This window comes from Natrix helvetica, assembly GCF_964273705.1.
Source record: "Natrix helvetica genome assembly, chromosome: 8".
In the NCBI taxonomy this organism is placed as follows: domain Eukaryota; kingdom Metazoa; phylum Chordata; class Lepidosauria; order Squamata; family Natricidae; genus Natrix; species Natrix helvetica.
Window position 1 is genome coordinate 18,026,055 of NC_138559.1, and position 144,179 is coordinate 18,170,233.

Genomic DNA, 144,179 nt, shown 5'->3' on the forward strand with positions numbered 1-144,179 from the left:
TTTCCATGTTTTTTTTTATATCCCTTCATTTATGTTTTGCCCTTCCTTTTAGATTTTTTTAAAAAAGATTTTTATTTTTAGCCTTTTCAGTTTTTTAATGCAATTTTATTTTTGTACTTTTTTATTGCTTTTAAATTTCTTGCGCTCCACCCTTCCCATGCTGTTGTTTGATTGTAATAAAGGTTGATTTGATGTCGTTTGGCATCACTTAAATTGAATTCAAAAGGAATTGTGGTGTTATGAATAATCTCCAAGTATGTTTTAAATCTTTCTTCCCCATTCTCTAGCTTTCATGTTGCAATTTGTTCCTAATTTTTCAAGGACTTGCATCCCACTCAAAGTACCTGGGCCTCAGGTTACAGACCTCTGTTCTCTTGATGGCAAGAGATTTTTTGCTTTTTTGGCTGCCAGGATAGCTGAAAAGCACAGCAGTGTCTTATAAGGAGCTTCAGTAGATAAAGAATGCGGAGCAATACCTAGACAAAAGTGTCCATGGCCTGAATTTTCTGGAATTGTAGTCCCAACACATCTGGCAGACAGCTGGCTAGGAAAAGCCACCATACATGGTCAGTTGATGTCTAAACCAATTGGCACATTAATAAAGAGTGTGGGGTCAACACATCAATCCTTAAGTAACTTTGTAGGTTTTTTTTTTTTTTGGTTTTAGAACAAAAAGAAGAGTAATAACATTGCTGGAAATGTTTCTCCTCTGTTCCTTGGATTGATGTTTATATTCCATCCGAGTACAGAGTGGGCTCTGTTAAAAATAACTGTTTAAAAATAATAAGATATAGTCATACTCTAAGCTCATTAATCAGCAGGTCAAGAGAAGCACAAGAAGAGTAGGCTCTCGTTGTTTGCTCCAAGATCATTTTCCTAATTATTACCGCCTTCTCTCTTATAACCTAGCTGGACAGGCATTGTGGGTAAAGTGCCTTGGAGCAGAAGATTCTGGTCTTAAGACAGTTGCAACTCCTTGCCATCAAAGAGAAGGACCAATAGTACCATCATTGATCTCAAAAATGCCAGAGAAAGGCTGGGATTATTTTTTTTCAGAAATATGATCATGTAATTCTTTTAATCTTATATATGGGGAACTCCATCAAATGTATTTTTGTGAGCTGTTAAGATAAAGCCTGTTGTGCCTTAAAATGGCTTCTACTGTGCTGCTGTAAAATGGCTTCTAGTGTACAGCACAGTGGAGTTGCCAGGTTAACTGCTTCACAGTACTCCACAAGGGGACTCCCTTTGGTAAGAGGGAAAATCCAACATTAGAAATTACCTTTGGTCTGGACATTTTTCCCCTATAAATAAATACCAGGACAATGCCAGGTTATCAGCTAGTATTAAATCATTACAACTCTAACCCTAATAATAATAAACTCACCCATCTTAAACTGATTGATTATGTTGCCATCAAGTCAATGCCAACTCTTTCAGATTTTCTCTGATGATTTGTATCTAACCTGGTCCTTCAGGCCTGCAAGCAGTTGACAGCCCTTTCAGGCAGATCAAATTAGAAACCAAATTTATGAATGCTTATACTATTTTTATTATAGGATTAGAGTAACCGAATCTTGCAAATCTGAAAGCCCTGGCTTGATATACAAGAATTAGGAAGGGTCTAGTCTGAGTCTCAAATTACATTAATGGTTTGGACTCAAAATTCTGTTATCTGACTATTATCTTGAGTCTTGGCTCTTCCTCCTGTTGCTCAAGGTTATTCTCACAGTCCATTACATCGGTTCACCTATCTCTGGGGCAACTGAGTCCATCTTCTTCTAGTCGTGGTCTTTTCTTTCCTTTTACCTTCCTAGCATCAGAGTCTTTGCATAATGTGCCTGAAGTGGGATAATTTGAAGCTGGTCATTTGTTCTCTTGGATTGTTTTCATGGCTTCTCAAGAGTTTTCTCCCACACCAAAGTTCAAAAAGATCAATACTCTTCCTATTCTGCTTCTTTAAAGTTTTAACAGATTAACAGAGTTGGAAGGGACCTTATAGGTCATCTAGTCCAACCCCCCCTCATGCAATAAACCCTACACCATTTCTGACAAATAGCAGTCCAATCTCTTATTGAAAGTCTCAAGTGATGAAGCTCCCACAACTTCTGAGGGCAAGCTGTTCCAGGGGTTGATTGTTCTCACTGTCAGAAAGTTCCTCCTTATTTCTAGGTTGAATCTCTCCTGGTTCAGTTTCCATCCATCATTCCTTGTCTGTCCTTCAGATGCTTTGGAGAATAGCTTGACCCCCTCCTCTCTGTGGCAGCCCCTCAACTATTGGAACACTGCTATCATGTCTCCCCTGGTCCTTCTCTTCACTAGACTAGCCATGCCCAGTTCCTGCAACCATTCATCGTACGTTTTAGCCTTCAGTCTCCTAATCATCTTTGTTGCTGTTCTCTGTACTTTTTCTAGAGTCTCCACGTCTTTTTTTTATAATTCCATCTGTCTTAAATAGATTATGTTTATTACTTGCATATGGACAAAATCCTCATGCTACTCAATAAACAGAGTCAGTGTGGATTTGAAATCTTCATGAACTGTGGGCATCGTAGCAGAAGGTCAACTTTGCTTTAAAATCGAGCTGTTTGGGTCTTTCCCCCTCCATGTGGCCATGCAACCAAAGGTTAACCATGGCAAATCAATACCAATACTCCTCCCCACCTGCTTCCTGACCTAAAAGGCCTCTAACCTCCAACTCGAACAAGTCATGATTTTCTTCTCACTTGGGATCTCCGAGAAGGAACAGCGGCAGCCAAAGAATCAGTCAGGGCTGGGCGTGTAGTATGCAATGAGGAGAAAGCTGATAATCCAGTGCGTGTTTTTCTGTTCTCTCTGTGTGTGGTCTGTACCCTACGTAGTAATAGTATCTGTCCCTTGGGGACTGACGTGCCTTCATACTGGAACGAAAGAACTTCTGGAGGCATTGAAATTTGTTTGCCACTCGCAGTAAACAGTAATAGACACAATTCATGGGGGAGGCCTTACTTTTCATATTTTTCTGCCCTCCTAATTACCCCCCTCAATTTAGATTCTGGGTTGCTTTTTTGGAGGAAGGTTTCCCCCCCCCCCGCCCCATGACTTCATTCCATCCCATTTTGTTTTCACCAGGAAAGAGAGGAGAACCACTTTGCTGAGGGATCTATTTTGAAAGCCTAGGAGGAAGAGTATCTGAGAAGCAGCTGTTGTGTTGGTGAAGCTGTGAGCCCTTGGAGACGGCAGGCATGGGTGACTGGAAATCCCCAGAGAGTGGCAAACAAACAAACCTTTACACCTGTAAAATCCAGATGTGGAATCCTGCATGGTCAAAATAAAGGATGACTTCAGTGGTGGGATTCCAATAATTGAACAACCGATTCTCTGCCCTAATGACCAGCTGGGTAAGCATGGCTCGGTGGTCATGTGACCATGTGGGCATGGCCAACTCAATGTCACTCAGGTCGATGGGCGCTTCGCCTTGGCTGTTACAATGAAATAAGGGTTAACCAGAGAGGCAGTTTCTGTAAGCAGGGCAATAAGGATTAGGCTAGAAACAACACCAGAATGTTCTCTGCAATACGGGGCTTAGCTGAAGTTTACCAGGTTTCCACTATTTCCAGAAAATAATGTTTTCAGTGCAATGAGAACTAGTATCGTCTCAGCAATTATTGACCAGTGAGCCTAAAATGATAGAAAGACACCCTGTTTCCCCGAAAATAAGCCCTCCCCTAAAATATTGCAACAAAGCAGCAGCCATGAGGTGACCACTTGGTCACACTTGCCACCTCCTACACCTCAAAAATAATAAGACCACCCTGAAAATAAGGCCAAGTGCTTATTTTGGGGGTCAGAAGAAAATAAGACCCTGTCTTATTTTCAGGGAAACACAGTATTAAAACAGATCACAAAGGAAATCTTTTTACAAAATTTGCAAGCGGGAGTATTTCAAACTATAATATCCATCAAAGAATATAGATTATTTAGCAATTGTGAGAATCATAAGAATTCTCCCATAGATCTGTTGTCTTCATTGAACGAGACTTTGTTTATTTTGCTTGGCTATATTTTTGTATTTAATGTGCGTTCAATATGTGCATATTGGAAATTTAAAAGGAGTCATTCAACCCAGGAAGAGTAAAACTGTCTTTGCACTTGAGTATGCCTTCAAAGATAAGCAAAAAAACACTTACTCTTCTGCCATTGCAAACACATTGTCCAAAGAAATAAAATTGCACAAGAGGTTTGCAAACTAGAAGTACATGGCTTAGACTTTTGTATGGAAAATTTAATGCTTTCAGTCCTTATCTTCCACTGGTACGAAACCACGGCTTCAAGATGCTCAAACCAAAGGAACTTGACTTGTATTTCCACCATTTCTCTAAAGAAGCTCCTGCATAATAGATCAAGGAAAACGAGATTAAGTAAGAATAAATGAATAATTGAACATTAATCGGGGATGATTCGGGGGTAATCCGAGCCTAATGAGGGCTGCATTTTTTATCTTGGAGAGACTGAAAGAAGAGACACAAGGGACCTGTCCCTTAGTCACAGAGGTTAGTAAGCCCGCAGAAGAAACAGGAAGTCGACTTCTTTCACGGCTTGCCTGGAAGCTGAGGAGATGTGAAGCTCTGGAAAGAGCTCATAGGGTCTCTCTTCTGGGTCTTGTCCTGTGCAGTGACATGGAGCAATGGATTATGGATTGGTAAAGAATCTACAACTTAACAGCTTGCTGAAAATCCTATATATCCTCCCAGCTGTGGTTTATGGTGAGTAACCTATTAGCAATCTTACCAGGCCAGCTGCAATGCAAAAATATGTATGTCCGCCTATGAAATAAGCAAAATATATTCCTTTTTTGCTTGTGAGTCCCATTGGTGGCATATTTAAAGGCTCAGCCTTACATGAAGATAATGGGCTTAGATGGAAGATTGTGTAAAGGTTAAGATTCCCCTTGCACATATGTGCTAGTTGTTCCCGAGTCTAGGGGGAAGTGCTCATCTCTGTTTTAAAGCCAAAGAGCCAACACTGTCCAAAGACGTCTCTATGGTCATGTGGCCGCCATGACTAAATGTCGAAGGCGCACAGAATGCTGTTACCTTCCCACCAAAGTTGGTTCCTATTTTTCTCACTTGCATTTTTACGTGCTTTAGAACTGCTAGTTGGCAGAAGCTGGGACAAGTAACGGGAGCTCACTCCGTTACGCAGCACTAGGAATTCGAACTGCCAAACTGCTGACCTTTCTTATTGACAAGTTCAGCGTCTTAGCTACTGAGCCACTGCGTCCCTTATTGATTGTGTACCTTGGGCTGAATCTCAATTTTGCACATACGGTGATGGCTGCCTCCTGCTTGTATTTTCTTGAATTCTTCTCTTGTTGGTGAGTACTTCAACCTGGTTGTGATCTCTGCGGAGGACATGATGCTATCGCAAAAGTTGAGATTCGGCCCAGGGCACAACAGTTGTAGCGCAGAAGTCTAATCTGGTGTGCATGTGTATGTGTGCCTTGTAGAAAGACTTGTAGAAAACCTTTTTATTTATATTTGTAGTTATTGTGTAACTATTATAGTTATTTATTTATCAAATTTGTAGAGCCGCCCATTTCACCAAATAAATGGCCCTGGGTGCTTTCCATGCCTCTTCCCCTAATTTATAAAGTTGTAAATGTAAATTCCATTAAACATTGTTTAAAATGCAAATGACCTAGCTTGCATTCATCAATACTTAAATATCTATGCTTTGGCTTTTGTTCGTTTTTAATATGAATTATTCCTAACAGAGCCATTCTTTTTGGAGACAGTTTACTGTCTGCAATTTAATTTTGTTTTTGAGATGCTGCTAATTTCTTCAGACTTTTTTTCTTTCTTTCTTTCTTTGCGAAGGAGCAAACGATACTGGAGAACTTTAATGCTGGCGTTCGCATCTCTGAAAAACCCCGTGTAAACAGAATGCCCAAATTTGCTTTCAAATGAATTTGCAGCAGTTGCAAAGGGGCAGGATTTGGGCATGCCACTTTTTCCTTTGCCTAAAACATCCACATGTTAGCTGCTGTGAGTGATCCATCCTAACAGGTGTTGCTTTAAGATCAACAGTTGGAAAGTTTCCAGAATGATTAGAATCTCAATATCAGAAAATTTAACCTTCTAATAGCAGCTTCTCCAGGTTTCCACCCACTCTGCCACATATATACACATAGCCATATTTATTCATTTCTTCTTCATTGCTCAGTATGTTCAAACCATTCTTCAGAATTCGGATGGATGGATGAAAACCAATCATGTCCAAATAAAAGATAGCAGTCAAGTTAAACCTAATATCAACATATGAAAGTTTTCTTAAGGGGCATAAGATGATCAGATCAATCAGATGGGGATGCTAAACTAAGTAAGGCTGGCTGAGAATTGACCACATGTGGAGCAACTTTGCTGGACCAGATCAAAGATTTATATCTTTTGGTCCACAGCCACAAAGCAAATATTTTTGGGGAAACCTCTGTTTCCCAGCATACTTGAAGGGGTTTTCCCTTTTAAAAGTGGCTTAGAAATGAATAATAAAAGTAAACTTGTTGCTCTGTTTGCCTTCTCAAGAAATTGGTCTTTAGTATATATGAAGCTCCTATCTTCCTAAACTGAATGAGAGGAGAGCCAACTGACTTTTATTCAATAAAAGAAAATCTGCTTATGAGTCATTGGAGAGGCCTGAAAGCTCGGCATTGATTGATCAGTTGAGTGATTCAATCATTCATTCATTCATTCATTCATTCATTCTTCCCCCAGGTCAGCTTCTCCCCTTGGAAGATGCAGAATATGAGGAGCAAGTGGTCAAAGGGGTTCATAACCGCTCGGTGAGGCTGGCGTGTGGTGACATAGCGCAGCCCCTGGTTGTCTTCTGGAGTTTCACCAAACCCGGCTCTCTCATTCCCAGAGCTGTGGCCATCAGCAATGGCCTTGAGTCCAAGGTGGAGAAGGCCTCTGCCGTCCTGGGGGAGATCAGTTTGAGGAACAGCACCTTAGAGATCAAGAAACTGCGACAAGCAGCCGAGGGACATTTCATGTGCCAAGCCATGTACGAAGTGGATGGAGAGATCAAAGTGGCTTATTCCTACATTGAGCTTCTCGTCTTGGGTAAGTCGCAGCTTCTGAGTCCTACTTTAATGCTTTCTGAGGAAACGGGGTGTTTCCCCAGAGATGAGATCAGAGTTGATTTCTTCGACTGGTCCCTCTTCATGTTTGCATTATGGGGGGAAAAAACCCCACCCAAGTCTGTGATTTCTACCTCTTGTCTGAACGGGCCAGTGATGCTCTATAATATCAGTAACGGCTAAACACTGTCATCATGTGCCGAAGGCAAAGTAATGCGATACAAATTGTGTGTGCCTCCCCTGCACGTTCCCCCTGTGTACAACCGCCCCTGTGCACCGCCTCGCGCATACATGCACAATCCCTCTGTGTGCACCCTACTCCCAGCGCATGTACTCTTCTCCCTCCCACACATTTTTGGCTTCCAGGTTGCTGCAGGAGGCTTTCCAGGCCCAAAATGCGGTTTGTGTGTGGGAGCAGTGCATAAGGCCCCAAAATGCAATGTGGGCATCTCCTGCGCATGCACCTCACCCCCAGTCCCCCACGCATGCATGGCAGTGACTTGAAGACCAGCTGGCGGGCATGCATGCGTGGTGAGCTGGGCTGGGGCATCGGCTGGCCCACAGAGAGGGCTCTGCATGCCACAGGTTCAGCATGACGGGTCTATATATAAGTGTAACTTAGTGGTTCTCAACCTTTGGGTCGCGACCCCTTTGGGGGTCGAACGACCCTTTTGCAGGGGTCCTCTAAGACCATCGGAAAACACATATTTTTGAAAAAAATACAGAAAACATAAAATAATTTTATGGTTGGGGGTCACCACAACATGAGGAACTGTATTGAAGGGTCGCGGCATTAGGAAGGTTGAGACCCACTGGTGTAACCAAAGGTCCTCGCGGACTTCAATCCATTCTATTTGTAATATAAGCCAGAATTAAATAACCTTTTTGCTACCAAATCTTTTAAATCCTTTCTCCCACTTGTTGTAGGGTGGGAGATGAAGTAAAATAGGTTCTTAAGCAAACTAGAATTTCAATGCACTCATAATATTATTTTAAAAAAATTAGTCACCCAGCAGAAAAGTATTCAATCTTTAAGTTATTTAAATTATGCTGAATTTAGTTTCAGAATTTTTGTCCAGCTCTTCCTCCTCCCCCCTTCCCCACTTAAGGAAATTGGTTGGTTTAGCCCTGGAAGTAAACCAGAAGCATGCATTATTTTCTTCCATTGTAAAAGGTGACCATTCTTTAAGACAGGGGTCTCCAACTTTGACAATTTTAAGACTTGTGGACTTCAACTCCCAGATTTCCTCAGCCAGCAAAGCTTTAAGTCATTGTTTCTCAGCCTTTCTGAGCAACTTTAAGGGGTGTGGACTTCAATGCCCAGAAATCCCCAGCCAACATACACGCTAGGGAATTCTGGGAGTTGTAGTCCATCCTGATTAAAGGTGCCAAGGCTGAGGAACACTGCTCTAAGTAATAGCCAGGGCAAAGATAAAAACTGAACTTATGTTTATATATGATGAATTTGAACTTTTAGGCCAATAGTTGAATTGCCTGTGATTCTTCCCTCCCCCCCTCCAGTTCTAGTCAACATTTTTATTGAATTAGAAAGTATTATAAAATACAAAGTAAATAGAAAAGTAGAGCGGGGGAGGAAAGGACAAGTGAGAAAAGATAGGGAAAAGAAAGAAAAAGAAGCATTGACTTCCGACTCTCTGAGTTTCAGTAAAATAAGGCATTAACATCAAATCGCAACTTTTTGCTTTTCCATAATAATACAAACAAGCCATTTCTATGAAGATCTATCAGTCCAATCGGTAAAACTCAAAGTCAGAGTTTCGTTCTTTTCCACATCAAGCACGAAGTTCAGAAGCTTTGTCTCCACGTGGAAACAAAAGTACTTATGTTCTTTTCTTCAATCCAAGTGGTCAATTTTGCCATTTCAGCCAACTCCATCAACTTCTGCAACCATTCATCCATTGTAGTGATTGAAGTGTCCTTCTGTTTTTTGTGCATACCATTGGCTGCTGTCAACATATACAATAATAAAGTTCCAAATTTCCCCCCAATTCTTTTTCCATTAAACCTAAGAGAAAAAAGTTCTGGCTTCATTTTTATCTCCATTTTCAAAATGAATTGCCTGTGTTTCTGTTTTAGCTTGCATCTTGAATCTTTGGGTAGTTCTATGGGTGATTTAAATCAATTCCCTAATCTGAAAAAAACCACTGTGGACTAGAAATGGATTTTTGTAGGTATGTAACTCATTCAGGTCATTCGTGTTTCTTGACGGAAGGATGTCTCACTCTTCTTAATTTCTTAACTTTTCATTTGGTCTCCCCAGTCCCAGTTCCCAAGCCCTTTCTGCAGATTAACAATTCAACACCCGTGGAAGGCATGCCGGTTTTGATGATCTGCACCGTGAAAGAAGGGACACCTCCTATCACTTATTCTTGGCAGCGCTACACTAATCGAGATGGCCTGGTCATTCTTGCTGAAGTAGGGATGCATCTCTTAAACCTGGCCTCAGCAAACCGGACATACATGGGTTGGTACACCTGCTCAGCCCACAATGAGGTCAACAGCCAAACCAGTGATGGGATGTACCTTGACATTATCTGTAAGCAACTGGTCAATAAGGCCAATTTTTCTATTTTGGGGGAAACTGTGTGCTGCCGATCAGAATCGTAATCTTGCAGAGAGTAGAGCATTAAATAAAATAGATAATTCCTAGTGAAGCAGATTAGGTCAGACTGTGGAAGAGATGCACGAAAGCCTTTTTGTAACCAACAGATACACTTTCTACAGTATGTAAAGGAGGATGTGCTGTGTTTGTTTTGAAAATTAAAAAAAAAACTTTTATAAAAAAAGAAAGAAGCACCTTCTTCAGATTGCATTCTATTAACTAGTTTAAACTTCCATAGATGGTCCAGATGAACCAGTGATCACCATAGAGCCATTTGCAATTAACCAACATGGCTTCTCAGCCAATGAACAAGAAGAAGTGATTATGACCTGCCTAGCTCCTTCCAATCCTCCCAGTCACTATGTTTGGTTCTACAACAGCTCTCAAGTCTATTCTGGACAGAAGTATGTGATTGCCAGAATCTCCCGGACTCAAACAGGCATCTATACTTGCCTAGCTCAAAATATGCACCTGAATACTCGGACGCAAGCCACTATTATCTTGACTGTCTATTGTAAGTTACCTTTACAGGTATATTCGCAGGCATGAGGTTTTAGCATGTTCTGCTGCTTCCTATCTCTCTATATTTTTTTATTCGCTATTTCAAACCTTACCATCCTGGCACAGTTGAAAAGATGCCAAAAGGAAAAATGTCAACATAATCAGGGTGCCAAATATCCCTTCCAAAAGAAGGTGGTGATTGCCTCTTCTATCATGGTTTCCAATGCTGGTGTTTCGGTAGTAACATTTTAGCTTCCCTTCTGAGAGAATGATAGACCGTTCTTGTTCTGCACCCTGATTATTTCACTTTTCATGTGGCCCACTCTCTCATATCTTGTTTCAACAGAGTCTGTTCTTTCTGGTGACATTCTTCAAGTTCTCTTCCCCCCCCCCCCCCAAAGAGAAATAAAAACGAAAGATTCCATGGATTTCTGTATGGAATAATCACAGAGAAGGAGGTCAACTTGCTAAAAGTATTAATAAAGTAGGAAAGTAATCATTGACCCATGTTGCTTTGGTGTCTTGCAGCAGAACGCAGCCAGATGTTTTTCAAGTAGATCAAAGCAGGCTCTTTGTGGTGATATTTCTTGTCTGTGGACCATTGAAATGTATGTTTGATAACAACATTGACCAAATTAACCTAGGACATTTCGAAACAAGCAACACCTCAAAGACCAACCTGCAAGAATCTTAGATTCCCTGAAATAATGTAGGGCCAACCAACCTAGTCTGTACCATCCTCTTCACATGATGCAGTTTTAGTTGGGTGGCACCATTTGAGCTGTGGGGTGTGGGAGAAACTCATCTTCCTTAATGTTTCTCTGCAAAATAAATAAATGTAGAAATAAAATCATCTCCAAATGCTGTATATGAGAAACAATCTTATCTGAGATCAGGGCAAGCATTTAAATAGAGCGTTATTTCATTGAAGATATTGATCCAAAACCCAGCTCTTACAACTTTATAAGGCATTTGTGCGATGCTATTGCAATGATAACTTCATTCTTAAGCAAGAAACAAATTAAGGTGAATGAAGGGATTTGCAGAGATGCAAAACCAAAGAAATTCAAAGCTTCAGAAAACAATACGAGGTTGTCAACATAGGAAGCCATAAATTATGGGTTTGCCCATATGACTCTTAGCTCCATGGTTTAGTAGTGCAACTACCAGTGGAAAAATGTCAGGAGTGGAGGCAATAGTCCCTTCCCCCCCACCAGCTTCTTTTCCCACCAAGGAACATCTTTAAGCAGGCAATTGTCAACTTTTTTCCCCACAGCAAACGTTCTCTGCTTCTTCTAGCCATTTTTGAGACCAGTTCTGTCATCAAAGCTTTCCCCAGTAGGCTAATGCAAAGAAATAGGCAAATATCTGCTATATCTCCTGCTCCTGGCCAAGGAGTCATGAGATTCTGAGCGGGCAATGCATAAACTCTTGGTCAACTTTGGGTAGAAGTTGGCTTGCAAGAGCAATGTTTTTGGGTGGGCCCGGAGAACATGGGCACAACCATCTTGTGGGTCAAACAAGCTTTTGTGTCTAATCCCAAAGCAGCAGGGATGGGACCCTGCTCTTTATCACCATCACCCTTTGGATAATGTTCTCCTCCATGGATGTTTCTGGCCCCTGTAAGTCCTCGTTGCTGTTGATATGATGTTTACCCTATGCACAGATCTGCCCAAGGGACAGCTCAACTGCATGTCGATGCCCGCCTCCAGTTTCCAAGAGCTTGCGCTGCATTGCTTATGGCCAGGGGGATTCCCCTCAGTGCACTTGCATTGGGTAAAATCGAGGGCAGAAGAAACCCACACGGGAAGCTTCTCCAGAGCTGTTCAAATCCATCAGGGTGCAGATGTTCCCAATGGGACGTCCTATATCTGCCTGGCTTCCCATCCAGCACTGATAAAGGATGCGGTTTGCAGGACCACTGTCTGTGAGTACCAGCCTATTTTGCTATTCTAGAGACAGATGTTGAGGCTCCCAAAAGTTGAGGCTAAAGTACTCATTATGCTACAGAAACAATTCATGATTAATTAAACTTCTCTTTCTTTTCTTTTATTGAAATGCAACTATGGGGACATAGAAGCCTCTGCAATTAGGATGGTTATAACCCCCTTATACAAATTCAATACTTCAATATTCAGGTCCAGATTTTTCTTTCTTTCTTTCTTTCTTTCTTTCTTTCTTTCTTTCTTTCTTTCTTTCTTTCTTTCTTTCTTTCTTTCTCTCTCTCTCTTTCTTCTTTCTTTCTTTCTTTCTTTCTTTCTCTTTCTCTTTCTCTTTCTCTCTCTCTCTCTCTCTCTCTCTTTCTTTCTTCTTTCTTTCTCTCTCTCTTTCTCTCTTTCTTCTTTCTTTCTTTCTTCCTTCCTTCCTTCCCTCCTTCCCTCCTTCCCTCCTTCCTTCCTTCTTATATTTCACATTTCTGAATGTCCCTCTCCTTCAAAGAGGAGCTCTTTAAAGTTAAATCCCTAAAGAAAGTCATAATTCCTGTAAATCAAGTCAGTTCATTATTATTATTATTATGATAATAATTCTAGTTTACTAGCATTATTTATAACAATAAGCCCCAATTATCTGGCTCACTATCATAAATTGTATTGATTTGTTGGATTTATGATAATTTATGGGGCTCATTAATTAGCTCTTGTTTATGAAAAGTTATCCAACGAATATTCATGATTATTAGGAATCCTAGGACGTAGGCAAAGGCAAAGCCGCCTCTGAAAGCTGACCAATGTATTTCAGGGGCTCCAAGAGGCAGCCTGGCCTGCAGTGTGGTAGCAACCAAACTGAATGAATTCCTCATGTTGACCTGCGACTGGCCAGGTGGAGAACCTCCGGTGACCCTCTGGTGGAGAGACTGGAGGCACCATGTGCTGGGAAGCATGAAGCCATCACACCATGTTTTTGTCATGAAGCCCAATGCCACCCTTGGAGGCAAGACGTTCACCTGCATGGCAGCTCACCCTCTGTGGGCAAGAACCTCTGAGTGCCACATCCAGCTGGGTAAGCAGATAAATGTGACTCAAGAAAAAATAACAGGGTCAATGGAGGATTGACTGGTTCATCAGAGTGTGAAAGACATTGTTCCATCAAGTTTACCTGTCCCAAGCAGATCCCTTCCTCCCTGTCTCTTTTGTTGTTGTTGTTGTTAGTTGCAAAGTCGTGTCCAACCCATCGTGACCCCATGGATAACGTTCCTCTAGGCCTTCCTGGCCTCTACCATCCTCTGGAGTCCATTTAAGCTCACAGCTACTACTTCAGGGACTCCATCCAGCTACCTCATTCTCTGTCGTCCCCTTCTTCTTTTGCCCTCAGTCTTTCCCAGCATGAGGCTCGTCTCCAGGGAGTCCTTCCTTCTCATTAGGTGGCCAAAGGATTTGTCTTTATTCAGTTACAAACAAATTATGTAATGGAGTTGTCCTCTGGTGCTATAGTTGGCCTTCCCAGTCAAGAAGGAAGGGCCACCTTAAATCTTGGGTTCTTCCTTCTTGACTTTTGGGGCTGATCAGCCATTTTGAGAACATGCAGAACTGCTTTTGCAACATGTCTGCCACTGGGCAATGCTGCTCATTTACTAGCATGTTAATGTATGAGGTTGTTCCCAACCTCTTTCTTTAGACCAGCCCACCTGAATGCTGTTTATATCTCAGTGCATTATTTTTTTTTGTTTCCTGTTGGAAAGGTAGATGTGCTTCAGGCAAGGCTTCCATCTGGATGTTGAAGGCCCAGAGCCTTCATGGGGTGAAGGGAAAGGTCCCAACCTAGTTACTGCTCTCCTTCAAGCTGGTGGTTTTGAGAATTTCTTTTATTCTGTTTTGTTTTACACACAGAACCCCCCAAGATTATGGTGCAACAGTCCCAGGTGTCGTTGTTTGAAGGCAGCGAGGTCCAGTTGGCCTGCTTCCTCCAAGGTGCCTATTTGGGCTCTGAAGTCTTCTGGTACAATAATAAGAACCAGTCCATTACAGCAAGCACTAGGAAATACCACCTGCAGCAGGAGAATACTTGGTTTAATTTGACTCTCCAGGACACAGAAGGGATACGGGACAGTGGCGTCTACCGTTGTGTTGCCATCAATGCTGTGGGCAATGCCTCTGCCACCATCAGCCTCCAGGTAAAAAGTAAGTTGAATAACAGAATGATAGAGTTGGAAGATAACAGAATGATAGAGTTTTCCCGACAGTTAGAACAATTAAGCAGTGGAACAGAAGTTGCCTCCAGAAGTTGTGAATGCCCCAACACTGGAAGTCTTTAAGAAGATGTTGGATAGCCATTTGTCTGAAATGGTATAGGGTTTCCTGCCTAGGCAGGGGGTTGGACTAGAAGACCTCCAAGGTCCCTTCCAACTCTACTATTGTATTGTATTGTATTGAAGGGACCTTGGAAGGCTTCTAGTCCAACCCTTTGCTCATTTCATACTATACCATTCCAGACAAATGGTTGCCTAATCTCTTCTTAAGAACCTTCAGTGTTGGAGCATTCACAACTTCTGGAGGCCAGTTGTTCCACTGATTAATTGTTCTCTTAGGACGTTTCTCCTTAGTTCTAGGTTGCTTCTCTCCTTGATTAATTTCCATCCGTTGCTTCTTGATGTGTACCACAAAACTCCTTTCGATCTCTCAAACACAAATCCATGAAGTAGGAATCCACGCTTCTTCTACAATTGCTCCAAGTTTTCTTCCCCTGTGAAAAGAAGGATCCTGATTTTACGACTTCTTCTTATGATTTTGATTTTTTTTCTCCGCAGTGATTTCTGCCAATGATTGTACTTTATTGCCATGTGGTAGAGAGGGGGATACCGGCATTTGTTTTTCTCTGTTATGCCCTTGATTCCCAAACTAAACATGCCCAGTGAACAGGGAGGGTCTTCTGAGAATGCAAATGTGTAAACAAGCAGCAATGATATGCCTTTTCTTTTCTTTGCAGAATATCCCAACCCACCCAATGTGACAATCAGCAGACTGATGTACACTCGCCCACGTACAGAGGTGGAACTGGAATGGGAAACTCGAGGCTCAGGAAACCTGACTGGCTTTGTAGTCCAAAGGAGAGAAGCAAAAAAGACCGGCCCAAAACAGATGGCCAGCAACTGGGAAACAGTGGCCAACAACATTGACCCTGATGTCCGTGGCCGAAAGCTGGGTGGCCTGGATCCTGCAGTGGCCTATGCTTTCCGGATCCTTGCAGTCAACCATCGCACCACCGGGCATCCTTCTGAAGTGAAGACCCCAGGTGCATTCGAGTGGCTAACTATACTGATCACATCCATACCCGTATGGAATAACCAGCTGTTTTGGAAGGTTTTCTTCTGAAGGAAGAGGTGACAGTTGAGCATTTAGATGAGAGGATCAGGCCTGCTCCATTCTGCATGCAGGAGAGAGTGGACTTCATAGGGGATGCCAGAAAGAACAGCAAGTTGTATATACGTGCAGTCTATAGGCCCACCTCTTTTTCTATGAGACCTTGTGTGGTAGTATGATGTAATTATGGTTAATTATAATGAGTTGGATAAGTAGGGATACATGATAAATTATGATAAGCTGCATGACTAGGGCTAACGATAATAAATTCTAGTCTCACCTTAGGGATAAAAGTCAGCTAGGTGACTTTGGGCCAATCACCAGGAGATGGTGAGTTCTAGTCCCATCTTAGCCATGAAAGCCAGCTGGGTAATTTTGGGCCAATCACTCTCTCTCTCAACCCAACTCACAAGGTTGTCATTGTGGGGAAAACAGCAGGAGGAAGGAGTGTTGTACTGTTTGTCTCCTTGAATTATTTATAAAAATGACAAAGGGGGGAGGAAATAAAGAAAATAATGAGTGGGTCCTTCTCCCTTCTCCTTGTCAAAGCCTGGCCTGCCTCAGTTCTTGGAAACCCCCTTCCCGAATAGATAGTTCTGAGCTAACTAGGAAAATATGGCTGACTTGATCCAAGGCAACATTCCCTATTCAGTCCAGAGTGCTCTTCAATTTGAAACAACTCTCATAATTACTACTACAAGATGGTGAAGGTGATAATGGTAGTGCCAGAATGACCAGAAAGAACCATGTCTGCCATTGCTTCTTCCAGAACATCTGTCCTGGGTCTCTCTCTGCCTTCTAGTGTGCTTCTCTACTTCTGCATTTGGTGTGCCTCAGCTACTCCTCTGTTCATCTTGCATGAGATCTGCAGACCTGAGTCGTGTGGGTGGTTACACACCAGTCTCAAGGTTGGGATCAGGATGGGAGGTGTGAAGAGATGAACTTTTGACAGGATTTTCATCTCTGTGTGTCATCACTTCTTAACAGCATGGTGAAGTTCACCTTTCCTTCTCGGCATTATTCTTCTTTTGGGGGGGAAATGTACTTTACTTTCCTGGAGTGTGCTACTGGGCTCTTTACAAAACAATCTCCAGGATTGCTCTCCTAGTTGTGGTGAAAAATCTCTGCCCATGTTGACCGATTTGTGCTCTTGCTATAAGATTGGCCAAATATAAAGAAAGGAAAGTTCCTTATGCAGCAGAAAAGACCTGGCCTCTTGATCAGATGAGTATGAAAGATGGAGTCTTTTTTATCTTATTGTGAATTAATAAGCACATGGGAACCCTGATTGATGAAGAGTTACCATTTCCTAGAAAAGGGGTACCAAACACAAGACCTGGGGACTGGATCCGGCCCATGGGGTACTTAGAGCTGGCCTGCGGGGCCACCCTGAAAAGAGCAAAGGATCAGCTTTTGCTTTTGCCAGCAAAAAAAGGTACCCAAGCTCCATTTTCAGCTGCCTCGGTCTCCTGCAAGTGAAAACGGAGCTCGGGATGGCCCTCCCAAGCTCCGTTTTCACTAGCATAAGGCTGCAGGAGGCCGGGGCAGCTGAAAACGGAGCTCCGGAGCCTGTATTCATTGGCAAAGCACTCAGGCCACCACAGGTGCCCCCAACAGGAGTGACATAGATCTGGCCACCCCGACTCCAGCTCCCCAAGGTCAAACACAACCCTGATGCGGCCCTCAATGAAATTGAGTTTGACACTCCTGTCCTAGAGGGGAAAATGTACAAAATTCAATTTGTAATTGCGTAGAAACTCCGGTCGTCCTGAACGCTGTATGTAGATAATTAGCAGGTGGCACTTAGGTCATTATGACCTGGTTGGAAGCAGAACAGGAATGTCAGCAATATTCCCTATTCGTGATGTGGCATTTCCTTCCGTGGCCAAGGTCTGTCCTGCAGAAGCAGGATTTGGTCCGGCAGCACAAGAGCAGAATTGCCTGCTTTGCTGACCTCAAAGTCATCTCGGGGATCTTGAGCGAACGCTGCCCTATTGGAACAAAGATGGCCACCTTGTCCTTCCTCCTCATAAGGGCAGCAGCTGTTGCAACAAGCAAGGCTGAGCGAGGTTTGGGAAGAGCCTTCGGAAGGTGCAAAGCAAACCAAAATGCTCAAGAAAAACAAGCAAAGTCTTCTCTTGGAAAAACGGAGACGATTGGAAACAGATGCGGGGTGGAAGATCGCTCGGAGACCCGAAAGGCCAGAGGAGAGTTTGTGTAAAGCCTCATTGAGGGTTTCCTTTGGCAGAGAAAGAATCGTCCCCAAATGCAGAGTTGCCGAGGGCCAAGAACGACTTGTTAACACGAGAGATCCGTAATTGGATCTCCTGATATTTTAAGGAAATAACCATCTTTAAAATTAGCTGCAGGCAGACGAGGAGAACAATTTAATCAGGACAGAGACCCTTCCTTAACCCCATTCCCTTTGACATTGCCCCAAACTGCTTCCTTCCTTAAAAAGCTTTAATCTCCTTGCCCAGGAATGGAGAGTTGGGGTGGGGAGAAACGTTCTACTGATCAGGTCAGGAGTGGGCTGCGATCCTCTAGCGAAGATTCTGCATGGTTCAGCAAACACCCAAATGCCACTCCTGGCTGGCCCTGCCCACCCCTCCCCTCTCAGGAGTCTCCATGTGGCCCATTTTGGATGCCAGGTACGTGCAGGGCCCACACAGAGGCTTAGGGAGGGTGAAAAACGGGCACGTTTCCAGCCTCTGGGGAGCTTCCAGAGCTCGGGGGAGGCCGTTTTCGCCCTCCCGGAGGCTGAACAAAAGCCTCTGGAGCCCAGGAAGGGCAAAAACGGCCCCCACGTCATGGTGCAGGAGGCCAACTAGGCCATGCCCACCCATCAACTGGGCAGATAACCCCTTGCTAAAAGTTTTGAAGCCCACCTCTGGATCAAGTGCCTTGATAAGGGTTTGCCAACAGGGCTTCTCGGTTCAGACAATCACAACCTTCACACCTCGTAAAGGTGGTTTCTAAAGCAGATCAACAGTAGGTCTATTTCATGCACAGGGTCAAGCTAATCTCAAGGAAACAGCAAACCCAAAGTAATTATCCGATTGTATCCTATACAATCGTTTACTACATATATTCTCAGGAAAGGTGATATTTCTTTATGCTTGAAGGTGAAGGAAGTTTCATAAAATCATGCTAAAATTTGGCAAACGCACCAGGAAGCTATTGCAGGAAGTCTAATCCCACGGACAGTTTATTGGTGCCTGCAAAGAACCCTTTATGAACTGTATAATTTTAATTTTTTAAAAAGAAATTAAGGGCAAGCTGTGGCCCTGGCATGCTGAAAAGTGGATATTCATTTCCATGGCGGCTTCTGAGGCCGGCATGATTCCTATCCGTTGCTTAGAACGTAAAAATGGTAGCTGTTGGTAACCCCTGGAGCTTTGTTCCGAAGTGAATATATCTGAAAATCGAAGATGCTGAAGTATTAGAAGACATGGTTGACTCCGTAGTGGGTCATCCTTTGCCTTCTGATAAATAAATATCCTTCAACTAATCCACCTTGGCAGACATTGTATAAACAACTTCATGGAGCTCAAACGATTGCTTCCAGAACCTTCCTCTTAAAAGAAGGAAGCAGATGTGCCTCAGCGCCTATAAACTTCTAGCCAGATGGTGGATTTGATGAGCTGAACATCAACCCATCTGGAAATCACTGGGCAAGAGAAGGAGGGGCTAGAATAACAGAGAGCACATCTGGCACATCATTCTCCAAAGCCTTGAAGATCTGGCCCTGGTGGAACTCCACTGCCTTCATCTACTGCTTCTTCTCTCTTGCAGCTGATCCTCCTTTCAATGCATACCCTGTGGTGATCGCGGCTGCTCTGGCAGGAATGGTTGTGGCAACAGTCATCTCTCTCCTGGTTTTTCAACACATTGTTCGGAACCGGGAGAATAATCCAAGTGAGTGATAGTTGCTGTGGGGGCCAATCAGCAGCTCCCCTTATGGGATCTATGGAAATCCTTCCTTAAGTCTTTTTTCAAGGACAAAAAGTCAGACTCTTGTTGAGTCCCCCACTCATCTTCCTTGGAAGTCATTTCAGTGGTTGTCTCCTTACTTTAGTTCTGCCAGCGGGCGAAAGATTCTGAGATGGCCATGGTTATCTTTCTCTTCACGTTAGTAAGTTTTGCGCACTAAAGACCATATGATCAAGCAGTGATAGATAGAAATAGCACTTAAATTTATATACCGCTTCACAGTGCTTTTACATCTCTCTTTAAGCGGTTTACAGAGTCAGCGCATCGCCCCCAACAATCTGGCCCCTCATTTTACTGACCTAGGAAGGATAGAAGGCTGAGTCAACCTTGAGCCGGTCAGGATCGAACTCCTGTCAGTCGGCAGAGTTAGCCTGCAATACTGCAGTCTAACCACTGGGCCACCACGGTTCTTGCATGAATATTGAAGAGATCACTAAAGTAATGGAAAGTGTATAGTTCAACAGGCTGTTGCACCACACCAGAGAGCCCACCATTAAGCAGAAATTAAACTTACACCTAACAGCCTTGCAGGATGGAAATCCAATGTTCTGAGATGATGGTTGTGGGACATAATTGCAAATTCTCCCTACCAAATGGTAGGGCATGGCATTGCCATGGAGAGAGTCTTCCTAAAGTCCTTGTTAATGTACCCTTCAATCGTTTAGAGTTTAGCTGTTCTTGCAGAATAGTTTCTAAAATGGAGTTTCTTTCTCTTATCACTTAGGGTTACATGACCTGCTCTTCAGAATGTAAGTGACAGCTCTTTTTTTTCCCTTTTCATCTTTTATTTTTGTTTGGGAAAAACGGATTAATATTTCTAGCCATCTATAACAAGTAGAATCTTCTGAGCTGCCTCAAAGTGTGTAGTTTATATTTTCCAGAACTTTAGAATAATAGAATAGAATAACAGTTGGAAGGAACCTTGGAGGTCTTCTAGTCCAACCCCCTGCCTAGGCAGGAAACCCTACACCACTTCAGGCCAATGGTTATCCAACATCTTCTTAAAGACTTCCAGTGTTGGAGCATTCACAACCTCTGGAGGCAACTTCTGTTCCACTGATTAACTGTTCTAACTTGTCAGGAAATTTCTCCTCGGTTCTAAGTTGCTTCTCTCCTTGATTAGTTTCCACCCATTGCTTCTTATCTTACCCTCAGGTGCTTTTATCATCACAGTGGCTATTAAGCTGGCATCGATATTAAAAGAGAGGTTTAGATAATTCAGACATGCTTTACCCTTTATTTATTTAATCCATTGATATTGCTGCCCAATTCACAAATTGTAACTCTGGGTGGCTCATGTAGGATTAAAAACCAACACATCCAGACAGAATGAAAAACACAAGAAAGCATGAGACAGTCAAGACCAGCCCACAATCACTAAATCTCATTCATTGCAGGTAGATTTATTGACTAGCTCACGCTGGGGAGGGGGGGAGGGGGGAGCTTGGTCTTCAAATCTTTATGAGAAAAGCTTTCTTTCACGTAGTTCTGGCAGCAGCTGGACTGGTCACCTTTTTCCAGCTTTCAAGGTGGTGGCTATAGCAACAGGTGAGAGGGACTAGCAAATGGCCATTGGTGTAGTGCAGGGGTGTCCAAACTTGGCAACTTTAAGACTTGTGGACTTCAACTCCCAGAATTCCCAGCCAGCAGCTGGCTGGAGAATTCTGGGAGTTGAAGTCCACAAGTCTTAAAGTTGCCAAGTTTGGACACCCCTGGTGTAGTGGAATGCACCAATACCAGCGGTGGGTTTCCCATTTTCTTACCACTAGTTTGCTGGTGTCTGCCCCTTCTAGCCTCAAAAACGTGCCTAAATTGAACAGCATAGAACCAGGGAGGATAGGCCATTTCCGCTCCCAGTTTGGGTGAGCCAGTCTGAACCAGCTGAATGCCACTTCCAGCCAATACCTGGGGAGATGGGGAAAGGGATGCTGCTTAAGGAATGATCAGGTAAAGGAATCCACAATTGAGTAACAGAAAGAAACTTAGAAGGGATCCACCCTAACTTATCAGGCAGGAAAAAGCGAGGGTGGAAGTTTGTACTTTCAGAATTGCAAGATCCTGTTAATGTCGCCTTAAAATAAAGTAGAATTAGCTCATCTGGTTCTGTTTCCAGTCTGGTCTGCCTCAGTGGTGGGTTCCGGGTGTACCGGTGGTAGTTGGGAGCAGCGGTAGCTGGCGGGTGGACCAAGCATTCCTTACCGCTTTTTGAGGCAAACGGCCCAATTACGCACTCATGCACAGTGTGCACCGCCTGTGCGACATCCGCCGAGCAGCTGAGTGTCGCTGGGCGGTGTAATGCGGAATGTGTGTGCAGCATGTATGCCCACCGAGGAAGCCCGGCCCCGATCCGGAACCCACTACTGGTCTGCCTCATAAGGCTGGTAATGGGTCAACGCATCTCTTCTCTTTAGGGCTGGAGCTGAGACTCGAGAACCAATCGGGACTCCAGAAGATGCTGAGATGCCAACAGGAGTGAGCGATGCAGCCAATGAGCAAGTTGAAGAAGCGAGTGAGCAGGTTGGAGAGACTTCCACAACAGCTGGGGAAACGCCAGCAGGTAAACTGGTGATAAATCTCTGGAGGTTACCTTATCTGAATGGATCAATCCAAGAGCCAAGACCTTGAAATACAGGTGGTCCTCAACTTACAGCAGTTCATTTAGTGGCCGTTCAAAGTTACAATGGCACTGAAAAAAAAGTGATTGAAGATTATTTTTCACACTTATGACCATTGCAGCTTCCCCCTGATCATGTGGGATGTACATGTGGATGTTTGACAACTGGTTCATATTTATGACGGTTGTAGTATCCTGGGGATCATGTGATCCCCTTTTGCGACCTTCTGAGAAGCAAAGTCAATGGGGAAGTCAGAGTCACTTAACAACCATCTTACTGACTTAACATTTGCAGTGATTCACTTAACAAACGTGGCGAGAAAAGTCGTAAAATGGGGCAAAACTCACTTCCCAAATTTTTCACTTAGCAACATGCATTTTGGGCTCAATTGTGGTCGTAAGTCGAGGACTACCTCTCTTTTTTTGCCACACTGAAAAAGAACCCGTGAAGGTGGAAAGTTTTGCCAAAGGGTCTTCCTGTTTGCTGTGTCTTTGGGTATTAGAGAAGGAAAACAAAATTCTGCAAGTAAACGTGGCCAACTCCTGCTTTCCTAGGAGGCTACATATGTCCTTCAAGATATATTTCATCTTCAGGAATCGAAGTTACCGGTAGGTGGACTGTAGAGACATCATTGGCCCCAAAACTTTTATGTCTACAGACTCAGTTTCCATACTCAGCTATTTATTTCCCAGGAAAAGTAGCAAATCCGTGTGTGTGTGTGTGTGTGTGTGTGTGTGTGTTGTATTTGTGCTGATAAATAAATATTTGGGCATACCAGGGGTTGTAACACAACGCAATACATGCATACATGCATACATGCATATGTACATACATACATACATACATAAATACACACACACACACACTTATATATATTAAAAAGGAGGGGGGAGAGGTTGTTTAGAACTCAATTATTGAAAAAAAATGTTCAAATTTGAGCTGCTGGAAACCAAACCATTGTTTTTAAACTGAAAAATAGACAGCTTATCTTATTTTGGGAGGAGAGCAATACTCAGCTCCTCAAAGGCATCGAAATGGCTTCCCTGTTCCTGTGACCAAGGAGAGATTTTTATACATGGCAGAGATTTATGAGTGTCTTGATTGCTTTCAGATGTCTAGTTTGTCCATTGGTGAAGGTATTGGGCTTCCCTTTTGTCTGGCCATTCATCCCTCTCTTATGGCCTTTTGTTCTAGATCAGAGGTCACCAACTGGGGGTCCGTGAGAAAATTTATGGTGGCCCGCAGAAAAAATTATTTGCATTTTTTATATTGCACTAAATCAGGGGGTCTTCAAATTAGAGTTCCTGGGCCGGACACGGGCAATGAATGTCTGTGTTGCTGCAGAGAGTCTCCCCCTTCAGGGTCTTTTTGTGTGGGTCAGAGGGGGGCAGAAATTCCGACCTGAGGTCTGCTTCAGCCTCCTGGTGTGGGGCTTTGGGTGAAGGCTGGAGGGAAGCAGCGCTGGTGGCAAAGAGATGGAGGGCCTTATTCCAGTGGGAATGCATCATGGCCTGGAACTGGCTGACCAACTCAGTCCACTGAGCCTCCGGGCACCAGTGCCTGGCCTTGCACTCCCGCAGGTCTTCCCTCTGCTTGGAAAGCCTATGCTTGCAGTCCTGAGTGAGGTGCTTCTGCTGAGCCTCCTTCTCGGTCAGATCCAATTTGAACTGAGCCAGCTGTTTTGCAAACTCTTTCTTGTGGTGGCTGTTTAGCTACAACAACTGCTTCCTGTTGGGGCCCTAAGGAGTCTGGGCAGGGAGGGGAGGAGTGGCTGGGAGGGGAGGGGTGAGTAGAGGCTGGCGAGGTGCCCCTCCACGTGAGTGACATCAAGTTGGCCAGGCCCACCCAGTCACATGGCCACCTAGCCACGCTATCTAGCCAGTCGTATTAGTGGTCCGTGGGATTTAAAATGATGGATTTAGTGGTCCCTGAGGTCTGAAAGGTTGGGGACCCATTCTAGAAGACAATGTGCTGTTGAAACACATCGATTAGCAAACAGACCTCCTTATTCTCTGCTGTTATTGGTGGGCCCTGATAATCTGCTGATGTTGAGCGTGAATCTGGAAGCCATCGAAACAAAGAATGGAAACAGCTGGGCTTCAGGATTTCTACTTAGTTATTGCTTCTCTTCAAGCAGCTCATAGGCACTTGTCATTGCTTTGTTTTCTGCAGAGGCAATTCAGACGGAAGCTGTGGTGACCTCAGAGGATCCAACAGGGGCCCAGGAAGAAGTGCCAGCCCTCAGTCCTCCTTCTGAGGATCCAGTCAACGTTACAATCACTGTAACAGCCACCCCATGACTACCGCTAAACCTGACTCTTTAGTACTCAACGTAGGGTAGGCTGATGAAAGATGTCCTTGATCAGCAAAAGAAAGAAAGAAGCGCAGGGAACAACTGTGGTGCAGAGGAGAACCTATGGGTGTCGTTCCAGTTTTTGTGTGATGCAAGGCCTTTCCAAAAAGGACCTCGGAAAAGGAGAAGAACATATCAGAAGAGATTTCATTGTCATCCACAGAACCAAAGTGCATCTTCGGGTAAGAGCTATTTTGCAAAAAATAGGGGTGTTTTTCTGTCAACTGGCAAACTGGCAGGGAAGTGACAATATGGGATCAGGCATAATAAGCTAGACAACTTTGAAGCAATATATTTTCCTGGGATTGCGGATGCTGCAGAGGCCACAGCTGAGTCACTGAAATGGAACTCATGGATCAACAAATGCGGAACTTTTGGTTGAGAACCTTGTACATTTTTGGTGACTCTGTTAAGCTGTTTCATGTGTTGGCATCAGAGACATCTTGTTTTCTTAGGGATGGAAAGCTCAAGGGTTTGAATGGCATGGATGTAAGATGAGTCCATGCTGTTTTGAAGCTTTGCCTCCTTTTAACTTCACCATCCTAAGATACAACAGATGGATTGAATTAAATGGGTATTTAAATACGCCAGAACGAAAGTGCACCTCCCCACCGTCCATCATTTCACAGGGCTTGGTATATACATTGCATTATCTAATTGTGTCTAATTAGTTTGGGTCTAATTGAAGGAGAAACCAACAAGTCCAATTGGTCACTGCTGAATTACAGCTACCATAAATATGATAACATAAATTATGTGTGCAAATAGAAAATTGAGATTCCATACTCTCCGGTTTTGGAAAAGGGTATTATGTTTCAGATAATAAGGAGGTTGGACACTACATACATATTTAAATCCATGTCTGTGTCCTTTTTTTTTTTTTGAGCCTTAAGCCAAGCTTACAAAGGCAAATTATGCACTTTCAAAAATGTTGTTTGTGTCTAACATTATCACAAAAACATTCCCACAACATTCACATTCCTAACGTCCTATTGCAATATGGAATTTGTGCCTTTTAGGGGCTGAGCTAAAGTTCCAGCATCCTTCATTCCTAAGTCTACTTTCTAAGGTTGCAGGTAAATAGTTGCTCAGCAATATACTTCCCTCAATCAACAACCAATAATGTAGGACTAGCTATTTTCCCAACGTATTCTCTCCTGAATGAGGAAAAGGAGGCTGCATTTTTCCAGATCAATCTTTTTCCAGTTTAAGTCAGAGCTGGAGAACATAGGTTCACTGCTTGTTTTTCCCCCCACATTCCAGCCCATTCTTCTTGTAAAATGATAACTTAGGAACATGATGGGAATTGCCAGGTCATAAGCACCTGGGACCCTGTCTTATCTGCCAGGGAGTCTTTGCATTATGAGGTTTTAGTGTGTTGGTTTTTGTCGAAGGCAGCCAAGCCCTGGACAGCTGGAGTAATGAATCACCTAAGCAAACAATGCCTGTGGTGTGGTTTAGTCATCTGTTGACCTGATGGATGGGTGGGGCAGGGATGTATTCGTTTACCACATCCCTGCTTGCTACCACAATTTAATGCACAGTGCTAGTTCCTTTGTATGAAGCAACTTTCCCAATAAATGTTCAGAGTGAACATTTAGAGCAGGGTGTCCCAACCTTGGCAACTTTAAGACTTGTGGACTTCAACTCCCAGAATTCCCCAGTTGGTTGACTGAGGAATTCTGGGAGTTGAAGCCCACAAGTCTTAAAGTTGCCAAGGTTGGACACCCCTGACTTAGATGTTTGGTTGCTCTAGTTAGTAGCTCCAATAGACTCAGTCACAATTGTAAAGCAGTGATTCTCAACCTTTTCTTCATCACGGACTTTCAAATACTTTTGGGGGCCACTGACCTTGGCCACGGACCACCAAGACTTAAGATTTAAATTATGACATTTCTTCAAAAGCCTTCACGGATTTCCTGTGATGACCTCACAACCCCCCAGGTTGAGAACCCAGTTGTAAAGCATGTACAGTATACTGGCGCGCGCACACACACACACACACACACAAATCTGTAGTCCCTGGAGTTAGACAATAGCCGTTTGTCCCAAAATGCACTTTAATTTCCTTCCATTTAAGAATATGGAAGGGGGATGTTTCCATTGGATATAATTCAGTTCACCACTGGGAAATACTTCAGTATTTAACCCAATCCTGCTTGTAAAAGTTAAAGAATCATCTGAAAGCTGTAAATAATCAAAAGAAGTCAATAAAGAAATGAGTTAAGCTGGATGAGGGTGGAGAAAAGAGCTAACTGAGGCAGGGGAGAGGGGAGAAAGCCAAGGTAAAGTTTCAAGGGGAGGGCATTTAAAGGATTTTATTGTGCCTTCTCCCAAATCAATGAGACTTAAGATAAAATGGATACCGTAATTATGTTTTCCTCATTAAAGATGATAAAGATGATCACCTAAGCACCTAAATTCTGGGCAATTCATTTGGACAAATGGATCCTGAATTCCACACATGAATTTCCCCCTTTTAGATAGGTTGCATAGATGCTATTTTATCTCAGGGGATTTATTAGGCCAGGGGTCTGCAAACTTGGCAACTTGTGGACTCGAATTCCCAGAATTCCTCAGACAGCCATGCAGAGTGGGGGATTCTGGGTGTTGAAATCCATAAGTCTTAAAGTTGCCATGTTTGGAGACTTCTGTATTAATGACAATAGCTAAGAAAGGTCAAAAGAAAACGGGGGATGCAAGATTTGAAACATTAATAAGATTTTTTTTTTTAAAAAATGAAACTTGTGTGAGCTTTCTGTTCGTTGCGTAAGGATACCGTTGTTTTAAATAAGACTGCAACAAGAAACAACAGCAGTAATAATTCTCATATCAGACCATTAGACAGGACCAGTGTTATTCTCTTTAATATTATAAACACAAAGGAAATTCTGCCCAAACCTACAATATTTAAACATTTGTACAGTTTTTTTTTTAAAAAAAGGAATATTACAACTTTTAAAAGAAAATATAACATTTTTATATGACAAAAAATACATGCATCTTTAAATTTAAATTAAATTGCAAAATCAAAGTAACTGAAATAACACTTTTTGCTTAAACAGAGATACTTTATTTTGTGAAGTGACTTTTCAATGACCGGAGGAGAAAGCTCTGGGAATAACATCTTTTAGAGTTTGCTTAGCTAGATCGCATACCTTCAGGAAAACAGTTCAAATTAAAACCATATTGCACCAAAACCACCTTTTACTTAAGTCGGTTACAGAGATTTTAACGGGACATATTCCCGATAGCTATTGTGTATAGGCATTAACAACAGGCAGTGAGTAGAGTTGAACCTACTACTTTAAACCAGAAGCTTTACCTATCCATTGTATCGGGATAACACGGATGTTATCCGTGCTTAGAAATCGCTCTGTCAATTCATCTTATTCTTAGTCAAACTCAAAGGTGAACAAAATGTGAGTTGAATAAATTCTGGGCAAAAGCTGTGCAATAAAGATTTCCTATAGAGTTGCATATTTTCATCTTTTTGTGTGAGGATAAATGAGAAATGCTCTGTGAGATACAGTGTTTAAATTCTGCTGCAATGTATTTCCAATAGTAAATTCCGCAAATGAGCTAACATCATGCCGCAATTCAAAGGATATCTAATATAGATGAAGATGCTAGAGAATTTAACAACTGAACAAGATTTGTACTGGGGTCCCAGTGTCCAAACCTAAAGGCTGGAAGAAGGATGAAAAGCCACTCAAAATAGCTTAAACAAGATGTCCCAATTCTCACAGAAGGGTTTGATGATTTTGAAAAATCATTATAACTTAAAATGGGAAGGTAAAACTGCCAAATGAGATTGTCCGACCAGTTCTTGGGCAAAACAGACCAATCCAAATCTAAATAGGGGAATGAGCACTTAGATTTCAGGAAATGATCGCCTGTATATGCTTTCTATGCATCTATGATTGGAAGGAACACACGATTCCCCTAAAATATAAAGACAATATATAACTTTCATAAATAAAATTCAATAAGAGGAAAAAACACTTAAAACAGTGTCACAATATAAGAAAAAAAATTCTTGATAAGATTCTGTTAAGGAAGAGGCTGACATTTCTTCACCTTCAAATAATAATAATAATAATAATATCATCTCTTATGTTACTTATCTGGGCTTTTCTGGATCAAATGGGCTGTGTAAAGATGGAACTGACAGAAGCAATTTGCTGCCAAAAAGTGTTTTGGCCAAAAAGACTTCTCCTTTTCTCTCAACCTGCAGAGATGCTAGTCCCACCCTCATGGTTGTGACCCCATTTCATAGAACATTGAAAAGTAATTTCTAAAACCTTTCCAAATTAATTGTATAAACAATCCTTCTCTGTAAGTTTCAATGTAAAGCAAACAGCATTTTACATCAAAACCCCCTATCTTGCATAGCAACCCATACCCACACGGCAAGTTCTCATAAGGGAGTCACATTTATAAAATTATATAATACACATCATATAAAATAATCACACGCTATATATACACACGGCCCTTGATATCTGCTGCAATAGCTATAAAAAATATAGAGCCCATTTTTAATCATACACACACACAAGCACACACACACACATTATTCAGTGTGGCCAATGGTACCGCTGGGCACCACTTTTTGTCTTCTAGAACAGATTTTTACTTTTATTATGGCATTATTACTCTTGGAAACAGCCCTGCTCCTCTGGGTTTATTTTTCAATCCTTGCTCCAATTATAAAAATCAATCCTTATTGCTTGGGCCAATTGCACTTTTAGAACTCGGGGTCTCTGATTATTATTGACAGGGGAAGAGGAATTACGCAGCTATTCTCCTGATAACACACATCATTTTTTGTACAAATCAAGGACAAATTGAACTTTATCATTTAATAGCACTGGATGCCTTTGGGTAAAGCACCAATTCTGTATTACCAAAGGAAACAGGATTAGTATTTGTGATCTTGCATCCCAGCTTTCCACGTTGTGTAAAAGTTGGGATGTAATTCTGGTGACGAGTAACATGTAGAAGTTAATGTGCTCTTAGCATTTATTTAGAAAATGCCATGAAATGTAATTACCGACTACTACAGATGGAAGCTCCAAACCCTCCCCGAGTTGCAATGAGTTAGGCTAATTAAGCAACCTTAAAGCAAGAGAAACGCTTTGTTTTCTTTAAAGAAAGAAAGAGGGGATAGTTTCAATTGAGCACATTTCTGCCAATTTCCTTATATCATATTGTATGCCAAGGTCTCCTTTACCTCTTCTTCCCCTAGCTTATGTTTTGCACAATGTACTACTATGTCGTGGGGAAAAAGAAACACAATACGTAACAAGTGAGCAGTATTGTATGTGAGACACACCAAGAGAACACCCAAAGATAAACTTTAAAACATTTAGAATAAAAACAAAGGACAATGCTATAGAATAGTCACATTCAAGTGTTCCCTTATTGATGATTAGGTGGCTAGAAATGCTACTACCATTTTTGTTGTTGTTGTGACAATATCACAAGGCCTGCCTTGTTCCTCTTGCTATCATCAAACCAGCCTAAGAAGAACTGTATACTTTTAAATACATTCACTTACATATGCCTAACTGCCAATCAGCAAGACTTCGCTGGAATGACTGAGAATAATTCAACATCAAATGAATCAAAAAGTCCAAATTAATATGCCTTCAGAAAGTTATCATGATTCCATTAATAGCTTGTAATTTTTGAGACAGGCTGGAATTCTTCTATCTGATTCATACCACTTAGCTATATAATCATAAGTTGCAGTCCAACCTGGGCCTGAGGTTCTCTCAGGTGTATATTTGCTAAAACCTTTACATCAAACTGCAAAGGTAATTTTCCAATGATCGCCGTCCAAGGAAGACATCATCTATAACAGTGTTTCTCAACCTTGGCATGTTGAATGTGTGTAGACTTCAACTCCCAGAATTCCCCAGCCAAGGTCTTCATGGTTGAGAAACACTGATCTATAGTATCATCGGTCGTCACAATGATTTCATCCGGGGAGGCTGGTTTCTTGGGGGATAAATAATAAAACAACAGCAAAAGGGCGTTTTAAAACATACATTCATAGGACACTGCATCTCAAAATGAAAAATAAATAGTGATTCTAATAATTAATATTTTTGTTGTCCGTCCCTTCCAGCAATTCTGCTGTGCAGTTAGTTACTGGCTTTACTGGAGTATCAAGGAAGGCCATTTCTTTAAGTCTCTTGTATTTGGAGCTGTTGATGTCCCCCCAAACTGTCCAAGGTAACACCCCCATTTGAAGTCACTGCGGCCTTTTCGTGACAGTGTTTTGAAATCGGCCGATGAAAAAGGGGGCTCCAGTTCAAGGTGGCATCAGATGTCTCCAGATGTGCCCCGTGTTCTGCAAAGGGAAACAATGATCAGCATCTGTTTGTCAGCTACCTGAGCAGCCTCAACTATTCAAAAGATTGAGGCAAGTCCCAACTGGCTGCCATTTACTGAATGTCACTATTTCGCCTCACACTAAGGCCATTTTGTGCAGCATCTGGATAAGGATCCAACCCAATTAATTATAGCCGTTGAAATGCAGAAGAACAGCTAAAGATATCCTTTAAAAGTTGTTTTTTAAAAAAATATCAGGTCCATGGTTAGAATCAATCAATCAATCAATCAATCCTCACAGCCTAATCAAAGGAGAAAAGCAGAGGAAATTCCTTTTGTAAAAGCTCCTAATTTTGCAAAGCACCCCGAAAAGTAGCTGAGCATTAGGTATGCTGAGACAGAACCACAAAATGTATTTACTTGCCCTTACATTAATTCCGATTTCGCTGTGGATTAATTAATATATTTTAGTTACGAAAAATACCAATTACTGTACCAGTTTGGGCAGAGGTTAAGGCATCAGATTAAAAAATTGGGAGACCATGAGTTCTAGTCTTACCACAGGCCCAAAGCCAGCTGAGTGACTGTGGGCCAGTCACTTTCTGTCAGCCCGAGGAAGGAGGCAACAGCAAACCATTTCTGAAAAACTTGCCAGGAAAAATGCTGGGAACTTGGCCAGGCAGTGTCCATGAATCAGACAAAATTGAATGGGAGAGAGAGAAAAAATGTACCAATGATCTAAGAGATAAGAACTGAAGAAGCTTCTTGGATGAGAAGTGAAACATCTTCAAGGAAAAACAAAGAAAGCCCAGCTGCCTTTTGAAAAAAAAGCACCTTTGGGACTAACATGACCTGGATGACAGAATCTCCGTTAGACATTAAGAAAGAAGCATGTTTTTTTCCATTTTTCTGACATACCTGATGTACAATTCATATTGAGTGGGCTCACATTTTCTTGGCCACTAGAGTCCTGATGTGATGGCGATTCTGCCTTCTCCTTATCATTTTCCTCAGTCTCAATGCTGCATCCAGGGACTGCGGAGGCCAAGCACATAGTCACTATCATGTGATTCAATGGTTTCATTTCTAGACTGTCTTGCTGATAAGGTGCCATCATGGGCATCACTGGAACAGAACTGTTGCCACAATTGCCACTGGTTTTAGTGAAACACCTACAAATAGTTAGGCCAAGACAAGAGAAAGAACGTAGATTAGAATGCACATCATGTTTCACTGACCAATATAGTCTTTATTTCTTCAAAGTATTTCTATGTCTGCTGTGCTCTCATCATCAAGAAATATACAACATGCAAATGCCTCTGTCTGATCATTCCCTGCAATAGTGCATCTGTAGTTATTTACCAAATGTCAAAATTAATAATATAATGCATTCAAGCCGCAACTAAAATATATAAAGCTAGCAAAAGCTTTATCTTATTTCAATTATCTGGATTAGATGTTGTTTAGGATATGGATGAGTAACATTAAAATCTGAAAATTGGTTTAGCACCACAAGCATGTACAAAACACTTATCATTGCAATTATTAATATATATAATAGAAGAAAATATTCTTTATTGGCCAAGTGGAATTGGACACACAAGGAATTTGTGTGTCCAATAACAAGTACTATTTCATACTTCTTTTCAAGAGCTTATCTTGATAATTTTTACTGGGGTAACTCGGGCAATATAACAAGGGATTTGATGGTTTGCTATATTTGCCAGTTTGCTCTCCAAATTGGAAAATCTGATGTTGACAGAATGATTTCATTCATGACGATATTCTTCTCCACTGTAATCCTAGAAAGTGAGAACGTGCTTTCTGATTCTTCCCAAGAAAGAGACTTTGATCATTCTCTCTTGTTCTGGATGTGAACGGCCAGTCAAGCAGAGAAGGAAGTCAGTTTCTTATAGCTGAAGCTACTCAGCTTTTGAACAAAAGAAAACAGCAAAAAAAGGCAACTTAACAACCAAAATCCTTTGTAGGCAAGCTAGCTCTAATCCAGAGTTTTGGGAAGCTGCCAGTACTTTAAACATTTGCAGCTGGATCATCACTTCCACAGATATGAAGGCAGTTATCAAGTTGTTTTCTCAACATTCACAGTAAATGCTAACAAGCGCTTTACTTTATTATTGGTGATTAAACATAAATTTAGTGAAAAGCCACATCACAGCTACATCTACTTAGGGAAGATGTCGGAACTGTTGCATAAAGCAGGAAGTCCAGAAAGAATAAGTATCTTAAATGATTATATAAGTAAATGCTGGATCTAACAAAATAATCTGGAATGATCACTCTGGATTTTGCATTTATCTTTACACAAAATATGAAGTCATATTCTTCCTACAGATTTGTTTGTTGTAAAAATGCTAGACAGCAGCTCACAGATTATTTCCAGGCTTTCAAATATAAGCCACTTAACAACGCATTCCCATTTGTCTTTAAAAAGTGGGTGAATTCTGATTTATTCAAGATGCTTGCTACCATTTTTAGTAGGTGAGAAAGACCAACGGACTAGATAAAAGAGGGAGAAACTCAGGGAGAGTGTAAAGTGAGGAGTATGGATACTAACTCATTATATACAAAGACTATCTCCATAGGGGGCAAAATGCAGCACAATTTAAACTATTTGTTACAATTGTTTGTTTACATTCACCATGAGTTTTCTTTTAAAGCAGGGGTGTCCAACCTTGGCAAATTTAAGACTTGTGGACATCAACTCCCAGAATTCCCCAGCGATTATACCAAAAATTCTCTTAGTTTTCCATTTTTATGTTAACTATAAACAAATACGCACATAGTGGAGCTCACTTAAGATGCAACATGTAGAATTTTGAGTATTTTGGCAGTATTGCAAGAACCAAAAAATCCTGACTTTTGATTGCCAAACATTTTTATTTTTTTCTACCCAGTGAGCTCTATAGCTAAGAATTAAATTGAACCTGAACCATAATCCAATACCTTACATTTTGCACCATGCAAAATCCTTGACTTTCAATTTGATTTTATTGGAAAAGTGACAATTCAACTCCCTGTATGTGTCTGGTGTGCTAGGTGCTATGGGAACGCAATAAACATTTAAATAAAAGTAAAATTTGGAACACAGGCAACAACAAGCAGAGATTGCACAATCCCAAGATTGTTATTATATGAGTTTTCAGTGCAGAAAAACCAGGGTGCCTTGTGAAATATTAAGAAAAAAAGAAACAACTACTGACAGAAAGCTGCTATTTAATTTTATAGTCCATCAATCCGTTCTAGGTTATGTGCTTGGTTAAACTGAAGCAAAAGGGAAGCCCCTATGTAAAATGTTAATTTTTGCTTATTTCTCATGGAAGAGAAAAAAAATGGCTCAACTCTGCTGTAAACAAGCGTTAAAGTATTTGCATAAAGATTTTTTTTCCCCTTACTGCATGAGTCGCTAAGCTTAAAATATACAGCCAACACAAGGCACACATTTTATAATCTACAAAGCGGAACTATTATTCCACATTTATTTTGAACAGGATGGCTAGTAAAATAGTCGTGTTGAACCACAAATATTGAGTTTATTTGGTTTAAGGGCCTGCAAGGGGCAGCCGTGCACTACATGAGACCAAAACGCTCCTGGGAATTCTTTATGGTTTCTGAGACAGTTCATAACTTCAAGGCTGGCCATTGTGGTTAAAACCTGCTACTGGGAAATTGGAAAAATGGGTGGGACCATTATAGGGTCATCTTCCCTAAACGGAGTAAGCTTTCTTCATGCAGGGCAAGCTTTCTATGAAGCAATTTCTGGCCCATCAACAGAATATTTGCAGAAGGGATGGAAAAGCTGAAGCCTTCAGCCTGTCTGTTCAGGCCCTTGTTATATAATCTTGTTGCTGAAGGAGAGCAAAAGGACTTGGCAGCTTTCAGAAAAGAGTGAAATTGGGACAACCACCGTGGATAATATTATATCCAGCCTAACCACTCACTCAAGAACCAGTCTGAAGTAAGGCTGAATACTATTTTGAGGCTTCCTTGCAATTCAAGACATCTAAATTAGATCAAGAGTCTTTTCCTCTCAGAGCGAAAACTGCCTGCTTCTATCAAGCCATTTCCATTTCAATATTGCAAGGAATGGGCCAGATTGCGCTGTTTCCTATATTAAGAAATGGCTAATTACATGAAGAAATGTGCCCGCTAATTAACAAAGCCAAAATTTGGATGCATCTTGTACTTCAGCCCAGATTTGGAGTCAGATGGCATCAACATTGAACAAATAAAATAGCTGAAGCAAATCCTGGAGTTGATAAATGTCTGTGTAGCACAAAACTGCCCTCGTTAAGTATAATTGACTAAAACTCGCTATGAACTTCAAACTGAGGGAATTGAAATACTTTGAGGCAGGAAGGTCTTCGGGGAGCCAGGTTCTAGAAATCATACAGTGTTTTCTACACGTAAATCTGGAAGAGTAATAATGCAAATATCAAGATGCACTTGCTAGACACGTAGTTGGGATCACTAATCTGTGCAGGCTCAAATTCAGAGATCCAAAGATCATTCTGATCTCTTTAGGTTGATTACCTGTTATTATTCCAGCAGTTCCTGCAATTGGCATACTCTGAAGGATCAGTCTGAGGGACTGATGTATATACGTCACCACCCTGGATGATGGGGGAATGGAAATATTTGAAAGTTAAAATAAGGAATCACAAATGAGTCTGTAAGTGAAAATTAAACAAGCACGCACAGTATATATTCCATGACATTCATAGGAATGAGCAATTATGGTAACTTTACAACCTGTGAACTACAATTCCCAGAATTCCTGAGCAAGCATGGCCATAAACTTGCAAGAGTTGCCCATGCTTGTGCTAAAGCAGCAAAGCAAAGCAAAATGTTATGGTTTAGACACGTACACCATCATTTTCTTGGCCTTATTTTCATTTTGAACCGCCCAAGTTTAATTTGAAGAAAGAAGTGAAAATGCTACTGATGACAGACATGAAGGAATTTTTTTCTTTACTGGAAACTACTGTCTGTTGGTGGAGACAGGCTTGTATGACTAAAAATATAATCAATGTCCCAGTTTCTTCCAATTATTCCAATTAGATCAGCTTGCCTGACTAAACTCTGGGTTTGAAATTTGCTGTTATTTTTACAGATGCATTAATTTGTCAGCGAAAAGGGATGAAGAAAGAAGGCTAGGGGATTTCTGAGCTCTTGGTTTTGGCTGTACAATCTTTGCAAATGAAAAAAAAACAGCATTAATAACACATAACTCATTGCTAAATACTATGTACATGGGAGATCTGAGAAATACTTGCAGATACGGCAACATAAGTAGTAATACGAATCTACATTTTAAATACTCAGATCCCTTAGTGGAAGATAAAATTCAAGACAACTGATGCAGGCATATAGGATGAAGACATCCTGCACCAAGACATTGGTGCAGGCATATAGGATGAAGTAATTAAACTATGGGGGGAAGAGGGGAGAAACAGGATGACTTTTTCTCATCTATGAATCTTGAGAACTAATTCTGAGGCTACAACACCTTATTTGAAAATGTTGCCATCTATGCCCAACTATTTTCAATTCCATAACATTTATTTAATGCTTGTGAAGGGAGGTTTTTTTTAGCACAAAGAGCAAAACCAATGATTCTTCCTTTTTATTCAGAGCATTAGAGACACTTTTCCAAAGAAAAGCAGGCTATAAAGTAACTAAAGCTCAGTAAGTGATGAATAGCCACAGCAAATGGTTTTAAAACTCTCAAGGATATTAACCAATATAAGCACCGGAATCTTTGAAATAATTGCACACTGAATGATGACTAAAGGATTTCCTACTTGAGTGAAATTGTTACTTGGAGATAAATTTAAATGTGAGAATTAGACTTTGGGGGAGCATCTAAAAGGAGAATCTTTAACACCTGTTTTAAGTTTGTGTCCTCAGCTCACCCACCCAGCCGTCGAGGCTCTAATTTAATTCTGCCCTCCTCTATGTGCTTACATTTAAATATTCCTAAAATCAATGTTTGGATTAGCCTTTAAATGGGTCTTAAGGATCTAAGAAGTCCACAACAAGGAAACATGAAGACTGTGAGAGACTTAAAAGGTTATCTGAACGGCAATTCTTGTACTTCTCGCAATCTGTTATTCCATGAAATGAAGTGTTTATGTTCAATTACCAGAGCAAACAATTGCCCTCTCACCCTCCCACTCGAAGCAGATGATGTTACTTAATTCCTGAACACATTCCTGGTTTCCCATAAAACATTCAAACGGTTTTGTGGAGGACCTCTAACCTAGCGGCTCCTCCTGAGCTGTTGCTACTCAAGCAGCACGGACAATTATCAACCTGCATTCTTCACTCCTCAAACCTTAAAACTCCATCCGAACTGTCTTCAGCTCAGCGTGAGTAAGGAAAGCACTATTTAAAGTAGGCTGCACAATTAAAAAAAAAAAAAAACCACAGCCCAAGAATTGTGTTTTTCAAAACAGACGTGAATAGAATAGTTCATTCTTAAAAAGGAAATACTTAAAAAGAAAGCAGATTGTATGGTGTGGCTGAGCAAGAACCAAAAAAATAAAATAAAAAAGGAATTCTTCGGTTTATGAGCCCCAGGTTTTGGCACACTGAAATGTAATTAAGGGTACCTACTTAAAATTAGATCTGAAGTACAGCTTAGTCACAAAAGGACTTGGCACACGTCAAATTTATGCATATTTTTTAAAAAAGTCAATCTCTTGTCTGCCAGGAATCCCCTAATCTCACATTATCAAAATTTCAACATAAGAGTTTGGATGGATATCCAAAGGACATTCCCTCCCCCTTTTTAGCATTGTTCCTGCAACTGTAGGATCTGGGTTTCCCCCCCAGATCAACTCAGTGTTGATCCATTGGCTGTAACAGGAACTGTTGTCTGAGCTAGATGTTGTGGGCTGAGACAGAATGACTGGCCCAAAGTCTCCCAATCAGCTTTCATGCCTAAAATGGGACTAGAACTGGTTTCTAGATTAGAACTGGCTTTCTCCAAAGGCAAATGTCCTTACTATTATGAAATAAAAGCTCAGGTATGGAAATGGGCAGTTAATTTATCAGGATTATATGAATGTAGTTTTCAAGAATACAAAAAGCTGTATACAACATTATTCAAAATTGATTTCTGTTCCCATGATTAAAATTACTTTTTCCTTCCACTCTGCCCTCATTAAATCTGTTGGGGGGGGGGGGGAGATCCCTTAATATCGGGAAAGGAGAGATTTGATCTGCTAGTTATGTGTGCTCTTGTGGCAAAAAGACATTGCAGGATACAATTTTTTTAAAAAAATCATGGAAACTTAATACAAATTACCTCTAAGTAAGGTAAAGGTTCCCATCGCACATATGTGCTAGTTGTTCTCGACTCTAGGGGGGCGGTGCTCATCTCATCTGAAGCATTAGTTCCTGAACTGAACTTGAATTTGATTGAATCAGCTTCACAAATTTATATAAAAAGTCCTTATTCTTTAATGTACTTTTTATTTATTTATAGAAATTGAAAGTTTAAACAAAACCATGCATCTTTGCCTGATAACAGAACAGAACAGTAACCACAGGAATGGCAAAACCTTTGTTTGTTTCCATTCAGCAACATGTTTCCATTAGAAAACTCTTGATTGCTACAAATTCAGTAACTTAGGGTCTATACAAAAATGAGCATGTGGGAGGAAGATATGGCCTATTAGTAAATGAAAGCATTCAAGTTTCCAAATATTACATTAACAAAGATGGCTTTTAAAGTATCAGTCGGTGCATATTTATTGCTCTCAGGATGAAGTCTTTATTTTAGTGACTTTAGCATACTTTAATAGGGCCAGAAATATAATCTTCAAGAACAAGATGAAAACGATATGACGTTTGCAACATCTCTCTTTCAAGTAGAGTGAAGGTCTTCACTTTCCTTTCTAATGTTCATAACAACCAAAGCTACAAGAGTTTGACCGATAAAGCATCGCGCTTACTTACGTTCCCTATGTGATGGGTGTGATCATATTCTATGTGGGTTCTGGAGAGGGAGTTAGAATGTCCTGGATAAACTCCAGTTCCTCCATTGAGGGCGCCATTCATGAGCCCATTCATCCCATTAGCAACCTTATGATGGAGGTGGAGGCATCCATTATTATGTTTTCCATTACTGATAAAGTTTCCATGCACGGCACCATTAATGTGGCTTGTGCCTGGGAGTGTTGCATACTGAACCATCTGGCCGTTGATATCTGTACCTTGGTAGAGATAGCCGGGAGGGTCATACTCTATAGAAACAAGGAAGAAAAAAATCATTTAGAAATTGCAATAAAACTTTGATGTACTGCACGTAGATGAAGATCTAGACCTATTTCCCCCCGCATTTATACACCATGTCAGTTAACAGTTTTAGTCTATAGCAGGGGTGTCAAACTCAAGGCCCGGGGGCTGGGTCAGGCCCGCAAGGTGTTTAGATTTGGCCCACAGGGCTGCCCCGGAAACAGTGGACCAGCCCACGGTGCCTCTGCCAGTGAAAACGGTGTTTTCACTGGCAGAGGGTTGTAGGAGACCGTGGCAGCCAAAAGTGGAGCATGGGAGCCTGTTTTCACTGGCAAAGCGCATGGCCCCCACATGTATCCCCGACATGAGTGCCGTCAAGCTGGCCACCCCCCCCCACTGGCCAAACACAACCCTGATGCAACCCTCAATGAAATCGAGTTTGACACTCCTGATCTACAGCAGAACTTAAAATAGAAAAAAATCTTCCTAAATATAATTTAAAACAAATAGCATAGTTGGCTTCACTTAAACATAAAAATGAATCTCTGCAAGACTTAATCCCCACTAGCCAAATCAGAAAGGCATGGGGACAGAGTAAGCATTAAATTTAATTGCATATTTACAAATGTTTTGTCTTTACTTATATTCACGTTTAAGAGGAAATCATGATAAAAATACATCGCAATACTTATGAATTACAGTGTTTCATGAATTTAGCACTCAAGGTCATTGTGACTCAATCAATCGTGCTTTATCATGGCCAGGGCCAGGAATATTAAAAACAGTAGTAAAGATCAAAATAAAATGATAAAATAGTAAAAACACTAATAAAGTCGGTTAAGTAAAATAAAATATTGGATGAATGAATTCCCACAGCACTAACTCATTTCTCATCTTTCCTACTATCTTCTCCTATTGGTTTCTGATGATTTATCAATTGTTTTTTTTAAATAAAATTTTTATTTTTATGATTTATCAATTGTTTTGTAAGTTATGATTAATGGTTGTAACTATGATATATGACCAATTAATAAAACAGGGATATATGAAAAGAAACATACTTTGCAAGGCATTTTGCTGACGGTTCTTCCATAAACACATGGCAATAAAGACAATCAGAATGAAAACCATCACTCCAAGGACACAGGCGACAATGAGATACAACATGTTGCTACTCCGGACTGAACCATTTGGTTGACCTGCATTGCTCCCAATTCCACGGTCAGGGAAATTAGGTGGTGTACTAAGGTCTTTTACTGGGTATTCAGATGCTCCAGGTGACCGTTTCACTAATTGGAATGAAAGCAAAAAAGGTTGAATGAAAAAATAAATAAATGGTAAATTCATGCAACTGTTATTCTGACCTTAGGCAGAACTTCAGCAACAGCTGAAAATGCTTTAAAATTATTAAATGCATTAGTTAGAGTACTATTAAAATTAGATGCATTTGTTTTGGCATACAGTAAATAATTACAATCATAGAAGAATGAAAAAAAAATACAGGAGGAGGGAAGGTAAAGATTGCCATATTATTCTACTTGCCTTCAGTTTAGAGATCACTGTTTCAATTTAGAAAGGCATAATAAGATATGTGCTAGTTAGACAATGTTTCTCCCCTTTTGATAAACATCTGCTTTTAAGACTGACCAAGTTTGCTTATTAATAAGCTGATTTATGATCAGAAGCAACAAAGATGGATGACGTCACTTAGTTTGGTAATGAAACGTCTGCAAAAAAATCACCAAGCTAAGAGAGCACCAAAGAGCCCACAATTGTTTCTCACCTTTGGTTTCACATATCATCACATTGCTGTAGTCACTTTCTCCCCCTTCATTGTAGCACTGCATTTTAATATCGTACGATGTTTCAGGTTGGAGATGGCTTATCAAATGCCATAGTTTTGTACCTGGGAAAAAAAGGAGCAAATAGAAATGCTATTTAATAGAACTGTATTCTTTCAAATGAAATGCATTATTTTTAAAAAAGGAACAGATAGTCTTATAAGAAGAGACAAAAGTTAAGTCTATGAAACTCTGTGTTTGTAGAGTATGTACAACAACAAAAAAACCACAATTAATTCCAAAATTAAATCATTGACAAATCTGATAAATTGTTTTTGTCAGGCTTAGGCAAGTTTAGGCAAAGTGGTATATTCTGTGTCAGCGTTTTCTAACCCGTTGCTCTCTAAAAGAATGAATACAAAAATTTAATACCATATTTTCGGAGTATAAGACGCACCGGAGTATAAGGTGCACGAAGATTTTGAAAAGGTAAATTAAAAAGAAAAGTTTTTACACTCTGTAGATCTCCCAAATCTCTGCACGCCTCATTTTTTGTGAAAAACGGGGCATGCAAAGAGCTTGAGAGGCCTGCAAAGTGCTCCTGGGGGCAAAGACAAGCAAAAAAACCAGCCCATTTTTCGCTCATTTTTGCCCTCCCCAGCCCCCAGGAGCACTTTGCAGGCCTCCCAAACCCTCTGCACCTCCATTTTTGTGAAGGGAGCAGGGTTTCAAGTGGCCAAAAATGTGTATTCGGTGTATAAGATGCACCCAGGTTTTCATCCTCTTTTTTGGGGGAAAAAGATGCGTCTTATACTCCAAAATATGGTATATCCAATGGGTTATTACTGTAGTCTTAATAAGAATGTAATTATACAAGGGTAATATTTACATCTCATTTAACCAGGCCTCCATGCATTCACTCACAAAACAAAGGATTGTGCACAGATCTTACCTTCTACCACATCTCGCTTGTAATCGCTATCATTGTCACTATCTGTTGGGCGATAGTAAATGTAAAATCCTTGGATAGGCGTGTTGTTGTTACTTGAAGTAATATACTAAAACAGAAATGTTTAAACGTGAGAATTCAGAACATTCAATAAGGAATAAAGATGTAGAGAAGATAGATTGAATGACACTGTTAAATTAAACTGCAAAAAAAAACCCCACCAATTTATGCAGAGAAAGAATTCATTTTCTAGTGCATTTCTATCTTCAGTTTTAAAAATTAACTTACATATTCAATCATTAAAAACTGAAACAACTTGAATTAGAACCTAAGATTTAAAAAATTAAGATATCAGCATTTAACGTGCCATTTTCATTTGAATATTCTATTATATTTTCATCACTCGCTTTTACTTTTTATACTGCATTAAACAATAAACAATATAAGCTATCAAAATGGAAAATGACCATAGGCAAACCACAGCTGGTTTAGAATGTTAAATGTTCAAAGTTCTCTAGATGGCATTGTCTACACCTAACAATCTAATACAGAGCTTTGTTCTAAGACAGTGAGCAAACTGCTTTATTGCACACACCATGTCTTTTTAAAAACATAAAATGTTATTTCCAGAAGAAGAACTGGATACTTACAGTCCACTTTAACATGATCTGGGTGTCACTGACTGCTTCAGTATAAGCAATGTGAGGTCCTGCAATGGGGCGGTTGGAATATCGATTGGTAAAGCCAGCCACATTATACGGCCGAGAGGGAGAACTTCGAGGGCTTTCCCCATAATTATTAACAGCAATTACACGGAACTTATATGCAGTTCCTTTCAAGAAAAGAGAGAGAGAGAGAGAATGAGATGAAATAAATACCATTCTGGGGAGGGACAAATGGCCAACATTAGGACAAGACATGCAGATAAATACCTGGATCCAAACTGTCAACTTCCACTGAAAGTTTAGATGGAGAGATGTTATCTGCTGCAATTAGCCATTCGTTATTTCTGTTAACACGTTTATATTCTACTTTAAAGGCAGTGATGGGTGATCCACCGTTTGCCCGTGGGATCCAAGTGACATAAACAGAGGTTTCTGATGCTGTGGAAATAGTAGGCCGATCCGGTGCCTCAGGAACTAGAAAAGAAAATTACACAAATCTTCATATGAAATTGCGTACAAAAAACATCATTGATTTTTATATCTGTAGGCTGTTTGCCAGTCAAATTAAAAAAGATATACCCAATGTTTAAAGGGCATATGGAATGAACTTGAAGGACAGAAGAAGGTAACAATCAGAGAAGCAGAGAAGACCATTTCAAGAAGCCCCTCTCTAGTTCACACTAAGATAAAAGGAGATATAAGGGGGAAGAAGTGCATTCAGAGTCACAACATTCTTTTACTACAGCTGCTGCAATAAAAGTATTTCTGACCAATATGGCATGGGTTTCTCAGTCTGGTCTACACAAGGTAACTTAAGATTTAATTCTAGAAAATCCTTCCTGAAATGCAACTTTTTTCCAGTTTCAAAGACAGAACCAAAACTACTTATGGAATCAACCAAACAAGCAAAAAGTTGTACTGGCTCTACAATTTATTGACAATCCTATGCAACAATAGTGAGTTAATCCAGAACATAGGGATCCTGAAGCATTAGCACACCAAAGAGAACTGCATAACTTACAGTAATTCACCACCGTGGAAATGGACACAGAAACCAGTTAATACCAAAATAAGTTCAGCTTATTTTTTTAAAAAGCTAAATAGTTTTTGCATGATAGTGAGTCTAAAACGAAAAGTGAAATTCGTAGATTCATGAAAACTTTATACTATCTCTGTTAAGTATTAGCAACTTAGATAGCTTGATGCAGTGGTTAAGGTACCAGGATGGAAACTAGGAGACTATAAATTCTAGTCCAGTGTAAACATGAATCCAGCTGAATGATCTTGGGCCAGTCACTCTTACGTTTTAACACTAGGAAAAAGACAATGGCAAAGCACTTTTGGAAAATCTTGCCAAGGAAACTGAAGGGTGTAGACCATGTGGTCTACAGAAGTCAAAAACTGACTCAAAGGCACCCTTCCCACAGCAAAAAGCTAGGATTCAAAACCATGCAGGTTACATTAATACTTACTGAACTCACTTGAAGTTAGATAGCAGTGGGAATAGAAAAAGGGAGAAAAGGAATGTTAGTAAGTCTGCTTACAATCATTATCTGAGATATTATCCCAATTGTTTTGTATGTTTTATATCAAGTTATACAAGATACACCATGAATAAAGGAAAATATTTAATTGGAAAAAGAAAGGTACAGTGTAACACTAAAAAAATGTATATTTTTAAGATGTTATCAACTTATCTTTGTACATTGACTCAAATAGTTCAGAATGCTCCTTATTTTTTTAACAGAATAGATATTATATTCAAGATATGAAACCTAACTGGATAGTTTGTTGAAGGTTTTTGGACATTTTAATGAGACATGCTATGGTTTTATTATATTGACCAGAGTCATAACAAATTGGGATCACCCATAAATCTCATAAATTATAAAATCTGCACATTTTTGCAATATAACCAGAGTGACAGAACATGCCCTATATTGGCATTAATTTTAGTAACAGAAAACATTTAACCAGTGTTAAAAATCTAATTAAGCATACATTCCTTTAAGTCTAACACCTTGGCATATAACCTAAAGCTGCTTCATAAAACAAATGACATGGAAAAAGAGTAGGATAATACAAGCCCTGATATTATTCAAATTGCAAAATTTCTGAATTAAACATAATTATGCTAGTACCACCGAACTATGTAATGTTCAGAAGCAGAATGTTGCTTCTTGCTTCAAAAGAAGAATTGATTGCTTCCCAAAAAAAGGCATTTAAACATCTAAAGCCGTCTAAGATCATTAAATTAGATGAGCCTCTTATTCTCCTCAGCAGCAGTTTCACAAAACATTGGAGCAGAAACGTTTTCTGGCAATACTTCCAAAAATCTTTAACTGCAATAAAGGAAGGAGCCTCATACAAGTTCAGCCTATTTATCCACCCATCTTAATATGACAAACAGACACTCAGACACATGGACACATTCCAGGTTATCAGGCCATGGTGAATCATCTGCTACCCGATCTTTAAGCTACACAGTCTGCATATTCTATCACTGAACTAAACTAAACTCCAAAGAAGAGTTCCGTGTTTGAAAAAGGTGATCTCCTATTTTCTTTTGAAATTTGTTCTGTTAAACACACAAGTGACCTTGGAACTGCACAACTAACAGATATGAAAGGTGGTTAAAGTCGATGTTTCAAAAGTACATTATTTTCAGATGCATTGGTGGGACTTACCGCCACTATGTCGAGACAGATCTGGGAGGACCACGCCAAAATTGTTGGTTGTTCCTTCCTGAATGATAGAAGGAATGCCGATTGGTTGAGAGGGAGTCTGGGAGGTTTTTGAAGAGGATGACCTTTCTGAGAAAAAAAAAATGTATTTAGGAAATAATTTAAAATGGCTTCAGGTGTTTTTTTGAGTCTTTTTAGTGTTAGTCCGTTACATCTTATTCAGAGATGGTATTCAGCCTGTTCGGACCGGTTCACTTAAACTGAAAGCGGAAATTGAGGGTGGGCCTGCTCACCCGCCCCGGCTCTATGCCATCCTATTTAGGCACATTTTTGAGGCTGGTTGTATGCGTGGAAGTTGCACGCACCAGCAAAGCACATGCATGGAAAGCCGGGTGCATGCGCGGAAGGCACCCGTGCCCCGAGCAGGTATGTGCGCAGCGAGCTGGTGGTAACAAAATGTGAAATCCACCACTGATCTTATTTACATCTTGCTCTATGCAAGCAGGTAACAAAAAAGCTGAAAAACTCATGTTGCTTTGTTTAATTACTGACACTCAAGGAAAGTTCTCACATGAAAGTGAGTTAGAAGAGAAGAGACTCTGAGCATCCACAAGTAAACCAATGTGAAATGTCTAAGAAATGCTCTTCCACATATGAAACATCTTTGACAGAGTTGCTCATGGGATGGGGGAATCTGATTCTACCCTGCTTTGGCATTCCCTCTGCTGCTTTGGGAAATGAGAAGGAACTGCTTGTTAGGGGAAACATGCCAGAGGTTTCCAAGTGTGCAAACTTCGGAAAAAAAGGTCACCTAAAATATATTTCAGGGAATGATGCGTAGTCTAACAAAAGCTTACCTTTGCTTGTGCGAAAAGTAAGCATGGAAGGGTGACCTTCGCCAGCATCATTTTTTGCAACCATCAAGACTTCATATAGACTGGAAGGTTCCAGTTCTGTAAGACTAAGTTCATTTTCACTTCCAGGAACACGAATTGTATACCAATTAGTAATATTGCCATCCAGCTGTAAAAGGAGAATTTTAAAAATGATTTAAAAAACGTAAGTTTACAAGAAGGTAGGTAAACAATTTGCTTGTTCAAATGTTGAACTGTATTATTTATATAGTTGCTATCTAGCTACCAAACTGTATTTAAAAACAGCACAGCCACGATGAATTGCATAGGACTGCCACAAAAGTTCCTTCACATACTGCAAAAGGTAAATTTAAATCTTCCTGTAATACAAGGCCCAAAGATGTTTAAAACAGGCCAACTTTCATTAATTACTATTACTGCCAATGCTTTAAATTGACGTAGAGTAGCATCCTATTTTTTCCCTCTCTCATAGTTAATACCAGGATACCGTAGCTTTCCAAGTTTTTTTAAAGCCACAAAAATTAATATTTGCTTAGAGCCAGGATAGTCCTACCTTGCGATATTTCACAAAATAAACATTGATTGGCCGACCACCATCCTTTCCAGATCGCCAGACCAGGTTATACTGGTTTGGCTTAAGTGTTTGTGGAGGGCTGAGAATGATGGGAGCTTCAGGTGGGGAAATGCCACTGGATGTTTTTTCTGTAGCGGTTTTGTCAGTAAGAATCTCGGCCGGAGACTTTCGGGGAAGGTCCCTTTCTGAATCAAGAGCTCCATCTCCATCTCCATCATCATTCTGGGCAATTTCAAAAGGAGGTGTTTCGGTTTTTGCACTGGCTTCATAGGGAACTGCAGAAGGATTTGGAGATTAAAGACAGGTATTGGCTCACAGATCTTTACAAATGACACTTCATGCTATCACTTCTCCCATCAATCTTTTTTCGCAACTGAACCAATGTATATCATCAAAAGTGATTTATATCTTTTTAAAAAGGAAATTAATAATAATAATAATAATAATAATAATAATAATAATAATAATAATAATAATAATAATAATAATAATAATAATTTTGAATTTATTAGCCGCTCCCTCTCCAGACAGGACTCGGGGCGGCGTACAATAAAACATATAAAACATAAAACATGTGCAAACACATAGACATCCAAATACACACATATACAAAGACATACATGCACGGAGGAGGTAACAAATTACATCACATTTAGACAATTAAAAGTCACCATTAAAATACCCCATTAGTAATACCACAATTTAAAATTTAAAAGGACTGTCAGGAGGAATAAGAAAAAATTTACGGTTGAGCCAGGCCAGATAATTGAAAGAGGTGGGTCTTCAGCTGTACACGGAAGGAGCGGAGATCGGAAGTAATCCTGATGTCACGGGGGAGGTCATTCCACAGGGCTGGGCCCATCACAGAGAAGGCTCTGCTCCTGGGTGTCGCCCCCCGACACTGTTTAGCGGACGGCACCCGAAGAAGTCCCTCTCTGTGTGAGCGGATTGGTCGTAGGGATGTATGGGGCAGGATGCGATCCTGCACGTAACTAGGTCCTGTGCCATGAAGCGCTTTAAAGATCATAATCAAAACCTTGAAACGCACTCGGTAGACTACAGGAAGCCAGTGCAGCTCGCGCAGGAGAGGTGTTACGGGGGAGTATCTAGTCCTCCCCATAATCACCCGCACGGCCGCGTTAGATTATAGCAGCAAATAAGAACAGTTTTTAATCCCATTGCAAGGGTCCCTATGGTTTCTAGATTTCTTATATGCCTATGTTGAAAATAACAATAGCAATACCGCTTAGACTTATACACCTCTTCACAGTGCTTCAAAGTGGTTTACAGAGTCAACATCTTTGCCCCAACAATCTGGGTCTTCATTTTACCATCCTCGGAAGGAATGGAAGGCTGAGTCAACCTTGAGCCAGTGAGACTCGAACTGCCGAACTGCTAGCAGTCGGCAGTCAGCAGAAGTAGCCTGCAGTATTGCATATAAAATGCTTCAAATGCAGGTAATATTCAACTTACAACAGTTTGTTTAGTGACTGTTCAAAGTTACAACAACACTGAAAAAAGTAATAGACAGGATTTATAAAGTAAACATTTCATTATGCAACACTTTATGCCTGCTTGCCTGTCTCTGCTGAAATACTAATCTGTTTGCTGTGAGTAGCTGATTCATTAAAAATGAAGGAGGAGGAAAGTTTTAATTGTTTCAACATGAATTCTAATGTGTCACCAACATCATCCAGTTGAACCCAGCTGACCTCAAAACATAACAACACTTCTTATAATCTCAAGCCTGCTGTTACAAGTGTTGATTATAGGCCACAATTCTAGAAACAGACAACTAACTATAGTTTAAATAGTACACCTAATTTGCAAAGATCTGGCACAGGAGGAGCATGTTTCAATATAGGAAGCAATAAAAATTTGATGAGATATAAAATGTGTACGTTTACAATGTGGAAATTTGTGGACATTCAATTAGTGCAAACCTCCATTCAAACGGCCCAAATATTTGCACACTATTTAGTACGGCAACTGGGATGGCACTCACCAACTGTAAGAAAAGTCTCTGAACGAGCCAGCCCATAATCATTTGTTGCTTCACAGATGTATTTCCCAGCATGCTCTGCTGTAAGAGGTTGAATGTATAAGGAACTTGACCCACTGCGAGACATAATGAAGTAGGCTCTGTCTGCAATGGAATTGCCACTTCTTGACTGGGGAGATGACTTATGTGATTTTGAGTAGAGCACCTGCGAAGGATGGGTGCTAATTATTCCATGCCTGTTGTACCAACGAATTACAGGGGTAGGCAATCCAGTGGCATTACATGTCAATGACACTGTGTCGCCCTCTATTGTTTTGGTATTTGCTGGCAGTGAAGTTATAATTGGCTTGGAATTTTTGCCTAGTTAACAAATGAAAGCAGAAAAAAAATACAATTTACTATTCATCCATATGTATAGAGACACTTACACATTCACAAAAGACCGCGAAGCTTCGAAGAACAACATGAAATAATAATCCTCTGACCATACATATGCAGAATGCCTTGAGTTACAAATGTATTTATTTTACCAATTTATTCCCTACCTTTATTATTTTGATAACTAACACAAGGCAGCTAGCATAACTAGCATTCTTTTCTTCTCCTAACACAATAAGAGATCTTCTCAAGAGAGCTCAACTATCATCGGGAACTTGGATTGGTAAGGAAAAATAAAGGCCCAAGTGATTATTTTTATTTTAAAATATTCACATACTGCTTTGCATGAACAACCTCATGAATCAAATTGTCTTATATGTTAAACTATATCAAAGAGAAGAGCAAGGATAGTAAGAAAAATATTGTAGGTATTAATTGTAGGTAATAACACTCTAAATAGCAGACATAAATTCTGAGAAGTTTAATACACAAGTGGATGACAATTCATAATTTGTAAGAGCTCCGTGGATAATTTTACAGCTCAGGCAAGTTTATAAAGAAAAAGGTTTCCTAGCAGTGTCCATGCACAGCTCAGTGGTCAAGATTTACTCACTAGAAATAGCTCACAAAGCCAACAAGCCATTTCTGTATACACTAAAGGAGGATAGGAAAAATGTATCATGTGCGTTTTACCTGCTTGAGAATGAAATCTCCCAGTGGACTGTGAAAATCCAATGCCATTGTTTACTAAGCACTGATACAATCCTGTGTCTTCGGGAGCAATTTGATTTATTCTCAGCTTGTTTCCTGAAGGGAAGTGCCGGGAAGAAAGATGGATGGAAATTCCATTATGGTACCAGGTAACATTAGGTAAAGGATTTCCATGTATTTCACAGGAAAGATGCACATTTTTGCCCCAAGACACTAACTGATTTTGTAATCCTCTTGATATAGAAGCGGGTTCTAAAACCAGAGGAAAAAAAGAAAAGAAAAAGGAAGCATTATATCCTGTTTCATTCTGTTGCAGCAGCAATATTTTGACTCTGAATTTGTAAATTAAAAATTGTCATCGTACCAAGCACATTTATGCTGTAGTTCACGTATTTCACAACTCCAGAATTATCTTGGACTACACAGGAATAACTTCCCGCATCAGAGAGATCTACAGAATCAATGGTAAGATGCGAATGAAAGAGCTTCCATCTGTTCTGAATTAGCACATCTCTGCCATCTTTATACCAGTGAACGTAAGAAACGGGCAGCCCACTAACTACACACTCCAACATCAGAGGTCTATGTTGAGGTATTGCCAATGCCTGAGAACTGGTTGGATGAAGAATATGAAAATCCGCTGAGGAAGAGTCTGCAAATTGAGGAAAAAAATTAGCATGAGCCTTTCTAATAAGTATCTCAAATTCCTTGGATTCCTAAATTGTTCCCCCCTCCCCCCCACACAGAGTATTTTGCTTTGTTTGCAATTCTTACAAATTTTTGTTGTAGCTATCCACTGTGGAAGTTAGGTCACGAAAGATAATATTTAATTGTAATCTGTTATCTGTGATATTTGGCTAAATTCAAAGCCTGTAAAAAGCTTAATTTTAATTTGCCAAGCTTATTCTGTCATCTACAGCAGAGTTGTTATTTATGATTTACTCATCATGCTTCATACCTCATCTGCTCTGAACTATTTTAACGTGGGAAATCACCTTTTATCAAGCCTCTCCATGAGTCTATCTGGCTCAGCATACTCTATTAAAGTACCCCAGGTTTTATACAGGACCCTTTCCCAATTCTAGCTGGACATTCTATGGACTGGAGACCTAGATACAAACAAAAGATTCCCATGATATGCAAATCCAGTTTTCAATAACAGCCAGTTATTAGTTAAAGGCTAGAAATGCTTAACATCCTTAACTCTGGGAATATTGGTTCACATACAGCATTTAACAATGATGAATATAATTACTGGTAATAAGACTTTTCAGCAAGCAGACATTCCAGCAAACTAGATGGATGAGAAACCTAGCAAAGCAATAGCACTGCACCTTGACAGTTTAATTACACTGACATGTAATACTCACTACTGATTAAGAGCTTATGTCCAGTAGGTTCAAGTTTGAGATCATCAGTAACTGGATTATATGCTGCACATTTATAAATTCCCTTGTCATCTGAAGATACATTCAAAATTTGCAGATTTCCAGAAGGCAGAATAAGGTAGTTTTCTAATACAAATAGAGTTATTTTAATTAGACTACAAAGAATATACATTGATTTTTCTGTTGAAAATACTGTGTTTAAGTTGTATCATACGTTAAAATGTAAACTTGTAGCAGTTCTCAATAAGGTACATAACAATTCACCTGTTGATTGTTCCAGCCATTTTCCCCGTACGCGGAAGCGAATCTGTGCCTTTGGATTGCTTTTTGGTAGCTTGCAACCTATTAAAGCAGTATTCCCTTCTTCCACTGAAATTGTGTTTCTCCATGAAGATTCAAAATCATCAAGATCTAGAAAAAATGAAAGCGTTTTGTTTTATTTTCAACTTTTGGTACTTTTTGTAGATCTTTACCAAGTGTTTGCTTAATAAAAGTTATTGCTTTCAGCTGATTGGATGCTGAGTTTCCCCTTCCTAAAAAAATAAATAAGAAAACGTAAAAGCTTTGTATATGTTCTCAACCATAGTAATTTGGCTGAATAAGTATAAATCCAGCTGCAAATGTGCCTTAGTGGAGAAGCTCTAGTTGTCAGGTTCTTTATAAAATTTGAGAATCTCTGTTTTTTTTCTCTTCACAATGTTAAAAGGATTGCCAGGTAAGTGAGCAACTTTGGGTTTCAAAAGAATACATTCACTTAAATAGTTAAGGCCCCTTCATGGATCAACTGCCTTGTCGTGGCGGAGGGGCTTGCGTAGAAGACTCCAACAAATCCCTTGGACTGCAAGGCGATCCAACCGGTCAGTCCTAGAGGAGATCAACCCTGACTGCTCTTTAGAAGGCCGGATCCTGAAGATGAAACTCAAATGCTTTGGCCACCTGAAGGACTCACTGGAGAAGAGCCTCATGTTGTGAAAGATTGAGGGCAAAAGAAGAAGGGGACGACAGAGAATGAGGTGGCTGGATGGAGTCACTGAAGCAGTCAGCATGAGCTTAAATGGACTCCAAGGGATAGAAGGCCTGGAGAAATGTTGTCCATGGGATGGTGATGGGTTGGATACGGCTTCGCGACTAACAATAACAAATAGGTAAGGAGGGAATAGGAACAGTTTTAACTCAACTATCTGTCTGACTAGTATCACAGTACCTAATAGGGCTTACCCTATTTTTCCCCAGCCAATTTGTTCCCTGTGCAACTGGATGATGTAGACCATAAATAGTTGCTCTTTAGAGGACTATTTATTGTACCTACATTATGCCATGTTATGCATGATGGCATGTAAAGTAGTTGAATTTTACCTATTTTATAATTTATATTTCACATCTAGCCATTTTGAATAGTCACCTTGTGCCCTTTTTGCAGCACAGCTGACCAAAATAGCAAATGAACCAATTGGTAAATACTAGGACATTAGCAGCAGAATCTTAACAGGTAATCAAACTGTTTGCCAATAGTGACTTTTCAACGCTTGTTGTTTTCTACGCTGATCTAAATTAACTGATATCTCAACTATAACTTGATGTCTACTTTGCTTACATGGGAATTCAATGCAACACTGGACTTGCTGCAATCATTTCATCAGCAATCAATACAGTACAAAAGGCACTTAATGTATTCACAGTTTTCTACAGTCCTTAGCATCTGTAAGTACCAACTAATGTTCATAAGCTCTCAAGAGGATCTTGCTATGGGTCAGTACTCTACAAAAACATTTATTCTTCTCAATTATGAGAAGTTTTTCTCTTATGGGTATTTTGGATATGCTTCAAAAGCAAAGTATATTTATAATGGAAATGTATCAAGTTCAGGCATAAGAAAGGAGTAATTCAAACATTTTATTTCTGATCTGAAATGGTCAAATTACCCTCAACAGAAATAAGTCTTCTGTGCAGATACGAGGGAGGGGGGGAGCGGAGAGAAGGAAGCAGGGCATCTTTGTTTCCACATTGTTCAAATTACCAGCTGAAACTTTGCAGGGTTGATAAATTGTAAAAAGAGTATTTAATAATTGGACTGCTCAACACTTGAAGGCAGGCAAGCGCAGCACCTCCTTAGAAGAGATGCTACTTTTTACTGGGATCAGATGGCTGCATTCTGCCAAGGAAAAGACATGGTTAGTTTAAGGCGTTGCAAAATGATCCTGTTTTGCCCATCTGAACCTGCATTTTGTTTCATACCTGAAGAACAGCACAGCCTCAATTTATAATTAAGTGGGATAAATTAGGATTAAGAAACCTATTAACAATAAGGTTAGCTTATTTCTTTTTCTTTCAACTAAGAAATAACTAAACATTTGTTTAAAAGTCACACATACACATACACACACACGTGTGTAAAGAAATCTTTGAAGTGCTACACATATACATACATATTTCATTCCATATAAGTGTCTGTTCCTCTCTGTGTTTGAAAGAGAATTTTTGTAAGCTTCTTTCTACATTAGTTCAGATATATCCATACAATTTTACTTTGCTCTAATTTTGTGTGACTCAGCCTACTCTGAAATAAGTTTTGTTTAGAGATATAAAACGCTCAGAAACAAAAGAGGCCAATGGGAAGAATAAAAATTTTATGAGGTGTACAGTTTCACCATCAATCAGAATATAACTTACATGCTACAGACACAGTTGCAGGCCTGCTGATTATTGCACCGATACTGTTATTAGCAACACACTGGTAGGTTCCAGAATTTGAAGGGCTAAGAGAGAAAATGGTAAGGGATCCTGGTTGTGGGTCTACTTGTTCTATCTTCTTATGCAATTTCTCTCCATTGAATAGCCAAGAGAGATGAGCTGTAGAGGGTTCAGCGGAACAGTAAAGTTGTATAGTTGCTCCTGGCTTCTGGACGGTAGAGAGAGGTTCAGAAATAAAACGAGGAATCAACTCTAGGGAGGGGGAAAAAAGACACACATATATGGTGTTTATCGCTATTGTCAACTGGCAGGCGCTTATCAGTCTAAAAGAGAACATTAGGAACATATCAAGGAAAATGAATTTACCTGAAGCTGCAGTGGAGAGGAAAACTGTAAGAAAGAGCAGTTCTTGTGAAGGTACTGGATCAGGATGCATAATGCCAAGTTACAAAGGCTGGTGGCAGAGAGCTTCAGAGTAATATGGCTCAATGAGGAACCTACAAAAGAAGACAGTGTAGGCAACGTCTTCAAGGCATATTTTTCATGAGTGAAAATGTAAGGCTTAAATATGTATAAAGGTAAGTTGACATTCAACTTCATGGACACATCCATGTAACCTTCCTGGCAATATGACAGAATCGGCATGCCCTTTTCTCCTCCTCCAGGTACTGCCTGCTAATCTCAGCTCAAGTACTAACCTGGACTGATCCCGCTTAGCTTCCACCCCAGCCAGCTAGCTGTTGACAGCTAACATAGTTTCAACCATATGTACCAGAACTAAAACACAGAATGGAAAGCCTTTAATACCCCCAATCTTTTTACTTGTAGAAACACGTATCGATCTTGTTATTTTTAAGTTCACAGCACACTCCACAATTCTACAAACAAATTAGCTATCTTACCAAAAGGAAATAACCCCAAACAGCTTCAGCCTTGTTGGTTTCTGCTACTTTTAAACAATAAACTATAAATATTAACCCTTGGATTTTTCTTTTCCCATAGGTTCTTTTGTAGTAGAAACAAGAGTTTAGGATCATATCAGAAAAAAGTATTTTGGCACAAGGAATTTATACAAACATATGCATGTTTTTTTTTATCGAGGCTATAGTTTTTAAGACATTTTGGGAGACCTCTGTCAACATCAGGTGAGAAGCACAAGTGAAGAGGCACAAATCAACTACTCCTTTGTAGAAAATAAAAATTAGGAAATTGATTGATTTCAATAAGCTATGTTGTCAGACCAACAATCTCTTTAGCATAGCTTCCCCTCTTGAGTTTGTTGTCAGAAGCCAGCTGGGTGATGACATTACCATGGGATGCTACAACCATCATAAATAGATGCCAATTGTCAAGCAACCAAAATTTTGATCACATGGCTTTAGTGAGGCTGCATGTTTCTACAGTTATCTACCATATCTGGAAGACCACAGGGTCCCCTACCTAAATTAGATGCAATTTACATACAACCACATGGTGCTTTAATCCTAGAAAGTGAAGTTGGATTGTAAGCTTCTTGGCAAGGTACCTTTAAAGTAAAAAGTAGTGAAGCTACAGTATTTTAACAGCCATTCCCCTCACTGCCATTGACTCTCCAGTGAAGAACAGAATATTTAAGAGAATCTACATCATATATGGAAGAGAGCTGGCATGCAAAGAACAAACTTTTTTGGCAAACAGTAGTTAGTAGTAAGCTACCGATAACTGATATGCTACCCATTTTAACTACAGGACTGGTTTTGTTGTTTAGAGAACTGTTAAATCTGATGACAAGTTTATTATACATAACAGGCATTAGTATTTTCTCACACAAGATAATTTTCCATTAAACAGGGCTGTCCTTAATTAAGAGACCCGAGTGAAACCAAGACTAAGAAATATATGTTTGGGCAGATTTTAGGAGTTTAATAATCACAACTAACTACACCAAAAGAACATAGCACCTCTGGGGTTTATTTACTAGGCACTCCCACCTTTTCACAGGCTCAATCAAGTCAGCCAAGCATGCAAACTGATCCTGTCGCCAGCAAAAGCATTTCCTTTCACTGTGGTCAGCTAAAAACAGAGGAAGAAAATGGAAATGACTTGAAGTTATGGCACCAAACAGACCAGACAAGCAAGGAAATAATCAACTCCACATGAGCCATTTCTAGCCCATCACAATGAAAAGGGACCATGACCAGCCCCAGGAAAGGTCACCAAGGGGGGTGGGTTTCACACACAGAAAGAGGCAATAGCAAGAAGCTGCCAGCTGCAATAAGCATCAGCGTGTTCCGAATTACACTCACAGAAGGACTGAGTTCAAAGTAACTTTTAATTTGATCACAAACTAATGCTAGCAATCATTTTAAAACCTTACTGATTCCATTCAAAATAGGAAAGACGTCTCCTGTATTTTGGTGGATTAAAAGACAAGTTTGATGTAGCAAGGGGAAGGAAGAAATGGAGACAGTGCTGGTTTCAAAGTTTCAGCCCCTCAACTGTATTCTTAGAAGTTCTATGGCAGCAAAAGATAATATCAATAGCACTTCTTCCAAATAAAACATATTTGCATATCACTGTAAACCACAAAATAAATAATTCTTGTATATTTGTAACAGGGCTTTCTTTTGGCCCATGCTGCTTGACTTCTACTGTTATTCACTGCGGCTAAGAAATGGAGTTAGTTGCGTGGGTTATTTCACCTACAATGGTAGCTTGCCACCATCTCCCTTGGTGCTTCTCCCTCTTACGTTTGACTTTAAAACAAAAAAAAAAAAACTTTTCTTCACATATGGGAAGCTGGCTTCATATCCTCTAAAGTTATTTTTGATCGAAGAATGCTTCAAGGTCTCAATTAAGCCACATTTATTTTAGAAAATATAGGTAGTTCTCGACTTACAACAGTTCATAGAGTGACGGTTCAAAGTTACAGTGGTACTGAAAAAAAGTGACCTGGGACTGTTTTCACACTTACGACTGTTACAGCATGGTCGTGTGAACAAAATTTGGATGCTTGGTACTTGATTTATGACAGTTGCAGAGTCCCAGGATCATGTGATCACCTTTTGCAACCTTCTAAAAAACCAAGGTCAATGGGGAAGTCAGATTCACTTAACAACCGTAGGACTAACTTAACAGCTACAGTGATTTAATTACTCTGGCACAAAAATCATAAAATGGGGCAAAATTCACTTCACTTAGCAACAAAACCTTTGGGCTCAATTGTGGTCGTACGTCGAGGACTACCTGTACAAACAATAGACTGCAGACCACTGCTTTATATGCCCCTTTGCCCCTCCCCAAGGATATGTAGGGTAGCATAGTGGAACCTTCTGAAGAGGGCTGGCAGTTGGGATTTAGAAATAATGTTTGTCCTCCATGGTAGCTACCTACAAATGGGCTGGTGCTTAGGAGCCCTTAAGACTGCCTGCAACATTTTCCTATATGCCAAATGTGTTCACGGGTTCAAAAGGCTGCTGACCCCTACTTGACAGTCTCCACAGAGGTTTCCTGCCATTCTGAAATAGGAAACATAAATAATCGCAATATAAGCCAATACAAACTCATAAAAGGATTTTTTTTTCTGTTTCAGACAGGTCCATAAATTAGGCTGCTGATCTGCATTTGAAAGGTATCCCTGCTACACAATTCATTTTGAAGCTATTTATTCTGCAGGCTGGTTTATATCAGATGCTTCAGATTTTCTGAATGTCAAACCACCAGCCCCCCCAAATCCCACTCTTTTATCTCAAATGCATATGCTTGCAGCTGTGTGGCTACTATGCAAGCACAGGAAAAAAGCAGTTTCTTTAGGTCAGGGGTGTCCAAACTTGGGAACTTTAAGACTTGTGGACTTCAACTCCCAGAATTCCCCAGCCAGCATGGCTGGCTGGGGAATTCTGGGAGTTGAAGTCCACAAGTCTTAAAGTTCCCAAGTTTGGACACCCCTGCTTTAGGTAGTGAGCCCAGCCCACCCCAGATATGAAGCACTTTTCCTGCTTTAGAACTGCATTTACAAAAGGAAAGGACAACTATTCGTTACAGACCTTCCATTTTAGGAAAAGAAGACTATATGTTTAAGAAAGGAATATATAAATACATGCATGCAACCAGAAGGTACCCACTAATCTACTAATAAGTTACATCACCAGCCATTAGAAACCAGTTATTCTACAGCTAGAGGGAAAATGCAGGCATAATGAATAAAAGAACTCAGATTTAAACTGTGAATAATGTCCAGGTAATAGAGATGATATAAATTTGACTGCAGCACATCAACACATAATTGCTAAGTTTAGTTTCTATTTCTTTTGTAACTCACTCAAGTTCCTATCACATTTTTTTGCATATTATACATACAGAAAAAGATATTAACTCTAAAATTAAGATGCCACCCTGCCCCCATCCCAAAACCAGATAAAAAAATCGTGTTGCTTTTGTCAGTGAACTGAAGGCAAGCTTCCCAATCTACTTTTCCTTTCAAAAATATAGCAAGGACAAAACAAAATGCAATAAGTACATCTATTTTTTAGCTTGTATTTTAATCTGCTGGCACTATTTCTAGACTGAATATGAAACAAAACTAGTACCCCCTAACAGGTGAAACTGCTTTATAAGGAATTCAGACTTTAATAATACAATAATAACAATCTATTAAACTTGTGTGGTACCCAATGCCCAATGACTTTATATTGTAATTATAAAAATCCCCTAATAAATAGGCAAGACCTCTTTGACTGCAAATATATTAAGTGATGAAAGGATAAAGCATTATTCCTCAATATTTCTCTAAATTAATTTGTCCAATATGCTACCCATTGTTTTTCAAGCCACAAAGCATGACCGCTCAAAATACATGACCATATTTTTATTTAAAAACAGTATGAGCCAGTATATTTGTGGCTTGAAAAACAACAGTATTTCAGGGCTACTCAATGCCTAGTCTTTATTAATGCACTAAACAATTCAATTTAATAATTCACATATTGATTTATAAACTCAATGAATTCATTAATTCGTTCAATTGTTTCTGACATGCCTTTCACAATTCAGGCTTTTGGTCAGAAGGAGCAATACTAGAGACTTTTGAAAACTGGATTCCAACTGTTGGGGTTGTGTTACATTTTCAAAAAGGGGCTTCCATTAAGAGTGACGTACCCCTTCCAAGCTCCCTCATGAAGCAAACCAAATTCTCACTTGCTCCCAGAAAGTTTAATTCCAACTTTGTTTTCCATCACACTAATGGCCTCCTCCAGCACTTCCATCAGCCAAACAGCCTTTTGGGCCTCCGTGATGCACAATGCCTCATTACAAATATTTTTTTCTTTTTCTAAAAAGTACAGCGTATTAAATTAGTTGCACTCTGAGACACTGGAGGCCAGCACCCCAGTGCTTTGGCTGGGGCTTTCTCCACGTTTGTCACTTATTCTCATTCACAACTAGTTAGCTTACATCACATCTACATGTTGTTTGTGTTTTCTTTTATGCCAGTCTTCTACCATATTAAATTCCTACTCATGAAGGAAATGAGTAGTGTAAGAAAAAAAAAAAAAGGAAGTGACCACATAATATAGAAGCAAATAAATAGTTCCTATTGATTGTCAGTATATACAGCATAAAATGTTAGGTAAGAGATAATGAGGCATAGAAATACACAGGTTTTCAACTAATATCCATAACAATGGTCTACATATTTGAAGTAAAGAGAAGTGAGTTTCTTGTTACTTTGCTGTTGAAAAAGTTTTGATTTATCAAAATCAAAATGTAATACCAGAGTCATTTCATGACTTAAAATCCAATACTTGAAAAATGTTTGTTCAGCGTTGTTCAGATATTTAATTCAGTCCTTATAAACCTTGATGAGAATATTCCTTAAAAGGCAAATGTTTGGGAAACTGAGCTATTTTGTAATCACTTATAGCAGGAAGTAAATAATCTGATGGGATAGAATAAAATTCTCAGGTTAATGGACAAATGTACAAGACTACTACCAAGCAGTGTACATTTGCAAGAACGAATGGCAATTTTCTTCTGAAACTTCTCAAATAGTAGAATCAAATGAGCAGAAAACGTTTTCATTCGTTTTTTTGTCCCCATTAAAATGACCAATGCCTCCAATACACTATGTTGTTTTCCTTGTGAACTTAAAGGAGAATTAGTTGGAGAACCAGAAAGAAGAAGAAAGCAATAGAAGTATGGAATAAATTATATTTTAAAAAGTCACCAAATTTAAAATATCAGATTTACTTGTTTAATACTAGAAACAGGACAAAGTTTGAAGTCCAAACTTGTATTGGGAGCAACAGAGAAAGACCTAATAAGAATTCTTGCTGATTAACATAATTTTGACATAGCAATGCTTGCTCATATGGACAAACATTAGTGAATTGGTTTTAAGCCTTAGGTAATAGACCTAATAGTATGCTAGAAAAACATGAAACTACAGGGTATTTACAAAAATGCTGGAACTGACCAGCAGAGGGGGCACAGAATAGTCAACATTTGGTAGAACTGAACAGAGTGTAAACATTTACAAATTTGTAGGAGAACAAAATAAACTGGTCTACCAAAATTAAATAGATGAACATTTTCAGGTATGCAGAAAATAATCTTCAAGGTTTTCACAATAAATATTTGATCAGAAATATAATTTCATTCAACTGTTGCAAAAATTCAGAAAAGCTATATAGTAATCTTGCAAACTGACTATAACAATTATTTCTGAAATGATGTTTCAAAACTATAGCAGATGTTTAGTGGTTTAAACATAAAAATAGAAAATTAGGTCTAGTGCTGTTCAATATAGTCAAATATATCCTGTCAATTATGTTGATAATTAACCACTTTTTAAAGCTTATATTACAAATTCATTTTATCATATATTCAAATACATGATCAGTGTTAGCATTTCAAATAATAAACTGGAACAATATTAGATAAATTTGTAATCCCAGTTGACAACTTCACATATTTACCCTATCTACCAATTCTAAACATTGAAAAGTCACTCAAACAATAAATTCCCTCTGATGTTATTGTTTTATATGAGCTTCAGTGTGTCAACTGCAGGTTTTGTTTATATAAGCTCAAAAGCAAGCTTCCTAAATCTTTGAGTAAAAAGAAATGTCAAAATATTGGGGCCAGTAAAGAAGCAGAGATTGTGAGTGACTGTGCCAAAAGAGAGTGGGTGTACATATTAGAAACAATTATAAAAATATTCACAAAATAGAGGACTAAATAGAGGATATCTAGTCAACAACCACTTGGCTCTATATCATTAATAAAATGAAACATAAGACAAATCTTTAACAGAAAACCTATCTAAAGTGGCTTAGTTAAGCCAACTATTTACACATAAAACAAGCTTTCAAATCACTATTTTGTTCTGAAACACTTCTTAGTATAGAATTACTACCTGATAACAAGCACTACTCATCTTAATAGAAATAAGGATATTTTTCCTGAGATAACTGATTTATAGGGTTCAATTATCTACTACATATACATTATCAGCATTCTAGAAATAAAATAAATAATATTTGATTAAATATTGGAAAACAGTACATTCTCCTGAAAGAGAAGTTAATTGCTTACCAAGAATTCACCATAATACAAATTTGTAATAGGCATAATAAAATAATGCTCTGCAAGAAAATCCCAAATTTGTATTATAATTACTAGAATGTTATCATTTTAAGAGTTGGAAAGTTGTATTTTAAACATGTTAATCACCTTCCTATTTATATAGATAGGCTACAAAAAGCACATGCCACTGCCTACTGTATTAGATTTCATTAAAAAAAGAGTAACTTACCCACTTCACAAGTACAATTGTCTGTTTTCACATACCTTCCCCAAGAGTTTGCCTCTTCAGACTAAGAAACAAGGAATCAAATCAGATGATTTCATTAAGTGTGGATGAACTAATTTTAGTGCCCCAAGTACAGCACAGATTGACTTTAAACATTAGTGTCTGACTATTCTTTCAGGTTGGGCTGTTAAGTCATGCCTTGATTTTAGATCTGCCAACACATGGATTCTTCTACTTCAGTTCAGCCTCCCCCACTTATCATCAAGAGTGATATACTTCTTGTTCTATTTCCCCCACCAACTCCCCCTGCTCCCTTACAAAAAAAAAAGGCACTGCAGGGCAGAAATTCTTCAGGTGCTTGCTAATGGAATTCCCAGGGTCTATGAGCCGCTTCGGGGATCAAGAGATCTCATAGCTCCCGCTGGGGTAAGAAGCAGCGAGTCTGTTCCATTTAATCAAATACAGAATGAATTTTCAACCCTATTCACTAGGTTGTCTCCAGGGCTCCAAAAAAACACCAGGGAGCTAGAATCACACTAATGTGGCTCTTTCAGGCAAATATAATTAGTTTGATTTTAAAAGAGCCACATTAATATCACCTTGGTCCTATTATCAGATTGTGAATGATAGTGATACTGTATGCTTTAAGCTTGAAAAACTGAAGGATAACTGAACATGAATCATGCAAAATGCTATACATTCTGCATTGAATGTTTCGTATTATACCATACTGCCTGGTTTCATTTTGACAGCAAGGTAGTTAGTCATGGTTAGCTCTTTGTGTATTAACAGAAACCAGCAGTGATTCATCCCCCCCTTACAGTTTCTCTTTTAAAATAAAACCCCCTAATAACAGGACTCATATTAAATGCTGCATATTTATACCTTGAACTTCCCAATCCCTAAGCTATAATTAATAAATGGACTATTTCCCAATCAGGCATATTTTCATATTTTTTAAAAAAACTGGCTTAAAATGCAGAGAACTAGTCCTAAAGAATTTTCAGTTATCAAAGCTGTCATTTATGCACAATAAAATATAGCACTTACGATATGCATAATAAAACTAACAGAAATTAGTTCACGCTTTATACTAGATGCAAAAATAGCTCTGTATGAATTTTATATCCATGAAGAAATGTAGAATTATAAGCTTCCCACCAGGAATTCAATATTGAGTTCCCTTGACTTTTACAAAAGTAGCACAGCTGTTTTATTCCACTGTATACAAGACCCAGCCACTACTGTATTATTAAACTTGTCAAAGCATGCTGTCTAAACAAAATCAATTTCATTATTTCAAAGCAAACCACCTGCAACCATGGCCAGTGTGATGAAAAAATACAAACTAGAACAAGATCCAATTTTTTACTATTTTGGAGAAGAGGAATTTTTTGACTTTATACATTTGAATTATATTAAATATCAGACAAAAATAAAATTAAACTCATAGCAAATGTACTTGTTACAAGCAATACAAGTGTCAAGACAGAGTATGGCTGTAATCAAAGATTTCGATTCTATTTATGAGAACTGACCCTTCCCCATCATTCTCTCAATCTGGTGTATTTTTGATTAATTAATATGCTGAAAGCACTTAACACAAGGAATGTTCTTATATAAACCCACAAATCAAAATGAATTATATTGATGATTTATTGGGTACAAAGAAACTAAAATTTCCTTTTTAGATTTGTTTTTCTTTTCACACAACTTTTTGGACACTATGCAATTTTGACATGTGTATAACAGATAGCAGTAATGCAATCTGCTCCTACTAAGAATGTTCTCTAGTTGAGCAGCACATAAAAACAGTTAAAGTTTCCAGACAAAATGTGGTGTTTCATCTTCGCCCAAATAAAAACCTCCCAACATATTGCTACTATAAATACTCTTTAAGAAAAACAAGATGCAGCTTACAATTTCACATTCAAAAAGAACTTTGCCAAAAGTTAAACAGTTTGAAGATGACAACTGAGCCACTCAATCATGTTTCTCATTGAAGTACCAGGCACTGCCTTTGGTTTTATCAAAAGCAACTTTCTGATCAAGTCAATATCAAAAGGACTGCACAGGATCCAATTATCTGCTTCTTCTTAGGATTTTGTTATGGAAATGAAGTATCTTCCTCCATAGTAAAGAGAAACAAATTCCAGCTAACACAAGGTTATTCTATTTCTCACATGCCTCTGGAGTAACGTTAAAGCTAAAGTAATCTCTAGATTTAAGAAATAACTTTTCCATATGATGCACAAAGAACTAAAAATGATTATGATAAACTAAAGAAGGAAAAAAAATTTGAAATCAAAAGTATCATAACAGACTATTCACAGGGACACAAAATATTAAAAGCAATGGCTTTCACAAATCAACTTATGGTGGGAAATAAATACAAGTGGATAAAATACAGAATAATTAACTCATCTTGGATTCTGTCAAGGAAACAAAAGCTACACATGGGTTAAGAAACAGTAAAGCAAGGTCAACTCCCTTCCATACATACTGCCTGATTATGTATAGGAAGGAGGAAGTAACAGCAACTCCTGACAAACTCCAGTGTTATTTTGCATATGCACTTTGCACTGCAGCAGAATTGCAAACACAAGAGTATGTGCTCTTTATGTGCTCAAAAACAGGTAACTTTTCTTTTTGCTCTCCCCTTCCCCTTTTAAACTTTAGGGGAGCAAATGTTTTTGCATCAGAAAAGCCTCACTTTTAACTCCTTCTTTTCAATGTCTAGGGTTTTTAGACAAGGAAAAAAAATGTACTTCCCATTTCATTTAGTCCTCCATGGGTACCTATGTGCACATCTGAATGGCCCTATGAAGAATTATCACCACTGGCACTCCTTTCCTTTTGATCTTCCTTTCCTGGCATTTCCTTTCCTTTTGATCTTCCTTATGATTAAGACCCAACTGTGGGTGCAAACTGACTGGTCTCTTGGGACAAAGCAGTAAACGATGGGCATTACAACCCAGAAAAACTACCCTACAGTATACCTGCTGGTCTTTTTAAGATGTCAGAAGAATTTTAGGTTGATTTTGTTGCAGCAGTTCAAACCCAGCTCACTCTCTGCAAGCCCTTAATGTTTAAAGGAAGCCCGTGAGGCTTTACAACCCCCCCACCACAAGCCCCTTTTCCCTTCATGCTCAACGATCCAAAAAAGAGATGCACCCCTTGAATCTTGCCAAACCATTTCTTAAAAGACCCAAGGGAAGTTTCGGATACCCCCAAAAGATGGGGAATTCAAGGACTCCCCATCGCTGAATGGGAAGAGAGGGGGGGGGGCGTTGGAGGGGGAGGGCGATCATAAATCTATCTCCAAGGTGCCAAGCGCTCTTTCATCTTCCTGTCGCCCTCCCTCCCCTTTTCCCCAACCACCCCCTCCCCAAATGGGTGTCACCAGCCTTGCTGCAAAGGGTGATGAAAGGTGACCGGCTTCCGCCAGCCTAGCCTGCGAGCCCATGGGTGGGTTTCCGTGGGGAGGATTTCGCGCCCCCACCCCCTCCCCTACTTTACAAGGTCCTTTAAGGTCGGGGTTTCCACGGGCGCCCCCTCCTCACACTCCCACCCCCATCCCCCCACAGGGAATGGCAGGTAACCCCTCCCCCTCACCCCCAATTGCAAGACACGCAGAATGAGAACAAGGTCGGGCAACCCACCAGAGCATCCCTCCCTTCCCCGCGTTTCGCCATCCCGACCTGACCCACGCGCGCAGGGTCTTCCAAGAATCCCGTGCGCGCGTTCACACGACCTCGGTGGCGCTTCCCGCGTCCCCTCCTTCCTTCCCCGGTGCCCGCGCCGCCTGCCAACCCAGCAAGGGGGGGAGGGTCCCCTCTCACACCTCTCAGCCGTCGCGGCGCTGGCTGCGCCCAGAGAGGCTCCGCTGCCGCTCGACAGACGCTCCCCAGGACATTCCAGTGAGAACCGGCGAGGCGGACGGGAGCCTCCATCCAACACCGGCCGGCCGACCTAGCAGCCCGGACGCGCTCCCCGTCCTGCCGCCGCCGCCGCCGCTCCGGGCGAAGCTCCCTCACGCGCTGACGGACCGACGGGCTGAGGCGACGCGCGAGCCACCGAGCCTGCGCGCCCGGCTCGGCTAGAGGCGCCCGCGGCGGAGGAAGCCCCGCCCATCGCTCGCGTGCACGGCCGCGCTCACGCGCCCGCCCAACCGCCGCCGCCTCCTCTCCCGCTTTCTCCTCCCTCTTGGCCTCCTACAAGCCCCGCCCTCAGCTCCCGCTCAGCCAACCGGCGCTGCCCTTCCAGGCCTCTCGCTCCTCCCTCTCCCCGGTCCTCTATTTTGGTTTGGTTTGGGAATATACCAACGGGGATGAAAGCGGGAATATGGGGAAGGGTGCGAAGTAGGTGTTCGGTCTCCGACCGCTAGTACGACATTAGTAGCGTGAGAATACGTGCCTGTTCATTTTTTTAAGGACGAGATAGATTATGCAGAGGTTCCAAGCTTGGCAACTTTTAAGGTTTGTGGACTTCAACTCCCACAATTCCCCAGTTAGCACGACTGGCTGGGGATTTCTGGGAGTTGAAGTCCACAAATCTTAAACCCTCCTCCTTTTCTTAAAGGCGAAGTCTACATTCAAACTTGGTGGAGGGCTGATCCTTAGGGATGTTGTTTTTCCCACAACAACTGTCCTGCAGGGTAGGTGTGCCCAAATGGCCTTTGAATTTTGTGCAGTGTTATGCAGAATCGCAGAGATGGCTTTGGAGAAACTATGCAGAGACAGAACAAACATGTTTTCAATCCTGAGGAACAAAGAAAAAAAATTAGAAACTCAGACTGAATTGCCCTACCCCGACAAGCTAAGGCAGTGTTTTTCAACCTCAGTGATTTTAAGATATAGAGACTTCGGGTCCCAGAATTCCCTAGTGACCATGTCTGGCTCGGGAATTCTAGAAGTTGAAGTCCACGCACCCTAAAATTGCTAGGTTTGAGAACATTTGATTCAATGTCCCAGGTAAACCAGACCACTATGGTTTGCAATCCATACGTATGTTAATGTTGAGTGCAGGATGACCACTTTCATTCTCCTTGCCTTTGTTTCCCCCCCTCCCCCCCTTCCTATGGTTCAGGTTGTTTTGCGAGAGATGGTTCTCTTGCTAGACTTCTGAACAAATGCTTAGCAGAATATTTTGAAAACAGTGATCACCAAGGCTGCCTACCTCTGCTTTACCTCAGCGATGCAGATGTAGAAGGTTGATGTCCTTCCGAAAAGTCAAATGTGATTAGATTAACTACCATTCAGCCATCAAACCAAGTTCACCTTATTTCTGCAATCTCTCTAGTACTCAGTATCTTACATGTCCAAATTAGGTATATCTAACTAATCTCTAATTCTATTGCATCGCTTTGTATATACTACTGAATAAGTTTATTGGCAGTTCAGTTCTTACATTTTCCTCATTATATTGAACCATAAAATCTTATCCAAGAATCACCACGTAGCAGGAAAACTTCAGATTTTAAATGACTTAGTTTGTGTGGGTATGATTCATATGGCTGTGTTTAGAATGCACTTGACTGCTAAGGGTTTTTTAAGATTAACAATAAACATGAAACAACGGACGTTCGCATTTTACCCATCCAAAAGGAAGACAGATTGTAGGTTGTAGCATGTTTGGCTGACTTTCCAGCCTTCTAAAAATAAGCATTTTGCAAGGATTAGCATCACCAGACAAAACAAAAGTCTTCACTGTGGACTTTTTATATTGACATTAGCAGGGAATTGAAAATAAAAGGTTCAAGTTAAGTAAAACATTAAGTGTAATGAAACCATTTCACTGCCTCACTTTCACCTCTTCTAGATTTTGAAATATAACATGGAAGATAGAGAGAAGAGGGAGTTTTAATGTAGTATTTAAATTCCATCCAGATAATGTTCTTATCCCAATAGCCTTACTTGTAAAAGACATTTATTTAAAGTATTAAAAGGTAAGGTTATGTCACCTCACCTCCCTAACAGTGAATTATATAAGCATTTCTCACAAGCTGATAGACAAAGAAAATTCTTGCATTCAAAAGTATTATTTCTTGCGATGTTATCCAACTGGTTAGCAGATAATAGAGTTCCTTCTGCCCTTAATCAATTCTCCCAAAGGGAAAGCAATATGGCTCTGTCCTTTTTTCTACAACTATCAATTCTGACAGTCCGTGTTTTCCAACTCGGCAACTAAGTTATGTGGACTTCAACTCCTAGAATTCCTTAGCCAACATGTTGAATGGGGAATTCTGGGAACCGAAGTCCACACATCTTATAGTTGCCAAGATTAGACACCCCTGTTCTATATCCTCAATTTCATAGAGGGACCTCTATGGAGAAACAGAGGTTTGGAATAATGACTTCCAAAGTCCCTTCCAACTCTGTTATTCTATGTTCTATTTTCTGAATCAACCTCATCCTAGAAGGAAACTACATTCCAGTTTATCTGGTTGTAATATTTCAGGGGTTGCCACAAAGAAGAGGGAGTCAAACTATTTTCCAAGGCACCTGAGGGTAGAACAAGAAGCAATGGGTGGAAACTAATCAAGCCGAGAAGCAACTTAGAACTGAGGAGAAACTTCCTGACAGTTAGAACAATTAATCAGTGGAACAGCTTGCCTCCAGAAGTTGTGAATGCCCTAACACTGGAAGTCTTTAAGAAGATGCTGGATAGCTATGTGTCTGAAAGGGTATAGGCAGGGGGTTGGACTAGAAGACCTCCAAGATCCCTTCCAACTCTGCTATTGTACTGTAAATCTAGTTGTACTGTCGTTACTTGCATTTGGTTATCATCCTTGGGTTGATATAAAACCACTGTTGTTTTATCAAGCTTTTTATCCAAATTTTCAAAGTTGGAAAGTATTCTTTTTTCCCAATCTTTCCCCCAAAAGCTTTGTGTTTAAACTGATATATTGCTTTAATTTTGACTATATTTTAATATGGTTCAAGATATTTCAATGATTAAACTTTTACCGCTGAACACAGCCAGTCATGGGGGAACTTTTACAGCCAGTCGTAAACAGCTCCTCTCAAAAAGAGAAGCACCGTAGCAAATTAACCTCAAAGAACTTTCCCACAATGAGAGATCCCTTAAACTAGTGCTTCCTAAATTACCCCAACCCTATTACCAGAAAGTCCCATTGAACTGGATGATGGGACTTCTGGGGATTGAAGTCCACAAGTCTTCAAGTTGCCAAGGTTGGCGATCCCTGGTATGGAGGCAAGTATTTGCTAGAAATGCACTGCAATGATCTTATCAGCCTCCTATAAATTCCCCTTTAATATGGCTTCTTGCCTCTTTCACAGAGACAGCTGTTTTATTTTGGCAGAGATTAGGACTACCAAAGGACCTGTTCTAATCCAGTTCCCCACCAAGATGCCTTCAATACCCCAGCATGGTGTTTTCTCATCAATCGATCCTTCTGACCGAGTCTTTCTTCCTTCTTTTCCTTAAGGAGATGATATTCCTGCTGATAGTGAAAAACTCAAGCAGAGATGCTAAAAAAGCCAGATCACAATGCAATTTTCCATGGTCCCCGATTAAGGCTTCTTTCCTTCCCACTACCTATCTGCTGGAGAGCAGGGGAGAGGTAGTATAATCACAACACGCCATTCGGTTCACCTCCGTTCCTTTCTTGTACCTGCATTCCTGGATGTGTGCGCTTCCCATCTTGCATTGATTCCAACTGGATTTGTCAGAAGCTTAACTCCAGAGCTAATTAGCACCCTAGAAAAGCTGTTTCCCAACCACCACCACCACCCCCTTCTCAGTACAGGACCTTCAAAACTTTTTTTTAAAAAAAACACCTTGTGATTAAAGTTAGACGCCTTGGGGTAACACATCCTTCTGCATTCTTGGAGAATTAAACAAGAAAGGAGGAGGGGAGTTGGAGAAACATCCACATTTCTTTAAGCCTAAGGGTGGGTGGAGGAACAAAAACAAAAAATTGAAGGCTAAAGAAAGGGAACTTAACACTTCTAGAAAGTTAAATCACTTAACTTGGCCTGACCTGTCCCCAGGAGACAGGAAGTTGAACCAACTGGCTTCTTTGGCCCTATGCTTTGAGATTTTGTTTTGATCGGGGGCTGGGGGGGGGCAGCAGGGGGAGGAGAGGAAGACTTGCCTTTTGACACCCCCAACCCAATGAAATGCATTGAAAGGAGGCTGATAAACCTGTATCCTGGGAGTGAAAGGGATTTGCAAGTTTACTGAGTCATTTTCCAGGATCGCAGCCCAAATATTTATAAAAGCACCAACTTTCTTTCCTAAGGAATTTTGCTTGGCCGGATTCATGGTGCATGAATTAATTCATGATGTGTTTTCTTTCAGTGTTTGACCAGAGCTATTGTGTAACGAAGGCCATGCCACGATTTCTGGTTTAGTATGTTGTGTGATTCCAGAAGTGGAACTGATTGAATAAACTCTGATTAAACAAATCATGATTTAATAAGATGTATGAGGACAGTAATATGCATTGATTGATTGGTAGATTGTGTGGTTATGTCATTTTCAACTCCTAACAACCTGATAGATTTTCTACCTGATGATCTACTCCTCACCTGTTCTTTTAGGATTTCTGATGGTTCACCCATCAACGCTATAGTTGAGTTTACAGAACTGACCTTGCTGATGGTCATCCTCTTCTTCCATTTCCTTCTACCTTTCCCAGCTTCAAAGTCTTTTTTATAGAGCTGGATCCTCGCAATTGTGTCCAAAACAAGATAATTTGAATCTAGTCATCTGTGCTTTGATCCTAAAAGGCAGAAACTTTTCACCGCTGTATCTTAATTCTGCGAGTCAGCTGTATGGCTGGTTGTTCTACCTGTTATCTTTAGCTCGTTTTCCTTTATACTTAATTTTAGTCCCATTTTTTCACTGTGTTATTTAACTTTTAGTACTAAAGTTTGCAGAGCCTTTAAGTGTTCAGCTATCAGGGTATTGTCATCAGCATAGTGCAAGCTATTGATGTTGATGTTCATACCACCTTTATTGTATTACTAGTGATAACCTGGCGTTGTCCTTGTATTTATTTATACGGGGAAAATGTCCGGACCAAACATAATTTGTAATGTTGACTTTTTCCCTTACAAGAGGGAGCCCCCTTGTGGAGTACTGTGAAGCTGTTACCATGGCAACTGCACTGCGCTGCACAGTAGAAGCCATTTTATGGCAGTACAATAGAAGCCATTTTAAGGCACAACAGGCTGTATCTTAACAGAACACACACCCCAAGGGGTGTTAAGGGTATCTTACCTCGACAGTATTTTTTTCCAGGGAATATGTCATCTGTGTCATCTGTTCTTGAATTTATTACACTTGATCTTAACCAAAAGGCCAAGAAGCTATTTATTCATTTATTACATTTTTGTTACACTTTCTCTGATAATTCAAAGCAGTTTTTGGGAGGAGGGGCATCCATCTGAACTTCACATGGTCACCGGTTGTAAGTTGAGGGTTGCCGGTATTTGATTTTGGATTAGCACAATGGTTGAGCTATGCAATCCAGATTGCTTTGCTTTATTTAACAAACCATGATTGAAACTGTCCAGAACACAGTAGACAGTATGAACCGAGCCATTGAGAGTCAAAGCTGTGAAAAATTACACTTGGATTCATCCCAGGTGAATAAGTCCTAATACAGATGTGGCCTTGTTAACTAACCAACTCTTTCCCCCCTTTTTTTTATTTTGGTGACTCAGGAGGAGTTTGATTCTGAGAAGCCTCTTAGGTTCATTACAGAGCCTAACCAGGTGAACGTTTCCTAACTGTTATCATAGACACCTTGTGTAAGATTTGTATACAAATACATAAAGTGTTAGTACCACTTCATAATGCCTTGGCAAGACCACACTTGGAACACTACGTCCAGTTTTGGTGACCACAATATATAAAAAAAGATGTTGAGACTCTGGAAAGAGTGCAGAGAAAAGCAACCAAGATGATTAGGGGACTGGAGGCTAAAACATAGGAAGAACAGTTGCAGGAATCGGCTATGTCTAATTTAATGAAAAGAAGGACTCGGGATGACATGATAACGAGGTTCCAACATCTAAGGGGGTGCCACAAAGAAGAGGGAGTCAAGCTATTCTCCAGTGTGACTGATATACCTTGTATTCATACACTATATTAAAAAAATGTATAAGTAAAAAATAAAATTTTAAAAAAGGTGTTGGTGCACCAGCACTGTAGGTTTCTAAGAAGATAAATTGGACAGCCATTTATCTGAATTTTTATAGGGTTTTCTGCCTGAGCAGGAGATTGGAGTAGAAGACCTCCAAGGCCCATTCCAAGTCTGACATTCTGTTAAAATAACTAAGGCAAGGAATCAGAAACCCTCCAGATATCGATAGCAATACCAATAGCACTTAGACTTACATATCACTTCATTGTGCTTTACAGCTCCCCCCCACCAAGCGGCTTACAGAGTCAGCCTATTGCCCCCCAACAATGTGGGTCCTCAGTTTACCAACCTCAGAAGGACGGAAGGCTGAGTCAACCTTGAGCCAGTGAGACTCGAACTGCTGGCAGTTGGCAGAATTAGCCTGCAACACTAAATTCTAAACCCTGTGCCACCACAGGGTTTACACACACACACACACACACACACACACACACACACACACGTCACTGGCTTTGCTTTTATATTTTCAAGCACGGCAGTTCTCTGAATGGTGAAAATATTTTCCTAACGAGCTGGCAGTGCTTTGCTTCAGTTGGTTCTCTTTTGCAGCTTGAGGATTGGCACAGAAAATACAAAACTGGCAGGATTCTCTCCCCCCCCCCCACTTTTTTTTGAGATCATATCTAGAGCATGCTGTAACACAAAAGCGTTTATTTTACAGTAACTGAATAAAGTATTGTTAGCTGTCCAAAACTTCAAGTAGGCTCACAATTTGTTTTTTCTCGTCCTAATTCAGTCTTAGCGTCAATGCGCCCACATGCGTACAAACTCCCGGACGCGTTTGCTATTGAGACCATCTTAATGCTCTTCTGTTCTCACCGCCTCTGTTTTAGAATTTTGGCATAACATTCTAAAGAAGCAAGGAGATGTGCCAAACCTCCCCATTATAAATGTTTTAAAAATAAAAATAAAGTGACAATGCAAGCTTGCTACATGTTTACTCCTAAGTAAGACCTATTGAGTCACTCCTGAGATTGGGGTCCTGCTTGCTAGTTAGTGATCTCATGTATTGAGGACTGTGTCTGGTAGAATCCTTATCCCCTTTTTTCCATACTTTTCAAATTTTAATCTAATGACTCCACGTTTGTCTTTTGTCTAAATGGAACTGCTCGAAAATGCTACATATTCTCCCTCGATTGTTTTGATGATCTTTCTCTTTTCTACAAAATAATATGGTTTCGGACAGATATAACAGCCAAAAATGTGTCCAGTATTTTAACATTGGAGTATCTGCGATCATGTGACCACATTTTACAATGTTTTTGCTAAAAAAAAAAAAAATACCCCGCAGCATTTACTTCTGTTTTCTGGCACAAATGCCCCGTAACAAATTATAGGTTCACTTAATGACTGCAGTATTTATTTAACAACCCACAGTGTTTGCTTAATGACCACTGTGTTCCTTTATGACCGCCACAAAAAAAGTTCTAAAACTGGGACCAGTCACATGACAGCCCGTTTTTTGACTGTCACAGCTTACAACAGTGTTGGACAGGTTCCATTACAGTCATAACTTGAGTACCAGCTATAACTGGGAAGAGTTGGTCCTTACCAAAAGTTAAGCTGGTTTGGATATAGTTAGTACCAGAGATGGGCTGCTAAGGGTTCGGGAGAACCCGTAGCTAACGTTATGGCTGGTTCAGAGAACTTCCAAATCTCACCCCTGGCTGGCCCTGCCCACCTCACCTCGCCCCTCCCAGGGGTCTCCGCGTGGCCTGTTTCGGATGTGAGGTAAGTGCAGGGCCTGTGCAGAGGCTCAGGGAGGGGAAAAAATTAAATCCCGGAAGTTCCAGGAGAGCCTCCAGAGCGCGAGGAAGGCAGTTTTCACCCTCCCAGAGGCTCGAGGAAAGCCTCCGGAGCCTGGGGAAGGCAAAAACGCCCTCCCCGTGCCTCACCGTGATGCAGGAGGCCAATTAGGCCACACATTCCCATGCCCACACAGCAACCAGGCAGAGAACCCGTTGCCGACATTTTTGAAGCCCATCCCTGGTTAGTTCCTGAACAGAAGAACAAAAGATTCCTCTGTGTGGAGAAGAGGAGGAGGGCGCTACTTAGCTGAGAATGAGTTTATAGCTCCAAAAAAGTATCTGGAGTTTCTACGTTAGGGAAATGGGATGGAAGTGCTTGAGGCTTCTTATATAAATTAACATAAGCTCAGCAACAATAATGTTCTTCTGCATCTTAACAGAAAACACGGTCCTGAAATATACAGCTGTCCTCGACTTACAATAGTTCATTCAGTGACCGTTCAGAGTTACAGCACCATCGGGAAAAGTGACTTATGACCATTTTTCACACTTACAACTGTTGCAGGATCCCCACGGTCATACGATCAACATTTGGAGGCTTGGCAACTAGGTCATATGTATGACGGTTGCAGTGTCCTGAGATCAACATTAGTGTCCCTTTCGGGAGAGGGGGCGGTCTATAAATATGAATAATAAATAAAATAAATAATAAATAAATAAATAGTGATCTTCTGACAAGCAAAGTCAATCGGAAGCCAGATTCTTTAGCAATTTGGTTGGGTTGGACTAGATGACCTTCCAACTCTGTTAATCTGTATCTAACCAACACAACCACTACCGCGATCCATTTGACAACGGTGGCAAGAAAGGTCATACAATAAAAAGAATGCCTCACAGCAACAGGAATTTTGGGCTCAGTTGTGGTCATAAGTCACAGCAGATGTCAATGCTCCTCCTATGGCTACTGAATCTGGTCTGCAAACATACCGATGGCCTCTGGATGGCAGAAATGTGATACTGAAAACTAACTCTGCTTACATCTGGTGGGCATGCAGAGTTTTGCAGACAGATCATTTGCATAGCCCATTCTAACCATTATTACTCCTACACAATTGTACAATTAAGCTGAATATGTTGGATGGCTAGAGAAATGAATATATGGGCTCATTCTTCAGCATGGACGAGCAGTATATCTTCCTGAAAACTGTCCTTTCATCCTTTAAAAACACCAGTTTAATTTGTGTCATTAGAAGGCTGAGTTCTTAGAATGATTCTTCTGAAAAGGATGATAGGTAACCAAACCCAATCACCTCTACAGCATAATATTGACAACAATCCTCCTGAAGGTGCAATTATCCTCATTCGCTTAGGGCTACTCTTTTGGATTGCTAAACCAACATCCAAAGCAGGAAGGCGATTGCAGAATGCTTCAGTGCAGAAAAGATAATGGCCCTGCTTTAACTGTTAAAATATTATATTACTTGCTCAAAGGGCACTGTGCTCTTTGGGGAAAAAAAAGCATGTGGAAAGGAACATTCATGTTACATTGTCCAGTCACTTCCCAAAGGGAGCTGCTGACAGTTGAAAATAAGTTGGTGAAGTAGATGGGGCCAGGAGCAGGGCTGGGTTCCTGCCAGTTGTAACCTCTTCTATAGAAGAGGTTCCACAAATCTACCATGCCGTTTAGAACCGGTTCCAGCTCCCTCCACCCTGCCCATCCGCACCATGCTTGCCCCGCCCGCCGCTCACTGACTGGCTGGCTCACCAATCGCCCCACCCGCCTCTAAGAGTCCTATCTAAACCTTAAAGTCTTAAAGCTGTCAAGTTTGAACACCCCTGGGTTTTTTTTCTAAAGGGTTAGGGGTGCAAGGGTCTTGTAACTTGACAGCTTTAAGACTTGCGTGCTTCAAATGCCAGAGTTTCTGAGCCAACATTTTGGTTGCTAAGCAAGAGCGTTGTTAAGTGAGTTTCACCACATTTTACAAGTTGGCCACGCCCACCCAGTCACATGACTGGCAAGCCACTCCCACCCGGTCACATGGCTGGCAAGCCACTCCCACCCGGTCACATGGCCAGCAAGCCACTCCCACAAAGCAGGCCACACCTACAGAAGAGGTTCTAAAATTTTTTGAAACCCACCACTGGCCAGGAGGCACTGGCTGGAGATGTGTTTTTACTCAAAACCCATTAAAACAAGATATGTACCAGACAGGAAGACCTTCACAATATTAGAAGCAGCACCAAATGGTGGCTTTGCCATGCATTGCCCTGAAGCCATGGAATCTCAGTTTCCAAAAGCAAACAAGAAATTATCTTAACTTCTCCCCTGTCAAACTAATGTTTCAAGGAATTTTAAGGATATATTCTTCATTATGGTTGGTCACATGATTAGTTAGATATTTAAACTGGATTTGGTGTTTTTATTCATTGTGGTGGAGAACATAGTGGCCCAGATATTCAGACTGGATTTGGCATCTTTATCCACCTATGGAGTCCTTTCTAAGGACTCCCGTTAGGCAGATGTTGTTGTGTGATGGTGCAAAAAGTATTGTTATTGGATGTAAGCTGTTCCAAGTAAAGCTGCCTTTTGCAATTGACTGATAGAGGTTTCGTCAATGCCAATGATGTACCGTTACGATTACGGGTAGTTCCTGACGTACGACCACAATTAGCCCAAATTTTCTGTTGTTAAGCGAAATAGTTGTTAAGTTAATTTTGCCCCATTTTACGACTTTTCTTACAAGAGTTGTTATGAGTTGTGAATCACCGCAATGGTTAGCTTAGTAACCTGGTTGTTAAGTAATTCCGGCTTCCCCATTGACTTTGCTTGTCAGAGGTTTGCAAAAAGTGACCACATGACCATGGAACATTGCAGGCGTCATAAATACGAGTCAGTTGCCAAGTATCTAAGTTTTGATGAAGTGACCAGGGGGGTGAAGTGTGAAATATGGCCGTAAGTCACTTTTTTCAGTGCCTTTGTTGTAACTTTGAATGGCCCCTAAATGGACTGTTGTAAATCAAGGACTCTCTCTGCATTATTATGGTTGGTCACATAGTCAGCCAGAGGTTTACACTGGGTTTGGCATTTTTATTGCCTATAGAGTCCTCCTTATTAGATGTGCAGTGAGACAACTCATCCTGATCCTCGGCCAAACTTATTTTGGAAAGTTGAATGAGTTTGAATTTTGGAATTCCATAAAGGTTCAAGGCAGTAGAGAAGTGATGAAGGCGAATCAGGGATGAGTCGCGTTGCTATGGAAACAGGAAATGGCACGAATCCATGAAAATGGCTGCTGTGTTGTGAATGGAGACAACTCCATCCCGGAATGTTTACTCTGGGCTTGGCTGTATAAATAGCTACTGCTGTTCTAAGGGTTTTTTTTCTTCTTTCTTTCTTTCCCGCAAAAGGATTCCGCAGGCCAAGTATAAAATAAACAAAGCCATAAGCTTCAAGCCTCTGTTTTTGTTTTTTTCTTCAGATAGCACATTGGTTCCTCTTGCCGTTTGGGATTACTCCAGATTTCCACTGTCCATTATTCTCCTCTCTGCTTACATGATGGAACAGCATCTTAAAGCCCCATGGAAACAGATGCATTTCATCAGCATTTAAAAAAAGAAAGAAACGAAACACTCCTCTAATAAAACACTAAATCCCCTACGAGGATAATTATTCTTTGTGGATTAAAAGCCAAATAAACAAGTTCAAGACCTCAATTATTTAAAAACCACATCTTGGAAGGAGACTGTGAAATACAGCTCCGGGGAAGGTCCAGCATGCTACAACTCTTTGTATTGGTTGCATGGATCCTCAGATTGACCTGTCCACGTTCCCATGTAGAAATGGTGAACTGACCCTGGTAGCCTCTGAAATGTCCCAAAAGTCTGAGATGGAAAGTTCTTGATTGATTAAATACGATTTGTGAACTTGTTTCCTGATATCTTTGTGCATGCCTCATGGGCCTTAACCAGCCATATCTAATCTAGTAGTTCTCTTAGATTTCATAGAACCATAAACTTTGAAGTCATGGCTGAGCAACAGCCATCTGGAGCCTTCCAGATGTTGTTGATCTACAACTGCCAGCAAATATGGGCAGTGGTAAGAGAGTGTAAGATGTAGTTCAGAAACACTGAGTCAATTCTGGCTCATCTCTGTAACCTAATTCAAGGAGTATCACCTTACCAATTGATGTGTAGTCTGAACTAGGGATAATTAAGTCTTTTCCCCTTGTTGTTTTCCCTAATATTGCTGGGCAGCACAACCAAGAGGAAAGTACTCTGTAACCACAAAAAAGTTCTGGAGAATGCCAAGGTGCAATGCTAGCTTATCAAAGTTGTGCTTATGTAACATGATTAATTAGGTGATGATCAGGGTTAATAATTCAAGCAAATAATTCAAGTTGTGAGATTGGAGCTAGTTATAATTCCAAAAGCAGCCCAGCATTGCTTTTGTTGTTGCTGTTAGTTGCAAAGTTGTGTCCGACCCATCGCGACCCCATGGACAACGTTCCTCCAGGCCTTCCTATCCTCTACCATCCTCTGGAGTCCGTTTAAGCTCATGCCTATTGCTTCAGTGACTCCATCCAGCCATCTCCTTCTCTATCGTCCCATTCTTCTTTTGCCCTTCAATTGTTCCCAGCATTGGGCTCTTCTCCAGTGAGTCCTTCCTTCTCATTAGGTGGCCAAAGTATTTGAGTTTCATCTTCAGGTTCTGGCCTTCTAAAAAGCAGTCAGGGTTGATCTCCTCTAGGACTGACTGGTTTGATCGCCTTGCAGTCCTAGGGACTCCCAGGAGTCTTCTCCAGCACCAGAGTTCAAAGGCCTCATTTCTTTGGCGCTCAGCCTTCCTTATGGTCCAACTTTCACAGCCATACATTGCAACTGGAAAAACCATAGCCTTGACTATACGCACTTTTGTTGGCAGGGTGATGTTTGGAACTAATCAAATATTTCTTGGTATATGATATGAATGCATAAACGAGGATTAACTCTTCTTTCATCAGCAGAGATTAAAATGGGGCTTTTCTGGGAACTACCTTTCAGTGATCAATTTACTTTTCATCTTTTCTGTGACCACAGAGGTTTGGTCCTTAAAAGATCTACAGAAAATGGTGGATTAAACCTTCTTCAATTCTACCTGCAGTGGCCACTGCAGAGTTTTATTTTGTCTATATGCATTTTTAAGGGGTAAGGAGATTACAGCATGCCAAATGCAACGGCTTAAAGACTGGCATCCAAAAGCTGCACTACATTGGATGCCTCCTGGAGGAAAGAGTTCGACCAGCCTTGGAAAACCTGGTGCCAAACATTTAAGGAAGATGTTAAGATTATTTATGTCTCTTAGGACAAAGCTGAAGATGCTGCGAATGATCAGAACTTCTGGAAATCACTTGCTACCTAATGTCCTCTGCACAGGACTTGATGATGATGATGATGATGATGATGATGATGATGATGATGGTGATGATGATGAAATGCATCTGTGATGCCCAGATGTCCTACAAAGGTGGTTCCCTTTCATTTCACTGGGGAAACCTTGATTGCTAGCTGCTTGCACAAGGACACACAAGACACAATCAGGATCAATGAATTCTACAAAAGAGGACAAAATACAGAAATGAAAGAAGGAGAGACGGGGCATATGAGTGCATGCACAAAGTTTCAAGGAAGAGTATAGTGAGAATGAAATTTTGAGGCAGCAAGGATGGAGCCGAGATACAATGAGAGCTAGAAAAAGGTTTCTCTCTTACATTTTAAAAAACCCCACAGGGCTGCAATATAACACTGCGTGCTTTGATAGACAGGTTGGTATTGCAACAAACATTACTTACGTGGGAATGCAGGATTCAGCAAGAATTTGGGAACCAGGTCTACCTTCCTCAGTTTTGCAAGATTGATTTAGGTATTATACCAACGTGAATTCAAACAGTTCATCTTGAGGTTTACTTCAATCTACAAAGTCTGTGGCTAAAACATATGATTTTACTTTACTTTTGGAGTCTCTCTGCTTGTTGTAACAAGTGATCTGATGAACAACTTGAGAGAACCCCCAAATTGGCCTACTATTTCATGCCATTTGATCAGGTCCAAATGCTGATATTGCCAGATTCTCAGCCGGTTTCTCCCATGTGCCCATCCCACACAGGCACCCACACATTGTTCCTGGCAGACCTTTAATTCTACATCTGCAGTCCTGAATGCCCTTGAATGTTGAGAACACTATGAAAAGGCTTTTAGCATGAAAGTGGGTTTATTCATAAATATATTATTGTAAGGAGACCCTTGTTGCCTGATCCCATTGTTCCCCGACAAAGCCTTGAGAACCCAACAGCTCAATAAATGAATAACTTTTATCTGCTTGCTTAATACCAGTACATGAACACTGGTATAATGCCTCCCTCCTCCTTTCCAATGAAAACACGTCAGATATTGTCCAAACCATTTACATCACTTCAGCGGTGTCCAATTTACATGAGAATCGCCTCTTTGCAGGGAATTACTGCTTAATTAAAGAACAGCAGTCACTTTAATTAGCATGTCTCCATGCTTCCTGGTACTTTGCATGGATTCAAATGAGCTGCTCATTAAGACTTGGCATTGATAGAAGCTACGCCCTTTGGCCGTGATCTAACTAAATTAACATCAGAGGACAAGCCACTTTATGGTTCAGAAGGGATGACAGACAGGTCTTCTCTTCACGTCTAACCGTACACAGTCTACTACCCCAGAGATAGCGAACAGCTAGATGGAAAGTTTGAGATAATTCGATCAAAAGCTATTCTTGATTTTTTTTCTTTACTTATTTATGAACAAGCCCTTCTATTATTGACTTTAAAAAAATAATATGAAGTCTTTCTTATGAATGACATGAACATTTTCCATGTTGTTGCTATAAAAGAGGGGTGGAGAACCATTTATTTATTTGCATCAGTAGACTGCACTTTTTCTCAAGTATTATTTAACACTAGAGAGAGGCATGATAGTAAGATGGGAATGGCTTCATTTATTTCCACTTAAAACATGAAAAGAAAAAAAGTGTCATTGAATTTCATTGGTGTGATGCAGCAACTGCGTACAAACTATTCAAAAACTATTAGGAATAACTTCTGGACCTTTATTTTCCCTTTTGTCTTCTGATTAATATAGGGCAAGAATGCTAAAGCATTACAATCCACTGTATCTGGAGGGCAAACCATTGTGGGAAGACTTTACAGCAGGAGTTGTCTAGCCTTACAACCTGTGGACTTCAACTTCCAGAATTTCCTGGCCAGCTATGTTGGCTGGGGATTTCTGGGAGTTGAAGTCCATCAAGTCTTAAAGTTGCCAAGGTTGGACAGCTCTGCTTTACAACTTCTAGAGATGTTCGTGGAACACCAGTGAAGAGTCAGCATTCCCACCTCCAGAACCTCACCCCATAAATCTGGTGCACCAATGTGGTCAATACATCTAACAATAAATGTTAGAAAAAAGAAAAGAGTTTATGCTTTAGGCCAGAGGCCTGCCCCTTTAAGAAAAGGGGTGGAGTTTGAATCAAAGCTGTTCAGGTAGTGTCCCCTTAGATCTTATTGGAGCAGTTGGAACTATCCATGGTGCTGCAACCTCTGAGATATCTTCTCACTCCACAGCCTCCTAGTGTCTCAATCATTAAGTTTTGATTCATAAACCCTGGCTTGTTGCCAGCAACAAATTATGATTCCTGAGTAGAATGATGAATAAACAAACTATTTCTGATTAGTTTAGCTGCTTGTGTTAGTGGGAGGATAGAGAAAGTAGATATTGTAAAAAGTATATTGTTTCATTATATTCCTTGTTATTTCTAAGGGTTACAGAACACATATATAGAATCTTCTTTTTTTTAATTCTTTAAACCAAATTTCTTCTTTTCTTGTGATGAGCAGCTGTGCAATCAAAGGAAAAGACAGTTCCTTTCAAGGACCAAAAACGGGTCAAATTTGAGTCCCCAAGCGTAGAAAAATGTATTTTTGGCCTTGTTTGTAAGGGGCGCTATATGCTATGATTTTTGCTTTGAGTCAAAGCTAGACAAGAAGTGACAGCATTTCAGATTGAGGGAAATATGAACAGATCTTGGGGAAATGATCCTTCTCTCTCCCCTTTCAGCACACTCTGTCTGATTGCCTTAATCAAGTTGCAAATATATCAATAAGGAAAATTCAAGCTGGTTGAAGAATCTCATTTAAGGAGGGGCTAAATCTAAAGGACATGCAGAAGATTAAGCCACAGTTTTCAAAGAAAAAGAACAAGAAACTGATTCAAAGTGAAATTGATAGATTCATTTATCCGGAGACAGATTATAGCACAAACTTGGCCCATGTAGTTTTTTTTAAAAGCAGAAATATGCAACCTTGGGTTGTTTTCATAATATGTTTACTCATTGCTAATCATAGTTTATGGTTTATAGAATTGACCCAATGTTTTAGATGTGCATTATGACAAAGCCAAATGCTAACTACAATGGCTGGGTTCAAACAATTAGGTTAACATATGACTGGGTGATGTTTCTCCATTGTGTTCGAAGAGGACCTTGGCATCTAACAGGTTGTGGGCTGTCCATGATGTCTCTGCAGGTGGCTGGTATGGCCTATATGGGCATGAAATATTCTGCCACATGTCAGGCAGACATGTGCGGGCACCATTGTTACAGCATTTGCAGCTCCGGCTTTGCGGAGTGCTCACTTCTATTGTGTCATAGTTGTTCTTCTGTCCTCAGATGTCTGGCAGCCTTGGTGGATCAGCTTGCGCTATGTCGATCGGTCTTGTGCCAAGGTTTCCTGGGAGGTGGTGTCGATTTCTAGGGACTTAAAGGAGGCTTCCAACGTGTCTTTGTATCGCTTCCTATGTCCCCAGTGCGATCGCTTTCCTTGAGACTGCTCACCCTAGAGGAGCTGTTTGGGGATGCGATGGTCTGGCATCCTTGCAACATGGCCTGCCCAGCTTGTCTGGGCTTTCATCGGCAGGGTGTGAACTGATGGCAGGCCTGCTCTGGAGAGGATTTCTGTGTCTGGCACTTTGTCCTGCCACCAGATCCTCAGAATTCTACAGAGGCAGGTTGTGTAGAAGTGGTTCAATTGCCTAGCGTACCTCCTGTATACAGCCCAAGTCTCACTGGCATACATCAGGATAGTTAGCATTACTGTTCGATAGCTTTGAGCTTTGTAGCAAGGCTTATTCCATGGGGGTCCCACACATTGGGCAGTAGTCTGCCAAATGCAGACTACTTGCCTTGGCGATTCTACAGTTGACCTCAATGTCAGTTGTTACTGCAAGGGAGAGGATGCTACCAAGGTACATAAATTGGTCCACTGCTTGCAGCTTTTGTCCCTTCACTGTGATGGTGGGCTCTTGGTGTTGGGCTTTTGGAGCTGGCTGATGCATCACTTCGGCCTTCTTTATGTTGATGAGGAGGCCGAATTTGTCACATGCTGCTGTGAATTTGTCCACACTGGCTTGCATTTCCTGCTCTGGTCCAGCATTCAGGGCACAGTCTGAATTATGACTGGCTACAATGTGTGGTTCAGAGGTTGGTTCCTACCGGTTCGGAAGAGTACGTAGTAACTTGGCCACCCACGCACCTGAACAGGTTCTATCAGCTTGCTTTTTGCTTCTGTGTAGGCGCGGAAGCAATTTTTGGACTACTGTGCATGCACGTGAGCACAGCACATGCGCGCCTGAAACGCATCCCTGAGTGAACCAGGGTGTAAAAGAAACCGGAACCACCTCTGGTGTGGTTATATGCATATTAGAATATTGAGGTGCATCTTGCCACAAACTTTTAAACAAAGGCAATTATAGATATTTGCAATGTATTATAGGTAACAATTTACAAAGAGGGACCCTATTCTTTGTATTATAATAAAAGGTGCATTGTTGGATGCCTTCAAAGCTTACTTGACAGAATACCCTAGGTGTTGTTTGCCTATTGGCCACAATTTTTCTCCCGGCACTTGAGAAGGTATTAGAAGAAAAAACAAAATAAAATAAAAATCCAATAAAGAGTGAGATTATTGTGAAGGAAATGGGATAGAAAACAATCTAGAGGAGATGAGGGAATTGTGAATGGGATGGAACTGCTTAAGAAGAGCATATTGATTAGTTGGAGGGACGCGGTGGCTCAGTGGCTAAGACGCTGATCTTGTCGATCAGAAAGGTCGGCAGTTCAGCGGTTCAAATCCCTAATACCACTTAACGGGGTGAGCTTCCATTACTTGTCCCAGCTTCTGCCAACCTAGCAGTTCAGAAAAGCACATAAAAATGCAAGTAGAAAAATAGGAACCACCTTTGGTGGGAAGGTAACAGCGTTCCGTGTGCCTTTGGCATTTAATCATGCCGGCCACATGACCACGGAGACGTCTTCGGACAGCGCTGGCTCTTCGGCTTTGAAATGGAGATGAGCACTGCCCCCTACAGTCGGGAACGACTAGCACATATGTGCAAGGAGAACCTTTGCCTTTAAGTATTGATTAGTTGAATAGGTAAAATCCCAGATGAAAACTGTATTTTTCACACACAAAGATAGTGCAGCTTTTCAGATTTTATCCTCCCAAATTGTTTCAGTGCATTAGGAGTAATAAACCTACCATCTATCTTCAACTTTTTGAAGCAGCTGCCAGCATACGAACCCCGGAAAAACTGCAGCTGTTTTCAAAGTGTTGTGGACCAGCGTTATGTTTGGGATCCTGTATGCTCCGAAGTATCATTTTGGAATTAAGCCTGAAACCCCACATAATCCTATCCCTTATTACAACATGTAATACGTATTTTGATTTCACAACTATCTAGAGAGCAACAGACATTTTCTGTGAATGCAGCTGATCAATGAACTGTTGAAGGGAAGAGGGAGGAAAAAAAACATACGCAAACAAAAAAAGGGCTGGGAACAAAAAAACATTTGGCAAAACAGATGCATTTATGCAACATATGTCATTTCAGACACAATTCACAGGATTTTGCTTCTCCTGGCTGCTAAGTTTGTACCAGCAAGGAAGATTCACACAGAATTTCACACGGCTGGAATCGCTCAGGAGAATCTCTGTTCAGCTTCTGAGGTCTCCAATGACTCAGGAATGAGCAAATATTTTTGCCAATCTGCTCCGTCAGTTTCACATACAGGTAGTTCAAAGATCCCTGTCATCTCCCCCCCCCCTTTCGTCCAGATTCTAGTTTGATTTATTAGCTTAGAAATTGCCAGTAAATCTGCATAGTTCCCATTATTCATTCTTTGTTTGTTCTTGACTTCCTACTCAATTAACTGGCCAAATCAGCTGACTTTCTCACTTGACAACTTATTCCTATCTTAAGCCATTTCTTTCTTTCTTTCTTTCTTTCTTTCTTTCTTTCTTTCTTTCTTTCTTTCTTTCTTTCTTTCTTTCTTTCTTTCTTTCTTCCTTCCTTCCTTCCTTCCTTCCTTCCTATTTTCTCTTTCTTTCTTCCATTCCTCCCTCCCCCTCTTTCTTTTTCTTCCTTTCTTCCTTCCCTCACCCCTCTTTCATTGGTCTTCTGTTTGAAGGACAATAAACCAATTCAAGTCCGATAAAAATAATGCTTGCAATCAATAAAAAAAATGCCCTATAGATCACACCAGCAGCTTCTGTCATCCAGCCGGATGCTTGTGGCCTTGTTCCACAAATGGGACATAAGGACAATGCAGTAACACCTTCCCACTGACATTTTCCAGTGACTAATGTAGATTGAGTCCTGGTTTATCTAACCATGGTTTGCTGAATGAAGCCCCCTGGCAAGCCCCAATCGCCCGTTCAATGTTCATTGGATAACTTCAACCATTTCACAAAGTTATACAGGCACAGTTTTATGGACAAATCATTGACTGAGTACATCCATCACACTAGGACTACATTGTGCAGCTCGGTTCACATAACCTGAGAAATCAAAACCAAGCAAGCCATATTATGGCTTAGTATGCTGTGTGATTAAAAAGCAAGGGGGATATTTGTCCTCTGGCTGTGCTTTGGATGAAAGAGGAGCAGGAGGTTTGAGGCTCCTTTGAGATTTGTCTTTTGCACCTCGGCTGCACTGAGACTCTGTCTTAGGGAAGCGGACCTGAGAGTTTGCATGTTTTTGTTCCTCCAGGGAGGGACAGAAACCCTCCGCCCCCCCCTCCAGGCCTGGCGAGGATCATTTTTCTCTAGATGACCCTCCATTTCAGTAATATGATCGTCCTGTCATGGTTCCAAGCCCTGATTTTGGCAGAACAAAGGCAACTGTGCATCTTTCACTCCCTAGCCAGGGAAAAGCAGCTGTGGGTCACAGCGTAGCCAATCAGGAATGAACATTTTGGAGCGCGTCTAATGCAGTTTGTACAGGCAACCTTTCAGGCATTCATGGGAGTGAATCTCACAAAGCTGAACTGACATTGCCTTGCTTGCTCTCATTTAGATATCTCACCCTCAGCTCTGGGATAATCTGGCAGGACGGGGACCAAGGCTGCCTGAACAACCGCAGTCTTGGGACTCCAGAATTTTAAATACCCAACCACGCTCTTGCTGGGGAGGAGCGATGCTTCGTTAACGTTGGCTGCACATAGGGGCCTGACTGAGCAATCGTTTTCCCGGTCCTCCCCCAGGAGAAACATGGAGCCTGAGAAAGAGACTTTCGATCCCAGCTCGGCCAACAGCTGAGCCAAGAGCCAAAATCTGGAGCTGCATTTCCGCTGCCTTTGCACACAGCGCAAGATTGATGAGAACAAGATTCCCAATCAATGGGATCCGGCCCCTCTCCTATACCGCAAGCCCCCTCTTAAAGAAACACTGTCACTTTAGAATGAATGAATTCCTCTTTGTTGCCATTGTCCCTAGGCCCAGCCTGGCAATCCTTAGCAATTTAAAAGCACGCTGCCCGAACAAGGCCACATTTTAATTTGCCAGCAGACACGGAAAACCAAAATAATCAATTTCAATTTGCTAAAGCCAGATCCACGGGGAAGCAGATCTAGGGAGGGGTGGGTGGGTGGGTGAGCCAGAGGCCTAAGGGGAGAAAGCTCTCAAATTTTCCTGTCTCCATTCCCATAGCCACTTTTCTAGGTTTCACATTTAAACCCACGTGGGGGGAAAATACGAAATCAAACTCCCACTCATCCAGAGTCAGCTTTGGTTGCAGTGAGCTCGGTTGCCTTGAAGAAAGTGACTCTTAAAATGTCAACAGGTTGTAAATGGATAAGGCAGGTTTAAGATTAACCCCCCCTGTCCTCCTTTGCAACCTATCATGCTTGGAGGATGTTGTCATGGGGTTTACATATACCACGTTTTTAATTTAACGGCCATTGTGGTGGAGAGGTCTCCGGATATTATGAAGTGAACCGTTTCGAAATTTGCAGGACTCATTTGAATATTATTATTACTGGCTGGTTGCCAGTTCTATGGTGGTATTTTTGGTGACCTGATCAAAGAGCAGAGTAATTTGAAGTTTGCATTAAAGTCACCAGGGGGTGGGGTATAGAAACCAGTGGCCTGATGCTTGTGGTGAGGGCTACTAATTGGTATTCTCCGTGTTCTGAAATGTCATTACAACATGTAGTTCATTTTCCTGAAAGGCAGCAGGTTCTCTCAGAAGGAGGTGCCAACTTTGAAAACCTGCCTTTAGATATCTGAAAGCTAATATGGAAATCAGCAATGTCTCTAAAATCTATTTTGGTCTTTTATGCGCTAATACTTCTGCAGGAGCCATAAAAAATGCAGCATTTCAAATTAGGCATAGTTGCTTTCCTACCACAGTGGAGTGCTTGCTGGAGAAAATGTATTATGGCCAAAAATTATATGCTTGGTGAAAGGTACACCTTTTGTGAGGCTTAGCAGAGGTTTTAACTTTGGTTCTAGAAGTTTTACCAGTAAGTTATACATTTATCTGGGGTGGGAGGGGGAGAGAATTTTTCGATAAAAAAGTGGTACAATGGTAAAGTAGTATAGGGCCAATTTGGTGTAGTGTGAAGGCATCAGGGAGAAACTGGGAGATTGTGAATTCTAGTCCTGTCTTAGACATGAATACTGGCTGGGTGACTTTGGGCCAATCAACTGGAGACTGTAAGTTCTAGTCCTGCCTTATGCACAGAGTCAGCTGGGTGACCTTGGGCCAGTCATTTTCTCTCAGCCCTAGGAAGGAAGCAATGACAAATCACCTCTGAAAAACTTTGCCAAGAGAATTGCAGGGTCTTGTCCAGGCAGTCTCTGGGGATCAGACACAACTGACCAGAAGGGGAAAAAAGTGGCTACAGGTTAAACTAGGACTGGCCAAACCCAAATTCTCCTCCAAGAATTAATTGCTTAGATAGACAAATCTTCATATATTTTTAGCTGATAAACATTGACTTAATGCAGTGAATCATGACTTGAAGTGCTTTGCATTGAATGCATATAGTTGTGTTAACTGTGCTAAAGTGAATGGTGCGTGTTTTTTCTAGTTCTATGATTGGTTAAAGCCCTGTGGGCCTAGAGTATAAAACCCAGGCATTTGCCTGCAGTTCCTCAGTTCCATTTTTGACTCAATAAATGCTGTTGCAGCTATGCTGGTCTGATTCTTGCCTACTGAAGCAATATGAAGTATTCTTATGCATGTCCCTGTCTCAGTGGCTTTTGCTATTGTTTGTCAACAAGGCAACTAACATGGGGATTCAAGAGAATGGGAGGGCATCAGGTTGGAGAAGGGTGTTTTAATATAAATGGGACACCAGCTGTAGGGGATGCCACATGGCACATTCGTCTTACCAATGTAGGTCAACATTTTACTGCAACTGCTCCTTTACTGCAACTGCTCCTTAAGTATCATCACAGAGAAACCAGATATGTCTCCCAACTAAACTCTAAATTAACCGGATTGCTTATCTTCATTTCTTTGTGGAAACCTTGATCTACACATAGGTAGGGCTGCTCTAAGTAGGGGCCTCTAATTAAATGATGTTGCCTATCACCGGGAAATTGCATATTGTCAGAATTCAGCTGTGTTTTCCATTCAGTTGAACCAACTCTCCACAAGGGCTTGCTTATCCAAGTATTCAGTGGCTGAGCTCATCCAATATGCTCAACTGGGCTGGAGGCCTAGTAGATTTCTTTTCATACTATCCATTAGTCGGAGAGGGTGGCACGAGGGCTCAGCAGTTAAAATGCTGGGCTTGTCAGCTGGAAAGCCGCAGGTTCCCAGTTTGAGATCTGAGCTCCACGTGACAGAGTGAACTCCCGTCCTCACCCCAGCTCCTGCCAACCTAGCAGTTCAAAAGCAGGCAAATGCAAGTAGATAAATAGGTACCACTTTGGTGGGAAGGTAACAGTGCTCTGTGCTGTTATGCTGGCCCCATGACTGTGGAATTGTCTTTGGATGGCGCTGTCTCAATGGCCTTGAAAAGGAGGTAAGCACAATCCCCTAGAGTCAGCAACGATTAACAAAGTGCACAGAGTAAAATATGCAGGGGCTACTTTGCCTTTTACTGGCTGGAGAAGCTAAAAAAATTCCCTCTGCTAGTTTAATTGGGTATGCTGTTTTTAGCTCAATAAATTAATTAGCGTACCAAATGACTTTTTCAAAGAAAATATCTCTGCTTTTGTTAGACATTCTGAGGGCGATTTCTCTACTGCTCAGAGCAGAGTTGTCTTCCTGTATTCAAAGTCCAGTTTCATCCCAGCAAAGTGCTTTGCCAGTAATTTATCTCATTTATAAAGCAACCGTCATATTTAAGGCTGCAGCTGTCACTTTTCCCAGGAGTTCTGCTTTCCAAAACCTTTGCTAGAAACCAGTTCCATATACTCCCTAAGGCATCCCTTTACTTTGAAGCAGGCCAAGCAGGAAATTAAGAACTGTCTTCAAACAAAATCTCTCCAGGAACAGAAAAAGAGACTTCATTATTGTATCTTTAACCTGTACATGGCGGTAGATTAAAGTAATCTATCTGAGAACTTTAGACATAGTAAAAAATATGATGGCTTCTATTTCCTCATTCTGGATGGCCCTTTGCCTGGGACATTTTTTCAGAATGGGTGGAACAAAAGAATTAAGCGGAACAGTTTTTGGCAATAATCAGGACTTTACTTTTTCATTTTATGTCTCTTTTCACCCTTGTTTTAAACATTCTAGCATAAAATCAAATGGGGCTATTTCCATGTTTTCTTTCTTTTGTTGTTTGCAAAGCAGACATATATACTTACTCAGCTACACTGACCAAATCTAGTGTCTATACTTTTAAAATTGTCTTTATGGATGTACAGGCAGTCCTCCAATTACATTAGTTTGAAGTTACAACGCCACTGATAAAAGCGACTCGTGGCTTTTTTTTCATACTTCTGACCATTAGAGCATCCTTGTGGTCACATAATCAAAATCCAGACAGTTGGCAACTGTCTCATATTTATGACGGTTGCAGCGTCCCAAAGTCCTGGGATCATGTTTGTGACCTTCTGATAAGCAAAGTGAATGGGGAAGCCAGATTCAATTAACAACTCTGCTCCTAACTTCACAACTGAAGTGCTTCACTTAACAACCATGGCAGGAAAGGTCATAAAAGGGGACAAGGTTATTCAGAGTTTCCCTTAGCAACAGAAATTTTCAGCTCAGTTGTGGTCATAAGTTGAAGACTACGTGTACTAGAATTTGTCTCTAAACAATTTCCTGCTGCCAATGTGTTCACAACATATTTAAATATAATTTATTGTTTTTGGGCCAAGCAAATCAATGCAGAATTCCATGCCTTTACCTCGTCCTCTTGCATTTCCATGTAACCAAGAAGCTAATAACTTTGAATTTCCTCTGCTTTAGTAGGCTCCTGGTTTGCCAATTATTGTAATAATTTCCACACTTTTGTTCCATTAAAAATAGAACATACAGGCAGTTTTCGACTTATAGCACTTAGACTTACCATGTCCACTGCTTCACAGTGCTTTTACAGCCTTCTCTAAGCGTTTTGCAGAGTCAGCATATTGCCCCCCAAACAATCGGGGTCCTCATTTTACCAACGTCAGACAGATGGAAAGCTGAGTCAACCTTGAGCTATTCAGAGTCGAACTGCTGGCAGTTGGCAGAAATAGCCTGCAATAATGCATTCTAACCACTGAGCCACCAGGGCTATTTATAAGATTAAAAGAGGAGGCAAAAGAGGAGGAAGAGAAGGAGGAAAAGGAGGAGAGCAATAGCACTTAGACTTATATACCTCTTTGTAGTACTTCTAAGTGGTTTACAGAGTCAGCACATTGACCCCAACAATCTGGGTCCTCAGTTTACCCACCTTGGAAGGATGGAAGGCTGAGTCAACCTTGAGCTATTCAGAGTCGAACTGCTGGCAGTTGGCAGAAATAGCCTGCAATAATGCATTCTAACCACTGAGCCACCAGGGCTATTTATAAGATTAAAAGAGGAGGCAAAAGAGGAGGAAGAGAAGGAGGAAAAGGAGGAGAGCAATAGCACTTAGACTTATATACCTCTTTGTAGTACTTCTAAGTGGTTTACAGAGTCAGCACATTGACCCCAACAATCTGGGTCCTCAGTTTACCCACCTTGGAAGGATGGAAGGCTGAGTCAACCTTGAAGCCGGTCAGGATCGAACTGTTGGCAGTGGGCAGATTCAGTCTGCAATAATGCGTTCTTATTTCTATTGCTAAGCAAAGCAGTTGTTAAATGAGTTGCACCCATTTTATGATGTTTTGTGCCATGGCTATTAAGCAAATCACTGCAATTGTTAAATGAATCACGTGGTTGTAAGCTGTGGTTAGGAACAGACAGGTTGGCAGAGTTTCCCATTCCAAACGAACATTGGTTTTAAAAATAACTGACCGCTTTTTTTTAAAAGCTGCAGCCCTCCGATCCTTCAACCTTGCCACAAGTATTTCTTTGGCTTTGCTAAAATGTCCCTAAATCAAGCAACATGTTCTATATGGCTTTTTAGCCAAAGTGTATGATGAATATTTTGCAGAGCGTAGCTGTCTTTGGCCTTTCAGTAAACTGTACGTCAAGGGGTTCAGAGGCAGGAAAAAGTTCTCTCTATAAATGTTCCTGTGAAATAGCAGAACAATTTTGACCAGAGCTTTTTGAAATAATAATCTACCTTGTGGCCAACGTAAAGGATGGAAAGCAGAAGACCGAAGAGAAGAACTCATTAAAGGAATGAAAAACAATTTAACGAAACCTGGATGGAAAGTTATAGCTAATCATGTTGAGCAACGTCAAAATACAGCATTAACTCCTAAGAGAAAGCCTTAATTTAAAACTGTCTGCATTTTGTAGGAGATACTGCAGCCTGTATACCAGCATCTGTGCCAATTTCCTTAAAAATCCCCTTGTTTTGTCTATATGCATGTATTGGCGGTAGTGGGGAGAGATTTTCAAATGCTCTGCCTTTTCCTAAGGGTCTATGCTAAACTGCAGTGGATAATGTCTTGGTATTTTGCTTCTTTGTTATATGTCAACCCTCCATTAAAATCTAGATATTGTTCAATAAAATAAGCAATCTGATTTTCCGTTAAAAGTCCCAGTTTTTGGAACTTCGGAACCAGGTTACAAGTAGCATTTGGGTGGTTGTGGGACACCTGCAATTTTTTTCCTAGCATCTGTCGGTTCCTAGCAGTGGTAAAATTCAATTTTTTTTACTACTGGTTCTGTGGGCATGGCTTGGTGGGCATGGCAGGGGAAGGATCCTGCAAAATCTCCATTCCCTCCTCACTCCAGGGAAAGGATCCTGCAAAATCCCCATTCCCACTGCACTCCAGTGGAAGGATCCTGCAAAATCTCCATTCCCTCCCCACTCCAGGGGAAGGATCCTGCAAAGTTCCCATTCCCTCCCCACTCCAGGGAAAGTATCCTGCAAAATCCACATTCCCTCCCCACTCCAGGGGAAGGATCCTGCAAAATCTCCATTCCCTTCCCACTCCAGGGGAAGGATCCTGCAAAATCTCCATTCTAGCTGCGCTCCAGGAGAAGGATCCTGCAAAATCCCCATTCCCTCCCCACTCTGGGGCCAGCCAGAGGTGATATTAGCCGGTTCTCCGAACTGCTCAAAATTTCCACTACCGGTTCTCCAGAACCTGTCAGAACCTGCTGAATTTCACCCCTGGTTCCTAGCCATCATACCTTTTCCAAAATGTACCTGGAACAGTCCTAATATTAAAGCTGGATATGTACAGCATTCTAAATGCACATCAGCCAAAAATAATTCATGTAAATCACAATAGTCCAATGGATAAACAGGTAGTCCTTGACGACAATTCAGCCCAACATTTCTGTTGTTAAGTGAGACATTTATTAAGTGAGTTTTGTCCCCTTTTACAACCTTTCTTGCCACAGTTGTTAAGTGAATCACTGCAGTTGTTAAGTAAGTAACACGGTGTTTAAGCAAATCTGGCTTCTTTGTTGACTTTGCTTGACAGAAGGTCACAAAATGTGGTCACCAAAGCACCCTAAGAAACTCTGACCGCCATAAATACGAGTCAGTTACCAAGCATCTGAATTCTGATCACATGAACCTGGGGATCCTGCAACAATTGTAAGTGTGAGACATGGTCATGAGTCACTTTCTCCAGTGCTGTTGTAACTTCAGTGACTAAATGAAGAGTTGTAAGTTAAACGCCGGTAAGTTATAGTTGTTTAATGGCCCACTTCATCCATCATGCTAAAAGAACAAATCGCACAGTCCTGGTTTTTTTTTTTTTTAATTTACCATGCTAAGCAAAACTTATAACTGGAATTGGAGAAAATATTAGCTACTCACTAAGGTTTCTAACTGATTTCTAAACTAGTTCAGTTAGGATTAGGGTTAAAGGAAAAGATTGTGGCTATTCCCCATGGGGTTCACTTTGTGAAGAATTAGAGTCAGAGGGGGGAAAAAGAGAAAAAAATGTCCATGAAATTGTCCTGGCCTATGATTCATTGCAAGATTGCATAATCCTAACCCTCATCTTGACCCTTTGGATACCTCTTTCCTCAACCATTTATTTTAAAAATGAAATAAACCTAAAGCCCCTTTAAAAAGAAAAAGAAAGAAACCTTTCTGGACATTGCTAGGATAAAGCAACTGTTTCATGGAAGACTCCTTCTGGCATTTTTGTTCTTTTACTACCGGTATGTACGCTGGCTTTAACATGGCACAAGAGGCAAGACAAACAAAGTGGTGAAAACCCAGCCTTTTTTTTTTGTTTGTTTATGAAGAAGAAACAATGAAAGTGTCACTGCACGGGGGAGAAAAGGAAATATTTATTCAACAGACACACTATGAAACCCAAAAGGCAGCAGACAATGTTTCCAAAGAAGCTGTTCCTTGCCTGAAGCATCTTTAGATCCAGGATTTCTTGGGCCATGTTTGCATCCTTGTAACCGTGGGAACAAAGCCTCTCTTCCCCCACCTCTTTTGTTAGTCCTTAACCTTCCCACACCTGGACTATGTCTTCTTTTGACTGTCCAGATTGCTGTTATTACAGTGGTGCTAAAGACAGATGTGCTTCCAAAGATTTTCTTCCCTGTCCTTTGTCTGTCTCTTGACCATCATCCAGTTGGAACAACAGCTGGTTAATGAGGATAATGGATATAGAAGATGCCAGGCAATTCGGCTAAGGAATCCGACATGGAATTCTTATTCCATTTCACATTAGCTTTCTTTCTTAAATTCCCAGGATTCAGGCCATCTCCACCCCCAGCAACATCTGACTGCTTACTTCAGCTGCTTCCACCATGGACGTTTTGGAGATTTTCTCCAAAGAAATACAGACCTCAGTGGAGGGGTAGGAAATCCTATATCCGGTGTGGGCTGAGCTGCATAGATGATCCCACTGTCTTGCTTAGAGGTTTGTCCCACTATGTAGACCAGAAAATCTAGAAGATCTTTGACTCTGGAACCTTGATTAAGAATCAATCCAACCATGCCCTACACCAATAGCACAACTTGCTGGTCTCCACTTGCTTTAACTTTTAACTTTAACTTTTATTTGATTTCTAGACCGCCCCTCTCCCAGAAGGGACTCGGGGCGGTGTACAGTCATATTAAAAACAGTAAATATACATAATATAAATATAAAATAAATATAGATGTGGCAGGAGGAGGTAGCAATAGTTTACTGTACAATAGTTAAAGTTAGATCTAAAATTTTAAGAAATTTAAAAATACATTAAAAAACACCCCTAAAAACTATCCCAGGGTAAAATATTTGCCAGGAGGTATAAATGGGACTATAAATGGGCCAGGCCAGGTGAGTCTTAAGTTTTTGTCGGAAGGAGCGGAGGTCGGTAGTAGTTCTGATATCGGGGGGGAGGTCATTCCAGAGGGTTGGGCCCATCACAGAGAAGGCTCTACTCCTAGGCGCCGCCCATTGGCATTGCTTGGTGGACGGCATCCAGAGGAGACCCTCCCTGTGAGAGCGAATTGGTCGCAGGGATGTATGCGGTAGGATGCGATCCCGCAGGTAACTAGGTCCTGTGCCATGGAGCGCTTTAAAGATGATAATCAACACCTGCTGGAAAAGAACCACACCTTTTCCTTAGTTCAAAGCAAAGAAATAAATTTGCCCAGATGACCAAAAGCTTTTGTGTCAAGCTAATCTTCCCATGGGGGTGGGGGGGGGGAGTGATGTTTCTCATAAAAGGCTGCCCTTGATGCTCAAGATGATAAATCCCCTTTGGGTACACAACTGAAGATCCTGTGCAAATAGTTTCCTCCTGCCTCTAATAAACAAGAGGAAAATTAGATATTGGAAGTGGATCTTCACGTTAGTATTTCAAGAGTAGACAATGGCCATGAGCACAACTTCTGTTGTGCATTGAGACTCTAGAAAAAGTGCACAGAAGAGCAACCAGGATGATTAGGGGACTGGAAGCTAAAACATACGATGACTGGTTGCAGGAACTGGGCATGGCTAGTCTAGTGAAGAGAAGGACCAGGGGAGACATGATAGCAGTCTTCCAATATTTGAGGGGCTGCCACAGAGAGGAAGGGGTCAAGCTATTTTCCAAAACACATCAAAGCCAGACAAGGAGTAATGGATGGAAACTGACCAAGGAGAGATTCAACCTAGAAATAAGGAGGAACTTTCTGACAGTGAGAACCAATGGAACAGTTTGCCCTTGGAAGCTTGGGAGCTTCATCACTGGAAGAGATTGGACTGCCATTTGTCAGAAATGGTGTAGGGTCTCCTCCTTGGGTGGGGTTTTGGACTAGATGACCTATAAGGTCCCTTCCAACTCTGTTAATCTGTTATCTGTTATAACACATACCAAAGACAGATTATAAATTATAGTGGATGTAAAATCTAAGATGCAGGTTTTCTACCAGGCTGATAAACACTGGGTGGTTTCCTTATTTTGGTCTTGAATGTATGCAAATCCTCCTGACCACTGCACTTGGCTTTGCAGCTTGGCTTTGCCACTCATCCGCTTTTTTTCCTACTGACATCTAGCCAGGCATTAAACCACAAATGGTCTAGTAGGACAGCTTCCAGGCCACGCAGACAGGTGTCCTTCTACTTTCAGCACTTGCTTCTGAGGCTCGGCCTTGAACATCCAGCTCTCTCCTCCTCTCACTCTATCTATAAAACGTCTTAAACAATGCAGACTATTGCTTTAATTCCAGGGGTGGATCCAGTTACACTCCCAGGCTGCTCCGTTAGCTGCCAAAACGTAAACTGTCCCCTTGGTAAGTGGGGAGGGGGGAGAAATCCAGACTCAACAGGTTGCTGTGGAAACACATTCCAGCCTGTGTGGCTGCATCTTTAGAGGTCAGGATTTGACCTACTGGATGGCCTCAGGGCTGCTCGTTGTGCTGTTTGTGGGAGAACGATGGCAGGTGCTCCTTTGGGTAACATTGATGTCAATCTGGAGGAATTCCATTGGAGGAATTCTGACTCAACACCTGTGCTGTGCAATTCTGACCTCAGGGAAGGCCGATGGCCTTCTGTCTTTCCAATACTACGCTTATCTGTGGCATTTTAATGGCAGTTTCTTGAACAAGAAATGCTAGGAGCTCTGGATGTCCAGGTGATCTAATGAAGAATCTAAGAGATGCTTGGATGCTTTAGGCCCGAGGGGGATTTAGCATCTGGAGGTGAGTTTAAAAGCTTGAGAATTCTCTGATTCAGTAGCCTGGTTCCATACTGATCTGAAATGTAACATCCCTCTGACCCCACTAACCCCCTGACCCCACTGCATGAATTATATCCTTGTCATTAAAGCATAATGAATAGATTTAGAATTGGGGAAAAAATAGCATTGTTACCTAGTTTGGCAATGAAATGTCTGAAAAACAACAACAACCAAGATCACAGAGCACCAAGGACTCCACCAAAAATAACCTTTCAAAATCCCCCTCTAAATTTGGGGTCAGGGAAATTGGGTGGACATGGATAATTGCTCTATTGTTTTCCAGGGAAAAATGAAAAAAAAATCTGAACAATTTCTCATGGGTGGGATTTCCTTTTAGTGATGGTCATCGTGCCATCCTGGAAAGGTAGGATAGAAATCAATGATGGGACGAATGATGTCTTGGCAACTTGGCCACTCACTGAATCATAAAAAGCCATCAAAATGCAGCGGCTTTCTACAAATTGTGTAACTCAATGGCGATTTGATGTGCATTTCATTGGATAGGTTTAGATGGCTCTGAACATTCATTTGCCCATGGCGCTAACCCAGGATGTAGTTTGTTTGTAGCTTAGTATGTTTTGCCAGCCCAAACATTGTGGCTCAGTTTTGTAGGCAGTTCTTGACTTATTTGAGACCAGAATTATGGCTGTAAGTTATAGTGGTTGATAAGTTAAATGTATCTGTAAATGCAGGCTGGTTACCCAGCGTCCAAAATGTGATCATATAACACGTGTGTGTGTGTGTGTGTGTGTGTGTGTGTGTGTGTGTTGCAGTGGTGAGGTTCAAATAATTTAACAACCGGTTCTCTGTCCTAATGACTAGCTGGGTAGGTGTGGCTCGGTGGTCATGTGACTGTGTGGGCGTGGTAAACTCAACGTCACTCACGTTGATGGGCGCTTCGCCTTAGCTGTTACAATGTAATAAGGGTTAACCGGAGAGGCAGTTTCTGCAAGCAGGGCAATAAAGATGAGGCTAGAAACAACACCAGAATGTTTCCTTCCTTCCTTCCTTACAGGATTAGCCCTGAAAAGTGGGAAAAAAACACAAAAGGAGATTTCGTCCAACAACCGGTTCTCCCAACTGCTTAGAAAGTTAACAACCGGTTCTCCCCGAATAGGTGCGAACTGGCTGAATCCCACCATTGGTGTGTTGGCTGTTGGACACCGGGTCATAAGTAGCTTGGGAGGGGGGGCAGTCTGTCGTAACTTTGAATAGTCATTAAGTGACCAGTCGTAAATTGGAGATATGTGCAAATCACGCCACTATGATATTTAATAAATGAATGTTCTAAAACATCCTGCCTGTAGCAAATGAATGCAAAATGAACAAGGAACACCAAAACCAAAAAGTAGGCCTCCATTTGCATTAAATGTTATTCCGTATACGCTAGCCTATATGTATAGATGCAAATTTAGAAACCGCCACTCACATTTTAAGGGAGTTAAAAACGGTTCTCACAACGGTGAGGACATTTGTGACCTAGTGACTGTATCCCTGCTGTGTGATTGCTTCTCCAGGAGCTAAGTTATGATGAACAAAATTTGAGGCCTCTGTTGCTCTCCCTTCTTATTGTTCTTTTTGGTCTGAAAACCAGCTGAGGACTGGACAGTCCGTCCCACAGAGCACAGTTTGAAACCTGGCAGCTTTTTAAGCGGAGGCCAACTTTCTGTAAAGTGAGAGACAGTATTTAATACACATCGCAAGACACTGTTTATTCATTAGGATGGTGAAAAGTCTTCTGGCTCTTTTGCATGATCATTGTTGATTAGCTGCATTCATCATTTTAATACTCTGATTTTAAGAATGACTAGAATATTTCATTGTGCACTCATTGTCTTCTGTTTTATTAATATGTGTTATGAATGCTGGATCTGACTCCTAAGATTTGGGCAATGTTGTATATATTTTGACCCTTGATTCCAAAAACATGTAAGCATCTGTATGTGTCTGTCTGTCTATTATCTGTTCTTCCATCCATCCATCTGTTTGTCCATCTGTCTATCATCCATCCATCCATCCATCCATCTGTCTGTCTGTCTGTCTGTCTGTCTGTCTGTCTGTCTGTCTGTCTGTCTGTCTGTCTACCTATCTACCTTCATAGAGACAAATTTGGAGGCTTAATTCCTAATATCGTATTTTGAATATTGACATGAACTCGCTCTCTTGCATCAAAGTTCATAATTCTGCCCAACAAGCCATATTCAGCCTCCGTTCCATTTCTGAGCTACCCACCCATTTTTTTTCGCAGCCCTGCAAAGATGCTTGTAACCTTCAGCTGCGTGTTTATATTTCTCTTCTACAACCTTCAGCTTGCATTGCCTTTTATAGGCTGCTTTTACTACACACATCCCTCTGTTATTATAAACAAGGGCTTGGTCGTCTGGGCATCCCAATCCCTGGCACGTACCATGGATGATCACAAACTGCTGTCTTGCTCTCCCACACAGCACAATAGCAGAATTTAGGGGAGAAAGGATAGTCCCTTTAAGGCCCGATGTTGTGCAGAGGCAATATATGATTATGTGTGAACCTATTACAGGTCAATGGGAGATTCTATTACCCTGGTGATGACCCTTGCTTAAGCCTAGATCCAGTCCTGCTCCAAATACCTATAAAAGGGGGAGCTGATTCCAAATACACACTGGATGAACTGCAAAATCTGATACTCGACTGAGGTTCCCAAGGATATTGTTCTGTTTCATGATGGGATTTTTCTAACCTTCTTGAAAACTGAAACAGCATCTGTAAATCTTTAACAGCACTTCTGAGAAATATAAATCTGAAAATAGCACCAGTGTAGAACACTGCTGGGTTACAAGATTCACCATAAAACCCGCCAATTTTTGCAACATGGTTGTTTTTCTCTCAGCTCAAGAGACCCACAATTGCCTCACACCCACCTATCTGCTTAAATCCACAAACATCAAAAGTGGTTGTAGTCATTGTGAGAATCGAAGGTGGAGTGCAAATGGCCCCACAATGGAAGGTTGTAGCGTATGCTCACCCTTCGTTAAAGTGTTCATCAACCCCCCTCCCCCCCCCCCCGGGTGAATATGTCAGGTGTCTACACTTGGCAAAGATGTTGTTCAGAGAGCTATGAGCAAATTCTTTTCCTGTTGAGTTTATGCTAAATGAAATTCCCACATCTAACTTGTAAACCAACACCATTAACTGCCACACTGCAGCTCACCTTTGTTCCATGGTTGTCAAAACAATACTCAGAGATATCCACTTGCGCTCAGCCAATACAAATGTCTCCTGACATCAAGTTATCTATTTGAATCCATGCCTTGATTTGGGAAAAAAAAACATTAGAATTATCTTCCCAAACTGGTGTTATCCAGATGTACTGGGATGATAGTGCTGATGAGGAATTCTTCCCAACCTATTTGAAAAACACCTTTTGTTAAGCCATTAAGACACCTCTAGATGGTCCACAGGAGGAAGAGCCTACTACTCCTATTCTGTTATTCTCCAACAACTAGTAGTTAGTGACATAACCTATGAACCTAGGGATTTTTGTATACAGGGCTGGAGAGTCTGCAACATCCCAGATGTTAGTAAAATAAAACTTCGGTATCTTTCACCACCGGCTTTGATATCTGGGTTTGTTGGAGGTTGGGTTTCAACATCTGCAGAGCCAGTCATTCTATATCCTATTCTATATCATCATGAATAAATAATATTTTGCTTTCCACCCAGTCTTGATTCCTAGTGAGTACCCTGGACAACCTCTGCAGCTTTCTTGATGATGTTTTCAGAAATAGCTTGCCATTTCCTTCTTCCTGGGGCTAAGAGAGCGAGCCACTGTCCCAAAGTCACCCAGCAGGCTTAGGATTTAAGGTAGGAAGGACTAACATTCATGGTTTCTAGCCTGGTGCCCATCAACAGTACCCATAAAGGGCTTCTATTCTCAGCATATTTCATTCTGAGTTGAGGTAGTTCGATGGGGCTTAGGAGATAGCATGATGGGGCCTAGGAGACCAGAGTGAACAGAAGTCAAACTGTGAACCTTTCCACATTCCAGTTGGGTTATAGCACTTAGACCCTAAGATCTCTAGCTAAGTGGGGGTTAAGTTTCCATGTCCACACCATGTCTTGTGGGATGCAGTATTTCCTTTAAAAAACAGAGCGGTTGCTAACTCTGCAGCTGTGACATTTCAGAAAACCAAGGCAGCCTCCTTGGTGATATTTAGAGCCACTAAAGAGTTCTAGAAGACTAGTGTCTTATTTAATACATTGTTTTATTGCTACTCCCAGGGAGTATTTTCAGCTTCTGGTGCCAGAATAATTTGGTCAGCCTTTATGCATGGTGGATAGTCAACTAACTGTCTTGTGTTTATCTGCTTCACTCAGATGAGTAACTTGTACCCAGTCAACTCACCAATCAATATTTCAGACGCTTCAGAGGGGCCTCTTGAAGGATGCCATCTCTGATTTCATCAAATGCTGCGGCTAAATGTTTTTTTTTAAAATGGATGAAGCCTGACAGTGGTTCTTTTTTCTTGCTTACTGATTGAATCAAGAGCCAATAGCGTCAAACATGCAAGTTCCCCCCACTCTTTTTTCCATTGGTCTTCGACGTTCTGCTGCTTTGCTCTTTTTTATTCCAGCCCCGTGACTGGGCCTCCGTTTCTTTTTAATATTCAAGTGATTTCATACTGCAAGCAAACTTGGGCATTTATTTTTGCAAGGCAACGTCAAGAGCTGTTTTCCTTGGCACGTGGCAGGATACTGTGCTGTTGCCAGGGTGCATATGCCAAAATGAATGTTTGGGGCATTTTGGTTCTTCAGAAAGGGCTTGAAGCATTGTTCTGGCTAAAGGTATGGAAACAGTCACTTCATATCCATATGAAAATATGAGGAATGTTTTCTCCTCAGTAGGGGAGCCCAGCTGTAGGTACATATTGCTAATGCAAGCTAGAAAGATTATTATGATGACCTAGATTGCCCCCCTCTGAAGCAAAATCGGTACTCAAGGGTAATTCTACCTGGTTCTGATCAGACCTCATTGCATTTCCTGGTTCTTTCCTGCAAAACCAGCCCAAGATCACCCTCCATTTTTATCGTGTCCCTTGGCAGGTCTATGATGGTCTTAATTTCTGTCTGGAGAACAGAAACATAACAAATAGCAGGATTTTTTTCCAGCATGGAAATGCAATGATGGGTGAAGCATCAATTCCTGTCTTCATGAAGCTATTAAAAATGTATAATTTCTCTCTGTGGGTGGGAGAAAGGCAGGAAACGGCAACAATATGATTAGAATGGAGATAACCACATTATGAGGTGAACTGATTGTATGAGTAACAAATGGAACAATCATTCAATAGGTCTTAGTGGTTGGAACCCAAAGAAAATCTAGACTCAAGATCACATGAAGTGTAACGCCCCGGCAAGGCCACACTTGAAAAATTGCAGCCAGTTTTGGTTATGACAATGTAAAAAACATGTTGAGACTCTGGGAAGAGTGCAGAGAAGAGCAACAAAGATGATTAGGGGGCTAGAGGCTAGAACCTATGAAGAATGGTTTCCAGGAATTGGGTATATCTAGTCTAGCGAAAAGAAGGACTAGGTGTGACATGATAGCAGTGTTCCAATATTTAAGGGTAAGCCATAAGGAAGAGGGGGTCAACTTATTTTCCAGAAGGTAGGACAAGAAGCAATGGAGGGAAACTAATCAAGGAGACAAGCAACCTAGAACGAAGGAGAAACTTCTGACACTTAGAGCAATTAATCAGTGGAGTGACTTGTCTCCAGAAGTTGTGAGTGCTCCATCACTGGAGATTGTTAAGATTGGATAGCCATCTTTCTGAACTGTTATAAGGTTTCCTGCTTGAGCAGGGGATTGGACTAGAAGACTTCCAAGCTCCCTTCAAACTCTGTTATTTTGTGAAAGAAAATTAAGAGAAGGAATCAGAAGTCTTCCAGATATTAAGAGCTAACTCTGGATCTTGCTCCCTTCACATGAGGCGTTGGATGCTCGTTTATCACTGCTCTGTTTTGTAAAGCTCTGAATTATAGTGGAGTGAGGCTATCAACAGCTATTTCATTTAATGGCTATTTGTTACTTCTGGTATCACAGCAAGCATGCCTTGAATGGTTAGCTACTAGAAACCAACTGGGGTGAATGGCTGTCTCCTATCCATGTTCACGAGATTCCTGGATGCATGAGGTGGCCAACATGAGACACAGAATATTGGATTAGGTGGTCTATTGGCATGATCTTCAAGGACTCCAGATGTTCTTAGGTTGCTGAACAACCACCCGAGGGAGCATGGCCAATGGCAAGGCGGTCCTGTGCATTACAATCCAATAATATGTGAATCCATCCATTGTATTAGCTGCCCTTTTAACAACTGAATCCTTGGTTCAGGTACACAACATAAGACTCGTGCCCACAAATGCCCTTGATCACAGCCTGGAATCACCAGTAAAAATAGGAACCTTTATTAACTGGAATGCTGAAGACACCAGTTTGAGCAGACCAACCAACTTACATTGATCTTAATTTAGTATTTGCAAAGCAAACCAACTCTTTCCAAGCCCAAAGCCACTACTTAGTTGAACTCCCCATATCATATGATAGATGGTCCATTCTGGGGTTGCTTTCTTTCTCAGCCATTGCTTTCAGACTCAATTCAGCTCCGTTCGTTTGGATTGCTCTAGAGCAGGGGTGTCCAAACTTGGGAACTTTAAGACTTGTGGACTTCAACTCCCAGAATTCCCCAGCCGGCTGGCTGGGGAATTCTGGGAGTTGAAGTCCACAAGTCTTAAAGTTCCCAAGTTTGGACACCCCTGCTCTAGACCTACGTGCAGTAAAAGTTTGGATAACATGCATCAATTCCTCCGACTTTTCTTTGCATATAGCATATTATTTATGCCTTTGGGATCACACACAGCCCACACCAACTCTACCCACTGGAATAGAATAGAATAGAATAGAATAGAATAGAATTCTTTATTGGTCAAGTGTGATTGGACACACAAGGAATTTGTCTTTGGTGCAGATGCCCTCAGCATACATAAAAGAAAAGATAAATTCATCAAAAACCATAAGGTACAACACTTAATGATAGTCATAGGGCACAAATAGGCAATCAAATCATACTAGGAAACATATTTTTTAATTATGTGACTTAACCAAGCTGATATTGCCCTCTATCTTTTGGAAAACACCAAACTCTCTCTGCAAAACCGCACGAGCCAGTCTCGGGGACACTTTCATCACTAATTGTATCGCACCTTTTCGGGAACAAATTACACCCCTCCGTACTCCTTTAGTTCCTACTTTATTCTAAATCATCCAGGGAAGGGAAATTGGGCAGGGTGGGGACTGGGGAGGTGGAAAAAACATTTGCCTTTTATTAGGATAATTAATCCAGGCAAATTACCTGGGCTGTTTTTAATTACTGCAATACCCCAGAGGGTTTACACCTGCCAATTTTAGGTAGCAGATGTCTTCTTGAGGGCTTGGATTTACCGAGGAACAGCTTTTTCGAATCCAACAGGCAGCAGACAAAATTCTGCTCTGTCTGGCATGTGCCTCTTCACTCACATTGGAGGCCAGGAGTCTTTTGAGGGCTCCCTAGTCAATCTCCAGGACCCTCTCAGAGGTTGCTTGGAATATAATAACAGCCCTGATCAAATGTCCATTTCTGAGGCCTCCTAAAGAGTCCCAGCACAGTTTCCCATCTCCTTCAGTGGCCAGAAAAAGAGACCTGATAATAAGATTCAGCTATTCTTTACAAATATATTCCTTCCTCCAGTGAAGCACAGAAGCCAGTTGGGTTCAGATCTCTCCTTGCAGACAACACATGCAATTCATATTTTGCTACAGATTTGGTCACTGACAGGCTGCTCTCTTCGCGAGGAAAGCAGCAAGGAGAAAGATGCAAAGTTTAGGTCCAACTACCCAGGCAGCTTATTGAGTAAAAGCCATTGGAGAGAAAAAAAAATGCTAAGGATGGAGACCAGGGAGAGGATTTGCCCTCCCTGGCTGTGCCACGCAAGAGCGCAAGGGATCACTTACCTTCAGCTCAATCGGTAAATTGCTCTCCACTCTCGGAGCTTCCCCTGTTCAAATCACGCCTCTACGGCACCAGACACTTCTTAACATTTCCTCCAAAGCAAAAAACCCACCCACCCCATCCCAGTGTGGCTTCTTGCCCAGTTCCTTTCCACATGGAGCCAAGAAAACCTCACTCAAGGAGAAAACAAAATTACTAGAGAATGATGCGAAACGGAGAGATGGCTCTCATCTTGGGGTTTTAGGCTTTATACCATCCAGGAATGCAACAGAAGGGACTGTATAATGGTGTGTGTGTGTGTGTGTGTGTGTGTAAGAGACTGGGGGAGAGAGAGAGACAGTGAGCACTCTAAAATTGGCAACACATGGCTGTTTCTTATCCTATAGCCTAGTAAATAGGGCTTTCATGCGGGGCCAGTTGCCTTGGCAACAAACATGCAGGAAATATTCCAGATAACTAGAATAGTGGCAAAAAAAACATGTGTTTTGGATAAAACATCCTTTCCCCCTCCCTTCTCCCATGCTTTATTCATTTGGGCTGCTCAACATAAGCTTGTCTTTCAGGGCAGACACCTTCCTTGTGTCTGAAAGGGGTCAGAGGCCAACTCTTGCTGCAACTCGGAAGATGAGACCCATTCCTCCCCTCCCCCCCGGGGAAAAAAGAAATATGAGAGAGAAAATGAGAAAGAAGAGGAAGGGTGCTTTTTCCCCCCCGCAGAAGCCCCTGTCTTGGAATAAAATTGGACCAAGATGCTTGGAACTTTCAACCAAAGTCTTCAGTTCCTTCACAGAGAACCAGAGTTGCTGATCTTTTCAGGTCTTTCTTGGCCAAGCTTGAGTTTTGTTTTGGAACCCCAATGACCATGGGTGAATTGTGTGTGGGAAGGTCACTCTTCCTTCTTGAAGAAGAGATAGAAGACGTTGTTGTTGTTCTTGTTCAGTCACTCAGTTGAGTCCGAATCTTGATAACTCCAAGGATTATAGCATGCCAGCTTCCCTGTCCTCCCCTGTCTCTCTGAGTCCTTCCAAAGAACAGTCAAGGTTGATTTCCTTGAAGATAGAAGATGTTAGGTAAAGATAAAGGTTCTCTTCGCACATATGTGCTAGTCGTTCCCGACTCTAGGGTGCGGTGCTCATCTCCATTTCAAAGCTGAAGAGCCAGCGCTGTCCGAAGACGTCTGTGTGGTCATGTGGCCAGCATGACTAAATGCCAAGGGTGCACGGAACGCTGTTACCTTCCCACCAAAGGTGGTTCCTATTTTCCTACTTGCAATTTATGTGCTTTCAAACTGCTAGGATGGCAGAACGGGAGCTCACTCCATTATGCGGCGCTAGGGATTCAAACCCCTGAACTGCTGACTTTCTGATCAATAAGCTCAGCATCATAGCCACTGAGTCACTGCATCCCTTTAGAACAGTGGTTCTCAACCTTCCCAATGCCATGACCCTTTAATACAATTCCTCATGTTGTGGTGACCCCCACCATAAAATTGATGTCTCCGTTCCTAAAACCATCGAAAATATGTGTTTTCCGATGGTCTTAGGCAACCCCTGTGAAAGGGTCGTTCGACCCCCCAAAAGGGTCCCGACCCACAGGTTGAGAACCATTGCTTTAGAAGATGTTAATCATTATCAAATAGAAAAACGGGATAAGCTAAGCTGCTATTTTGGATGGTCTTTATAGTCTTCAGTTGCAGAAAAATCTGAATCCTTCATGAAGAGTATCTCCCAAATAGCTTTTCCATGGCCTACTGGGAAAACGTTGCCAAACTAGCCTCTTATATCCACAAAAAAACAAGCAAACACAAAACAAAACCCTGCCTGGATTGTCTGCTGAACATTTTTCAAAGCTGTATGACAGAACTGGATCTTCTGAGGACAAGAGGCTAACTTAGAAACCACAGGGCAAGTACAGTGCCATCCTCACCCAATGTGCTGAGTGAGATTATTGGCTAAAGACAAGTCCGGCTTCCCAGGTTCCTTGCAGTATTAGGCATTATTGAGCTGTTCAGCTTTGCAAGGGTGGAACTCACGAGCTTGGATGGTGTGATGTTGTTGGAGAAAACAGGGCCAAGGACTGTGTGATTCCAATGACAATTATATAAGGCACAATAATCATTTGTTCCTTTTTTTTTATTGTGGGTGAAATCATGAATGTAGCTTGCCACCTTATTACCATTATTGAGTGATGACTCACCAGGAACCAAAAGAAAGATTCCTGCAGGTCCTTTCTATAAGATTGCTGGCATCGAACATTGGCTAGCCATTTCTTGCAGGGCTATTTACACACACACACACACACACACACACACACACACACACACACACGAGACTGTGTGTGTTCCAGCATAACTCTGGAACACTTTAAGCAATTTCAACCAAACTTGGTACACAGATGACTCTGGAGACAAATACTATGGGGGTAAGACACCACTAACCACCCTCAGGGTGTGTGTGTGTGTGTGCGTGTGCGTGTTGGCACACAGGTGGCACACAGAGCCCAGCTCAGCTCAGCTCCACCGTGCATGCCCATATGCCTCCCACCGGCCAGCTGATTTACAGGTCTCTGCAGCGCATTGAGTGCCAAGACCTTCCATGCGTTTGCAATAAATGTCTGGCTGTTACCCTGGCTGCCATTTTAGATGACGAGAGGGGTGGGAGGCTTCGAGTGAGGGGAAAAGCTTGCGGTGGGGAAAGCAGCAGCAGCCGAGAAGCGGGCAGGTATGGCGCCAGTTCCTTGTGCTGGAGCAACGGAGAGGGGCGGGATTTTGGTGCCCAGTAGCAGGGCTCAGGGTCAGGAAAAATAAATATCTGGGCAACGCCAGGTTATCAGCTAGTTAATTATAAATAGAGAGCAGTTTTACTATAGGTGAAGAATAGTTTTAAAAACATCTACTCGGGGGAAAAAAATCCCATATATTTCAATCAATTTTGCTATGAAAAGGGTCAATGAAATTCGGCGAGATCCCATATTACCCTGAAAATAAGATTTGGCTGGATTCTCTCCTGCTAGTCTTAACTGTTCCTATACATTCCACAAACTCAGTTCAGGGAAATGGCTTGAGAATCCAAAATATTGCAATACCACTGAAGCAAAACCAACCCAAGTCTGGTCAATGGCACAGATTGGGAAACCACCGAGAGCCCACTAGAAGACCTGCAACTGTAATAAAGCTTTTTAAGAAAAAGAAAAAGAAAAGAAAGAGCCATCTGTTACGCATTTGCTGTTTACACAACAAACGAGTATGATAAAAGCCACACCAAACAGCTGTTCAATAACCATAAACAAACAAAGCATATAAGTAGGTATGCAACTAATTCCTGAGTGCTTTTCTGGTGCTTGTGAACTTGACTGCATTGAAAATCCACATGGTTGGCCATGCTCCAGCTCAACTGACTATAAACAGAAATACTGATTATTACAGAATGTTTGATTGGAGACCAAGGGCTTTCGTTCTCCTGCCTGCTCCACAGCTGCGTGCCCTCCCCAAATAAAAAAATAAATAAAAACATCTCCATAAGCATCGGAAACAACCTTCTGTTTGAGGGTGGCTGGCAAGAACCATTTGAGGCTATGCCTCAATGCGCTAAAGCAGTATTTTTGTTGTCGTGAGGCGAAACCCATAATGCAATGTGCGCGTGACTCTCCCCCATGCATGCACGTGTTCCCCCGTGCTCTCCTTGCCCCCCCATGTGTGTGTGCCCCCTGCACATGCCTCCACCCCACGCATGCCCCCTGCCTCCCATGCATCTGCAGCAGAGACCTGAAAAACAGTTGGCCAGCAGGAGGCATGCGTGCATGCATGGTGGAGCTGGGCTGGAGTAACGGCTCATGTGCCTGCAGAGAGGATTCTGCATGCCACTTGTGTCATGGGTGCCATAGATTCACCATCGTGGCGCTAATGAATGCTCAGTTTGCTCTTATGATGGGCTCCTAATGAAAGGTTGTCACCTCAAAAGAGTCCCGGGGTCTAACTGAGCCTTCTCTTTCTATCCTTGGATCCTATGGTCATGCTATGCTTTATTCAGGGAGGAGGGCTTGGTTACAGGAACTCATACCCTCGACACCACTCAATGAGACTACTGTAGCACTCTACTTGGGTCTCCCCTTAAAGAGTATTTGGAAATTGGTCCAACATACCACATACCTTTTGACTAGTGGCATAAGAGGCATTCTTCTTCTTCTTCTTCTTCTTCTTCTTCTTCTTCTTCTTCTTCTTCTTCTTCTTCTTCTTCTTCTTCTTCTTCTTCTTCTTCTTCTTCTTCTTCTTCTTCCTTCTAGTTCTTGTTCTTGTTCTTGTTCTTCTTCTTCTTCTTCTTCTTCTTCTTCTTCTTCTTCTTCCTCCTCCTCCTCCTCCTCCTCCTCCTCCTCCTCCTCCTCCTCCTCCTCCTCCTCCTCCTCCTCCTCCTTCCATATCTGTCATCAGACATTGGCAATCATGTTGGCATATAATACTCTTTTTGCAGAACCTGTATTGTTTACTAATTGGTTTCCAGGTCAGTTTAAGATGCTATAAAAGCATTTCAAAAATTGACAACTGGAGACTGGTAGGATCACCTTCTCCAGGCAGCATCAGCCCAACTGATTAGATTTATCATGGAAAAATACTACAAATCCCACACTTAGGAGAGGTTCCAAGGGCTGAGTCAGGAGGCAGAATTTTTCTGCAATGGTGCCAGTGCTGTAGAATCGCCTCTCTGAGGAAAAAGGGCCAAAATCCATCATCGTTAGGTTTTTTTTTAATGCTTTTAAAGGCTGAGCTATTTCAGAAACCCTTTCTCTGATTTGATGTCACCATTTTTTTTGTGGTTTTACTGCAATGCCGCTATATTATTGTATTTTTATTTGGTAATCTTACGTTGAATCTTTTCTGTGCACGTTGCCAGGAGGCCTTTGATTGGATCAGCACAGAAATATATTTAAAAAAAACAAATATTATACAAATGGCAAAATCCCAATTAGCTTATAGGAGAGAGTCATTCTCATGCAGAAGAAGAAAGAAGACGGACTACAGTGACAATAAGTCCACATTTCTCTGCTTCCCTTCCCCCCTTAGACAAAACCACTTACTTCCTTGCTGGGAATGATAGTATCAACAGCATCATGGGCCTTATAATACTGTAGGTGTGAGAGAGAAACTCCACCTGCAGCTAATAAGTATCACATGGCATCATTATAGCTCTTTTCGTTGATCTGGAGCCCAATCCTTGTGTCTTTGATCAGGCACAAACCAGCAAGATTCTTTGGCAGAAGCCATGGGTGCTTGCTTCAATAAAGTGTGATTTAGATGCTGAAGTGATGACAAGCCTTTGAAAGCATGCATGCAGGGGGAATATTACAGGCAAGGTCTGTCTGCAAACATTCCTTGTTGCAAATAGAGAGCAGCTACATTTTGATTTGTTCTCACTGGTTAGCTTTATTCCAGTTTTAATGATCTGATCTTATCAGTTTTGGATTATTTTAGCCAGGTTGATTTGGAATTACGGGGATGGACCATCTGGGACATCCAAAGGGCACCTATTTGGACAAGACTACACTAGCAACAGCACTTATATAGCGCTTCATAATGCTTTACAGTCCCCTCTAAGCAGTTTAGAGAATCATCATATTGCCGACCTCGGAAGGGTGGAAAGCTGAGTCAACCTTGAGCCAGTGAGGATCGAACTCCTGGCAGTGAGCAGAGTTAGCCTGCAATACTGCATTCTAATCACTGCAGCATCAGGGCTCTTTACTCCATTCTACTTTGAAGCTTCCATCTAGGTGCACTCTTTTAAACATGATGTTGGATGTTCCTATCAATGATTTCAGGACCTCATCTTGGCCAATATTTTTTTATTCTACTTCTTGCGGTAATATATTCTCCCTCTTACTCTGTTGCCAAAAGCCAGGAAATATAGATTGAGTCTTCAGCTGGGTTTTCCAGTTAAGACAATTATGTCTTCTACCCAGCCCTTTGAAGTCCAGACAAAAAGCACCAACCATAAATACTAACAGTACCTCTATTTTAAGTTGTGGCAACAGAATCTTGCTCGCTTAAATGAAAGAAGCAGGGCCCCCATAGAATTGTTCACACGGGATTCAGCTGGTGAGGCTTTCATTTCCTGCACAGAGAAGGTCAAGAAGTAGGAGAATGTTCAATAAGCTATCTTGTGGTTAGACTGAGCACCAAACCAGCCCTGTTGCCTATCTACTGCATTCTACCTTGGAATTTCTGAAGATGGCTTAAGAAACAGATGGGAGCAGCATGGCAGACAAGCAGCTTAGCAGACTTACTCTGAGAGTAATGACAAAGACTAATTTACTTATAACTTGCAACATTTCATTGATGAAAGCGAAAGCCTGCTTGTAAATCCTCAGTTCTCACAACACATTCCCCAATCTGGTGTTCTAATTTCCCCAAATCTCAGTTTACCAGAGCTGCAGTCCCAAAACATCTGGAAAACACCAGGCTGGTCTAAATCCTTCCTTAATTCTCCTGGAAAAGGCTGAAAGTTTTGCACCGTGTCCATTCATCCCATGAAGTCAGTTTTAAATACTTGTTGTTCCCTTCTTAAATTCATTCCATCTTATTCCATAAAATATCGGTTGACAATTGTGCAGAATGGAATTTGTAATCCAATATTCCTAGGGGGGAGGGGGGTATCAGGATTGGGAAAACTGTTGCATTTTGGCATTTGGCATCGATGAGATTTCTCATTCCGTCCTATCAAATTTCTTTCTATATTCTGGGAAATATTAATTTGCAGTAGTCATCCACTTTTCTGAAATGTTCCAAAGTTTTGTCATCTTTTTAGGTAAGAGATCTGAGAAGTGCTTTTGATAACACAAAGCTACTTCCCACTGTGAATGGCATAATTGCCACCACCAACCCATCTGATTTTCAGCTTAGGTATCATTGAAAAAAAAGAAATCAGAAGGGAATTTCTCCTTGAGTCTAAGATACAAGATGACACTTGCATTGAAGATGATGCCTGCTGCTTTTTAAATCACACCATATGTTTTTAAATAGATAGTTTTCCTTAAAAAAAACATACTAAGAGAGAAAGCAAAAAGAACAACCTCGTGAAACAGTTATGGGAAAGTCTGCTCCAGTGACAGAGATAATGTGTGTTTTTTTAAAAAAATCACATACCATCCTCACAATTCCAAATGTTATTTTAAGAGGTAAACACAGATTAAACGAGGAGAGCTTACAGCTTTGCTGATTATAAGTTGCAAAGATAAGTCATGTTTTAAACATGTTCACATCTCATTCTAGACAGCAGCTTCTTAGAGGTAGCCAGAAAGGGTCAAGGAGCAGTGCTTGTGCTGTGAGCTTGGTTGTTTTCTTGTAGACATTTCAATACCAAAACTAGGTAACATCATCAATGCTCTGAGCATTGGTGATGTTACCTAGTTTGAGTAAGGAAACATCTGCCAGAAAATAACCAAGCTCAAGGAGCACCAAGGACCCCAAAGACATCCTTCTCCTTCTCTTTCTCTTTCTACTTCTCCTTCAACCCCTCTCCCTTCTAGCACTGATGATGTTACCTAGTTTGAGTAAGGAAACATCTGCCAGAAAATAACCAAGCTCAAGGAGCACCAAGGACCCCAAAGACATCCTTCTCCTTCTCTTTCTCTTTCTCCTTCTCCTTCCACCCCTCTCCCTTCTAGCACTGATGATGTTACCTAGTTTGAGTAAGGAAACATCTGCCAGAAAATAACCAAGCTCAAGGAGCACCAAGGACCCCAAAGACATCCTTCTCCTTCTCTTTCTCTTTCTCCTTCTCCTTCCACCCCTCTCCCTTCTAGCACTGATGATGTTACCTAGTTTGAGTAAGGAAACATCTGCCAGAAAACAACCAAGCTCAAGGAGCACCAAGGGACCCCAAAGTCATCCTTCTCCTTCTCTTTCTCTTTCTCCTTCTCCTTCCACCCCTCTCCCTTCTAGCACTGATGATGTTACCTAGTTTGAGTAAGGAAACATCTGCAAAGAAACAACCAAGCTTGGGGAATATCAAGGACCCCTCATTCAACCCTGAGCTCCAAATATTCTCCTTTATTAGAGTCAAGGAGGGCATGTAGTAAAGGCAGATGAAGAAATGTTTGAGGAAGTCTGAAGATGACAAAAGGCAGAACATGATCCACTGTCTGGAACTAAAGCTAGAGTGGCCACGGTTTGCCTTACATTATATGAAGTTGAGGATAATTAACCATTGGAATAAATTCTCTGGTGGGGAAGTTCTGTAACTGGAATAGATTTAAATACAACATATCAGCTTGCAACAGAGTGTATTTTAGCACAGCTGGGAACTCTGAAAATTGAGCAGGAACTATGCCTGTTAGACACGCCTGGTGAGTAGCAAACAACTTTGCCCTATTCTCCTGGTATGAAGGGAGGAAGAAGAGGTGGAAAAGAGCATTATCAGCACAGAAAGAATCATCTTCACACAGTGTACTGGTTTGTAAAGATGCCAATGCCTATTGTAATTGTTGTACCAAATCATAGCTTACAGCACAATGTGACAGCAATGAGTTTTGTCCTTGAAAGCTCCTGATTTTCACCTTTTTAAAATTTCAATCTCTAAGCATACAGTTTTGCATGGGCCTGACATCAACCATGGAGGGAGGCTGGAATTATTATTTTGTTTTGAAAAGGTGGCTTTAAGATTATTGGATAGTTACACTCAATTCAAGAACTTTCTTCATCCCACAACAACTTGGAAGATGGCAAGGAAATATGATGGCCTGTTCTGATGGCATGATGTTGGGAACATTTGTGTGTGTGTGTGTGTGTGTGTGTGTGTGTGTGTGTGTGTGTGTGTGTGAGGGGGAATATTGGAATAGCAAGGACATCAGCCTGGCAACCAAATATAGGCTAGGCCACCCTATTTTGTTCCCTGGGGCTACCTATAGTTGGGAAAGTTGAACCTTAAAAAGAGCAAGATAGGAAGAGAATCAACTTGTTTGAGCCATAATGCTAGAGAAGTCTCCTGTGTAATCCTTGGAGAGCAAAGAGGACTAACAAGCAAGTACTGGAGCATATAACACTGGCAGAGGTGGGTTGCAAATCCTAGTGCTACTGGTTCGCTCGTGCTCGTGGGCAGAAAATTCTGTGCATGCGCAGAAGCATCCCGGCGGGTGGGCAGAGCCTCCCGCCATTGCCACTACCGGTCTTCCCGATCCAGGCCGAACCGGGAACAACCCACCTCTGAACACCGGACATGTCACTGCAAGGAAAAACCCCCACAAAACTGCATCTTGTTTTGGCCACATCATGCGGGGAAATTCGCTGGAGAACGCAATTATGTTTGGAAGAGTTTGCGGTAAAAGGAAACCAGGCTGCCAAAGAACACTGTGGCTGGACATCTTCAAAGTTAACACCAGGCAGAGCATAGAACAGGGGTGTCCAAACTTGGGAACTTTAAGACTTGTGGACTTCCATCATCCTAATTATCCCGATCGTCATTGGAAAAGGACTAGATGTCAGTGTGTCTCCCATCATTGTGCATTGTGTTAGCAGGCCAGGGATGTTTTCATTTTTTTTCATTTGGGTTATGCACTTGAAAGGGAACAAAGATGAGTGATATAATAAAGCCCTTGCATAAATGTGTATAAAGCATATGATTACAGACTGGAAACAGCTGCTCTGCCAGGGAAAAATGCAGCCAATGGGGACTTTTTAGAATGGAATAATGGAGAGTTAGTACTGATATGATAAAGGCACATAAACTGATGTCTGGCATGGCAGAGAAAAGGGGGAGGGGGAGGAGAGGAGGAGAGGAGGGGAGAGTTGGGGAGAGGAGGGGAGGAAAGGAGGGGAGAGGAGGGGAGAAGAGAAGAGGTTCTTTCTTGCATGCTGTAACTGATTGGAACATTCCGTTCCAATCACAGTCCATTCATTTGTGTGAATTCATGCCACTGGCAATTAATTGTTTTCAGAGTCAAGCACTACAAGAACCAACCTGTCAGTCGAGACTTATACTAATGGATATTGACTACCTCCAGAATCAAAGGCTGTAGAAACTTTGAGTAGTATGCCTGCCTGCCTGCCAGCCTGCCTGCCTGTCTGTCTGTCTGGGGAATTTGGGAAGTTGAAGTCCACACTTCTTAAAGGTGACAAAGTTGAGGAAAAACTGTTTTAAATGCTGGTGTCAGGGTTCCAAGTAATAGATCCATAGCAAGCAAAACTCCGAGGCAGGTGGATTCCTCAAAGCATAGCTTTATTGGAAATATCATATCGGCACAGATCTGGTGAAAACTGACTCTGAGGGATCCTGCGGTTTTCATCTTATTAAAAGTGTTTTTCGGTTTCTCAAAACAATCATTCACATGGTCCAATCACAGCTCCGTCTGGTTGACTGGCGACATCATCCCTCCTTCCTCTGACCAGGTGTGAGAATGTCCTTGATTCCCAAGAGAAAGTATTTTGTTTTGGCTACAGAGTCCCAACTATCTCAATTTCCCCCTCCCTATCCCATAGTTCCAATGTGGCAACGCTAAAACTCCAAGATGGTTCCGGTCAGGTCAGCTTCAGGGTTGATAACTGGAATATTGCAATCGTGGATAGGCGCTATTACTTACCAGTCCATTCCACATGGATGCCAAAGTAGAGGAGAACTAACAACCTCACATCTGCTCTCCCTGGCATGGTTTTTGAAGGATGTTGTCTCTGACTAGAGGGCTAAAATGACTCACTAATTATAATAGAGCATTGGAATGAGATAGCTAATTGCATGTTTACATCTGATGCCTCTCAGCCAAGCTAATGCCAAGGAATTGTACTCTTCTGCCTTAGATGCTCTTCATTCTTTTCTATCCACTATGCAAAGGGACGGGGAAGGGAACTTATCCAGATGTTTGCATTTCTTCCAAGAGCTCATTTCGTAGGATGTGGACCACTGCAGAGGGCAAAGAGCTTCTACTTCCAAATTTCTTCAGGCATAGCTGTGCTTCGTCAACAGTTGGGTCATGAAGCAATTTGGATTGTAGGATCCCTGGAGGTTCAAACACAACAACAAAAATTCCTTTTCCACAAACCAATGCAGGGAAAACGAAAACTTCTTGCTCCTCACCTAAACCTGCAAAATCGAGGAACAAACAGATGCCCCTAAGGAGCTTCTTTCAAAAGGCAATTGGACTTTGTTTTTCCTTGAAGACGTTTCATTTCTCATCCAAGAAGTTCTGACTGAATGGCAAAGGATGGAAGGATTTATATTCCTTACAGTCATCTGGCCATTAGCACTCATTCTGAGAGTCATTGAGGCTACTCAGAGTGTGCCCTGAGGTGACCCTGAGGGCACAGATAAACCCCCAAGAAACTCAAACCATCTTAGAAAGTTTGCTAATGACCAGGTGACTGCAAGGAATATAAATATTATGCCGCAAATCACTCTATATAAACCTTCACCCATTAAAGCAGATTAAATGGCCCATATAATGGTTTACAATGTGCGGAAAAAGGTAGTGTAAACATGATTAGGTTTGATGAATGGAGATAAGCCAGTTTACTATGCAGAGACAAACATATTTCAGAAGAATAGAATAGAATGAGCTGAAAGGAACCTTGGAGGTCTTTTAGTCCAGCCCCCTACTCAAGCAGGAAAACTAAACCATTTCAGACGAGTGGCTGTCCAGTCTTTTCTTAAAAACATCCAGTAATAGAGCATCCATGATTTCTGAAAATAAGTTGTTCCACTGGTGAATTGTCCTCACTGTTAGGAAGTTTCTCCTTATTTCCAGGCTGCTTCTCTCTTTGGCTAGTTTCCAACCATTGTTTCTTGTCCTGCCCTCTCGTGCTTTGGAGATTAATTGACCCCTCTCTTCTTTGTGGAAGCCCCCCAAATACCGGGATACTGTTATCATGTCACCCCTAATTCTTCTTTTCTTTTGACTAGCTAGACCCAAATCCTGCAACATCCTTCATATCTTCTTCGTATGTTAAGAAGCATCACAGTAGAAAATGTCAATATCCTTTGACTTACCTTTAAGAACAGCCCTAGCACTGCACTTTGAATTGAATATTTGAACAATTGGTCCATGATAAACCAATCACCCAGTGTTTCTCAACCTTGAAGATGTGTGGCTGGCTAGGAAATTCTGGGAGTTGAAGTCCATACATCTTCAAGTACTCAAGATTAAGAAAACTCCAATGATCCATCTAATACTCTAATTCAAGCCCATAGCATTCATCTTCAATTCTGAATTACCTCAGAAACAATCAGGAAGGAAATCATGAAGATTTGATGCTTGTTTTCCCCAAGGATTTTTTTTTTCCAGAAAATGCACGAAAGGCTCTAATGGCTAAGAGTATATTTATCCGTACACATTCTTATATGCTAAATTTGCATTGGCACTATTTTAAGTTCTAATGAGGAGGGAGGAAGGGAGGGATAGAGAGAAAAAAGAAGGAAGGAAGGAAGGAAGGAAGGAAGGAAGGAAGAAAGAAAGAAAGAAAGAAAGAAAGAAAGAAAGAAAGAAAGAAAGAAAGAAAGATCCCTTTGAGCCAAGGGGACATATCACCCCTGGGAATCACCCCAATTCCATCTTCTGCTTGATAACTTCGGTGTCAGAAATGCTAACCTTTGACCCAGGAGCTTAAAGAGGATAACACCTGGTCTTTTGCAAAATCATGGGATAAATATATCCTTTGTACTTGGTCTAGCAGCAATCCATTCTTGAATCCATGGTGTAACTCAAACCATCAGGGAGACCTTGAATAGGGAAGAAGAAGGATGACCAAACAAACATAGCATTGACTTCCAAGTTGATACAAAACTCCTGAGAAAGGAATCCCTTGGATCCATTTTGATGGACATAACATGGCTACCGGATGTAGAATTCTAGGATAGGTTGAACCATGATCTCAACTATGAGCAATCCAAATGCAAACTATTGACTAATGTAATCATAAATTATATTAGCTAGTTTGGTCTACTGCAGGGCTGTCAAACTCCTGGCCCATGGGCCAGATGCATCATGCGCTGACCACGCCCATGCCCAGTTTAGCAAAGTGGGAAAAACTTTGATAAACCAATCACCCAGTGTTTCTCAACCTTGAAGATGTGTGGCTGGCTAGGAAATTCTGGGCCAATATGTTGTGGCCTACAAGCGACGAGCAACATACAATATGCTGTGGCCTACAAGCGACGAGCAGAGCTGGCAGCAGATTCGGATAGTGAGGAGGTTGGGGAAGAACATGGGCCATTCCTGGAGTTTGGAGAAGGCTTTGATGTTGGAGGCAGAGATGGGGTCATCTGCCAGTTATCAGCTGCCTTTAGAGTCAGACATCAGTGAGGCAGACAAACAGCTGGAGCCTGTTCCCAGTGTGCGCATGTGCAGAGTTGCCAGATGAAGGAAACAGCTAAGGAGCAATGGCCAACTTGGGAGTAAGGCCACAGGTGGACGATAAATGGCCCCTCCCATAGGGAATAAAAGAAGAGCAAAAGGGGGAGTGGAGTTTGCAGGAGACAGTTAGTTCATTTAATTGGTTTGTGACTCTCAGAGGCTCTTTGCCAAGTTTTGCAGATATTGGCCTGTCAGCTCTCCAAGCCAGATAAGGTCTGTGACTGAATATTCACCGTTGAAAGACTTTGCTGGATGCGAATGAGAGGAATTCACAGTAACTTCATAAGGGTTTTTTGTCAGGACAAGGAGTTTTGTCAGCTTCGTAGTTTGGGGAAGCCTAGGTCAGAACGCAATATGTCATGTGATGCCACCGTGACGACGTGAGTTTGACACCCCTAGTCTAGTGGTTATGGCATGAAAGTAGAAACCAAGAAACTAAGTTCTAGTCCTGTCTTAGGCATGAAAGCCACCTCAGGGTTGTTGATGAGGAATTAGGAGGATGAAGGAGTATTAGGTATGTTTACTACCTTGAGCTATTTATAAAAATAATAAAGGTGGGATAAAAAAAATTCTAAAAAATAAAAATAAATAGATGTGCTATATAAACCAGCAAAAAAATGGTTTGTTTGGAATCCCTAAAGGGATAAGAGGGATTTCTGCAGGACCGGCTGAAAAAACTTGGGATCCAGGTTTTGGTTGCTGTTTAAACTTAAAACAAAATATGGGCTCATGAGTCATACGCTTGACATTTTGGGGAAGGTAAATGTTTTCATTCAAGAGACATTATTTTTTATGTGTTATAATTTACTGGCATACTTCATATATATATATATGGTATGCCCAAATATGGGAGGGAGCTCACTACTCCCCCTTTCTGTCCTTCGGCTCATTACAGAAGACCATCTAGGCAGAAAACCATATTTTTATTTTTAATGTTGCCTTTGCTATGTTTGTGTTGTATTTGTGCTGATAAATAAATAAAGGGAGACTAGTATAGAACTATTTCAAGCAATTTAGCTCTCATCAGCTTCAAATCCCAGTAAGGGTATGGCTAGCTGATAAGAGCTAAATAGCTTGAAATAGATCTACACTAGTCTCCCTTTATTTATTTATCAGCATAAATACAACACACACACACACACACACACACACACACACACACACACACACATATATGCTGGTTTTTACTTTTTAAAAGCTTCACAATATATATATTGTGAAGCTTTTAAAAAGTACTCTCAATCCTGAATGTAAGGGAGTGATATGTGTGAAAACATATACCCCCCCCAAAAGAAACATATACCCCCCCAAAAAAAGAAAAAGAAAGAAAGGCAAGAGAGATTTAAACGAGGGAGAAAAGAGGATTCCAGAAAGTGAACCATTCGTTTCAGATGAAAGCCATCGGCAGCCATAAGAGAACGTAGATGAGTGGATCAGTCTCACCAGTTCTCCCCTGGGATACGTTAGCTTTCATAAAGACAGATCAACTTATGCAGGCCTCACTTACTCACAGCAAACATTTCTTTTTGATTTAGCCAAGGACTTTTTCTTTCCAGGCATCAACAGACACGTCCTCCCCCACTTTCTCTCCTCCTCCCCCCATCACATCTGGCAAGCAAACAAGTCAGAACATCTCATCTGGCTGGGAGCCAAAGAGCTGATGAAAAAAAGTGGGGAGCCATAAGTCTGCAAAACTCAAGATGCATTTTCAGCCGCCTCCTCTTAAGATGCCATGAGCAATGGGCTGGATCAAAGGGAAGCTCCCCCTCCCCTTTACTCCCTGGGAAACAAGTCTGGGAAAGCCATATTCTAGCCCAAGTCATAAAGCGGCCCATTGTGTAGCGGAGTAGTTATCCTAATCGGACCAAGTCAATTACAGATATAAAGAAAACATGGGCAGGAATTCAGAAATTCATTTCTTGACAGGTTAGATGGCAGAGGGGATGTTTAGCAATGACACTGCAAAGAGGTCTCGCTTACCGGGCCAAAATGCTGTGTGGCATTCCTAAGGTCTTCATGAAAGGTTGCCACACTTGCCCATGTCTTGCTCCAGCAGCCAGGCAGGTTCATTCAGACTGAGTACACTTAGTCCTCAACTTACAGCAGTTCATTTAGTGACTGTTTAGCGTTACAACAGCATTGAAAAAAAGCGACTTATGACTTTTTCCCCCCATAGTTACGATCTTTGTAGAATCCCCATGGTAGATGCTTGGCCACTGGTTCACATTTATGGTCTTTGCTATATCTCAGGGACATGTGACTTTTTGACAAACAAAGTCTGGGCAGCCAGACTCACTTATCAACCAGGTTACCAACTTATCAACTGCATTGATTCACTCAACAACTGTGGCAAGAAAAGTCGTCAAAGGGGGCAAAATTCACTTAGCCAATGTCTCAACTTAACAGAGGTTTTGGGCAGCTGTGGTTGTAAGTCGAGGACTACCTGTATAGGAATCCTCCTTACCTTTTTATACATGCCAGACTTTCGACTGTGTTTCACTTCCAGAGTCCGTTCCCCATTAGAATATTGATGGTAGGATCAATAATAAGCACAAGTGTATCTCAGCTCGGATTCTCAGAATCAGATCTACCAAGAAGATCCTGGAGAGAATAAAGTGTGATGAAACCCCTTTTCCAGCAATGGGTCAATCTTACATTTGCAGGTCAACCTTTTGGTAGCTGAGAACCCTAGATTATTTGGGCTATGGAAAGTGGGACTTGGAGTGCTGGCTAGAATAGAAAATGACACGTCAATGAAATCCTGCGATATCAAATGAAGCAAAATCCACTGCATCCTCAATATGGAAGCTCCTGCGTGTAATTCTGATACCCTCTTGTCCACTTCTGGGTTCTGTTCTGATTCTGGCTTCCCATTAACTTCATTGATAAATGATTGCAATGGTGAGTGGGCAGGTAGAAAGCCCTGTTTCTGAGCATCCAAGCTTTCTCTCTCTCTTGTTGGTTGAAATCAGCGGAACAATTGGCCTCTAGCTGCTTTTCATGAAGTCCAAAGCACCCTTTGAAATAATTCCCGTATTAGAAAGAAAAGATGTTTATTTAAGTCTCTTTAAACTTGGAAGGGAAGAAAGAATCTTAACTGCCATTTACCTTCCTACTAAGCTTGCAGTCAATGTCCCAGAATTTAGCAGGACCACCTAGCCTCTCCTGTTCTTTGATCTGTAAAAACAGGGTAATGTAGGCTATGACTTTGCCAAAATGTGAACCAGCAGAGGAAAAAGAGTGTTGAATCATACCAAATCAATGAGGACGAGAATACAATTGAGATGAGCTTAAAACACGAAAAAGGAATTGTTGAACATCACCCGTATGAGCAGATAGGGTGTCAACCCTGAAGTTGACCTGACAAGGGCTTTTTGAGGCTTCAGTGTTGCCACATTGAGGGAAAGGGAGGGGGGATTAGAGATAGTTGGGGTATGTTGGCAAAACAAAATACTTTCTCCTGGGACCCAAGGACATTCCCACAGGTGGCCAGAGAGAGAAGGAGCAATGTCACCAGGCAACTGGACAGAACCTTGATTGGACCATTGACTGACTGTTTGGGAAAGGGGAGAAACTTCTACTTTTAATTACGGTAGGTGAAAACCGTGGGAGTATTCAGAGTCGGTTTTCACCAGCTTGTGCTAATATGACATGTCCAATGAAGCTATTTTTTTTGAGGAATCAACTTGCCTCAGAGTTCTGTTTGCTATGGATGTATTACTTGGAACCCTGAAATAAGGTTCCGTTGTATGTTAAATGTACAGCCTGTAGTTTGGGTGTCTCAGCTAGAGTGTTTTGATACTAAAAAAACAAGTTCCCAAGAGAAGAACAACATATTCTCCCATTACAATGAAAGATCAATAATTAGAGCTTGAACAACTATTATATTTAGGATGATGGGTATGGTTGGGTTTGCACAACATGCGAAGTTACAAAAGTTGGTTTGTCAGCTATAGTATCAAAGTTTACACATTACACAATGCCAACACTGAGTTTATATAAATCCATTCTTTGAATTGGGGCACTTGAAGAGCATATATGATTGTGTTTCCAAAAGCATTATTGAAATAAAAATATGCAGAGAAATAGAGAATGCTACAAGTAGTAGTCTATACATCGATGCTAAGGCTTCTTGACACTGACAAATCATCTCATCTTGATTAATGGGCTTTGGATTTCACTCCCAAGTTGAATTCTGGCTAGACTATCAGCTATATCCGCATCTTTCCCGCTCAGGATTAATTCCCTGGGTGGGACCCAAAAGGTCCCATAAGGAACAGCTGGGACAAAGAGGTCTATTGACCCTTGCAGCAAAGCTGTCCGTATACAAATTCAAAGGCTATTTGGATGTTTCGGAAGATTGTTCCTGATTTCACCGATGAAACGATGGAGGGAATTCTGCGTTCTAATCTAGAGATGAGTTAATTGACTAATATGAATTTCTTTCCATTTCTTATAGTTGTGAATATTAGTTTGGGCTCCTCTCAGTTCTTCATTTCCTGCTTTGACCCATTCCTGTGCTTAGCATTTAAAAAAAAATGTTTGCAGAAAAATGGCCATGCGTTTTTGGGCACATCCCTCCGGACCTTGGTATTATGATATTCAGTTGAATCAGACGTGCATTTCTCTGTAGGTAATTTCCCCATTATTACTTCTGTGCCCCATGAACAATTGATCAGTGAGATGACTTGCCTCCAGGAGTTGTGGATGCTCTGAAATTACATACGGTTTCTGGCTTGAGCAGGGAGTTGGACTTAAAGACCTCTAAGGTCTCATCTATGTTACTCTGTTATCTTCATGAAGGGTTACATTTCTGTGCCTTTCTTTCTCACAGTGTCATTGCTTTTGCTGAACTTGTCAGTGTTCTGGCAATCTTCAGAAAGGGGTGAATATAAGAAAGACAAGCAAGTTTTAGTTTGTGCTTCATTGAGCAAAAAAAAAAAAAAAAAGACAGGACTGCGCCTGGTTGCAAAGGAAGTGAATTTTTTCTTCCATTTCTCTAAAGGTAAAGGCAGGGTTGAAATCCAGCAGGTTCTAACAGGTTCTGGCAAACCGGTAGCGGAAATTTTGAGTAGTTCAGAGAACCGGCAAATACCACCTCTGGCTGGCCCCCCGAGTGGGATTTGAATGGAGATTTTGCAATATCCTTCCCATCCCATGCCACGCCCACCAAGCCACGCCCACAGAACCGGTAGGGAAAATTTTTTGAATTTCACCCCTGCGTAAAGGTAAAGGTTCCCCTCGCACATATGTGCTTGTCCTTCCCAACTCTAGGGGGTGGTGCTCATCTCCGTTTCAAAGCCAAAGAGCCAGCGCTGTCCGAAGACATCTCCAGGATCACTAGCACGGAATGCTGTTACCTTCCCACCAGAGGTGGTTCCTAGTTTTCTACTTGCATTTTTACATTTTTATGTGCTTGTGAACTGCTAGGTTGGCAGAAGCTGGGACAAGTAACAGGAGCTCACTCTGTTACGCGATGCTACGGATTCAAACCGCCCAACTGCCAACCTTTCTGATTGACAAGCTCATCGTCTTAGCTACCGAGCCCCTTTCCATCTCTCTACTGGACCCAAATCTCTTCTGCAACGGATGATGCTTTCCATCCCGAAGCCATTGTTTCCTTTCTGTGGGTTTATTTTAGTCCCGATTGAGAGAGCTTCCTTGTCAGGTCAGCACTGCTCCCTCTAACTCTTTCCCTCCTACCTCCCTAACGATCCACTCAGCTAAGTAAACAAACCCAGCACTTGGCCTGTTCACAAGCCGCTCACCCCCCAATCTCGCCCATCCTCCGTCGAGTAACACTTCTAAAACAAACACCCTTCCCCTCCGTCCTCACTGCCGTGGCGGCGTGCAGCTTGTGCACCCCCGTGATGGCTGCTCCCTCCCCTTGTACCCACGCGAGGATGTGCGGGAGAGTCCACAAGGGAGTTGATTTGCTGTTCTCTTTAAATAAACACAGGCTGAAAGTATTAGCCCTGGAATAATAAGGGCAAGAGAGTCCAGCCACCTCTGTCCCCTCCTCCAGAGAGAGAGAGAGAGAGAGAGAGAGAGAGAGAGAGAGAGAGAGAGAGAGAGAGAGAGAGAGAGAGAGAGAGAGAGAGAGATTTGGAAGGGATGTGGGAGAGGAAAGCTACCACCATTCTCGAACTGATAGAAGTCTCTCCAGAGAAAGGAAGGAATAACTATTCGGCGCAGAGCTGCATTTAGTTTGGCAGCCTAGCCAAGACAGACAACATCTCAAAGTGTGTTTTCTCTTCCAAGGGAGACCATTAACTCCCCAAGACAGAATGATGGAGTGACTCAGAATTCCATTTCTTACAAGCTTGCCAGATGACATTTTTCACTTTTGGATTCGAGCAAGCACGAAGCAGATCTCTGGGACGGAGAAGGGGGGAAGTGGGGTGCAAACTCCATGTGAAAACAATAATCTTGTTGGAGTTCAATTGTGACCGTAGGGTGACCCACAGCCAGAAATTCTCCTTGGACTGTCGACCCCTAAAAGCATGGGTAGACACATACAGTTTGCTAGATGTCTGGGATTAAAATTCTCATAGAGCACAACTGGAGTGATCCATATTCACAAGTAAGGGGAGCTGTTAACCCTAAACATATGAACTGGGTTATATTCCCTGTTGCTACGTTTAAACCATCATGAAATGTCTATGGGGCAGAGGTGGGTTGCTGCCGGATTGGTCCGGATTGGCCGAACCGGTAGTATCGATAGCAGGAGGCTCCGCCCACCCACCCGGAGGCTTCTGCACATGCACAGAAGCATTGCATGCGTGTAGTAGTAAAGGAATTAGCAACCCACCTCTGCTATAGTGGTGTTGGCTCAGTGATGAAATTCATTTTTTTTAACCACTGGTTCTGTGGGCGTGGCTTGGAGGGTGTGGCAGGGAAAGGATACTGCAAAATTTCCATTCTCACCCCACTCTGGGGCCAGCCAGAGGTACTTTATGCCTGTTCTCTAAACTACTCAAAATTTCCGCTACCGGTTCTCCAGAACCTGTCAGAACCGGCTGGATTTCACTTCCGTGTTAGCTATAGCAATAGCAAAAGCACTTCGCCTTATTTACCGCCCCACAGTGCTTAATTTTACAGCAGTCTCTGTAAACTGCTGAGAGAGGGCTGTAAAGCAATGTGAAGTGGTATATAAGTCTAAGTGCTATTGCTATTTACAACACCTTTGCTGGAAGCCAGCGTTTATTTTCTGTTTCATATCCCATAGCAAGCAATGAATTCATTTAATGACTGCCAGTTTTCTTAACGATGGCCACAGAAAAGATTACAAAATTGAATGCAGTCACATAATGATCTGTGACCCTCGTGACTTACAACTGAACTTGCGGGCCCAATTATAGCCGTAAGTCAAGGACAATCTGTATTTTTCCTAAGCTCTTTCTTCTGGAAAGAGAAACCGTGAAATGCCTAGTAGTTCTTCTACTCTTCTCAAGACCTACTTAGAAACTGATGGATGGAGAGAGGAAGTAGCCATTATCTGACAAGTGTCTTCCCCTCCTTTCTGATCGGGACATGCCAAAGGGGACAAGAACCAGCAGGATGGGAAGAAAACAGCATTAGGGAAGCAGATTAAACAGATCCTGTTTATTTGACATTAATCTTTAATGTAAACACACTTCCCCATTCCATAAGTCAGTGTTGAATGCTGAAAATGGGAAGAAAGAAGGCTGAATGTACGGAGGCTTGATTGCAACATTGAATGTAGGCAATCTTGTCTTGTCGAGGGAGCTTCGGTCAAGAGTTTTATTTGAAGGGTATTCAGTATCTTGGGCATTTTCTTTTTCTTTTAATTGAGCATTTTGAAAGGGGGAGGTGGGAAGCAGAAGCAAAAAGAAAAAATTAAATAGCCAACAACTTCACAATGTGTTGATTTACAATCATCCCTGCAAGCAGAAAATTAACACATCTAGGACTTTTAAGATGGGTTCACACATCACACAACATAGGGCAGTGATGGAGAACCTTTTTGGCATTGAGTGCCCAAACCAGAATGTGCATGCATGCGTGTGGACTGGAGAGCTGGAAACCCGAAGATCAGCTGGTCGGCGTGCACACGCCTGATTTCTTTGGCTGTTTTTTGGCTGTTTTCTGGCGCTCCAGCACCCATGAAGAGCAGCTGGCTGGCACGCATGCCCACATAGAGGGCCATAGGTTCGCCATCATGGACATAGGGCCACTTTGGCCTAATGGTGAAAGCACCAGGCTGGACTTCAGGAGACTGTGAGCGCTAGTGGTGCCTTAGGCATGGAAGCTGACTGGGTAATTTTGGGCCTGTCATTCTCTCTCAGCTCAACCCACTTCACAGCATTATTGTTGTGGGGAGAAATAAGAGGAGGGAGTATTGTGTGTGTGTCTGCCAGCTTGGATGATTTATCAACATAATAAAGGATGGGATAAAAATAAGTAAAAACCTTCCTTAAGGCAAAACATGCTTACTGAATAAAGAACATTTGGTCGCACTGATTCCCAATATGCCAAGCCGTAAAACAAAGACAATGCGACTTCCATCCATTTGAGAGTGAAGATTGGGTGATACCTTCAAAAGGATCATCTAAAATGCATGGGACCAAAAATGGTGATGTTTTCAGGAATCTAAGAGGAGAACATGGGTGCCTAAAGCATTTGTGTGGCTTACACTTCGTCCCTTAAGCCCTCCTTACAAACCAGAGGTGGGTTCCTAACAGTTCGGACCGGTTCAGCTGAACCAGTAGTGGTTTGGTGGCCTGGGTCACTGCGACTGGCAGCAACTCAGGCCTGCCATGCCCCACCGCACCAGTTCTCCGGGTGGCTCCATAGGCACCGCCATCTTGTTTTTTGCTTCTGCACATGCGCAGAGCTATTTTTATTCCGCCATGAGCAAACCGGCAGTAGTGACGGCTGGAACTCACCCCTGTTCCAACCCCCCCCCCAAAGGTCAAAAGGAGGAGACTTAAGTTTGGGGCTCTACTAATTCTGGAGGCCACAAGGAGGATGCTGGCAAGGTGCTTCATGCCCACACCGCAAACCATGGTTTGCCAGCTGCAGCCGCTGAGTTCACGTATGGCACTAGACCAGAATCCAGTGTAGCCCAGGATGATTCAGCCTCTGCTATATAAGCCAGACCACAGAGCAATGATGATGGAAAAGTAGAAGGAGGAAAGGAGGACGACTGGAGAACTTCAGACAGGTTATGGGGAGGGGTTCTTGAAGAAAGAAAGAAAAGGATAAATGATTTCACAAATCTTTTTAAATACCAGAGCCTGGGGCTGCAACATCAACCACTGTTTCATTAAACGGGGACATTAATTTTAACATCTGTACAGCAGATGTGGGGGCCAAAAACACAATGATGGTGCCTTCTCTTAGTCTTCCCCCCCCCCCAGCCCACTTAAAAGTATTAAGCAGAAGGCATCCTTCTCTCATTCGGTCCTCCTACTCCTGGCCTACAGCTATAATATGGTTTTTTGTGAGGATCAGAAAAAATAAACAGAGCATAACCAGGACAGTTCTAATGTGCTAAATTACCGAAAAAGACATAACAGATTAGCAGGCAGGCTGAGGCGTGGTGGACAAGGGCCAACCTCTCCATCTCAGGGAGTTATTTAGTTAAGGGTTGGTTTTGCTTTCCCTGCCTCTCAGGATGGATGTCAGCCTTCATCAAACACGGTGGGGGGCTGTGAGTAAAAAAAAAAAGACCTTGTAAAAAAGGCGGGGGGGGGAGAGCAAATCCTGAGCTTTCCCAAGTTTCAGCTGGGATCTTTTTTTGTTGGAGGGCAGAGAAAACATTGTTTTGCTTTGGGTATCAGAGTGCTTATTCTCCTTCAAGCTAATCATGGGAAAATGGTAACTAATCGAGGAGAGAAGCAGACTGGAATTAAGGAGAAATTAACCAGTGGAGCAGCTTGCCTTCAAACGTTGTAGGTGCTTCATCATTGGGGGTAGGGGGTTAAGAAGAGACTGGACAGCCACTTGTCTCAAATTGTTAGTACTGCTTTATAATACCACACTTGGAATATTGCATCTAGTTTTGGTCCCCATGATGTAAAAGAGATGTTGAGACTCTGAAAGGAGTGCTGAGAAGAGCAACACAAGACGATTAACAGGCTTGAAGGCTACAACATATGAAGAATGGTTGCAGAAATTGGGTATGCCTCATTTAGTGAAAAGAAAGACTAGGGGCGATACGATAACAGTGGTCAATACCTGAAGGGCTGCCATAAAGAAGAGGGGGTCAACTTATTTTCCAAAGCATCAGAAAGCAAGACAAGAAGCAATGGATGGAAATCAACCAAGGAAAGAAGTGACCTAGAACTAAGGAGAAAATTTCCTGACCGTGAAAACAATTGATCAGTGGAACAGCTTGCCTCCAGAAGTTGGGGATGCTTCATCACTGGAGGCTTTTAAGAAGAGACTAGACAGCTCTTCTTTGAAATGCTTGAGCAGGGGGTTGGACTAGAAGGCCTCCAAGATGTCTTCCAACTCTGATGATGTTCTATGTTCAGCATGAAAATGCCTTAATAATAGTTTGTTTTTAATACCACATCTACATGATTTCACCACCAGCCTGCAGCTGAAGTCATGCTTAGCTGTTCCAAGTTTCAAGTAATGTTTTTTTTTCTCTTCGCCCAATGCAATTTGGCACTGGAGAAGACCTGACATGCCTCATAGACAATGTGTTGGCTACTTTCAGTTCCTTTGCACATGCTTCCCACTTGCTAGGAACTGCCCTCATGCCAATTTGCCTTAGAGTGTGGAAAACATCAACCCCCGTCTTCCACAGAGGCATCTGCATACATAATACCTCATCAGTGTTTTCCAAAGTACTTCTCAGGTCATATATGACTTTTTGAAAACATGGGCTAAATGCTTTTTTTGAAAAATAGTAGACCTAGGTTTGAAAAACAGGAAAAACCATCTCTTTATAGAAAGAAGAGGACAGACAGACAGACAGACAGACAGACAGATAGATGATAGATAGATGATACAGACAGACTGACAGACAGACAGACATAGATAGATAATAGATAATAGATAGATAGATAGATAGATAGATAGATAGATAGATAGATAGATAGATAGATGATAGATAGATAGATAGACAGACAGACAGACAGACAGACAGAGATGATAGATAGATGATACAGATAGACAGAGAGAGAGAGAGAGAGAGATATGATAGATAGATAGATAGATAGATAGATAGATAGATAGATAGATAGATAGATAGATAGATGATAGATAGATAGACAGACAGACAGACAGACAGACAGACAGACAGACAGAGATGATAGATAGATGATACAGATAGACAGAGAGAGAGAGAGAGAGAGAGAGAGATATATGATAGATAGATAGATAGATAGATAGATAGATAGATAGATAGATAGATAGATAGATGATAGATAGATATAGAATAACTGTATAGTCACTTTGAATGTAATCGGCATACATTAAAATGAAATTTCATTGCACACAGCTCTCAAAGGGTCACCACCTCCAATATACACTACATAAAGATGACAAAATAAATACATTCAAACCTATGCATCTACCCACATATATTGTGTGACCCAGAGAAACAACACAGTCTAGTTCAGATGTATACGTGTACATGGAGGGAAAATAAATGGGGGACTAATTATGTGCCATCATGTAACCGTTGATTCTCTAGAAAGATTTGTCCCTAACCCAGTCTTGCAGGTCTTTTGTTCATTCATCATCACTGTAGTTATTATTTGTTAATTAATCAAATTTATATAGCTGCCCATCTCACGAGAATCCCAACAGTGCTTTTTCCAAAGTCACCTGGATTTCTTTGTTTTTCCTTGAAGACGTTTCGCTTCTCATCCAAGAAGCTTCTTCAGCTCTGAACTGAAGAAGCTTCTTGGATGAGAAAACATCTTCAAGGGAAAAAAAAAAACAAAGTTCAGTTGCCTTTTGAAAAAGCACCTAAGGACAATCATGAGCTGGATGACAGAATCTCCGTAGGCATCTCACAAGAAGGAACTCTGGTGAATGGACTGAAGTTATTTGTGGATAGTGATCTCCTTCTTGTTCTTTCTATATTTCACAGCATTACAGCCTTCTCCAAAGCACTAGGCCTTCACATAATATGTCCAAAGTAGGACATTTGAGCTTGGTTATTTGTGCCTCTCATGAGGCACAGCTTTCCTTTCCTTTCCTTTTCTTTTTCCTTTTTTTTTCTTTTTTCCTTTTCCTTTTCCTTTCCTTTCCTTTCCTGTTTTTGGATAATCCAAGTTTCTTGGCCATAGATGGTATTCTCAGAGTCTTCTTCAACACGATTGTCCTAGATGTTGAAAAAAAAAAATCTGGGCTGTTTCCTTCCTTCCTTGAAATTGTGTTTGTATCTTTTAAAGAATACATCAATGGGGTTTAACTCTATGCATCTGCGGATAACTGATTTGCCCAAATGCCAGGCTTCCAGGAATTTCCCAGCATTTTTTGATTTGGCTTGGTCTAGATAGAATATCAATCCTTTCCCACCCCCCCCCCCCAAATATGGTAGTTAGATCTGTCTCTGTGTTGAGAGATTAAGGACTGGATCTCAAGCTGTTAGATGAGCTCTCAAGCTATATCTAATCAATTTTACTTTTGGGGGAAAAGAAAATAAAAGCCTTGAAAAAAAGGAACCCCCCCCCCCAATGGACAAATATGAACAAAAAAAGATTAGCCCACTGGAAGTGCACTGTTTGAAAGTGGTTATCTTTGCATTAAAAAAACTTTTTAGAGAAAAAACTCATACGCATCTCTATGGACGGCTGTATTACTTACTGCACTTGAGAAAAATTTAAAAGTCATGTATGTAAGGGAAAATATGATGTCGTTGGGGCTGCCCAATATGTCCTTGTGAACACCATAAATTAACTGTTGCAATCCTGCTAGTTATGGATAAATGCTGCTGTTGGCTCTTTCCTAGACGCTGCTTGTAGTATTACAAAAAGTATGAACACAGAGAAAGTAAACAGGTGTGCCATACAAGCAATGACAGCAATATGATACCAAATTTCCGAATAGATTACATCTGCATACAAACTTCCACATTGATAAAACCACCAATCCAGCCAGGATGAGGTGTTTTTTTATTTTTTATTTTATTTTTTGCTTTTTTGCAGCTCCAATGAGTCTCCCAGATGGTCTGCATTAAACGGAACTTCCAGTATTTCCATCATGGAGCTACAAACTTTAGCCAAGAATGTTCTGGCTCTTCCTGATTGAAATTTACCCTCCTCCCAGGGCTGTCAGTTTACAAATGACCCAGGTACCTCCTGGCACAGGAGATTAAAATGCATCTGTTTGCCTGATAATCTTCCCAGACACTAGTGAAATATGTCCTAGCCTGCCGTTCCCAGAAGTAAGAACGGGACATGAAGAAATTGGTCATCAACAGAGATTTAAAATCCCAGATAGTTTTAAAACCCTGAAAGGAACAATAAACTGAAGGGGAGAGGGGGAGGAAATACCAGCTACTCTTTCTCTAGAGTAGTGGCAGTGTGGTAGAACATATATTGAGTTTCCAAGGGTGTTAAGGAGAAAAGTATGTGTAGTATTTATTGTATCCCACCTTTATTAATTTTATAAACAACTCAAGGTGGTAAACATATTGATATTGCTTTTTCCTAATTACTTCCCAACAAACCTGTGAGGTGGATTGGACTGAGATTAACTGGCCTAAGCTCACCTTGCTAGCTACTGTAAGCAGCTAAGGCAGGCCTAGAAGCCATGCTCCCCTGCTTTCTAGCCTGGTACCTTTAACTAGCTTAATGTAAAAGTACTAAGTAGCTAAGAGATATTTTGAGCTGAACGGTGTGGTATATCACTCTACTTCCATATTGGCTCACCTATCATGGGCATAACTTCAAAAAGTTGCAATCCCTTCTCTCTCTCCCTCCCTCTCTCTCTCCCTCTCTCTCTCTTTCTCTCTCACTCACTCACTCATCCATCTATCTCAGGAATGGAGTAAGAAGAGACTGGACAGCCACTTTTCTGAAATGATATAAGGTCTCCTGCTTCAGCAGGGGGTTGGGCTAGAAGATCTCCAAGGTCCCTTCCAGCTCTGTTCTGATTGAAAGTCATGGCTCAGAAGCCTCATACTGTTTTCTCCTATAAAAAGTGTAGTTCTTGGACATTGGCGATCTGTGCCTGCTTTGATTTTGTTTTGATGCCCAACTAAGCAATGCAATCAAATGGTCATTGAGAAGACTACAAGGCTTTTTACTGCTCTTACCAGTAAGAAAGCGTGATCTGTTTCCTGTCAGTCAGCCATCTGGCAAGGCTTTAGATCTGGGAGATGAAACAAGAAAAGAAAGGCAGCCTGTTTTGCAAATTAGGTGTTACTATAGGGATCTTTCCAGCAATGTGTCTCAGTATGGTTTTAAGCCTTGTGTAGACAAGGGTCCATTCAACCCATAGATTTCTTTTTTGGCGGGGGGGAGCTTCATTTTAAGGAATTCATTGGGGTAACCTAATACAGATGTGCGTATCACCAGTAAAATGTGCATACCACTAGTAAAAGCAAAAATCATTGCGAAGAAATCATTGTAATTGCCCTATAAACATTCTTCTGGAACTTGGTATCCTAATGACGTCAGTAATGGTCCTGGCCCAGAAGCGAATGAAGGTTTCACGGAAGTGTGAGTAGATAGCTACTGCCTTTGAATTGTGGGGCCCAGGGCAAGGGAGGCGGTACTACAACAGAGGTACAACCGAGAGTTTGTTGAATTGTTGAATTGAAGGGCTGTGCTCAAGTCAGCATAATGTTATACCAGTGTGAGATATGCTTTGCCATTACTACCCTGTCTCTCTGTTTTAAGTCACTCCAGTCAGCTCAATAATCTCAGTTGGCACAGTTTTTACAGTGGCTCAGTGGCTAAGATGCTGAGCTTATTGATCAGAAAGATTGGTGGTTCGAATCCCTAGCACCGCGTAACAGAGCGAGCTCCCGTTACTTGTCCCAGCTTTTGCCAACCTAGCAGTTCGAAAGCACGTAAAAATGCAAGTAGAAAAATAGGAACCACCTTTGGTGGGAAGGTAACAGCACTCCATGTGCCTTCGGCGTCTGGTCATGCCGGCCACATGACCACGGAGATGTTTTCGGACAGCGCTGACTCTTCGGCTTTGAAACAGATATGAGCATCGCCCCCTAAAGTTGGGAACGACTAGCACAAATATGTGTGAGGGGAATCTTTACCTTTATACATGCTGTGGTTGTCCTTGAATGATGTTGGAAGAAAGGGGAGATACTACTCTAACATTAGAGTTCTGTGAAGGATCATTTATAACCATTTCACTTATGGACTATTGATCAAATGAAGGCAAGCACAATGGGGGTACAGTTGAAGAAGATGCTGCCACAATACATATGAGCAATGAAAGGATCCAGAGATTATCAAGACTTCACAACTGCGTACAAGTGGTCAGGAAGACTGCATCATTTACGTAGTTATGGATATTCCAGTCCCAATTACCATTGTTAAATGAGGACTGCTAGTATTTTATTATTCCTCTATATTGGATAGAAAAATAGCCTTTTCCAGTTTTACCTTTCCCATTCTGTGATGTAGAATAGGCTACGAGACAGAGAGTCTATTCTCTTTTTTTTATCAAGGAAGCTCCCTGGCGAAGTAGACAATGGATCTTCTTGGCCCTTGTTCAGCACAGCATCTGTATTTAGTGTCTTTCCCTCTGTGCCAATGACTCTCTGGCTCAAAATTCATCCTGCTCACCAGGGTGAACCACGAGATCCTATTAGGCAGGAAGGACTGACCCTAAACAGTTCCTTAAATTGGTGACAACTTTCAGTAGTGGGCCTGTTGGTTCAAAGTACAAAATACTAAGGGTTGAAGTCCACATATTTTAAAGGAGCCAAATTGGAGAAGGTCAGACCAGATATGGAGTGAGAAGAACTTCAATGTTGTGTTTATACCCTTGGTTGGTCTTTTATCTTGCCTTATCCCTTGTTCCTTGCTCCTGTTTGCTGACTCTTGGTTTATGTGCCTTGTTTAGACCATATCATTTTCTGTGCTATAGTGTTTTTTTTTTTTTATCATCTCCTGATTTGATAGGTTGCAATCCACAGGCTAATCTGAGAACCCCTATAATCTAGCTTTTTCAATTTAGCATTTCCCCAATATGCTGGATCGCAACTTTTAGGACCAGCAGACAACTTGGCCAATAACATATCGTCTGGGGATGATGGAAATCAAACACATCAGATGAAAGACAGAGGCCAAAAGCACCAAAACGCCACTCAACAACTTTAAAATATTATGCAGTTATTCAGCGATGATTAAATAAATTATTTACATAAGCATTTAGCATTTGACATCCAGAGTGATTATTCTTCTGTAGCAGCTAACTTTCGATTGTCTATGACAGCTAATTTTCAGTACGGTTCTATAGGGTTTTTTTAAAAATTCACTGCATTTATTTATCTTGAAAGAAACATCTTCTGAATCAGTGAAATATTCTCAAAAATTGATTATTCCTCCAGATTTCTCATCTGCCTCTTATTCCTAGATAGCCATCATTTTTAAAAAGTGTGTGTATGTGTATGTGTATATGTGCATTTAATTTTGGTGCTAAATAAATAATGGAACATAACTTAAATAAATATGAATAGAGAGTTATTAGGAACAGATGTCCTCCGAAGATCTCTCTTCAAGGATCATAAAACTGTTAAAATATAGCAGCCAAAACTGCTGAAACACAAAAGTTGAATCATTCTCTCCAAGTATAATTAACCCCAGTAAAAGATGGTACTAATTACGAATGCCAAGTTGTCGAAACTAGCAACAACACATGGCACAATCCAGATAAGTCAAGCAATTGTGATGAGACTTCCCAATCCAGAAAAAAAAATTGATTCTTAGAGCTATGCTGAATGTTTACCAGTTTTCATTTTCAGGAAGAAATAAGCCAATGCAATAGAAGCCCTCTTTTCAAAGCTATTGAATATTGAATCCAAAGAAAAATTCAACCCATTGAGATTGGCGTAGTGGGAGTAACACATCATAAAACTAGGCAGCCTGTTGGATTTGACTGAGGATGGCACCCTACCAACCACAGAGGGCACTGTGAATAAATAAGGGACCTTGGAGATCTTCTAGTCCAACCCCCTGCTCGAGCAGGAAACCCTATACCATTTCAGACAAATAGTTGTCCAATCTCTTCTTAAAAACTTCCAGTGTTGGAGCATTCACAACTTCTGGAGGCAAGTCCTTCCACTGATTAATTGTTCTCACTGTCAGGAAATTTGGCCTCAGGTCTAAGTTGCTTCTCTCCTTGATTAGTTTCCACCCATTGCTTCTTGTTCTACCCTCAGGTGCCTTGGAGAATAGCTTGACTCCCTCTTCTTTGTGGCAATCCCTGAGATATTGGAACACTGCAATCATGCCACCCCTAGCCCTTCTTTTCATGAATGAATACAGGTATTCTTCAACTTACAACCATTCATTTAGTGACTGTTTGAAGTTACAGTAGCATTGAAAAAAGTAACTTACGACCAATTTTCTTACTTATGATCATTGCAACATCCCCACGGTCACATGATCAAAAGTCCGATGCTTGGCAACTGGCTCATATTTATGACGGTGGCAGAGTCTCCAGATCAGGTGATCCCCTTTTGCGACTTTCTGACAAGCAAAGTTAACGGGGAATCCAGATTCACTTAACAGCAATGTTAATAATTTAGTAACTACAGCAATTCACTTAACAACGGTAGCAAGAAAGGTCATAAAATGGGGCAAAAGTCACCTAACAACTGCCTCGCTTAGCAACATAGATTTTGGGCTCAATTTTGGTCCTAAATCGAGGACTGCCTGTAAGGACCATGCTCAACATAAAAAGAAAAGCATTCTAGTCTGCTTCAAGGGAAAACAGTCACACAAAAACCAAAAGCATTGGAAATAGTTCAAAGAATATTTGGGGATGAATTTAATTATTTGAGGGTCACAGGAGGGCAGGTAGAGTCACAAAAAGTCATGTCACAAAAAGAGGGCTCTATTTTTTTAGATTTTTGCAAGTATGATAAATACATTAATTAAACATACACAGCTTTCTACCCATTAGCACACATGTGTTCCATTTAAAATAATGCAGCCGTTCTTTCTGCTTTGGCTTGAAACAGTTGTTCTTTTTTAATGATTTGTAGTTAGTCATCCCAGTTTTAACACCAAAATGGAGAAAATTGCTAGAATATTTTTCTAGCAATCAGGAGAACATATATCCCTTTTTTGTGTGTTTTTGGATGGGGAGGATTGTTAATATATTGGGAGGGGAACTTGCTTGGCAGGGCTGAATGTGAAGTGCACTTATTTGCTGAGCCACAGAAGGTAAAATAAATCATGCAAGCAGGGGAGAGATCCAGTGGCTTAGATAAAACTCCATGTATAAATCAGAGGAGAGCAGAGAAGATAAAATAGCCCTCAAACTCATGTTAAAAATGTATCTCTCCTGCCAAATTGCATTGAAGGGTCTTGCCTCCATGTAAGGAATTTGGAAAGCTTAACTTGTTTTTGAAGGAATACAGAACCGTTTTCTGAACCAGACTAACCTTTACTTATATTGGACTTTTAAGGAGATTTTCAGCAATCCACTGGTATGGTGATCTCTGAATCTGGCTAACCAAATCATTAGAATCATTTAAATGTTGTACATCACTGTTCCTCAACCATGACAATACAAGATGTGTGGACTTCAACACCCAGAATTCAACAGTATTTTGGGAGTTGAAGCCCACACATCTTAGCGTTACCAAGGTTGAGAAATGCTGTTGTATGTAATTAGCTCTGGATATAGAGTACATATGCTGGAGAAGACTCCCGTGAGTCCCTTGGACTGCAAAGTGATCAAACCAGTCAGTCTTAGAGGAGATCAACCCTGAGTGCTCTTTAGAAGGCCAGATCCTGAAGATGAAACTCAAATACCTTGGCCACCTAATGAGAAGGAAGGACTCACTGGAGAAGAGCCTAATGCTAGGAAAGATTGAGTGCAAGAGAAGAAGGAGACGACAGAGAATGAGGTGGCTGGATGGAATCACTGAAGCAGTAGGCGTGAGTTTAAATGGACTCCAGAGAATGGTAGCGGACAGGAAGGCCTGGAAGAATGTTGTTCATGGGGTCACAATAGGTCGGACATGACTTCACAACTAACAATGATGACAATAGAGTACATATAAAGAGGGTGTGTATGTGTATATACAAACACACCTGGGTCACACAATGCATTAAGTCATGGTGTGTTTAACAGTGATTTGGTGAATTTATCACAGTGAGTTGGGTTTCCATAATACATTAAACCATAAATTTAGTTTGCAAACTACTCTGTCTAGATTTATATAACTCGCTGACCCATAATGAGAGATGGTTTCAGTAGTTTGTGGGGTGAACCTAGCTACTGTTTCCCTGCTTTGATCCATTTTCTAGACAATTGTGATATATTGCCATGGGCCACTATATCCTTGGCTTAATAAGCAAATTTAGAAGGGGGACACATACAACACCACACCATACACTTAAGCATGTCATGTCTGAGATGCAACAAAACCTGGATTCCCATTAGATGAAAGCAAAAATAAACCAAAAACATTACTCTTTTCTGCCATCTAATTGTTGTTTGCAGTTTTGCAGTTTTCCACATATGATATCCTAAGCAGGGTGTAGTAGGTACTAGAATGTGAGTTTGCATGTTTTCAGCTTTACATAAAGTATGGACCCAGTCACAGAGTTTTTAAGCCAGGACTTATGATTACTCAATCAACTGTGACTCGATCAACAAATAATTATTTAATATCTGTCTATAATAGAGTTTGCATATTGTTTAAATGTCATATGTTGTATTCTGCTTCATAAACCAGACATAGTTCATTGTGTTCAGACAGCTACCAAGGCTTATTCTAGAAACCACAATTAAACTATGACTTAGTTTAAAAAATGAAGTCTGCAGGATGCATAAAGAACCGTAATTCTCAAAATATTATAAACGTTAACAAGTGATCTTAATATGTAGAAAATGAAGAAATTGAACATTAGGGACTCAAAATATCTTAGGAAAGTTTTATTCAGTTTTTTTCCCCTTTTGGGCAAGGATTTCAATACTTTGATAAATTCAGAATACTATATCCAAGATCCCTAGACAAATATGGCCATTGTCTTACTGGATCTCTGTGTGATACTTGTTGATTGCAGTATTTTCAACAGTGCTGAGTTCCCAGCATTTATTCGGCCTGCCCACAGATGAAGGCAAAAGATATGATTACAATGGAATTCCAGTCCGGCCCTACAAGCCTGGAAGACTTTAGCGGTAGGGTTGAAATTTGAGGCTAACACAAGGTTTAGATTTCACAAAAGATGGATCAAGAAAAGTCAATGGGAGCTAAAGTGGAAAGAGCCCTCAGCAGCTCTCTGTTCAAAACAAACAATGAAACGGGGGAGGGGGGGCAGAATTCTGTCCAGGAAAAAGCTGTGCCCAGCTGGAGGAAAGCAAGTGGAATAATCTTCTCAAGTGTCTGATAAAAAGAAAGTGGGATTTTAAGAAATCCACATGTTCAGATCTCAAGTCAGTGGTCTTCTGTTTCAGAAAGTTACACTTCAGTGTTCTAAACCAACATGATGAAAAGAAAGGTATTAAGCAGGACTAAGGAAGCAGGACGAAGAGATTCTAGTCTGGATGAAGGATGCTGAGCCAAACTTGGGTTGCCCAGCCCTGTCAATCTGGAAGGTCAACTCATTTTGTCCAAAGGTGAATTTCCTTACATTCCATATTTATGCATCCATTTGAAAGAATTCCTTGCTTGTCCAATAGCAATAGCACTGAAACTTATATACGGCTTTACAGTGCTTTACAGCCCTCTTTAAGCAGTTTTACAGAGTCACCATATCGCCCCCAACAATTTGAGTCCTTATTTTACCAACCTCAGAAGGGTGGGAGGCTGAATCAACCTTGAACCTGGTAGGATTTGAATTGCCAAATTGCAGTCAGCCGGCAGTCAGCAGAGGTAGCCTGCAGTACCGCACTCTAACCATTGCGCCACGGAGGCTCACCAATGCTCCCATATTCAAAAAGGTAGTTCTCATTCCATGTAGATCACTGAATTTAGAATTCATTTATGTAAAAGGCAATTTAAATAGTTGTTTCGAGTTAATTATTTCTTAGAAACTTTTGCAGAAGCTCCTGTTATGGCATGTTTTTGGAACAGCTGACAAACAGCTTTGGTTCCTGATGACTTATAGAACAGAGGTGGTATGACCAGAAATAATACTTAGTTATATGACATGAAAATTATATGAACAATGATCAAGGTCCTGGCAGAAAGAGACAGAGCTTTTGATTTTGTTTATTTTACTGTTTTTATGGTTGCTTTATAAGTTATTGGTTTCAATGTTGTTGGGAGTCATTCAGAGCCCAGTGTTGTTTAAGTTGGGCGGCCATATAAATCTTTTAAATAAACAAATAAATTCTTTGTTATGGTCTCCAATGTTCCTGAAGGCTCACAATGCATCAGTTTACTTTTTACAGCCAGAACTTGTCCACTGTGCCAGAAAATCCCATCCATGCTTGCTAGACAGTTGGAATTAGGTGGAGCCTTGTGTTGACAAAATTGTAAAGCTGTCAGTGCTACTGTAATTTGTCAGATGTAGCTGATATTAAGTCACTCAGATCCAATCTATTCTGCTTGACTAGATCTTCCTTCTTCCTTTGAACCCCAGGGCATCTCCCTCCTCCTGGCTCATGCAATCAAGGAGTATGTTAAATCCTTCAACGATCAATCCCAACCTTTTCATTCTACCACCCATCAGGAGATGACATTATCTGTCCCTGGGAGGAAATTTGGCAGGGAGGAAGCACACGTGCATTGGAAGAGATTGATTAGGTTTTGTCTGCAACATAAATTTGAGATGTCACTTGGTTTTACAGCAGGATCTATTTCTAAAGAGTACACCACTTCAGAGCCTGCCTCGATTCCTTAACATCATCACCTGCAGGTAGCAATCGCATGGAGGCCGCTACACATAATAGAAATTCTGGAAACCAATCGGGTGATAAAGTGTGAAAAAAAAGCAAATAACAGAATAACAGAGTTGGGAGGGACCTTGGAGGTCTTCTAGTCCAACTCCCTGCTCAAGCAAGAGACCCTATACCATTTCAGACAAACGGCTGTCCAGTCTTCGGTGATGGAGCACCCACAACTTCTGAAGGCAACTTCTGTTCTACTGGCTAATTATTCTCACTGACAGGAAATTTCTCCTTAATTCTAGGTTGCTTCTCTCCTTGATCAGTTTCCATCCATTGTTTCTTGTTCTGCCTTCAGGTGCTTTGGAGAATAGCGGGGCCCCTTCTTCTCTGTGGCAGCCCTTCAGGATCTGGAACAATCTCTGAAGTTTGAGACTGTCAGGAACTTAGATTTAGCACTCAGAATGCCCAGTCAAAGCCAAAGAACGTCCTGAAACGTATCTTTTCCTAGGAAATTGTTGCTGTTCAAGCCAGGTCCTGATACGAGCAGAAGGAAAGCCTCAATAGACACCCTTGTTGGAGAGGTGAAATAACTAGGCTTTTGTGGGAGGAATATACTGGAGCTGGTGTAAAAAAGATGTTCACAAGCAAAAGCCTACTACTGTATAAGAACAACTGGCTATCAAAATTCCATGCAGATGGAAACCGATGCCCCAAAAGAGACATTTCCACCCCGTTGCATTGCACAGCCAAGAGAAAAAGATGCCGGAAATTGAACCTTGGTTTCACTTCAAACAAGGCTCGCGTATATTACCCAGAAGTCACTGGAGTTCTTTCATAATGGCTTTTTTACATTTTCTTCAATGCATCTACCTCTGAGGTTGCTATACCCCTCAGTGCCTTCTCCTTAAGTCCTTTCTCTCATATGGAAGAGGATTCCTCCTCCCTTCTCCCCCTCCCCCTATTCCTCCTCCTCCTCCTCTTATTCCTGCGCTATGGCAGGGTACGGTATGGGAAAGGATTAACCGTGAGAATTATTCATGGCCAAATACATATTCCAGAAACTCACCTGCTTGATGCTCAAAGATCAAGTTTAACCATCCGCTTGAAAAAAAGACATTTCACCACTCAAAGATAAGCATTCCCTAATGTTAGGAAACCAATAATTATATAGGGTAATAAACTATCTGTTGGATTGTTGCACTGCAGGTGACCATCCAACAAGACGGACCCGATGCACCAGCAGACTATAACTATAAGCAATAGTGACAGAATGTTGCGTGTCTGTTGTGTTTTACACTCCTGTTCTCTTACACACGTAGTCCTTGAATAAAGGAGCCTGCCTGTTAGGGTCGTCAAACGTAACAGTCATAAAATGCATCTACCCAATTAAACAATGTTCTTTGCGGTGGTCATAAAATGAACATGGCAGTCATTAAGCAAACGCAGTGGTCGTTAAGCGAACCTGTTCCCCATGGTGCAGTTTCATCAAGAGCCAGAGGCACTGATTTTCAACAAAATTATCATAATTGTGATCATTGATTCCGGGATGCCGCAAAGGACCGTACATGCAGCTGTGTTGCTGAATGCACAAAGTGCAGCCGCATGTGGTAGAGTTTGGTCCTTGTAGGTGATAATTCGAGGACTACCTATACCCCATTGAGTCATAGAGAAGCTGACCTAAGTCCAGGGGTGGGATTCAGTCAATTTGGACCGGTTCAGCCGAACTGGATGCTAATTTTACATCTGGTTCACGGATGCAGTAGTTGGAAGGACTGGCTGGACCCACCTACCCCACCCCTCCCCTTCTAGGAATCTTCACATGGCTCATTCATTATGCCAGGTAAGTGCTGGGCCCACCTGGAGGCTCTGGGAGGGCAAAACATGGGCATCCCGGAAGTCCGGAATGAGCCCATTTCTAGCCTCCGGAGTGCCTCCGGAGTCCAGGGGAGGCCGTTTTCGCCCTCCCAGAGGCTTGAGGAAAGCCTCTGGAGCCCAGGGAGGGCAGAAAAGTGGTCTCCCGGAAGTTCTGGAAATCCAGGAATGAGCCTGTTTACAGCCTCCGGAGGGCCTCTAGAGCCCAGGGGAGGCCGTTTTCGCCCTCCCAGAGGCTTGAGGAAAGCCTCCAGAGCCTGGTGAAGGGGAAAACAACCCCCGCGCCATGGCGCAGGAGGCCAAGTAGGCCAATACTCCCCCCACGGCCACCCAGCAACCAGGCAGAGAACCTGTTGCTAAAATTTTTCAATCCCACCCCTGCCTAATGCTCTCTCCTTCCCTGGGTTAAGGAATTCTTCTGCCCTTCTTTCTGTAATGGTTTCTGAACATGATCTAAAATGTCATCTCCACGGATCTTTACCCCAAACTGGTGCCATCATCCACCGGCTACAGATGAGGCTGAGGAAACACAAGACAGCATTTGCTAATCTAGTCAAAACCTACAGGAGGTGAGAAAGCCAGGAGACCTGGAGGCAAAATCTGCTGCTTTTTGCAATGTCAGTCACATTTTGGCTATGAAAAGTTATTCCAGCTGTGCACACCCAAAGGAAGGGGAAGGTGCCTTCTTGGAGCTAATAACCTGAAATATTTTATTTATGCACTTCATAACCGCGAAAAGTATTTTTTTCTGAGTTATGAAAATGTAGACACTTTTCAGACTCCCCCCCCTCCTCCCCAATAATATTGCTTTCTGGATGGTCACAGTGGGTAGGCTGTCTGCTGCTTGCTTCTTACGGAAGGTACCAAACGGTGCCTTTGGACACTGTCAGCTGAATAAACTGTTTTTAATAAAGAAACCACTTATCCAGACTGACTCTTCTGTCTGCCTTGCTCAAGAATGCTTTTTTAAAAAACAGATATTAAAACAAAACTTTTAAAGTGTTTGGTGCAAGCTGCCGTCTAGTGCCAAAAAAAAAAAAAAAAAATGACCTCAGACTATATTTCCAAGATGTTACTATGTAAGAATAGGTGTTTGAGTTGTATATAGCAACCATCTGGGCTTCTCTCTTCCCAGGAATGAAAGAAAAAGGCCCCACGTCGCATCTGATGTGATCATCATTCAGTTAGGACTCCCGCAGTCCCTTAAATAATCTTTTACTAGATCAAGTTAGAAATACGCAAGGAGAAAAAGAATTCACACACACACACACAAACACACACACATCCCCTGGGGAAGGGGGTGGGGGTGGGGTGGGCATATTAAGCAATTTACATTTCTTTAAAGCCATTGCCCTGCAGTAGAGCCAAGTCAACAGAAATGCTTCTGGGCCTCCATAAAAGGAGAGGGGTAGGAATGGGTGGAGGTTGAAGAGGCTTGAAAAGGAATTGGCTGCTGTTAATTTTCACTTTCAGCATAAGTTGCTCCTTATGGGTGGGCTTCCACTTCACCTTGGATCTTGACCAAAGAAAGCATAAGCACTCAACATGTTGCTCGTAGAACTATAGATCATTAAAGAAAGAAAGCTCTTTGCTTGGGTATGGTTTTCATGACCCTGGCAGTGTGAGAGCAGCTGGCTGGCAGGATGGCTGGCTGGCTGGCTCTTGTATTGCTTTGCTACCTTCTTCCATTTCAGATCCCAGCGTCAGCACACGGACAACACGTTCTGGTCTGGTTTGCCTCGAGGGAACACATTTGGGTTTGTAGGAGCAGGAATGAATGTATATGATAGTCACACATTCTCTCCAAGAGGACATTAGCCAACGTTGAGCCAGTGGAAGGGCTGAACAGCAATTTAATATAAAAGTATGAGATGGGGGAAGGGTAGCTTCATAGATTTGGGATGCATTGAATAAGGAATCCCAGCCAGGATGTTTGATGTCACAAACATCAAACATGGCAGGCAAGAATATTGCAATTGGAATACACAGTGTTCCATTCCCTTGAATCGTAGGAAGGTAAAGCCACCATATGCCTTCCAACCCCATCCTACAATGAAACAGAAATGCTTGGGGACCCTTGTAATATACATTTTGGTTCTTTTCATAGCCTGTTAACAGTAGGTTGATCCTGAAAATATTGATGCCTTTCACTTTAGGCATTATATTCCATTACTGGCTTGCGGAGAATGTTGTCCCTGGCATAGGAAGGACCAGGGAAGGTTGCCCAAGCAAATATGGTATTAAGGGAGGGAGGGAGGGAGGGAGGGAGAGAGAGTTGATTTGTGAATGATAACTCATGCAGATTAACTCAGTCAGAGCAAAATATCCAGGTTTAGGTTGCCCAAGCAAATATGGTATTAAGGAAGGGAGGGAGGGAGAGGGAGAGGTAAGGAGGAAGGGAGG

The 144,179-nt window shown here is 41.3% G+C and overlaps 2 protein-coding genes across 4 annotated transcripts; one reads left to right on the forward strand and one right to left on the reverse strand.

The window, feature by feature from the left end:
• Positions 1-4,666: 4,666 nt before the first annotated feature.
• VSIG10L2 (V-set and immunoglobulin domain containing 10 like 2) lies at positions 4,667-24,446 on the forward strand (the record flags this gene model as incomplete). The annotated part of the gene is made up of 12 exons (XM_081960714.1): positions 4,667-4,745; positions 6,753-7,100; positions 9,399-9,674; positions 9,979-10,254; positions 11,908-12,168; positions 12,981-13,241; positions 14,069-14,359; positions 15,165-15,470; positions 19,334-19,456; positions 20,256-20,280; positions 21,943-22,088; positions 24,319-24,446. 12 exons carry the CDS (start codon positions 4,667-4,669, stop codon positions 24,444-24,446), a joined length of 2,520 nt encoding a protein of 839 aa, XP_081816840.1.
• A 2,893-nt stretch (positions 24,447-27,339) lies between these two features.
• Positions 27,340-65,661, reverse strand: CDON (cell adhesion associated, oncogene regulated). 3 transcript variants are annotated; one of them, XM_081961073.1, is made up of 20 exons: positions 65,435-65,661; positions 54,168-54,298; positions 53,781-54,009; positions 51,375-51,521; positions 51,093-51,236; positions 50,087-50,374; positions 49,705-49,974; positions 48,637-48,993; positions 46,611-46,906; positions 46,040-46,205; positions 45,186-45,311; positions 42,766-42,972; positions 42,484-42,665; positions 41,837-41,942; positions 40,887-41,009; positions 40,165-40,392; positions 38,825-39,111; positions 35,393-35,472; positions 31,760-32,013; positions 27,340-30,860 (listed from the first exon to the last, which is right to left on the reverse strand). In XM_081961073.1, the coding sequence occupies exons 1-20, from the start codon at positions 65,541-65,543 to the stop codon at positions 30,694-30,696; spliced, it is 3,897 nt and encodes a 1,298-aa protein (XP_081817199.1). In that variant the 5' UTR covers positions 65,544-65,661; the 3' UTR covers positions 27,340-30,693. The 3 variants fall into 3 exon arrangements, with proteins under 3 accessions (XP_081817199.1, XP_081817200.1, XP_081817201.1); XM_081961074.1 differs by having other exon boundaries at positions 53,781-54,053; positions 65,435-65,556; XM_081961075.1 differs by lacking the exon at positions 65,435-65,661 and adding an exon at positions 55,772-55,851 and having other exon boundaries at positions 53,781-54,053.
• Between the last annotated feature and the right edge of the window lie 78,518 nt (positions 65,662-144,179).

Coding starts and splice junctions, on each gene's coding strand:
- CDON (XM_081961073.1), bottom strand. CDS start 65,543: ATGGAGGCTCCCGTCCGCCTCGCCGGTTCTCACTGGAATGTCCTGGGG. Junction 41,943..42,483: donor AGATCATGTTAAAGTGGACT/GTAAGTATCCAG, acceptor TTTCTGTTTTAG/TATATTACTTCAAGTAACAA. Junction 35,473..38,824: donor ACACCCATCACATAGGGAAC/GTAAGTAAGCGC, acceptor CCCATCATCCAG/GGTGGTGACGTATATACATC.